This window comes from Rhipicephalus microplus, unplaced genomic scaffold (genome assembly GCF_043290135.1).
Source record: "Rhipicephalus microplus isolate Deutch F79 unplaced genomic scaffold, USDA_Rmic scaffold_15, whole genome shotgun sequence".
Taxonomy (NCBI): Eukaryota; Metazoa; Arthropoda; class Arachnida; order Ixodida; family Ixodidae; genus Rhipicephalus; species Rhipicephalus microplus.
In genome coordinates this window covers 3,052,087-3,174,963 of record NW_027464588.1, presented here as the reverse complement: position 1 = coordinate 3,174,963, position 122,877 = coordinate 3,052,087, and the positions used below count along the sequence as shown (strand labels likewise).

The 122,877-nt window shown below is 45.1% G+C and overlaps 3 protein-coding genes and 1 non-coding gene across 4 annotated transcripts; 1 reads left to right on the top strand and 3 right to left on the bottom strand.

Annotated features, from left to right (window-relative positions):
• The first annotated feature begins 12,111 nt into the window (after positions 1–12,111).
• On the top strand, positions 12,112–76,135 carry LOC119174276 (CCR4-NOT transcription complex subunit 11). The gene is made up of 13 exons (XM_037425119.2): positions 12,112–12,240; positions 12,505–12,556; positions 12,670–12,775; positions 16,507–16,641; positions 17,655–17,768; positions 25,259–25,312; positions 25,394–25,509; positions 28,198–28,330; positions 38,756–38,965; positions 39,555–39,634; positions 43,581–43,650; positions 70,462–70,617; positions 75,851–76,135. Exons 2-13 carry the CDS (start codon positions 12,519–12,521, stop codon positions 75,986–75,988), a joined length of 1,350 nt encoding a protein of 449 aa, XP_037281016.2. The 5' UTR covers positions 12,112–12,240; positions 12,505–12,518; the 3' UTR covers positions 75,989–76,135.
• A 9,333-nt stretch (positions 76,136–85,468) lies between these two features.
• On the bottom strand, positions 85,469–85,541 carry TRNAR-UCU (transfer RNA arginine (anticodon UCU)). Its single transcript has one exon. It is a non-coding gene; the product is annotated as a tRNA-Arg (tRNA).
• A 10,816-nt stretch (positions 85,542–96,357) lies between these two features.
• LOC142784586 (uncharacterized) lies at positions 96,358–103,224 on the bottom strand. Its single transcript, XM_075883006.1, has 2 exons — positions 102,831–103,224; positions 96,358–97,179 (listed from the first exon to the last, which is right to left on the bottom strand). The coding sequence occupies exon 2, from the start codon at positions 97,002–97,004 to the stop codon at positions 96,567–96,569; it is 438 nt and encodes a 145-aa protein (XP_075739121.1). The 5' UTR covers positions 97,005–97,179; positions 102,831–103,224; the 3' UTR covers positions 96,358–96,566.
• A 4,003-nt stretch (positions 103,225–107,227) lies between these two features.
• Positions 107,228–122,632, bottom strand: LOC119174275 (uncharacterized). Its single transcript, XM_037425117.2, has 2 exons — positions 121,649–122,632; positions 107,228–109,358 (listed from the first exon to the last, which is right to left on the bottom strand). Exons 1-2 carry the CDS (start codon positions 121,682–121,684, stop codon positions 108,789–108,791), a joined length of 606 nt encoding a protein of 201 aa, XP_037281014.2. The 5' UTR covers positions 121,685–122,632; the 3' UTR covers positions 107,228–108,788.
• Positions 122,633–122,877: the final 245 nt, after the last annotated feature.

The following is a 122,877-nucleotide window of genomic DNA, read 5'->3' as shown; positions in this document are numbered from 1 at the left end:
GAGCGGGCTGCGTCGTCGCCCAAGTGTTTACCGATAATGCCAGTATGTGCTGGTAGCCTCTGATATACGTATAATATTGTGAATTTTGCTATAGCCTTATCATCACAGTTTGTTGCTTTGTGCATCATTTATTCATGTGTTCTTTTACGCAGAACAAACAGCCAACTGCTGAGGGTTATGCTACGATTTAGTTCGCCAAGAATAATTCAGTCGCAGCGCACAGTATTGTTGATTGCGTCAGAGCACACATCTCACATGCGTCCCAAATCCCCGGCCACCATTTGACCCTGTTGCCTCCTAAAAGACTTATTGCTGCATTTTCGGACATCACAATGAAGTAGCTAAACAGCATTTGATCAGAATTTACGACCGAAACCAGACTTGCATCTCCAGTTACGTTTTATCTACCAGCCCCAGGTACAAAAAGAATACGAGCGACCACTCGAGAGCAGTTATACAGCAAGCGACGCTGTTATTATTACACGAGAAATGCTTGGACTGGAGTCAAGTTCATGCTGATGCATTGGTTTGGTGCAGCAGCTCTTCAGGTGCAGTTTTCGTTCGGGCAGTAACAATGAAAATGAAATTTAAACTGCCTCACATATTGACAACTACGACAGCATGGCTTGCTCCTGAGACAGCTGCCAGCTGCTCTAGAAAATAACATCCTCGTAAATGCGTCTTTACTTGGTGGCTCAAAGGGATTTAGTATGCTTGGTACGTGACAGTATGCTGAGTATGCAAAAACGGCCAGTCAGTTAAAGAGAACACACGAATTCATAAATTAGGTACCTAAGCGGCGAAAAAATAAAAAAGTAATGAAAACAACTGGGTGTGTAAACCTATTGAAAACTAACAGACGGTGACACTAAAGAAATCATAAAGGGTGTTATTAGTAGTAAGTCAAATGTATTTGCCATCAGGCGTCAGAACATGGTATTACCGTAATGCCTTCATAGTTTAAAGCCAACTACCCACTACAAAAGCACACACGTCACTGCACCCTTAGGCCGTGTAGTGGTTGCATAGCAAGTTCGAACAGTTTCATACCCCAAGTGTTTGAAGGAACAGAAGGCGTGCGCACGTGGGGAGGGTGCGGGAGGCACGCACTTTTCTTACCCATCTAAGGGAGGCCACCAAATGTATCCCATTCTATTCATTAGAAAATGTCCCATAATTCATTGAAATTCAAAGTTAAAACCATAAAGCAGCAGTTTTCAAATGGGGCTTTGTATACCCCAGAGGTTCCGTAAAACCATTGTAAGGGGTACACGAAATCCGTCCCTAAAACAACAACGATTGCGTTTTTGGAGGCACACTGTGACACATGGCAGCGGCTCCTGTCATTCTTGGTCTACTTCACCGCATACTATTCTAGCACTGCGGCGGATCTAACTTGTTTCCCCTTACTCATAAGATGGCTGGAAAGCCTTTGTTGTGCGTTTCTACAATATAGGCCAGGTCAGGGTGACTTTTTTCTAGGATTTCACACTTGACAAGCCATCATAGCTATAAAGAGGTTGAATGTGGCAGCACACCGCACAAGGCATTGGCAAGCTGCGAATGTTGCACTTGCTTGGCACTAAAGTTTGACCATTTTTTAGGAAGGAAAAATAGTAAAAGGCACCTGTGTGCTTCATTGCTGCCACCGGACACAAAGGGGGAACCGAAACGCCCATTGCTGAAAAGCACTGACATAGAGGTTTTCGACCATAGTTGCGGCTGAGAATCCCTCATGCTGCATTTCAAGAAATATCTGTTTATTCCCACATGTGCGCACATGGTGTGGAAATAGTTCCACTAGAACAAAAGCTTTGGGCGTATAAAAAATTCGTGCATTTGCACAGAGAGAATAAAATGAGGGAAAGGCAGGGACGTTAACCAGAAAATGGAGCATCCGGTTTGCTACCCTGCACTGTGGAAGGGGGAATGGAGAAGAAAGATGGGAAAGAAAGCGAAGAGGGAAATAGACGCACGCAAAAAAAGGGAGGGGGGGCTGAGGTGCTACAGTCTATACAATAGGCCACTGCCACGCAAAAAATTCAGTAGGGCCTTCACTGATTTTCTGCGAGCACACAAATCATGTCGCCTTTCCAGCACTGATTGTTAAGACAAAGGTCTGGCGTCAAGGCGAGCTAACGCAGCAGCTAGTTGCCGTCTTTGCACGTTGTAACGAGGGCAGTGACAAAGAACGGGCTCTATAGTTTCATCGCTACCGCAATGACCGCAAGTATTTGCATAACATCACCTCTGCCATATGGGATGCGCCAATCCACTGCCCGTCCTTCACAGATCACCTCTAGGTGGTCCACCAAGCCCGCGAGGGGGCTAAGGTGCTCAGCCTCTTGGTCCCCAGGTGGGAGCGTCCTGCGACACAGTTTGAGAGACATCTGCGTTTTGGAGGACCCAGTAAATGTTTATCCAATCCAATCATATTTTCCCCCACTCCCTATCTCCGAAAAGCCCGGCATGAAAGACGGAACATTGGGTGGAGCAAGCCGCTGATTAATTCTATTATTTGTAGCCCTTGTGAACTTCGGCGGGAACTGTCCATTCGTCCGTTCGCACCTGCTGAGTGAGTCATCGAACTAGGTGGTCACGTACCACGACGTGCTAGGAGAGACACACCCACGGCTTTAGGAGCTTCGCCCAAAAAAATGGCTCAATACAAAGCAAAAGTGCACGCACAGCAGTTACTCCTGGGTTTAGTTGCACCGAGCACTCACTCCTTTGCACATGTTGCAACCTGTTTTCTCCTCGGGCTAGCCACAGCAGCGCCACCCATGACCGTCAGCTCTTTTTATCACAGCTGCCCTTACGGGCACCCGCTTTGTTCTTGCCACTGCAAAACCTTCTGAAACATTGTAGTAAAACTCCAGAGTCTGACGTCTACAGGAAGCCAGCGCTGCCCAGGTGGCACGCCTACTCTTCCTCCATGCGTGCCTAAAATTTACACGATGCATCGCCCTGGCGAGCTGGCTGAGAATCAGCTAGTAGGACAGAGCCGCCGCGAGTTGTACTACGGCCACGTTTTAACGTGCCCTCGTAAACGTTGCGCGTGCTGAAACAATTTATGAACGGCCTTCGGCACTACCCCCGGTGGTCCCCGATGTGTGTTCTGTGTAGGTACTTTGCAGCGTGCAAGACCAGCGAAAAATTGGGCACTTTGTTGAAAACTGCGGAACGATGTGGTGTGCGTGGTCGGATACTTTCGCGAGACCATGTTGTCGAAAGGATGGACAGTGTCCGATGTGAAGTACGTCTATGAGGCGGAAGAAACAGTTTGACCTTTTGAAGTAGTGCCAAGCATTGGTGGTGGTAGTACTTAGAAGAGAAAAAAGGCACCTAATTTCTGCAGCACGGCCGGGAGCACGGCGCAGCGCCTATGTGCCGAGCATTGTACGGCCACGGCTGCTTCTGGTGCGGCCTGCCGAATGCTCCTCTTCGCCTGTGAGAGCGCTAGTTCCCCTTCCACCCACCGCGTCCGCTGTGGCGCTTGCTATTACCCATAGAGTTAATATACAGACTCTGTATACTAACTCTATGCTATCGGCGACACAGGTGTTTTTCCCAAAACACCCTTCAGCTACAGTGAGCTATCTGCGCCAGTAGTTTCAAGTGTTTCTGATCAGTGCTTTGTCATGCTCACGTAAACAGGTCACATTAATTTAGCTGGATTAGTGGCTGATGACAGAGTGACACATATTACCGCAAGCGATACGACGCGACGAACACAGAAAACAAGACTGTCCCGGCCACACAGATAAAGCCCGGGTACTATGCGATCTCACTGCACGTTAAATAACTTCAGGATGAAAATATTTTAGCTATGCATCCACTTCAGTGGGGCTCCTATAATCATGTCGAGGTTTTGGCGCTTGAAACCCTAGATATTATTTTTATTAAGAACGGTCCGCCTCGGTGCAACAGTGGCTAGGGCGCCGGTCTCAAAGCTTCTTTTAGGGGCGAAGCTCCTCTTAGTATAACCTTGTCATGCGTCACGCGAAACCGAAAGAAGAAAAGACCAGAAAGAAAAAAAGGCAGTATCTGCCGAACAGTATAATAGACGGCGCTGCCTCATAGAAGTACATACAAACTATAGTTGAGTGAGGGTATTCTAGATGGTGCTATACCACTACTCTCAGATTGGCTGTTGCACAGGCTGTGCCTGGGTACACGAAGAATGACTGGCTCTCTCAGTCTCCTGGATAGTTGTCGTACTTGGCGGATCATTGGTGGGGCACGTTGAAGACGTTTGCGCTGTTTCCCTGGCTCGCGTCTCGTCGGTGTTACCTGCGCGCCGTCTGCATTCTCGAACACCATCGGACGCGTGCACGGGCGGACGGATGGACGCTTCGCCCCGCTCATCATTCACTCCGTGGACATGCTGTGATTTTTTCCTAGTCCGATCACCGCGCACGGTGGCATGGCTCACGTTAGTATTTATTTGTACGCCCGAATGTTTCCGGCCACGCTCGACAGGGTGGCGCTCCATGTCCACGGAACCTAGAGATAGTGTATATGAGACTTGCGCATAGGTACGCAATCTTGCACGCTGAGACGTCCATGCAATGCAGAAAAGCCACCGCTTCAGAATGTAGGAGCCGCTGCTGCAGTGGCTCCGTGCGGTTTCTTACTCGTTCATAACGTGTCGCTGGTGCAATAACTTTCGCTTCGAAAAAGAAGGAAAACTCGAATTAACAGTTGTCTTAGATATTACTGATGCTATAGCTTGTTCGGTCGCAGTCACCATAGGAAGATATTTTTGCTGTAAATGGTAAGAAAAAAGCCTCGATTTAATTTGTGAAGAATTGTGTCACGACAACTTACGTTCCGCAAGTCGCCGCTCGTTTCCCGTGGTTTTTCACCACTTTAATCGATTAAGCAGATGGGTCGGTGAAACAATTGCTAGAACTATTCTTCCATGTTTTAAAAATAGCGCAACCAAAAGAGAATCTGTGGCATATGTATACGTTATCCTGTCATCGTGACCACTACGCAGTACAGAGTCACGGCGCTGCACAGACACCTCTAACTCTTACGTTCACTAAAAGCGGACAACACAAGACGCAATCACAACACCAACAAAGTAGCACTTGCGCACTCAGCGGCATCGCTTGGCCGGGCTGCTTGGACAGTGATGGTAGTAACGCCAGTGGAGCGGCGGCTGCCACAACCCACGCAGCCACTATAGCTGTAAAATTGGCTTTCTCTAAAACTGACGCTTTTTGCGCACGTGAATGCGCTTGGGGAATGGGGGTGAGTGAGCGGCGAGTTTTATCAGTGGCGCAACTCTGCTACCTAAAGGTAGCATATTTAGTAACTCCAGCAGAAACTAAAGTGTAGGTTCCCCATAGCCTAATAATATTCGTTCGAAAATTCCCACTGCCCATTGCCCAATCATTGAAAACCACTGCAACGAGACAGCAGCTTTGATAATATAGCTTTGGCAACCACAGAATACAGCGTCTCATTGCTTAGCTTGTCGCATTCCCCGTCACCAACGGCAAGGGCACACCGGCCGTGCGCCAGCGAAAGAAGTCAGAAGTCACCATCTACACATTCTGTGAGCAAATTCAGCTGTGAGGTATTACACAAGTAAACAACACGTAAGCAAATCAGTAAACCACGTAAGCAGGGGCGTATCCATGGGGGGCGGGGGGAATGGCACACCATGCATGTGCCCCCTCCCCCGAAATTTGTTTTCGTCATGTCATGTAGAGCGAACAATGGCCATTTTAAGGAGGTGCCCCTCCCAAAATCAAGGAGGTGCCCCCACCCCCTCCCTGAAAAAACATTTCTGGCTACGCGCATGTACGTAAAGTGCCAACCACTGGCACGCGTATGCACGCGCCTACGCGTCGAATGCGTCTAGTCGCGCCTGTGGAGGAAAAGGGCGCGCAACTACTGGCACGCGTTGACCACGTTGACGCCCACGCGTCCAAGGCCGATGCACAATGTTGCTCGATCTTTTGGCTTAGAACTGTCCAAATTCAGCACAGAACGGCACATTCTCAACTGGAGGGGGAATGTATGTTTTAGAGGATATGAGAACACGTTAACAACTTGATAGTGCTTCAACCACCACAGTTTAGACTATTGTAGAAGTAATTGCCATTTCAGTGCCCAAAGTAACTACAGCGGTATGCACCAGAAATCAACATCGGTGCGTGCGCCGCTCCCGCGAATGAACATTCGCGTCTAGCATACTGTACGTCTATCATAGGCGTGTGCAGGGTTCTCCTTAAGGAAGGGGGGGGGGCAAAAGTTTGTCCCAGTGCCCCTCCCCAGGGCTAACTTAGCACCCCCTCCCTATTATGTTAATATATGGAGTTGACATTGAGCTCTCCACCCCCTCCTCTCTGCGGTGAATGAGGCGTGGCTGCCCTCCTGATCACGTTTACAAACCACCTGGCTTGTAAACCTGCACTACCGAAATTACTAACAATATCTTGCATATGCTGGTACCTTCAGTGTAATTACACAACATATTTTATATCAGTCAACTTAATAATCACACCTGCAACTTCATGATCTGGCAGATTTAAGTCAGTCATAAGACTACAATCGAGGCCAGAGTAGCAGGCTTTCGGCTGATGTGTGTGTTCGAAATATCCTCTAAAGCGACAAAGCACACCTGGTTCTTATTGATACAACTGATATTGGCCATAAGATAGGAACCAAATACTGCGTAGAAAGCCTTCAAGCATTTTCCATAGTCAAAATGTGCTCTAATGCAACTAACTGTGCCTGACACTTCATGATGTGACAGATATCGGTCATAATATTGCAACTGACCCTGTATGGAAGACTTCTGGGCGTTGTCTTTAGTCAAAGTATTTTATAAAACGACAAATGACACCCAACTGTTCATGAAGTCACAGATATCGGTCATAATATTAGAACTGAAACCTTAATGCAAGACTTCTGGACATTGTCTTTAGTCAAAGTATTCTCTAAAACAACAGATGACACCCAACTGTTCATGAAGTCACAGAAAGCGGTCATAATATTGGAACTGAACCCTGTATGGAAGACTTCTGGACGTTGTCTTTAGTCAAAGTATTCTCTAAAACGACACCCAACTGTTCATGAAGTCACATATATCGGTCATAATATTAGAACTGAAACCTTAATGCAAGACTTCTGGACGTTGTCTTCAGTCAAAGTATTCTCTATAACGACAGACGACACCCAACTGTTCATGAAGTCACAGATATCGGTCATAATATTAGAACTGAAACCTTAATGCAAAACTTCTGGACGTTGTCTTTTGTCAAAGTGTTCGCTAACATGACAAACGACACCCAACTATTCATGAAGTCACAGATATCGTCATAATATTGGAACTGAACCCTGTACGGAAGACTGCTGGACCTTGTCTTTAGTCAAAGTATTTTCTAAAACAACAGACGACACCCAACTGTTCATGAAGTCACAGATAGCGGTCATAATATTGGAACTGAACCCTGTATGGAAGACTTCTGGACGTTGTGTTTAGTCAAAGTATTCTCTAAAACGACAGATGACACCCAATTGTTCATGAAGTCGCAGATATCGACCATAATATTAGTACTGAAACCTTAATGCAAGATTTCTGGACGTTGTCTTTAGTCAAAGTATTCTCTGAAACGACACACGACACCCAACCACCACGGAGAAATGACCGGCGTTGCATAGAACTGAATACCAGTTTCTTTCTTTTTTTTCGGCTGAGCACATTGGGGCAAGCAAAAATAAATAAGTCTGCCTTATGCAAAACATCACAATTATTCCCACTTTGTTTCACCATCACCTAGTTGGTCACTCGTACAAGCACACTAATTTGTGAACTTTGAAAAAGCGCGCCACTCTCATCAAAAGTTCACCAACGAGCACTTTCATCTGGTAAATTAATAATACAACAAAATATAAAGTTTTTACAATTTTAAATAATGACATGTTTTTTATTGCGAAAGACTACCAAAAATGTAAAAACTATTTAGGGCAACCCTATTGAGTGGCGCCACAGCTAAAGTTCTCCGCTGACGGCCGCTTCCCATGTATTCACCAATATTCCGGCTGACAAAGAAAATAGAAAAGGCTGTGACCATAAAACATCCTAAAATAGAAATATCTATGCATGGAGGCAGGATCGTTTCTTCCTCCGTTTATATATAGGTGTGACTTAACACAAGCTTTTATACACGGAGGAAGGAAAGGTGCTTTGATAGAAGATTGTCAGGGTACGCTTTCCTTCCGCCCCCGTTTGTGGCACTCGCTCGAAAATTGAGACTTTTAAACATTTGTTTAGGTATCAAACACACCATAAAGTAAGTTTATAGTTCACTTTGACCTATGTGTATTTACTACAATTTGAAAAAAAGTTATACTGGTTTTTTAGTTTTGGTTATTTGTCTCCTCCTCACCTAGTCGCGCTTCAAACGTCAATGGCAGCGTCTCGTGCGCCGCGCGGCGCAGCAGCCATCCCCACACAGAAATGGCTTCTGCGCCGCACGGAAGTGACGTCACTTAAAAAAATATTACCTAAAGCTAGTTAAACGTGTAAATTATTCGTGCGCAACGCGTTAAACCTTCAAAACTTTTACTAAACGTGTGTTTCACAAGTCAGTCAACCTAGGTTTGTTATTTAAATACATATTACAAGTATTTTGAATACAGGGGGCGCCATGGGCACTGCGGCTGCGAAAGGTAAACACAGCGAGATTGTAGCCGCCTGCGATATGTTGATGGTGAAAACTCCGATGAAATCGTGGCCATGGCCTAGGCTACTCCCAAGGAGGACTGGAGTGTCGTCGCTGCTTCATGTGATTGCTGGATGCTTAGTTGAGCTAGCGCGGCCATCCACCGCGCCGCAGCTTCATCTGAGTGTGTGCGCCATAGTATGATGTGCGGATTACAGTTGTTGGACGTACGGCAATTTCTAGATTGCAGTGCCAAGCGTGGTGTTTTCAAAGGTGAAAGTGTTCTTGCTGCCGAGTTTTGCTTGTCGCGAAGGACAAGGTCGACGATGAAATAAATGCTTTCGCAGGGTTCACGTGTGACTGACCGGACGCACATGCATGAAACCCCAGTGCGTCGGCGAAGTGTTCATGCGATGAATGGAAACAACTTTATTGTAATGTTCTTACGAATCCTGTGATCTCCGAAGGCCAGAGCTACTGCATTGCTGTCTGTTTTGTCAAGTGCGAACACGTACGGCCGTTCTCCTCCGTTGCTACGTGAATGCTCCCGTGCTGTCACAGGCCGCGCGTGTTATTGAGCAAGGCAGACAAGCTGTTTTGTAGTTAGATGGGCTAACGCCGTCGGCACTTGCCCTTGGGCATTGTTTATCAAGTGCTGATCGCCTAGAACATTGCGGTGACACATCAGTATTTTTAAAGAAAGCGGCCTGCCGGTGTACCTCGTTAGGTGATGGTACACTGAGCGACATAAAAAAAGTTGCCCGAGACTACGTTGCAGTGCACCTTTCTGTCATCAAAACTGATAAACCGTGGAAATCCACGTTCCTGTGCCCAAGAAACCAATGCAGCCAGCTGCATTCGATTTTTTTGTGTTTTTTGCATCTCGCCGATTAAGAGCACTAATTCGCAAAACAATTTATCATAATAAATATAGTCAATCCTGCAAAAGTCATCGAAGATCCAATATTAAAGGGCTTGTGGACAGGACCACCACCACCAGCAGCAAGTCAGGCTAATGAGGAGGCGCAAATGTTAAAACAATACATGCATGAACAAAAAAAGAGAAAGTATCGATAACTGCAATGGGACTTGAACCACCGACCTCTCCAGTTCATGTGTTGCTTTAACCAACTACGCCACAGCTGCCGCCTGGTCTTGAGAAGACAAACAAGCCGATTTTGCATTGTTGTCACGGTAAACCTAAATAACATTTTTGTCCACTTTTTTGTATGGACGTAATTTTAACGGCTTTTATCGTTATGTCTACATGTACCGCTAGACACTTCTGACTATTCAAACAAAGCGTCTAACCAAAAATTCCACACGTCACTTCCGTGCGGCGCAGCAGCCGTTTCTGTGTGGGAATGGCTTGTGCGCCGCGCGGTGCAGCAGTCTTTGCCAACGTCAATAGGCGTTGATGTCTGTGACAATAGATTTTTTATACTCTTCCTTTCAAATTTTGCGACTCGCGACCCATGTAAAATTAGATCATGGCTTGTGTTGAGGCACGGAGGAAGGAAAAAAGTAAGGAGAGGGCATGCCCAGCCGGCGCAGGGCGTAAAAAATGTGGCGGAAATGACATCATGGCGGCCATATTCAGTAGGCACAATGGCGGCGTTGTTATGGTTACGTGTTGCGCAGTGAAGCTGGTCTAGCAGTGAGCGGCCGCGGCTGGCGGCGGAATGTGTGCCTCCCCAGGTCTCGTGCTGAGCCGTGGCGGACAATATCTGTGCTCTGCGCCGCGTTATTGGTTACGCAGTGTTAGTCTGGCTGTTACATTACTCTTAGCAACGTTTACAAATCTCTTTGTCCATCACGGGGTTTCAACAGTGCCTAGAACAAGTGCATATCCATGTGTCGTGCGGCGGATGACGCGGATGAAGCAGTTATTAGTGTTCAGCGAAATGGCGTTGGGCACCATGCCGAAGCTGAATGACGACGAACGCCTTGCAGGTCAGTGACGGTTGAGCAGTGCTCCTGCTTGTGACAATGGACGACGCTGTTGAGCCCAGCAAGACGCCGTGAGGACCATGTGCACATACGTAGTTTCGTGTTGTGTGTGTACAGTAACAACTTGCATGTGCGTATTAAAACACCTTTTCTGTTCCGCTTGGTACACTCTCCACCAGCATTGCATGTAATCTCAACGTAACAGCAACCACGTTCAACTGTCACTAGCACCGTGCTCAAAGTCACCACGGTCGCAGAATGCTGACGCAGGTGAGTTTCACGCGGAACACGGACACAGTGGCAGGACGCTGCGTCAGTCGCGTGGCGGAATGCAACCGTAGAAAGTGCACGACCCATCGTGTTGTCGGTACAGTTGCTGAATTAATGACGTGAAAGCACTCGCCGTTGTCAGTGCATCTAGCGCGCGTTTTTTCGTAGTTACTTCGTTGTCAGTGAGCTGTTACTCTTTGTTATTACTCGGACGAAGCGATTTCGCTGAAGGTGTCCCGCTGGCTCTGAGTGATGAGCCCAGTTCCATTAGTTTCGGATCGTCACGACACACGCGCTGCGCAGCCCACGTGCTTTCCGAGCTGGAGAGGGAGTCGCGCCTTCTGCTTCGCATTCATATGTAAACAAGAGAGGAGAATTTGCCTACTCAATATGGCGGACTTCCGGCTTCATCGCGGCTTCACAACGAGTGACATCAGGGCCTCTCCTTACCTTTTCCTTCCTCCGTGTGTTGAGGCATCGCTCTCTTTTGCGAGTAGTTTCATGCGTACCTTCCGCAGTTTTTTTTTTTTTAATTTGCTGTTGTGCTGTTCACTGGCGTGAGATTTCAGCGCTGCACAGAAGGTGCAGATAGCCGTTCTTGTAACTGCACGGAGGAAGGAAAACCTTTTTCCTTCCTCCGTGTTGTAACTGCCACCTTCACTGGTTCACGGCCGGCCTCCGTGATGGCCGGCGCGCCCTCGCCTTTGTGACGGTGAATGCGACACGCTTTACTCTACGGCTGCCACTCTCCAGGCTGCTGTCTCGTGGCAGTGGTTTTCCGCGATTGGGTAACGTCAGTTTCCGAACTAATAATATACTATTGTGCTCGTGAAGAGGTGTGTGACAATTTCATCTGCAATTTGGCTAATAAAACAACCTCGCTTCTTCAATCTTTCTTGTTTGTTTTCCAATTCTCTCGCGCACGGAATTTGCGAGCCACAAGGCTCAATAAAATCGCATATTTATAACGGCACATAGAAAATCATCAATAAAAAAAAATCAATTTCGAGCTATGTAAGCCAAATGTACGACGTCGCTGGGGTGAACGTCACTAGTACTCGCTACCACTTTCGGTTGTGCTTTTTTTTATTATTATAATTGTTTGTTGTCCCCATGGAGAAAGTAGAGGAAGAAATGGTTGTTTCCTTGGGAAAAACTGTCTGGTTGTCCCCTCCATACATAGATGGCGACACTGCCAACGAGCAGCCGTAGAGTAACATTGGAGCAGCTGCTTCTATGGAACTTGCGCTACCGCTTTACTTATACCTTATTATATTCGTCTGATGTTCAAATGTATGAATTTTGAAGGCGATATTACATAATTACCGCCGGCTCGGTAAGAACTCTTGTTTACTGTACAATCGCTTTTTATTCTCGTCGTGTGTTAGAACACCCGTGCTTTGTTGACGATCCTCTGTTTAGCCTCTCTTTGCGATCACGAAATTCATGATCGGGATCTCCCCATGCGGGGTTGATGTGACGTTTTTCTGCGACCAAGTTGTGCATTGCTAGATGATTCCTTGTTGCATGTCGCTAAATCTCATTCGACAAGCGATGACTTTAAAGAAAGCTACAGCTTGTGTATTTTGTGTGTTTCCAGGTTTGCTTTAACTAATGGCTCTATCGGAAAAAGAACTCGCTGTTCTATTGAGGTAAAGCCTTCCTTCATACACGTTCTCTTCGTTCTTTTCTAACTTGGAGAAAGAAAAATGATCGCCGCAGTCCCACCTGTACCTTATTCACGCATACTTTTGGTTTATTTCAGCTTGTTGCAGGATGAGCAACTAGAAAAGCAAACTTTCGAATCCCTAGGCCAGACACTCCAGCACAATTTCGCCAAGCAGGACCACTTCCGTGTCAGCTGCGCCTTGGTTCGTTCAACACACAGTTTATGTTTTACTTCACTGACGTGCGTCAAATTTCATAAAGCCCCAGTCGAACAACTGCCTTTTCAATGTATAATGTAGTGTTTTCTCCTGGGGAAGCTAAATTCTTTCAATGAAGCATGTTGCCAGAAATCTACATTTTGAGCAACACAGAGCCCACTACATGACATCTTTTGCTTGACCAATACTGCACCATTTGGATGTCATGCACTACGGCTGGTGGGGTCATTACATCCGATTTTTATGTTACCCTGTGTGTGGCGCCCTATTAGATATTTCTTACATGTATACACTTCTTTCAGTGAAAGAGCTGTTCAATTTCTCACAGTTTTGTTTTTTAGTTAGCACGTAATAGATTGATCCAAGTCAACAAGCTAGTGATTTGGGTGAGATGGAGCAGTTCACTTATGATAGTAATCGACGTACTAGAAAAATGCGAGACAGAGAGGCGAAGTGAGGACATCTTGAACTGTTTAATCAGTGCTGGTTTCCCTCTTGTAGTACATTTGGCTGGGCACCACTGTGCGTTGACTCAGATTGCAACAATGCGGAACTGGCTCTAGATTTGAGCCAGAGGACACGTTTGGGCGACATGCATGGCCGCTCACCAAAGCACTTGGAGGACAGAAGTGGGTGCATGTCACTGCATATTGTTGTGTGGGCCATAGCGAACTTCGGACGTTATTTATATGGCCAATCGTTTAAAGTAGTCACCAACCACAATTCTTTGTGCTGGCTTGCAGGCCTCAAAGACCCCTCAGGCCACCTCGCCTGATGGAGCGTTCTCCTCCAAGAATTTGAGATTACGGCGGTTTATAAGTGGGACGCAAGCACTCCGATGCATACTGCCTATCATGTTCCCCAGTCGAGTCGACTTCTCCAGACCAAACTGACGACGAGTTTCCTCATGGCCGTCACAGCGTCCGACTTGGCCCAGAAATGACATGTGATGATCTAGAGAACTTTGCACACTCATCAACTATTTCAAGGACCAGCTTGAACTGCCACCACGAACATTCAGGCTCATATTTTCATCATTTTTCCTTCACGACAACATCCTGTACAAGCAGAGCTTTGATCCCAGCACTTGAACCACCCTATGGTTGTACCATCTGCGATGTGAGAAGAGATCCTCGATGCATGTCATGACGAACTGTTTCTGGGCTTAACGCGTACTCTAGCTCGCATTTGCCACAAGTACTACGGGCCTAAACTGTTCCATACCGTCAAGCCCTACGTCAAAATCGGCCGTGACTGCCAGCGTTGCTAGACTCTACGCAAGAAATCTGCAGGTTTTAACACTGTGTGGAGTGGAGCTACCCCCACCACTGTTTTAACAAGTTCGCATGAACCTGCTAGGTCCATTCCCAAAATCTTCAGCGGGTAACTGCTGAATTATTGCAACAGATTATGTAACCCGTTGCCCTAGAGTTTCCTAATATACACTAGAGGGAACTCTTGCACTAGTGTCCATGGGAGCAGTAACGCACGGTGCTTCAGCGAGCATGGGAATGTTGGGTAGTACACAGATTTGTCTAATCTTCATACTTCTAGCCTGCTTCTGGCTCCATGTGTGTTCGTGTGGGTTGGAGCTGTTTTTTCATAGAACGAAAATCAACAAATGTTCAGCGGCTGCGCTTCACCACTTTATTCTTTCAGGCTTACCATTTCAAATCGGGCCACCGAATTCAAAAGGGTTCATTCTTTCCTTAAAAACAAAACCGAAATCAGCAATAAACAATGCCGTAAGTACGATTCGTCGCCCGCAAGTGCGAAGACTAGGCAAATCTGTGTATTATCCATCATTCCCATGGTCGCTGAACGATTGCAGCGCCAGAGTCCCCTCTAGTTAATTTTAGGAAACTCTATGGCCGTTGCTACGAAACACGAGCACTTCAACATGGCATTTCACGTGGTGTTGCCGACTTCTTCAATCTATCGTACTCCACTATGGTGCACTGGCCATGGTTCTTCCAGACAGAGGCATGGCCTTCACTGCCCAACTGCTGGAAGAAGTGATAACACTTAGTCGCATCATACATTACTAGACAACAGCCAATCATACACAAGCAAACAGTTTAAAAGAATGACTCAATAAGACCATCACAGACGTGTTTTCTATGTATGGGGACGTGGACCATAGGAACTGGGACAGTGTCCTTCCTTTCTTAACTTTCGCATATAACACCACCGGGCAGGAAACTACAGGATTTATGCCTTTCCACCTGCCTCACGGCCATGAGGTTACTACGATGTTAGAAGGGGTGCTTTTACCTAACTAGCGCCTTTGCAGCCAGCACCGAAAATGCTGACCAGCATGCACAGTGCGCCAAAGAAGCTCTTCAACTAGCTCGCCTGTGCATTTGCTTTCAGCAACATTACGATGCTGACAGGTACAACCTTCGTCACGGAGAGGTTGCCTATCGTCCCAGAGAAACAATATGGATCTGGAGTCCTGTCCGCCAATGCGGCCGGTTGGAGAAACTCCTGCGCCATTGTTTCAGTTATTATCGGGTTCTTTAATGCCTCAATGATGTCACCTACCAAGTTGTCGCAGAGCTCGGCGCGCGATCCTGCCCCCGTGTAGCACAGGCATTGTCCACGTGGCGAGGATGAAGCTGTATTACTCACGTTGAAGACTTGCTTTTGCCTTCACACATTCGAAAGCATCGAGTCTTTGCTTTCGGAGAGGTGGAGTAATGACACGGGCATTTAGTGGGCATCTGGCTGTTGTGCGACCTATTTGTTTCGCCCCTACTTGTGCGTGGCAAAGCAATCGCTGGTGGTTGAGAAAAAAGACGACTTACTGTCTGCTGTTTGCCGTACCGCTACTTGTTCTCCATTTAGTACCATCACAATGTTTTATTGCAAACACGTGATGCATGGGAGATATGTAATCAGATCTCGGTTATGCTCTGAGGTCAAAGTGAGAGCGCAGAGTAATCCGAGTTAAAGTGTGGTGCTGTGAGAGAGCCAGCTGAATGTACTCAGAGTGCTTGATTTCGACCCGTTTAACGGGATGCGCTTTGCCTGAGCACTCTGAAGTGCTCCAACACAACCAGTCGAATGTACCGTTAGTCTTTGTCATTCACATATTGTGGGTACCACCATCCTGACTGTATCTTAAAGCTTTGTTTACAGTATGGAAAGGCCATTACTTACACTCCTTGAGTGTATAAGCACATAAAAATAGCCTTTTTTTCATGCTATTTTTCGTCCTACTAAAATTAGCCAAGAGCTTTCTGCGCGAATATCAAAGCACAGTACAGGGACATGATCAGAACATTTATTTAGTCAGGGACGTAGAAGCAACCAAACTTGTGACATTCATCCAATAAGTTGAAGTGACGTGATTGGGGTTGCCTGACTACAAGACATATTGTTGCTGCTACCAAGCTCGGAAAACACTTTGCAGTCACTTCTAGTGTATGCATGATGCCATGTCATGGCGGTGCTAACACAAACATCAGGATTATGTAACCATATAGAGATGCTTAGCTCTTACTAAAATAATAAATAAATCTGTGCATGGAGGCATAGTTGTCATTCAGCTTTTTAGTCTGCTACTAAAAAGTTGATGGTACAGTGTAGTATAGTAACATTATATTATGTAGCCTTAGCCTACATCGTGTTGCTAGGGCCGGACCGATTTCATAAATGGAAATTGTATTCTCATTTGTTTGAAGAGGAGTTTAATGTATCTCAATTTATTTCAGGCCCTGCTCATCCAACAATCCGATCTCATTAGTGGGCCATGCCAACGAATGGTTGCCCTCTACTTCCTGTACGAAATGTATCGAACGGAGTCAATTCACATGAATCCTTTCATTTCAATTTTCGTTCACCTACTTGTGAGTATAAACTATTCATACTTCTGGGGCTGTATGTGCTAACAATACTTTAATATTTAATAATTCTTTGTCATTGGTGGAAATGCTGGGCTTTTGATGCAATTACAATAACAAAAGAATGAAAAATTCAATGATGCAAGCAATGTTTAATTATTAGGGGTGCTGCTCATGAGTTCTACGGAAACCCGCAAAGTGGCGGGAGGGTTAAGAAAGGAAAAATTGACAACCACCTGTTTGTAGCATGAAGCCACAAGAAAATCCATATGAATTTTTCTCAAAGAAAAGCTTCTTAGTTGTCAAAAAATTCGTCCTGGTCTGGGGCTTGATCTTGGGATCAACGCCTATCCGGGGCAGTCGGCTCTACCGATTGAGCTAACCAGGAAGCCAGCAGTTGGCAGCACGAGGGTGAATTCAACAACTTGCAGGTTTCTGCAGAATTGGTCTTGTGCTTCGAGTTCTCAATAAGTTCGCCCTATCTCGCGCTGCCAATGTGTTACAAAGGACAATGTGCCACAATTTTCTGGCCTTGTTCTATCGCACAAGAAGTCACTTTTGCCACAGTGCATTTTGGGGGGAAAGTGTACCGAGATTGCGAAAGCACTTTGAGCTGCCGCAAAGCAGCATATTTTGTCCCTTAATACACATGCTGTGCAATTACGAATACCAGTATGATTGCTGATGTGAGAAAAAACTTTATTAGCAATGATTCTGAGTAGTGTGGGATGCTGCTGCGGTCTTGATGAATGTTTTTAAAACGTACGTCAGTTTTATTTTGTCGTGCCCCTCCTGCCCCCCCCCCCCCAAATGATCAAGCACAATCATAGGGGTAGGCATAAGTGGGGCAGAAAAATCGCCTCCCCCCAATTGCCAAAGAAGGCAGAGGTCAACATCTGCCCAATACATTGTCTTAGTTGGGAGGGGGGCGGCTATGAACCTTCACCCTGAAGATTCTACTACATGTGGTAGCACAGTATGCATTACTTACAAAAGTAACAGCATCTGGTTGTTTTCAGAATCCTCCTGAAGAAACTGGTGGAAAGAAGCCAGAGTTTGCCCATGTCATTCCCAAGCTGACATTACAAGAAAAATACTTCGTCACGCAGTTGTTGACTATTCCTGCAAAAGATGTAAGTCATCGAATTCCTGGCTTAGCTCGTACCTATTCAGTCTCAAGCTTCCAGCTCGTTCATTTTCTCCTTTTAACGTGATAGCGTGGAACGGCTGATTTCGTGGAAATTCTGACGCCGGTGTCGGCATGGGCATTATTGGTTGTGAGTGAAAAATCTTCACCTTGTGTGTTTTGTGTTCGAATCGCCCCGAAGGGCTTAGCGGGGTTAGCGAGGCATCCCCCAAGCGCAACACCCTGAAAAAGCCGGGCACCAGGTCGGGGTACGCTTGTGCCCAATTTCACCGGTGGGTATCCGGCCGTGGGTTTCGAACATGCCACCTCCTGCAGCCAAGTCGGACGTCCTCTTCGTTAGACCACGGCTGCAATATCCTGTGTGTGACAGAAAAATTGAGAAAGGTGCAAATAAAATAAATGATAAAAATTTCTGGGCCCAAGTGAAGATCGAACCGAGATCGATTGCATGGCAAGCAGGAGTTCTACGATACAGCCACGCCTCTGCTTGGAATTGGTATATATAATACTCCTGTGACAGGGCAAATCTAACCTCGTGTACAGTGAATGTAATTCGTTTGTGATGTCATTTGTTTGCTGTCGCATGAAAAAAGTGATGCCATTAGATGAAAATGACATTTTCGTTCGAATGAGTTCTCGAAACACATTCGCATTCCATTTCGGACTGAATGCGTAATCTCAATGCCAGGGACTTTTAGGGAGATGGCTGTTAACTTATGTACACATTAATGGGTAAATATCTTATTATTTACTAGATTACCCTATCACGAGCTTGATGACGTAACAGCACATGCGAAAGAGCCAAAATTTCTATAAGAAAGCTACCTTCAACTATAGTGGATGGACGCCAGCCGCGTTTCATTCGAGCTCTATTGTCGTTGTTTCTTGCATCACGGGTGTTGATCGTCCGCTTGCACATGTTGTGGTGATCAAGGTGCTAACTGAAATTGCTGCTGCTGTCTCACTTCTGCGTATGGGAAGTCAGTCATGCGCCCATGCTTCTGTTCGCTATATACTCACGCTGCAGTGTCATATCTTCTGCCATGTTTGTTTTTGAGCCGCTCTTGGCATGACATCGTTCATGTTGTGAAGCTGTGGCAAGTTGCGTAATACGGCTGCGTTTACATTTTAAGAGCACCTTTTTAGTGATAAAAATTTATTTTTGAGGATGCACGCATGTTACATGAAAGTTCTAATATATTCTTCTTTCTCTAAAAGCCACGGCTCAGGAGGGATAAGGTCATAGTCATTATTTTAAAGTGACAATTGTTGCCTTCAAGTGACAGCACACATGTGAAATGACATTAGGTATACTTAATGTAATTCATTGCAAATGACATTCGATTTGCCGTGCAACAGGGGTATAACTTCCTCTGCTGGAAATGCAGTGAAAATATTCGTCATTTGCAAATGCGCACCCTAAATACAGGCTTCACAATACTACATGTAATATTGTGGGTACAAGCGTACATTGCCATTGGGCCTGAGAAAATGAGATTATCATAACGACTTCATGGTTTAATGCCGGCCACCCATTACGAAAGGCGCACACATTGTTGTATATACAGGATTTCCCACAGGTGGTGGTTTGCTCATTCAAATCTACGTGGCGCCTCAACACCGGGGACGTCTCCTTACCACGCCCATCCTTCTGCCCTGGCCTCCTGCAGCCTTGCTCAACAACCGCTTTGCGTCGTCTGCTCGACGTCTCCGTAGCGTCTGTGCGCATGCGAGTAAAAGCGAAACAAACGGTATGGGGACGCGACGACGAGCAGACAAAGTAATGCCGGTGCTCAGCAGTGCTGTAGAAGGCTGCAGCAAAAAAAATGGTCACAATGGGGAAAGTCCTGCGTGGCGGCACCAATGAGTGCAGTTTACTTCTGCCTCAATCATATCATGTCGTCGTCCTACGCTGTTGGCCCATAAGTTCGCAGGGCATGTGTTTCTTTGCTTTATATTTACGTCCTCAAGCTTAGAGGGCAAATTATTTGTCGGTATTTTGCAGTGTTTTCTAGATTCATTGTCAAATTCTCGAAGACAAGGCTTAGCAGGCATGGCTAAATAAACACAGCTAATGTCTTTACTAAGAACATTGCATACCTGATGTCAGGTCTTGTCCCCAGCATGAGATGACACGAAGCGGTAGCTGATTTCACCATTTATTTATTGCTGTGACAACAGTGGGCGAGTAGCAAAGTGTGAGTTTGGACCGAAGTGGGCGGTCGCGCCTGGAGGGGTGCTGCCATGTTGGCTTCTAAACCCAGCTACCGGCACTTATGGCCACGGCTGCTTCGCTGGCCCGATGCGTCATGCAATGTGTTCGCTTGGGCAACTGGCTGGGAGAAGGCTAGTTGATGCCCGAAATTCCGGACATGCCTGATTTCTTGGACTGATCTGTGGCACCCTCAGGTTCCCCATAGAGTCAATGTATTAAAAAATCCGAAATTCTGAGCGTTTATAGCACTCGCCATCTGATTTTTTAGACTTTTTACCGCTAGCTGCAGACTCAAAGTCACTATCGATGACACCATTTTTGTTTTTTTCGGACCCTCGAACCCACCGCACCACAGATGCTGCACCCTCGAAACCTAAAATGTTGCAATCTAGCACACGCCAATATGTTTCCAGCCGTAGCTTAGGCCGCATGGTGCTGTGCAGCCTGGGCTCCCACAGTGGGAAAAACTACTCTGTTGACCTATGATCTGCCGTTGGGATGCCTGCTGACTTGGGGAAGGCAGTACGTAACAGACTTTCCGGAACTGTTTTTGTCGCGGGAGCCTCATACTGGATGCTGAGACTGCCGTCTCGTGCAGAAAGGACAGAGTGTCCGACGAACTTCCACGAGATCGAAGAGGCAGCGCCTACACAGTCAACGAGCTCGGAGTTGGCGCGCATACCTGCCTACTCTCCCGAATTTTCCGGGAGACTCCCGAATTCGGACCTAATCTCCCGATTGTACGAATGTCATCTCGAATCTCCCGAAAAGTGGCCACCACAGCAGAGGCTGTTTTTTTTTTTTTTTGCTCTCTTTTTTAAGATCATGCGCGTACGTCAGCCGTTTCTGCTGCGGAAGAGCACTCGCCACCACACTTCTATTTCATTGTAACCATATTGTATAGTACCGCTGAGTACATTCTCGGCTCTGCGCATCTTGACGAAGGCTGGCCGCGAGAAGCGCTCGCCGCCATACCGAAAGTAGGCGAGGGAAAAGGTAGTCTGAAAGGAAAAAGATTGCGGCGCTGTATGTTCACGAGTGCTCCGATAACGAGACGGCGAGACTGTCGAGCACATTCCATTTTCCAAAGGAGGGGTGGCTGGTAGACCGGCGGTAGGCGGACCCCAATGTGCTTTGCACTCTCCGTATCGGCGTGCTTCGGAGAAACAGCGCCGACAGCGCCGCGTGTCGAATTCTTGTCGCTCCGGCCACCGTTCAGTTCACTTGCTTCCGTTGTGCCTAGCCAGAACTTCTCCGTCTTGGCCCCCGCATTTTGTACGCTACGTTTACGCTGTCTGCCGTGGTTGGGGGGGTTGCGTGTTTCCAGAGTTCAGTTAGAACGTCGATGGTGGCGTCAAAATCAAAGAAGTACTTGCAAGTGTTTCTAGACTCATACACAGCTGAGTTTCCGTGCTTTGTGACTTCGCGGAAAGGTGACAAGTACGGATTCTGTACCACGTGCGCCTGTGATGTTAGCGTGTCGCGCGGCGGGAAGGCCGATATAAAGGTGCATATCGCTTCACAGAAGCATTAGAACTACGTTCGTGCTACGAAAGGGCAAGGCAACATCGGTAGCTTTTTCCAAAAGAGCTGCGAAGACAGTGCGATCCGCGCAGAATGCCTATTCACGAGATTCCTTGTGGAACACAACTTGCCGCTAAGCGTTAGCGATCACGCAGGGCCGTTATTTCGGAAAATGTTCCCGAAGTGCGAGGACGCGAAGCGGTACGGGTGCGGACGTACGAAAACCACTGCCATCGTTGGAGAAATGGTTGCACATACCGGAAACACAATGGCGGAGGCTCTGAATTTGTGCTTTTGCAATCGCAGTGGACGGAAGCAACGACAGCGGGTCGCAAATGTACCCAATCGTGGCAACGTACTACGTCAAGGAATCGCGAAACGTGGAAAGCCGACTGCTTTGTTTGCAAGAACTCCATGGAGAGGCCGCCGGACGAAAGATTGAAAACCTCGTTCTGGGCGCGCTCAAATCGCGTGGTATACCGATTGAGAACTGCATCGCATTTTTTGCCGACAATGCGAATGTGATGATCGGCAAAAAAACGGCGTGGCAGCTGTACTAAAAGAAGCCCAAGATAATTTGATAGTCGTTGGCTGCCCATGCCACCTTATAAATCTTGCGGCCGAGAAAGGAGCTGCATGTTTACCTGCAAAATTCGACGAGGTGCTCGAGGACATCCTCTACTACCTTGAGAAGAACGCCAAGCGGAAAGACAGGCTTGTTGAATTTCAAGGTATGCGCAACACGGAGGTGCGGAAGATTTTGAAACACGTGCCAACGCGGTGGCTATCGCTTGGAAGGTGTCTCACCAGATTGCTGAAGCAGTGGCAGCCCTTGGTCAGCTTCTTTTTGAATGAGACAAAGCCGAAAAGCCAGCAGCGCCCAAGCTTTCTGGGGTCGTACCAGATCCCCAAGACAGCTGCAGCTTCGGCAAATGTGCGCGACGAAGTCCAGCGAGATCACCAAAAACGGAAGGAGCCAAGGGGCAAGATTGATGCAACCACGACAAAGAAAGTGAGGCTTTCATCTGAAAGTACTGGACGTGCCAGTTTGACCCGTGAGGAATGGCTTTTGTACTTCCTGACCTCTGATGTAAACTTCGCTTATAGAGTTTTCTTGAAGAGTGTCATCCCTGTGTTTGACAAAGTCAACGCCCAACTTCAGTCACAGGCACCTCAAATTCATCTGCTCCAGTCTCTCTTGATGCAGTTCCTAAGGGACCTTTTGGCTAGGTTTGTCAATCCCTCTGCCATTAAGGCCTGCTCTTCGCCGCTGGAGGTTCCCTATCAAGATCTAAAGAACCAAAAAGCCAACGAAGATCTTGTCCTCGGGAGCTGCACATTGTCTGTTGTGGAAGGACTGCGTGCCAGTGAAAAGCGGGAGTTGTTTTCTACTGTTTGGAAGTACTTTACTGTCATATGTGACTATATACGGCACAAATTTCCACTGAAGAATGAAACTTTGAATAAAGCGGAAGTCGCTAATTTGAAGTTTTTGAACGACGCATCTTTCACAAGCCTTCGCTTCTTCGTTTAGTCGTTCCCGCAAATTCTGTCCCAGGGGAAGAATGACTCAAGAGTAGAAGCCTTCGATGCTCTTGAAGTGGAATTTTCAGAACTGCAGGCACACCGTATTTTTTCTGAGGACATTCTAAGTAAAGAGAGGATTGATGTTCAGTGGTCAGAAGTGGGAAGAATCACTAGCGTTGATGGAGAAGAGAAATTTGGTAGAGTGTCAAAGGTGATGCTGCAGCTGCTTGCCATTCCACACAGCAATGCGGAAAGTGAGAGGATATTTAGCATTGTTAAGAAGACGAGAACTGAATTTCGGTCTTCGCTTTCAAACAAGACTCTAGGTGACCTCCTCATGGTGAAGAGTCACCAAACTGGACGTTGTTTTGAGCAGGTGTATTCCGACAACTTTTTGAGGCTTGCGAAGTCCGCAACTGCCAGGTGCCTTCACAAGTAAAGAAGTTTGGTTCTAGCAGCAGCCCAAAATAAACATCCCTACCCCTCCCTGATGTCAGTCTCCAGTCTCAGTAACTTCCGCTATGCATCCCCCCCCCCCCCCGCTGCGGTCTCCCGAATTTTGATGCTGCGAGGTTGGCAGGTATGGGCACGAGTACTGACACTGTCATCAATGTACAGCGACAGCGTGGCGTTAACTGAAATCGAGGCAGACATAATCGGGGGCAAGTAAAACGCACTGCAAGCGAAAATATAGAAATAGCCACTTTTTTTTTTTTTTGCGCCTAAGCCACAGAAACGATGCATTTGCTCAATTGCAATGAGAACCCTGTACTTCTGCTGCAACCCTCTCCATCAGTGAATAATACCTATTAAAAAGTATGTTTTAACTTGCATTCGTTTTTCTGAACTACCAAATTTTCAGGACGTTTTCGCAGTCTCTTGAGGGTCTGGGAAATCGGACGTCGAATGTACCCCCTTCAGACCACATAGTGTGTGCATAGCAGGTTCGAAAAGATTTCATAAGCATAATTGTTCATCTTATGAAGCGTGCTACCCTTTATGAAGAATGCACCCATATACAAAAGCTTCACTGACACAAGCCACTTATACTGGTACCGCTTACATTGTAGTAATTCGAAATTTATAGTACGGCAAAAATGAACAGACAAAGAGAAGGGTTGATGCATGTTCGATCAGCTTTATTGGCTTGAAAACTTCTCGAGTAACATCATACCATAAGAAGTATGCACTAAGTGGTTGAAGTACACGCTGAGGACAGGATACCGCTATTTGCATTGAACTCGCTATTTGCGTTTCACGCTGAGGCTTAAGGGTCCTCCAATTGTTGCGTTAGTCTCTTATTTTTACAGTGTAATTAGTTGCCATGTGTAATAACAGAATGAAACCTTAAACTGTGTGGGTAGGCACTGAAATGTCACGCTCTGACTGTTCGCATTTGATGTTTTTACTATAGCACTACCGTCAAAAAAATCGCTAGAGCAAATTTTAAACTACCAAATCTGCTTAGTGCCCATTTAACGGAATATTCGTGGCGAAGGTGAGTGGTAGACAGAATGTATACTTATAAGGCATTTATATGTTAAATGTGAGATTATAGAAAGGCCATACACATGAGAATTTCACATGCAACTATCATCTTCGTTGCCTTGTAGAACATTTAATTTATCCCTGTCCATATTGTGACACTTCAAGCAATCTTTTAGTGTGTATTTGTGTCTTTTATAAAGGTTCTAAGCTAGAGCTCTAAACGCTACGAAACAGCACTGGCAATCATCAAGGCACCTTAAATTGTGATGTAATCACAAAACACTATAATATAAAATAAATGCCTTAACAAGCATTGTCCAAGTTTTGCCTCCGTTGAATGTGATCCTTTTACGTGAGAAAAATGTGTGATAGAGTTCATACAGTTTTGAAAATGTGTTAGTACTGCTTTGAGATTAATACTTAATTGCACAGTGTGTTTTTATTAAATAGAATTTGTTGGTTGTCTGACAGAATCTAATCTAATCCTACTAAGTGGCACGAAGTGTAATACCCTTATTTGTTATAATTAAAGTGATAACGCATATGAAAGATCCTTGGGTTACCATTTGGGTGTGTGTTCAACAGATGTTTCATGTTAAAGTAAAATTGTTGGAAAATAACTAACAAATTCTTTGTATACATGCATATCACGCAGATTTGACCATATGAAGATGTGTTAATATTGGTGTTTATAACTAATGAAAAAATTTTTTCAATTCTAGCTTTTCAAAAAAACACCTTGGCAGATCTTGAACTTGGATGAAAGCAGCCTTCAGGTTTGGTTCACATTTATTTTTTATTGGTTAAATAATGTAGGCACTGCCTCTCTTTAGAACTCATTGTATTATCTTTGACAGATGGGGGATTCTGGGGGCATCCAACTGTCATTTGCTGAGCGTCAGTCTGAAATGCCACAGTCCAGCCGGTCTGGAATACCACTGATAATTCATGACCCTGACCTCAGGAGGCCAATGTAAGCCATGAATATTTTTTATTTGGCATATATTAAAGTGCAATATGAAACATTTGTCTTCAAATGGCCCTGTTATTTGAATGTTTTTATGGCCTGTATGCTGCTGTTTTAAATTCAGGCATTTTTTTTTTTTTTGCTGTGAATGAATTTGAGTGAAAGATTTTTCTGTCTCCTAAAACATAGATGTCAGTTGTTTGGATTATGCCAGTCTATTCCTAAAGGTATTAAAGGGACACTAAAGACAAATGGCAATTTATGTCAGAGTGAAAACTCAATGTATGACAACATCTAAAACGGCAAGATTAACAGTAGTGCCTTAATTACCAAGAAATCAAGCTGAATGTATCACACGACGTGCGCCACGAGTGGGACATTTGCAAAATCTTCCTGATGACTTGAGAGTGTCTGACTACAATTCTGCAATTAATCACTAGTAATCAAACTAGTTGCAATTAAAAAAACTTTCTGTCCATCAAGAGGCATAATGAAATTCTTGTCCATTTCTGTTTGATTTATAGAAAAAAGAATCGCCTGGCATTACTATGGGGAAAGGCACAAGTGGCTCTAAAGATTTCGTTTTCGCCTCGTCATGCAGGATAGGTGGTGCCATCTAGCAGGGCCCAAATGAACGAAGCAAACAGAATCATGGGATCGGAGGTCGCAGAAATTCAGTCGTCATTGTTGCTACTGGGGTGCCCGCTAGTTTTTCTCTGCCACTACTGGTGTCGGCTGCCATGTAGTAAAGGCGGGCAATGTTGGCACGGAAACAGTGACGTTTAAAAGAGAACGTTCATGGGGAAGACTTTAAGTGCGCTAATGCAGTGCGGATCAATAAGATGTGATTTTATTTCAAAATAAACACTTTCTTGGCACAAAAGTACCATTACGAGGTTTCTGGACGGCTATTTCAACAATCGACGTGGACCTAATATTTGCCTTTTGTATCTCTTTAATCATGAGAGATGCATAATTTCTCTCACAGAGTCATATCAACATCACCCACCATGGCGGCTTAGTGTTCTGCTACTAAGCGAGGAGGTTGTGTGTCTCGATCATTGCTTCAGCAGCTGTATTTTGACATGAGTGAAATTCAAAATTGTTCATGTACTTAGTATGTTCACTGGGATGTAGACGTTCAGTAATTATTGAAGTGCAAATTATGTGGTCAAAGTTAAACTGGAGCCATCTACTTTGGCATAAATTAGCGTGCACTTGTGTGTTTCTTAATGTGCACATTTTGTTTTTCTTTATTATTGTACTCTGTCTTGTGGTTTTATAAAATATTTGGAAGCTTGTGCTTAGGAAGGAAATTAAAAATACAAAAGAATAAGGGCTGATTCCTCTTAAATAGGAGTCATTCATAGTACAAAAGTGGAACATGTAAGACCTTACCTAAGAAGCCTAATGCATTCACAGAAGTAGTTGCAGCTTTGTTGCCTAATTCAAAGTTTTTCTTTCATTTCGACTACAGTGAAACATTGATTATACGTCCCTCGGTTTCGTGACGACCTGCATATTATGACGAATCGGTTTGGTCCCGGCGAAATCCTCATAGAAATATTGTATTAAAAACATTACTTATACGACGCAGTTTTATGCCTACCCCGCATCTTACAACGACTTTCATATTCTGGCCAAAATATAAAACGACCTTTACTCAAATAAAATGTCGACCAAATATTCACAAGTGCGAAATATAAACTTGCGTTCTCCTAGCTTGACGATTGAAAAGTAGAAAGGGAGACGGGATGACCTTTTACAATAGTATATTTATTCTGGAAGTTCATGCAATTCTACATATGCCTTGATCGCATGCGTATAGTATCTCGGGCGTTACCTAGTGAAGCTCTATCCACACAAGATAGCTTCAGCTGGCCGAAAAGCTGATATCTTCATGTTTTCAGTCCATGGAAACATTGGTCAACATACAGCTGATCTCCTGCCATTGTCGCACTCGCAGTCACAGGCTTGAGCACGTATAAGGGCGCTACGCAGCTGTTTACATTGTGCAAAATTACTTTCACTTGACCTAAATGTTCGTATTAAAAGCGGGACACTACTAGTTGCAGTTCACAAGGCAACAAATGACAATGCGCACAGTTCAGTTGTGCACAAAGGCATTGAAAACTCGTGGTCAATCACCATTAAGCGATAGTGATGACACTGTGTCTGACTCTTTTGAGGGGAAGTTGTTGGCAATGCTGTTTTGGTTTCGTTATCACGCGCGGGCAATTTCTTTTTTATATTGGTAGAAAGATGCGCGTTGGATTCAATTTTTTTAAGGTTGCGAATAAAGATTTGCCCACACCTCCGTCAGCTAAGTAATGCTGCCATTAGCTGCCACTGGCTATAACAAATCAATCTACCTTCTTTGCAGAGGCACAAGGTCGTGCTGTGGACTTATTCAGGCAGTCCCTGCCCGTTTTTTAAGCAAGGCTACGTGCCCGTTTTTAAGCACAACACTCGGGTTATATGACAGTTTTGCGTGGCCCCCGAAAATCTTATAATCGGGGTTCCGCTGTATTCTTTGAAATACCTGCATGCCCTTTCAACTGAGGTTATTTTCATGAGAGAAGTGGCACAAGTTAGTACTTCCTGGATTATAAAGCATAAAGCACTTGTTAAAAAGTTAAACCAAGTAGTGCATTGAACCATGCTTTTATATTTTTTTTTCTTTTCTCTTTTCAGAATCGGAAGTGATGCACCAAGTCCTGCAAAAGCAATGCAACAGCTTTTGACTACTGAAAAGCCCCCTGTAGAAGGAGTGTTCCAGCCTGAGTTTCTTAGGCTTGTTCCCCCACTGCACGATTGCGATGGTGAGGTAAGTCACTAGTTTCTGTTATTTGAATTCCTATTGGGGAGTGGTATTCGTGCCGGTACCCACAGGATTCTGCTATCAAAATAGGTCTATCTTGTGAACCTGGAACCTTTTCTGAAAGTTTACTGTGTGTAATTCCAGCTTGCATTTTCCGTCTAATGATATGTGTTCGATAATGGTGTATAATTTAATGTACTGGCTATATATTTAGTATTGTAATGATACTGGACTTCACTGCCTTCGCTGCAGAAGTATAGTAAGCTATGCTAGCCAGAAAAATTTTGTGGATGCGGTTCTTGGGATAAAAATTAATGCTTACAAAAGCAAAATTTCATACAGAAAAGAGGCGCAGCCACCAAGGTCAACCTGATGTGACCCTGTGTAAGTTTGATCTCTCTCCTATATGTTGTTGTCAGCTATTAATTTGATAGCATTAGGCTTGGGCAAATAGGGAAGTTTAGGTTTGAAGCAAATTTGAGAGAATAGTGATTTAGGTCAAATAATTTAGAACGGAATTTTGACTCGAAAAACGGCATATTTATCATTACCTAACCTGCACAACCCTTTTTTTAATTGCAATAGAGTCTATAGGCAAACGCATTTTTTTCTTCATCCAAATGAAGTCGAAACAGCTTTCAATAGTAGCGAGACTTGACTTTAAGTAGTGTGCAAGTAATGACCTGTAAAATACATAACATTTTAAAATTCATTATACTTAATTCATTATACTTAATGCATTATACTGTAATGACAGCATACAAGCTGTCATTACAAGCTTTTAAGCTTAATAAGCTAATGAATTGTTGTGAAGGTAATATGTTCATTCAAAGGGGCCCTGCAACACTTCTTCAAGTAGCCAATTAATGAATTCACTGGAGAAGCTTATTGCCTCATGAATTCACCACCGTGAAAATTTTTAAAATCGGTCCAATATGAACGGAGTTGCAAAGATTTGTTGCGCGCTGAAGTTGTATTCTCTCTTCTCATCCCGACCAAAGTGCTGGAGGCTAAGCGGGGAGTAATGGCACAGGGAAAAAAGTACGTCATGCGCGCACCATGATCTTGAGCACTTTTTCTCTCTTCTTTTTTTCTTCGAATACGTGGCTTTTCAGTGTGACTTCGCAGGTACGTATAGACAACATGTGGCGGCCTCTCGTGGTGGCCCCAGTAACGACAGCGTGCCATACTGAAATTACGACATGGTTGATGCAACGGCTGTGACTAGTAAAGTTTGAGCTAGTGGCGTCATTTGCCGGTAAAAGAGAGCAATTTTTAGCTGACTTTGATGATTTGTTGTGAATTGCAGGGCACTGCTGCGCTAATATTTGGCTCGCGTGTTCTCGGTAGCCTGGACGACCGATTGGACGCGTTTTCTGACCATGCGCAAAGAGTACTGCGCTAATATTTGGCTCGTGGGTTTTCGGTAGACTCGACAACCGATTGGCAGCGTTTTCTCACAGTGCTCAAAGAGTGTTGCAGGGCCCCTTTAATTTCAAAGAGGAGCTTTGCGGTAGACTGGATTCCCCCTGGGTGGATGCTTTTACGGCTTAGTACTACTACCGCATGTAACCACCTTACATGTGGACTAATACAAAGCTATTCGTTCATTGTGAACACTTCAAAATTATCATATAAATAAATTCGTATCGAAGCGTTTGAATATTCATACAAGCCTAAATAGCATCAAATTGCTCGTTTGAAATGTGTGGTTGTGAACTGAAAAATTACATTGTTCATCATTGGAAATTCGAGCTGGCTGTAATTGAGGTAATACTAAAAAAAAGTATGCAGTTTGAGGAGGACAGTGGATTGAACTTGCAATCGCTCGCTTTTAAGTGGGATGTGTTCAGCCGCCCGGCCACCTCACATACGTCCTCCGGCATACTAAAGGCAAGCTAAATATATATGCCACTTAGCATTGGTAATGCTTACAAATCGGAGGTTGTTTCTCAGTAGCTTGGCACAACACCTGGAGGATTCGTCCTACCGTTAGGCCGTGCTTAGTCGCACTGCAGGGCGTAAACACTTTGGCTTTCCCTGCGACTCAATTTAGGTCTCCGAGAAGAAAGGCTGGTCTGGCGATTGGGAAGGCGATAAAAAAACGCCAGGCCTGCGTGGAAGGCGCAGCACAGTCACAGCGAAAGCTAGAAGAGGGGTTTTTCAGAACCTTTACGAAACACTCATTGGGTAACTACTGCAAGCACACTTTCTTGACACCGACTATGTCATTATAATAAATTTGTTTGGGTAGTAAACCAACCTTCTCTATGCTATTTTTCGTCATTCTTGTGAGAAGCGTGGTATCCGCTAAACACTTGCAAGGAATTGTGTGCCAATTGTTAATGCAGTGGCTGGCGACGATGAAGAATTAAGGGCTGAAGTGGGTATGCGCCACAGTTAATAGAGGAACAAGAACAAGCTTTTGTGATGGGTTGGAGCATCGGATGGCCCACTCGTTATGCTAATCGCATTGTGCGACAACTGGTTGTTCTTTTCCTGTTTTAAAACACTTTATAAGTCGTACTAACGGGATTACTTTCCCGACATCAAGCGTGCCTAAGGCAAGTTCGACAACAAGTCACAAGCACCAGTGTAGCTCTGTGGTATAAAACTGGTCTGGCATCCAGCGGATTCGGGTTCGAGCCTCACTGTGTCATTGGTGCTAGGTCAAGCCTGCCTGAGGCAAGCCTGACCACAAGTTACAAGCACCGGCGTAACTCAGTGGTAGAATACTGGGCTGGTGCCGAGCGCATCCGGGTTCAAGCGACACTGTGTCATTGGTGCAAGGTTTTTTTTTTTTTCTAATTTCGTGCGATGTGGTTATGGACACTCGTGGCGGCGGCGGACAGCTGCGCTTGACCCGAGTTGTGATATCATAGCAGCTTTCGCTGTAAAACATGGTCCAATAAGGCTATTCTGTAGTACTCTTGGAAGTGAAGCTTAAGGATCCTTGATGTTTTTATTAAATTTTAATTATTTATGCCTGTGTTTAACGCAATGTGAATGATTTTATAATATTTAGATTTCAGTGTCTCATGACTTTATGACTTTGCTGGAAGCACCCGTTTCGAGCATAGGTTCCTTCAGTGATGAAAATGCAGCTCCAATCGCTCCAAACTGTGATTTTTGCTGGTAGTTGCTCCAAACCCCTTTTGAAATGGCACTGAAAGATTGATAATGACGAACTTTTGCTGTTTGACCAGCTCATTATAGCCCTGATGAAACTGAAAATAATTTCTATACTATCATTCCACTATGCTACTAGTGTGCAGCGTTATTGGCTCTGATCTCGTTTGTGTGACAAGAACTGCGACGTTAAGCATATAGCTCATTTGGCAGCTTCCCCCCCCCCTTTTCCCCCCAGGTAGACATGCAGGCTAGTGTAGTCAAAATGTGAAAGTGAGCAGGATTGTTTCTAGTTCATACAGATTATGTACTGCCTATTTGGCAACAGTTATGTGAGACTTCGGTTAGTTCTAAAATGTGGTGCTCATTTTTACCGCTTTCTCTGGTTTCTGCGACAAATACCAGTATTTTAAATATTTAGATCATCTTGCAGCACATTATTGACAATAAGCCATCGTTTTAATTGTTTGCTTGTTGAAATTAATGTTGATTATTATTTCTGAATTATATTTCATAATAAATACATACTAACATTTACGAGATGCTTTGACAGTACTTTGAACTTCAATGAGTGTATGGCAAGTTTTGTGTCTGTTCTTAAAAAACTTGTGGCTGTTTCAAAACAGTACTTTTGCTGCTCTGAAGTATGCTCTAAAGTTTTTATATTCCAGGAAATGAGGAACAGGAGACAAGCGAGGGAAATAGCCCGAGTGCTCACGTTGTAACCTTTTCATCTCTTGTTCCTCGTTTAGTGCTTTATTTCATAATGCCTGTTTTATTTTCATATTTCACACTTCACACAGCTACAACATCCGCCTCGTAGGTCAGTGGCTAAGGAAATCGGCTGCTCACCCGAATTTCGCGGGTTTCGATATCGACCACAGCGGTCATGCTTCAATGGAGGCAAAATGGTACATGCCCATGCAGTGTGCGATGTCAGTGTGTGTTAAAAAACACCAGATGGTCAAAACTTGTGCAGCCCTCCACTACGGGGTCTCATAATCGTATCGGTGGTTTTGGGATGTAGTATAACCCCACTTATATTATTATTAATGCAGCCATGAAGCAACACATGGAGTATTTGGTCCAACACTCATGGCTAAGAGATTTCTTTGAGATTACCATACTGCTGCAGGCAGAAATAAGCTTGCAGTAAGTCAGCAGTGAATAAAAAAATATGTGATGAAGCATAATACTTAGTAATGGTAGTACCATGGCCGGTGGATGAAAAAGCGCACAGTACAGCCTAGCATGTCGGGCGGTTTTTCTGTGGGAAAATTCATGTCGGCCGTAACTATTTGCTTTTACGGCCGCTGCGGCACTGTGGGGCAGGGACGGGAAAATGGGTGCCGGCGGCTTCATTAGGGCAACAGCTGCAGCCAATTAGTTGGTGGTTATCACAACATTGATTCCACTTGACTATTTTAGCATTTTTTTCATCTCATCTGTTGCAGTTCATTCAGCTGAGTCCGACCATGGATATGGTTAATTTAGTCGTTTAAATGCCCACGTACGTGCCGAGAATATTTTGCAAAATGTGTAAGAAAGTGGTTGTTACATTTACGAGCATGAAAGAATGCACCGTTTGTTATTTAAACATATTTAGATTTCTGTAAAATTTCTTCAGCACCTTTCACTTTTTTCGGTTCACAATGCTTGACAAGTATTTATTTAAAACTTTGGAAAATGCCCATTTATATTTCTTATACCCAATAACGTGTGCATTGAAAAACATAGTTTGAATCATTTTCTTAATATTTGATACAAGATACTGTGCCGAAAAATGACTCGGGTGCAGATGTTTTATACAAGGAGATTCTACGGAGTGACGCCCTCTTTATATCGTAACTTTGTACGTGCATGTGCCACAATCGTTTACCCTTTAACGTGATAGCGTTAGAGGGCTTGTGTTGCAGAAAGAAATTCTGCCGACGACGTCGGCATTGTTGGTTGTGAGCGAAAAATCATCCGTGAGTGAAAAATCGAGAAAGAAGCAACTAAATAAAGAATAAAATTGCAGGTCCCATTGAGAATCGAGCCCGGGCCGTTCGTGTGTCAAGCACGTATGCTACCACAAAGCTATGACGTTACTTGCAGCTGCTTTGGGGAAAAAACACTACATGAATGCCATGTAGTGGAAGAAGTCTCCTTAATACATTTTGTTTGACAGGTGTCATGACGAAAACGAGCCCATTCGAGGATTTGTAGGCGCATTTGGAAGGCCATCAAACTATGTCATATCTAAAATAGACAATTATGTCCATCTAGTGGAAAACATGTCATGCCTTTCCAGAGGTGTTGATCAAGCCAACACCAAACACTAGATAATGTGCTACCATCTGCGAGGCATTGTGAGACTCTTTATGGCCATCCGAGATGGTGAGCACGCGGCGTGTATCTTAGAGGCCATGCGACTCTTGCTTTAGATCAAAACCTGTATGTACCATACATGCGTGTGTGTCTCTGTGCCATCTGCGAGACATTGTGAAAAACGTGTCTCGACTACAGCAGAGTGCTGCTCTAGCAGAGGGAAGTGGCCACACTGCACAGTCACTGCATTACTACTATAGATATGTCACGCTTGCGCATGTGTGCATTTGTGTGCCCATGTGTGTGTGTAACAAAACATATTAATAAATGTGCACTTAGCGGTTGAAGGGCGCACTAGGGGCGAGATTTTGCTATCGTGTTCAACTCTTAAAGATGAAGCTTAGGGGTGTGCCCCCCCTTTCTTTTTGTGGTTGTTTTTCCAATTGGTGGCATTAGATGACCACCGCATTTTCGTATTTATACACGTAGGAGCACTAAAAACCATGTCTGCTGTAGGTGATTTTGTCAACAATACATGATAGAAAAAGACACTGTAACAGATGACAGAACATGACTGAAACAGCCAGAGGGCAAGGGCGTTGTTGTGCAACAAAGATTCGCCAGTGCCAAGAGGTGTAAGGAGAAAGGGGCACCTCCTTGATTTGAAACTTGGGATCGGCAGGAAGACGTGGTTTTGTACTCTGTATGTTATGGCAGAAAAAAAGTTGCAGGAGGAGGGGGGGTGAGGGTGGTGTGCCACGCCCGGGCTTTGTTCCTTCCAGTGCCCATACAACAGCTAACATGAAATGACCAAGCTGGATGGATTGGTGGTCGGTATAGACTGGAAGTAAACAGGGAAGCAAAAGCTGGAGAAGACTTACCGAACAATATAAAAACATAGCTTTAAAAAAACCTTTTTAATGTTTGTTTCAGTTATTATCACTATTGTTTCAAAAGTGACCTGCTTTACTTTGTAACTGTCAGGGGCTGTCAATGTGTGGGTTGGCTGCCATATATATCTGTTTAAAAGAAATCCTTATCTTCTGCCGCCAGCTGCTTTTCTTCACTTCTTTGCCTGGCAGTTTGTGATGAGGTTAGTTGAGTGTGTGTGCCATTTTGAAAGTGACCGCAAGACAGTTCAACTTTCTCAATGAAAGGGATGCGCGTGTTTTTCACGGCAACCGACATCAGTGCCACATAGCATCATTACAGGGCAACAACACTGCAACAGGACAGCAATCGGAAACAATTGGAACCAATCACAATGGTTCCACGTGTTTGAAAAAAATGGCAGAAAAGAGAAAACAGGAAGGTGGCTTCACGGCGGCTGGATGCAAGAAAGTTTGCTGCCAGCATCTGTGTGGGTGCAAACGTTAAAACACGCTTGGCAAGCACAGAATATAGCTTTTTTTTTTTCGGTGTTCTATTTTTTGGCGTGCATTTGGATCTGTCCAGCAGAGAGGGAACCTGACGAAAGACACGGATGACAGAGATTGAGGATCGGCAGTGGCTATAGAATCACGTTCCGATGAAAATGGCTTGATGGAAACAGACGAAACACTGAAGAGCGCAATGACGCAAGCAGTTGCCTTCATGTGTTTTCAGCCTTTTCATCACTCTTGCCTTTTACCACTTCCACAATACCAAATCCGTAATAGCGTGTGCCCAGTTTCTCGGTACGGAAGTAGTCAGTCAATAAAATATCAGAGTGGCTAGAATTTCCTTCCACGAAATAGTTATACACATGCTAAGCATTATTACATGTTTGGATAAAGAAAAAGGTTTGTCTCATTTTGTTATATCAAACAGTTGCAACTTTTTAGATCACTTTTTTTTTTCTAAACAAAATGATTAAATCTTCAAAGGCATACTCAGAGCCACAACAAATAATTTCAATGCTTTAAGAAAGGTGTAGCGCCGCCAGGTTGGTTAGTTGTGGTCTTTTGGAATAAGTAAAACTCCGTTGATTCGGACTTCACGAGACCGGAGAGAATGTCTGAATTAACCAAGGGTACAAATTATTGCAAGTCTGAACCGAGCACTTGAAAAATGTCTCCTACACCATCAGGCTCTTATTTCTTAAAAAGTGTGATTGCGGTTTGCTTCGCAATGTGCGACTAAGTCACAATTTTGCGAAGTTCCTGCGGGTGGCTTAGTTCGCACACACTGTCTGAGGAAACCATGCATATGTTCTTCACAACGACCAACGCATACACAGCTTCCGTCATTGTGTGCCATGGAAGCTCGTCTCCATCTCTTAGGTCCTCGTCAGCCGATTCTCATTTGCCATGCAAGACTTCAGTGACAATATCGCTGTCGGTCACTGTGCGGCCCACGGCAACATTGCTGTCAATTGTGAAGTAATCGCCTAGGGGCACATTAGCTGGCATGATGCCGTCTTGCTCTTCGCCGGTTTCTTCATAGGTCACCACACCCGGATCAGCAGCATCGTGCACGAAGCCGCTATGCTTAAAGCAGTTGGGGACTACTGCAGGCGGTGTGTTGTTCCTCACGTAGGTGAGCATGTGGATTGCGCTCAGTAGGCTTACTTTGTACTGCTTGCCTGACTCCATGTAGAGCAACATCCACTCGAGTACCTGCCATTGATAGCGGCTTTTCACGAACTGTATGAGTCCCTGGTCCATCGGCTGCACGGAAGCCATTGTGTTCAGAGGCAGGAGTAGCAGTTCTATGTTCTCGAGCCCGAACACCTTCGCGTGCGCACTACAGCTGTCTAGCACGAACAACGCCTTCCGAGCCTTCGTCCCAAAGTGGTGATCGAGCCTACGTAGCCAAGCTTGAAAGAGTTCAATAGTCATCCAAGCCTTTCTGTTGAACTGGTAGTCGACAGGCAGCTGCTTAATATCCTTAAAACATCTTGGCTTCGCAGCCTTCTCGATCGCCAGCAGCGGCAGCCGCTCTGTGCCCGTCATGTTAGCAGCCAGGAGAGCTGTCACGAGCTCTTTACTTCGTTTTCCACCGATGCACGGGTCCACCTTAAAGGCCGTTGTCTTGACAGACGAAGCGTTAAAGAACAGCGCTGTCTCATCAGCGTTGAAAATGTTGCACGGCTTGACATAGAAAACCGCACGGATAGTCGAGACCGCCAGTCCCGCACAACACTTTCGTCAACAGCTTCTCTTTCACTACACACGTTGTAAAACACCAGCCTGTTTCGCTTCTTGAAGCGGTCGAACCAGCCTTCCAACACATTGAAGGAGTCAATGTTCCTAATCACCTTGAACTACTCTGCTTGTGCGAAGATAAGGGGGTCGTTCAAAGGCAAACGTGCAACGTGCGAACTGGCAATTCAGCGCCACAGAGCTTCTTCTAGCTTGGGATGCGCTGCCGTTCGAAGTCTCTTCCTTTTGTCGCCAAACATGTCCCCGTCATACGCTTGCATAATTGGCTCTTCATTCTTCACGTAACTGCTCAGTGTGCTTTTCTTTACATTGAACTTTTCCATGACTTCTTTCCGAGATGCTCCCGCTTGCGACACCTTCAATATTTTCACTTTCGCAGCTAAATCCTTTGCTTCATACTTCGCCCTCTTCGCTGCGAAAGTTGGGGCTGTTGGGGCCGCAGGGGAAGCCATCCCAGCATCACTGGCGCGGTGGTCACGCCTGCACGCATTAAGTATACAACACTCATACACAAAAAAAAAAACGCATGGTAAAAAAACAAAGGCAAATCCGTAAGTTGCCCGTTGCTGATGACAGTAGCTATGCACTGCCTTTCATTTTGGTTGTAAACCACCATGTAGTTTTTTTTAGGGGGGGGGGGTGCTCTTGAAATGTACTACTAATTTCTACCCATGGACGAAATTTTGAATCCCAGAGGTCACAATCTGATCCCAAAATTGTTTAGGTGCGCCGTCGATTTTGCCGGCAGAATCCACTGCCCCTTCCACATTATGACTCGACCACAGTCGGGCGTTCGAATGAACTGAAGCACGGCCGAATTTGTCCAAAATAGTGAGAGTTTTCAGTCATAGAACAATGCACATTTTAAATGGGCAGATGCCGTGGCTGAATTATCTGATATAATGGGGGTCAAATTAACAAGATTTTAGAGTACCAGCAGAGTATGCACATGGTTATACTTCTTCCGCGAAATGCAAGTGGTCTGTGAAGTTGGATCTTGGGCTAGGCAAGACCGAATATTCCCAAAAGCTGCACATCTGTACAAGAAAGGTCAGTAATTAAATTACATGTAGGCTTTAGATGGATTTTAAAATATGATTTCATGCGCTCAAACATAGCTGTCGCAAGCGCGCTGTGCCTGTGATCCTGCGGGCGCTCGCGAAACCTGTCTCCCCCCCCCCCCCCCCCGCTTCCTGATGGCGCCGCAGCGGTGGTATGGGAAACTAGCCCCAACATGCCGGTTTCAGAGCACGCGGCAGACTGTGCCCGTGCACTTTTTCATGCAGTGGCTGTGTTCTGTGGTACTAGTAGGCACAACACTATACCTTTTGTCTGTGATGCACTCTTGTTTTTTGGTGAATGCTTCCTGCAAATGCTTTCTGAATAAAATTTGTAGCAATGGTGACCATAATAAATTCTGTAGTACAATGGATAACAATTCCCTTCATTAGTATATGATACTAACTTTCTAATTTTTTAAAATTGTGTTAAATTTATAAATTTAGACTGTGAGCACTTAACAAACAAATGTGGTGCGTGCAGCAGGTATTTTAAAACAAACGCCACTTTTGTGGTACTATTCAGCATTAAACTTATGCCAAAAGCAGTTACGTTTCATGTATATTCCTTCACGAAGGCCCTTTTAAGCAGTGTTGGACAAAACTGTCCGAAACCACTATATAGGTGGCATATATTTCGAGATTGGTGGAATTGTAATCAAAGTTGAGTGACCAGTTCATAACCTCCTTCCCCCTGTAGCTCCTCTGTCAGTTTCTCACTCATCGTGATCGCACTGCACTTTTGCCGTTCACCCGTTACGCCACCATTCTCACACTGCTGAACATTTCAGCTGGCATGGCTGATTCCAGTTGAGCAGGAAGAACACTTGCCGTTGTGGGATCCTACACTCTGCCAGAGTGACACCACAGGCCCTGAAGCTAAGCGCCTCATGGCACGTGCCTTGAAGAGCACCCTCACACAGCAGCAGCAGCAACAGCTCCTGGACGAACTGACTGCGGACCCAAAGCTGGTGTACCATGTTGGCCTTTCACCTGCAAAAGTACACAATTTCTTCTGATCTAGGATTTGCTTCTCTGAGTATTGATGTATATTCACAATACTTTCAAAAGTGTAAGGCTATTAAGGTCTTGTAACCTATGCAATATGCAAACCTGTGCTTGTAATTCAGACTCTCTATAATGTTTACCACATTGAACTGGTTTTATTACATATTGCAACCTACTAACTTCCTAACACTGTATTGTAGTCGTATCTTGAATTTGTACTGTAACTTCATTGTTTTTATTTTTGCTAAAACCCTGGCAAGGACACTTTCGTGATTAGGTACACATTTTTCCCTCGTTGCTTTCTTGTTTGCAACACTGACCATTGTAGGTGCTCTTCTCTCCTACTATATGTATAAGCAACTAAGCTTATATGAGCACACTTGGAAAATACATGTAGGGGCATTAACTATATATTATTTGAGGACATAGGATTGCACTTTTTGTGTGTATATTTGCATGCACAAAACAATAAAAAAAAAGCGGTGCAAAGTGAAGACGAGCATTGCTGTACATGCGAGGAACGTTTCATGGTTGCAGTTCTCACTAAATAAAAACTGACGAGTGGTGTAACATTTTCTTCAGCTACCAGAACTGGTGGAGAACAACCCACTCGTTGCAATAGAGGTCCTGCTGAAATTGATGCAGTCAAGCCAAATCACAGAGTAAGCGTCTTGCTTTCAAGTGTGCTTGGTTCAAACTTTGTGTTCTTCCCTGGTCTTTATGTATGTCATTACTCCTACGTATTGCTAAGTGATTCCACTCCTGCACCAAAGTGCGCCAAATCAGATTTACTGCATCATCTTGATAATGTCAACAGAAATTGTGCATAAATGTGCCAAAGTCTCGGGTTTGGGGGGCGTCTATCACTGGCAATAGCCACACCAGCACGTCAAAACATTTGCAGCTTGTGGTAGGGGCCGCCAAAGTTGCCATCAAATACCTAAAATCATTCCCCTGAATGATCAGCGGTCGCGCGTGCAGCATGCTTGGTACCGACACACCTTCTATTGTGCAAGCTGGCACAAAAAACGAACTCTCCACTGCGGCTCATGACATCTAGAGCAATTGGTAGCATGTAAGTGTGGCGGTAATTCATCAGGAGACGTCGTACATTCGAGAAACGCTGTTTATAGCTTGTTTTAAAAGTCACACTGAATATAATTTAAGCAATTGGGGCCAATAACTGTGCATGGGCTGTTAGAATGTCTGTCGCGTCTGTATCTGGAGATCACGAATGGAGCGAAGCACTTTTCACACAGTATTTTGCGCTGAAAGCACGACACACGTTGCAGAGTATATGAGCTGTCTCTGATGCCTCCGAAATAGCGCCCGTGCCAGCGATCGCGAGTCAAAGATCAAAGTTCACAATTGCTGCTATAACGACTCCCCCCCCCCCCCCCCTTGCGTTTCTTCATGCTTATTGAAGACGCGTGAGGTGTTCCTTTCTGCTAGAGTAGCAATCAATAGCAGGCCTATCATGAGGGGTGATGTTATCGCAAGTGCCTTCCATGCAAGGTTGATAGGTCAGCTCTGTTGATCTTGGCTTCAGCCACGTTCGTCACACCGGCACGTGTGCCGTTTGTCACCCACATGTGAAACATATGATGCAGGATGTTATCAATTCGTACATTACACATAACGTTAAGGTGACCGCAAGAACCAGTCAAGAATGTCTATTTAAGGGGGGACACGGGTCTTAAAAGGCCGAAAATCGCGAAGAAAAACTACTTTTCGAAGTTGGCATTTTCTGAATCTGCAACTATTTTTGCACTTATCTGAGAAATTTTAAGCTTCTCGCATCATTATTTCTAGCACAAAATAAATTTATAACACCCCTGTGAGATGAGTATAAGCACGAATAGACGCTAAAGTCGCGTTTTTTCCACGCCGTACCGTTGCCGTTACACATGAGCTGTCATGGCCATCTTGGTCTCGTTTGGAAGGGTCGTTCTTCATCTTCAATTTCCCGCCACCAGTGGTTCGCCTTGCTAATTGGTTTTTCAGCAAAAACGCATTATCGAGAAGCACCACCGCACGATTCTATTGGCTGCTTGGGGCACGTGACAAAACCTAGGCACCCGATTGGCCAAGTGGCGTTTCCAGCGTCTGCTTTTTCATCATGACGCACACACACATGTGCCATTTTGTCATGGTGCTGTCGACTGCCTGCCGCAGTAAAGACGTTCCTCGCCGCACTAATTTGTGAAGCGGGTGTGGCGATTGTTCGTCACACCCGCCATCCTCTCTGCCCTGCTATCACTCGGGACAGAGAGGATGGCAAACTCGCAGCGTTCAACGGCGGTCGCCGAGTCACCGGTGTAGGCCTAACTCACGTACGAGCCCGTCGGTTGTCGACAACGTCGCTGAAAGCGGCAGTGTTATGGAGCTTTAACAGTTACAGGACGGCAAGTTAAAAAGGAGAAGTGAAGCTACAAGAAATATCAATCTTTGCAACGATAGAACGGAAGCGCAGTTTTATCGCTGAACGTGCCGATGCTGCGGGTTCCCCCCATCTGACCTGAACTGCGTGACGGGTCGCCAGAATGGAGTTCGCCGTGCGTCGGCAAACAGCAGAAAATCAATCCGTTTATGGTGAACGTGCTCGCCGCTTGCGTAATGAAGGCTACTGGCAACAGGTAGAGTGCTCGTAACGACGCGTCCGGAAAGATGAACATATTGCGCCGCGGCAATCTTACGTGAAAAGGAAACTAACACCTCGCTGCTCTTAAAGCCTTGAAATTGATGAGCGAGTGCACGAGTTCGGTTTGCGACATCAACAACTCAACCTGGACAAGCCGGAAAACCGCTTTATTATAGGATGGATCGCCGATTACGCGCGCACATTCGTCGCACATAGGCGTCACCAAACTGCTTAGCGGCCTAGTCGGCAGACGAGCCCAATGCGACCGCATCAGCTCGCAAGTGTGCCTCTGCGGAAAACATGCAGCGGGTATTGAAAAAACGTCATTTAGGTGACGCAAAACAGAAGGGGCTACATGTCTGGTGCTTACTGAGAAAGCTGAATTTGCAAATCATTGTAAATAAACAGCTTTTCCATGCTACTGTCTGCCCAAAATTGGCTTGTTGTGTTTTTGCATTTCTCAGGATTCAAATTTTGCTGCAGTTGCAAACTTGTCTAAAAGATATCTCTGCCTCCAAAGCAGCTAGGACTGTCATTTTTCTTGTAGCATGTAGCTGTATCTTTAGTTTACTGAATGTTAGGTGTGAATTTTTGATTAACATATTCAAAAAATTTTTTTCCCAGAAATTGGAGCATAAAGTGGGCGTGTGTGCAACACTGAAGTGCAAGGTGCGACAAACCTTGCTAAAATTGTCAAATAAACTACCGTTGTGTAGCTTATGTTCGTTAGTATACAGACATGTGCCAATAGTAGCTCTGCAATACAAATTTCCTGTCTCATGATACCGGCAAACAATAGGTAACTAATTTTAGGATATCTCGAAAGCTAATTGGTTTAAAGGAACAGTAATTCCATTTTTGAAATCAGCATCAAAAACTCAATCACACTGTGAATTTTCTTTATAAACCCATAAAAATATCTGACATTTCGTTTCAAGTACAGTGTCCCCCCTTAATTGCTATCACAATAAATCAAAAGAGCTTTCGCCTTCGAGTCGTCTTGCAGTCGTTACCCTGTGAGGTTTTTTTTTGTACTGCTTAGGCACTAGGGAGGTTTTGGTGTACAGGTGTACACCAAAATGTCTCAGTCATATGCAGCTTCACTGCAAAAGGAAAAGGAAGCTTGTTAAACCATGTACTTCATTTCTGCACTCACTTTCCAACACTTTCGCAGAAGCTCGGTTGAAGCGTATCTCCCCATATGGGCAACACGGTGCATGCGCAAACTATAGTCTGAAAACACTGCGAGAATGCTTTTGCTCCAGCACAGAGGGGCCGAAAGAGAGGGAAGGGAGTGTCGGAGAAGGTTGTCTTTATGGGGCCAGTTAAGTGAAATCATGTTACGCCCATCGATAAAATCAATACTGACGACCCTCTCTTTCTCGCTGGAGTCGTCTTCTGGAATACATTTGGGACAGTACGAGTCTTTAGTATTGAGGCATTGTTGTACGTCGTAGCATTTGTCTACCGTGGTTTCTGATAACCACATAGGTATATTTAGAATGTTATTTTATAAAGCACAATTTTAGTGAAACACTGTGCTTTTTATTTTCTTTGAAAATAATCGCTGATCGAGTTGTTCCAAAATGCTGAACTGCATGACGCCATTGTTGTCGCATCATCGAGTAGATTAAGGAGTGCTCCCAAGATGGTTGGCTAGATGAGATTTACAATGAATCGAAATACTTCTAGCTTTTCACAAGAACCCCGAAATAATTATTCATGTCACTGAGTGTAAATGCAACTTGCTCCTCCAGTGTACTCCAAAATGTGAAGTTAGCTGCTCCAGAGTGCTCCCAGATGCAAAATTACCTCCTACATACAAGGTACTCAAAAATTGAAGTTGTTGCTCAGAAAATCGTTCCTCATCACAAGGCCTCAGTAGCAACAATGACATATTGGTGGATGTGTTCTTGATGTGCTTTTTGTACGCTATATATAATTGCTGTGTAATTGTTGCATTTCAGGTATTTTTCAGTTTTGGTTAATATGGAAATGTCGTTGCACTCCATGGAAGTTGTAAACAGGCTAACAACCGTGAGTATGGAGTTAATAGTCTTTTTTTCCAAGTACAGTCTTCTTGCACACATTTAAGTAAGCATCGTCTGTGCAATAGTCCTGTCTGCTTGAGACAGATTTAGTGGCACGTCCGCAGCAGCCGTACAGACGCAGCCTCCCATTGTAAATGGCTGGCAGGCTGTCTCCGTACGACTGCTGCAGAGGCGCAACAAAATCTAGATTATTGCACCACTCTGTATTGTTACTACAAGTCAGCATGGAACTTGCCTTAGTGTATCTGCAGTGTGTGATGGCATTATTGATAGACAGTGGTTGCAATGCGATATTGCTTTGCTATAATAAGAGAAATACAGTACTGTCATATGCTAAGCTGTTCAGCGGGCATTTAGTTGAAGCAAGTTGTGTCAAAAGACCTTGACACCGAAATTGCAACCTAGAAAACAATTGGGCTGTTTGATTGCTGTGCATACTTGGGCACATCTGATTGATCGTTAGTGGTGAACATTGCCTTAAACGTGTGTACAGTTGAATACGGTCATATTGAACCCAGATATTTTGAATTTTCGAGTATATTCAACTCCTCACAAGTTATCCCCTTGAAATCCCTTTGTAAAAGTATAGAAATTCGCAGGTTATATCGAACAGTATTTTTACCCGCCTTCGGGTATATCGAACACCGCGCAAGCTGGAAGGTGCGCTTTGGCACTCCCCTTCCATGCGATCACTCTGGCAGTTCAGCTCCGCGCGCGAGTTGGAAGGTGCAGTTTTGCACTCGCAGCGCCCAGCGACCTCCGCACGGTACCACGCCTCCGCCAAAGCCTAAAACGTTCAAAAAAAAGGGGGAAGGTGAGAGGGCTCGGGTACACAATCTCTCACTTGCGGAACGGCTTTTTTTTTTTAAGACCATAGTCTTTCTTGGGCACCTTCGACACAAAAATTTTGGTCTATCTGTCTGTCTGTTCGTTTGTCTGTTTGTCCATCCTTAACGGTATCGTGCTCTTTAAACAACACCAGGAGATACCCCAAATGGCGGACCTCATCCGCAGCACCCACCAATGTTGCTCGAGACTCAGCGTTCATACTTGTGCGATTGTTTAAAAAGCAATAATCGCGCATATCGGAGGCACCGTAACACGTATATATGTAGCACTTATCATTTGCAGATTAACATTTGCAGATTAACATCTGCACGTTAATCTCCAAATGTAGCACTTATCACGCTGCACTGACCATGCCACGCTTGCGCGAAAAGGAGAGTGTTTCCAGCGCTTTGCTAAAATGAGACGGTAGTGGCACCTACCCGTCGCCTTGCGTTCTACACCTTGTCACCTTTGAGACGGCTCAGAGCCAGGCATTTCGTTTTTCAAGATAACTGCCAGATAGCGGTGGCCTGACTTGATGCGCTTGTTCGCCTCCGCTGCACGCTCGAGGCACTCTAATGCAGCGGCTCCAGAATACTATTCACCAATTTGTTGCGCAGAACATCAAATAACTGTTTTGTTCAATCTCTCCAGGCGCAAGGCTCTCGTCTTTCGACGACATTTGCAGATTAACGTGCAGATACGAGGCTATTTTTTTTTTTCGTTTCTCTTTCTCTCTTTCATGCTTTCTCAGCACACCCATCGGCTCGGAGAGCAGGAACAAAGGAGCAGACGTTCTCCTCCTTTCGTCTTTTATTTTTTGTTGCTGTTTTGAGACTTTTGATCAGCCAACCACAGCGTGTGCCTTTTACTGTTGCCCTCGCATGTGGCCATCACTTTGCGAGCGCTTTCTTGCTTTCGCATCGCCTATGTACCACCACATGGGCAGCATTTTTATTTTTGTGTGCGTGGTGTGCTAAGCCACTGTGGACTCCTTGAATTGTCGACTTGTCGTGCAGCTATGGTCAGCGTCAATAAGCGCTAGCCCCTTGACTTTGCGACGAAGTTGAAGGCTAATCAGCATGTTGAGGCGGGCAACAAATATTCGACCGTCGCGGACATCTTCAGGATACCACGGAGTGAGTACTTCGTTGAAAAACAAAGCAGATATCAAAACAAAAGGAGCGGAGCAGCGAACGTCGGGAGCATGTCATGTGCGCACTCTATGCCTGGTTTCTAGAAGTGCGCATGAAGAATATTCTGATGGATGGCCCGATGCTGATCCCCAAGGCCAAATGATATGCCGCTGCAGTTGGTGAAACAACTTCGTCGCCAACAGCGGGTGGCTTCACCGATTTAAGCTGCGCTACAACATCATTGGCAAAACCAATTCTGGCGAAAGCAAAGCTATCAGCAGCCGGGACATCCAGCAGTGGATGTTGAAGGAGTGGCCGGAAATCTCCGCGGAGCTTTCTCCCGCTGAGATCTTCAAGGCCTGGTGAGACATGAAGACGGACACAGAGGTCAACTGCTTTCGCAAGGCAGGCTTCAAGCAAGGCAGGCTGCGAGAAAACGGTGAGGACGAGAACGAGCGCATAGAAGATGCGTTTTGCAATTTGTTGTCCCACTTCCCGGCAGCAGTTCCACACGAAGTGTCTGCGGACGACTTCGTGGAAGCGGACTGCAGTGTCCAGGCCGACAGCTCATGTGACGAGGAGGATCATCTGAGCCAGGCACTGGCTACACGGGCGGAGTGCGTACTCCACCACTGAAGTGGCGGCAGCGTGTGGCATCATTATGGAGGGAACCAGGCTGTTGCACCTTGACAGCCTTGATAAGATCGGAACTAGCATCTTCAACATTTCAAAAACAAAGAAGCAGGCCAAGGTTAGCTATCTTTTTTACACTAATAAATCATTCTAGTGTGGCGTGTGTGCCGAAATAGCTGTCATTCTTGAATGCGCCTATTTTAAGTGATGATCCCCTACAGGAAAGCTCTCGAAGCGGCTATTTTTTTACATCAAATTTTTCATATATCGAACTAATGCGCGATCCCTTTCGAGTTCGATATATCCGTGTTTGAGTGTGCTTGAATTTGAGATATATTAATTTGGCTTAAAAATAAGTGTGGGTGGCTCATAGGAGGTCGTAACACTTCTTGGCACCGCCACCGGTATGATGCAGAGAGGCCTCTCTGTGACACTAAGGGAGTAAAGTAAGTGTTGAAGATGTCACGGACAAGATTGCGGGGTGCACACAATTGACTGGCTCCCAACAGGGGCTACTGGTCTTTGCCCCTATGGCTCATTTGTTGGCTGCTTTCGATGAATTCTTTAATTTTCCTCCCTTGGGTGTGGGGGGGAGGGGGCACATTGTTGACAGTCTAGTGGGTTTTCACGTTTTTCACACTTCTCACATTTTAAAAAAATGTGCATAGCTTTCACCCGATATTTCGAGGTTATCCGTAGCACGACCTCTGTACCGTGGTCGTCGCAGGTGACTACATCTTTATCATGGTTTTATTATCATGACATTTTGCTATCCGCTATCACTACGCATATCTCACGCCACTGTCATGATTTTATTACTTCCATGTTTTAACCTGCGTTAGCGCGAGGAATTTTAAGGCCCCTTCACAGCCACGCATCATATCATTGTTCATATCTGTAGTCAATTGAAGTGGCGCTCTTTGGCCATCAATTGGCCCTTGTGCCATTAAAGCTACTCATCATCATAGTGAGTTCTTAGCAGGTGAGTGCGCTGTGTGTCATTTCATCATTGACAGAAAGCTTGGCAGGAGAACGTACATGGTCTTTCACACATTAACTGATACCACAGTACCTACGGAATTTCATTCTTTCTGGTCCAAAAAGTTCTTTCTTAACGTCACTTAAGCTTGAACGCACGTTGTCCAATGGCACTCCTCTGTAGTGAGTTGTTATTTTTTTATAAGTTTAGTGAAGTGTTGCTGAAATTGGGGTTGATTAATGATGCTAGCATTAATTACACGGTAGGTTAGAATAGTTATGGTTCACTTTCTGAATTATTGTACAGAAAGGTGCTAAGTAAACATCAAAGTGACAGGCAGATTTTGGCTGTCAGGGTTCCACTGAAACAGTGTGGAGGACAGGTTAAGATAGTGAGAACACAAGAGCACTCTCTGTTTTTGTAGATTAACTAAAGATTCATGTTGCAATGCAAAATATCATATTTACTCGCATAATTAACCCACCTTTTTTTAGAAATGTTGATGCCCCTTAGGGGTGAGGGCTCATTACATGGGAGAAAAAAAGTTGAGGGAGTTGTCAAAGCGAAAATTTTGTATGAGGGTTCTTAAACACGCACTGTTAAACCGCTGCTGGCTTTCGATTCGGTGCAAACTATGGAGTCTCTGTTCGAGAAATTCGCTCTTCACAAAGTAAACCTGTCCTTATTTTTTTCTTTTTGGCCCGCAAAATGTGCAATGCATTTTTTGTAAGTGGAGTGTGATTTTGTCCCCCGCTTTTGATTTTGTCCCCCGGCAGGTGCCCGGCACGTACGGCGCGACTTCATGCACGTTGCAGGTGCAACTTAGGCCGTCGGTGTGGTGGGAGCGGTTGAGCTTTGTATTTCCCTTTGTTTTCGTGCCGCTGTGTTTGCGTGGCACTATAAGCTGAAGGTTTGTTCTGCGTTCGACAGATGGCACTATGCCGTAAATTGTGCAACTTTTAAAATCCGGTCAATGCCGTCCATGCTCGCTCTGCTCACAACTGTTTAGTATGGTTGTTAAACTATGTTTTGACATTTATGGTGTCACTATTATATGATATAATGGTGTGATATAATGTTGTTTCAATAGTCAATGGCCCTAGCTATCACATTGAAATAAAATGCACAAATACATTAAAAAACACATCTTTTTTTTTCTCAAGGACCAAAGTGGGTGTGGATTCATTATGCGAGTAAGTACGGTAACTAGGGAAAACAAAAGAACGAGCCCCTTATTCTACTTTTTGCCACAAATTTTTGCTTAAGCTATGCACTGACTTGCCCAAGCGAATATTCCGCTATTTGAGACTTTTAAGGTGAAATACCATCGAGACAGAGCAGTGCCCTGGTTCACGTGAGCAAGTTTGTCAGTATTATCTTACCAATTTGTGCAAGCCTACCATGACAAAAAAAGTGTTAATCTCAACGATAAGCTTAATTTGAGGTGATTGATGCACATCATCAATGCCGAAACAAAACATGAATGGCCACACTGCCAACTATAACTGATTTTGTATGTATCAATGAAGGCAAAATTTTAGTTCAATGCAAACCATGGTGCTTTGAATAGCATGATACAGGAATGCTGAACATGGAGTCTAGCCCCTTTATAAGAGACACTGTGATATAGAGACAAATCGGTATAAGAGACACCAGTATGCCTACAGTAAAATAGGGGGATATGAAAATGCATGCAAGCTTTCCTGCTTATAAGAGACACCTCGTATAAAAGACTAGAATTGCTGGCCAGAGCTTGCCTTTTGTAAGGGGGTTTAACTGTAGTATTTTTTAGGGGTGTACGAATATTTGAACTTTCGAATGTTTTTTTAATAGTGTTTGCTGTTGGATTCGATTTGGATTGGAATTTCGACTATTTGAACTTCCCGAAGACAAATACAGTGGACGCTCAGTAAACGGAACCTGAAGGGACCGAAAAATTATGTTCCATTTGACAGGAGTTTTGTTTACTGAGAAGTGAACGTTGGTGCAGAATGCAAGCCCGAAACCAAGCATTACAGAAGCAATAGTTCCTTTTAAGCAGTAGTTCCGTTTAACACATTTCCGTTTACTGAGATTCTACGGTAAAGTTAACGTCTGATGGACCTCTCCCTGTTTGCGAAAATTGTGACGTCACCGCCCTCAGTGAAGGTGCTGGTTGCAAAAAAAGTTCCGCCGGCGGGATCTTTCTGCATAGCATTGCTGCATGGATCCACTCTGCTTTGATCGAAGTTTATGCGAATCGCGATTTTCTAAAGTCACAGCTTTTAAAGAAAATGGTCACTGCCTATGTGGTGTTTTGCTCATTATAGATGGCAGCCATAAAAAAAAATCGTGTCTTTTTTTTAAAACAAGCCAGTCACCATGAACATGTTCAAGGTGACTGGCTCGTTGAGAAATATTTGCATGGATGTGCGCTGAAGTTTCAAACGAGGTACAGCATTGGCGGCAGCAGGGTTTCAAACTTCGAGTTGCTGTGCGCAAGCTCACTGGTAAGATTCTCACTCACTACATGAAATTCTGATTGGAGATGAGAAGAAAAAAAAAGAAGGATGTGGGAGCGCTTTTTTAATGTGCGTCTGGCCGATGTTAACAGATCTTTGGGGAAATTAAAGCAACGTTCTCCCATACGGCGTTCCTCGTATCCCTCTGAAAATTGATGCAATTTTAACCCGTTAACTTAATTACATACATAAACTTCCACAGTTACCTCACTCTATCAGATGCTTACAATGTGTGTGCGCCCACTTCCTTAACTCCTTTACCCCTGATACAAAAAATTGGAACACGCATTGTCAGTTCATCAAGACCGAGACTCTCCAGTGCTTCCATTAACTCTTTTGTTATCATGCCTGTTCAAATCGATCACCGGTGATCGACACTTTTGGATCATTGATTTTGTTATGATAAATTTGCTTATCGTGCACTTAGCACTTTCTAGTAGTTAGTCCAGTCACTCAACTTTTAAGATCAATTTGAATTGATTAGCAGTTATCCACAAGACTGGAAAATTGGCAAGGTTATCCCAGTGCATAAATCAGGAAATGCAGATCATTTCGCCATTTTTCGTCCCATATCTTTAACATGTACTGTATGCAAAATACTAGAACATGTCATCATCAAACACATTAAGTCATTTCTTCAGAGCGAAAACATTTTATCGCGATACCAGCACGGCTTTATGCGAGGTTTATCTACTGTAACACAGCTAGTAGAACTAACACTTGATATATCGAACTGTCTTGATAATGAGAAACAAATTGACCTAATCTTCCTAGACGTTTCGAAGGCCTTCGATAAAGTATCTCATGTAAAACTACTCCGAAAGCTGGAATGTGTGCTTGGGGCACAGTCATTGTTACTTGGGTTAAAGATTACCTAACTAATCGCCTGCAGTACATAGAATTCAACAATAAGACATCCCCAATCACACCGGTATCATCAGGAGTTCCTCAGGGTTTTGGCTCCTATTCTCTTCCTTATTTTTATTAATGATTTACCATCACAAGTACCAGTTAACATAAAACTATTTGCAGATGATTGTGTGATTTACAGCGAAATTAGCACAATTCAAAATAGCGTAGCTCTACAAAACGCCCTGTCGAAGGTATCCGATCCGGTGCAAAGAGAATCAAATGCTGTTGAACTCCAAAAAGTGTTCGCTCCTGACTGTAAGCAGAAAAAGAAATATTTCTGAAATTCTTTATAATATCAACAATAACCCCCTTGCGCGGGTAACGGAGCATAAATACCTAGGAGTTACATTAACCACCGATTACAGATGGGAATTGCATATCGACATCACTTCTTCAGCATTGAAACGACTGTTTATGCTTTGACCACAGCTGCGACAGGCCCCACCTCACGTAAAGCTGTTGGCCTACACGACATATGTTCGGTCCGTGCTTGAATACGCCAATATAGTCTGGGCCCCTTTTAATAAAGAATTAATCAAAAAGTTGGAAGGTGTCCAAAGAAAAGCGGTAAGGTTTATCTTTAGCCGATATAAAATGAGCGACTCTCTGACAGAGCTACTAAAACAAGCTGGCCTGTTCACCCTCGATAATAGAATCAAAATAGCCAGATTAAAATTTTTGTATGAACTAATTCACGGTCACCTAAAATTAGAGGTCTCAGACTATATATCCGTAGATCGATCAAGGCTAACCAGGCTAAAACATCCCCAAAGGCTAACAGAATACTGGTTCAACGTTGACTGTTTCAAGTACGCTTTCTTTCCATTAGCAATAAGGGAATAGAATTCTCTTGGCAACTCAATAACTGGTACCACGAGTTTAACAGAGTTCTTAAGGATGGTAGAAAACCAAATTGACATGATGTGACCATAAGTTGTTATCACCGAGTGAATGTGTGTATCAACTCATTTGTGTTTCATCTTATCACTAAATCATGAATTTTTGTAAAGATTTGTAATGAAAAGGTTTTCTTTTTTTGTAATCCCTTATGCAGAGGAATGTTGTAACCTGTAATATCAAAAACTGTACGGTATGTTACTTTTATAAAATGTATGCGTTCCTTGTCGATACTTATTCAATGAAGAATGTATAATGTGTACTACACTCCACCGACCGTGTAACCCCACATTTCTTGAAAATATCTGACATGTACTGTACGTATGCCCTTCCTGCGAGAATCCCATGAGGGATTGGCAGTATGTTTAAATAAATAAATAACTTTGCCCGTTTTGGCAACGTAGTAATTTTTGACAGACCTATGCGCAAACCAATGTGCGTGTATTGTTGAAAAAGTGCACTAGGCTGGCGAACTTGACAGAAGTGCTTGCCCCTCATGATAATGCTACAGTAACATCGAAGTTCTGCAATGGAAAAAACCTTTGCAAGCCTATTATCGAATTGAAGTATCAGCTTCGCAATTTGACATTGTTGAGCAGGAATAATTGCCAGAAATTTATGCCAGATAATAAATATAGGGCTGTTCTTAAGAGTTGGGGAAATTTGTTCCACGAAAAATATTTACGAAGGTCCACCGCGCATTTAAAGTGACGAGGTCACCTTCTCTGACAGTTTCCAGCTGCTTTGGTTTTGCTTGCATTGTTATATCAGACACAGGATCGCATCTAGTGTCACTAGTCGCTCCTATGATGTCATCGTCACGCACACATGGGTGCGCACCTGCGTTGCAAAAAACATGCGTCGCTCAAAACTGTGTTGCGACCACGCCTGAATTGAGTGAGGACGAGGTTAGAGTCAGAGAACGACAGCACCTCAGCTTTATGGTGATGGATGTTTTGCGTCAGCCTGAGACATCTGCAGCCATTCATGGATTCGTTTTGATTACAACCTCAAGTTGTCATCTCTGCCGCAAGTGTGTAGTTGATGACCTTTGTGCACAATCCTATAGCCCCTATAGTTATGTGTGAGGTCCACACGTGCTGGCGGTGTGCTGGCGCCGGCTGCAGAGACAAGAAGGCCACTGGAGCACATCATGGCTCTTACCAAGGAGCAGCACGAAACCTTTTAGAACTGTGTGCAATATTGTTTTTTTAATATGATGTGCAAAATATGCAAAGAAATATGCGTAGATGTTTATATCGGAAAGCCAATCTATGCGGAGTGAGGTGACGCGAGACGAAATAGCAAAGTTCATTAGACATCTGATTTATATAGGGATTATTCACATCACGGGCATAAATCCTATATTGAAACATCTGCAGGCACTTATCACAAGACAACAAGAATTCACTGAGAAAAGTGTATGAGTACATTTGCATCTCACGAAAATCCATGCAATGCTTCATCGCGTGGCACGAGCAACGAAGCAGCACCATGATTCTGATTTTGTGAGTCTATGTGAGGAGAAACATTTTGTACAACATTATTTTTTGTACTGTTCCTGGGTCATTTATCCACAAAATGTATATTCCGAATTATCTTCGTTTTCAGTATTTTTGCATATACACTCAAACCTCGTTATAACGAAGTTGAAGGGGAGCCGCAATGATTTCATGATATTCATTATTTTCTTATATTGATTATAGCAGTCATGCTAAGATGGGTGCACATCAATAAGCATGCAAAGAAGGAAACCGCCTCGCCCCCCCGATGTACTGCTACGCGACCACGCGTGTGACAAAAAATAAATACAGTCGAATCTGAATAATTCGAAGGTTAATTCGAACTCACCCTGAGGCCCCGTAAAAGCTATGCGTATTCCAATGGGCGAAAATGCCCTGTAATTTCAACGCGCAAGCTCTTACGACGATAAATTCGAACATATCGCGCCCCAAATGCTCTAGGCACCATGCCCGATCCCGCGACGGCACTTCTCAACGCTGCTTGCGAAGAAGGAAAAGAAGAAAATGAAAGAAAAGACTGTGGCAGATCGTTTGCTCTCTTTCAAATGCTGATCTGCGACGCGCCTGTGTCACGCCTTAACTCTTTTCCCTTTTCCGTCTCTGCACGTAGAGAACCTTCTCCTTTCAAGGCCGCGTGCGGAGAGAGAGAGAGAGAAAAAATTGGCTCCGTATTTGCATGTTACACTGCAAATGTCGTCTATTAAATAAGAAAATTGGTGAGTGGTTTTCTAAAGGCGCTGCGTTAGAGTGCCTTGACGGTGCAGCGGAGACGAACGAGCGCATCAGGTCACGTCACACGTGAGACATGAGCGCTATATGGCTGTTATCTTGGAAAATGAAGCGCACGCGCCCTGAGCGCCCGTCTCGGAGGTGATAAAGTGTAGAACGCAAGGCGATCGATAGGTGCCACCACCGTTCGTTTTAGCGAAGCGCTGGAAACACTCTCGTTTTTGCGCAAGCGTTGCATGGTCAGTGCAGCGTGATAAGTGCTACGGTCCTTAAAATTACTTTTGTATGCCTTTTCTAGTAAAAGGCGCACATTCAGAATATCAACGTGTTGTTATGGTGTCTCAGATATGCCCAATAATTGCTTTTAATTGACAATCACACAAGTGTGAACGCTGAATCTTGAGCAATATTGGTGAGCGCTGCGGATGGGGTCGGCCATTTGGAGTATCATTTCGTCACTTTGGTGCCGTTTAGGGTACCGTTAAGGGCAGACAAACAGACAAATTTACAGACTGACCAAACTTTTTGCGTCGAAGGTCCCCAAGAAAGACTATCGTTTTTAAAAGGAGAAAGCTGTGACGGAGAGTCCTCCTTTCTCGGTGCAGAGGGTAGCAGCCAAGATGCAGTGGTTGCCAAGTGAGGAGAAAATCGCTTTGCACTGCGGTGGCGCTTCTCGGTCATGTGACCCGCTGAGCGCTTCTTTAATCCTCTTGCTGGCTGTTTGAGTAGGACGGCTCTCACGGCCATGAGGGGCGTGGCTGTAAGTTTGGCGCGTGAGTTTTGAAAGAGCCACACCGAACAAGCATCAAACTCCGCAGGAAACGATATACTTAACACACTACGGTAGTTTTTGTTAAAGACTATTTGATAGACTAATTATAATTTGTTATATCTATTTACCAGTTATTTTACTTCGTCACAACGAGGTTTAAAATGCTTGGTTCTCAATGGAGCTTTCTAGGGGAATTTAATTTAATTCGTTATATCTATTATTTCATTATATTTCATTGCATAACTATGAGATTTGAGTGTATATTGTTTTTTATTCCACTGTTTACTAGTTGGCGACCGAAATATCTACACTTTGCACATTTTTCTTCTATATAAAATATTTTTTGTTGGTCTACAACATATATTTTTTGCAAAGAACATTTTATTGTGCAAAGTTTGGTATGCTGCAATGCGTGCTTGAGTACTTTTTGAACTGGCAAAAACGATCTTCCAGAGACATATGAAAAACAACCATTTTCGCATGGTAACAAAAGAGTTGAGACGTATGGAGTCTCTGATAATGCAAGTTACACTTTTATTACGTTTGTGTTCACCCCGCCGTAGCGTATACGCAACGTCGGCAATGCTAAAGAACGCTAAACGTCGGCAATGCTAAAGAACGCTAATAGTTATGTGCAGCTGTATGTCAGCCCTGAGATTGTTTTTTTCCAGCGCGCAGTGCAAACGCTGACGTGTACGCACTCATAGATGATCATGTCAAATGCATATTTACTGTGACTAAAATGTCGAATGGTGATTTTTCGTTGACTATCGGTCACTGCCACAAGCCCACCACGAGTGTCAATGTTTTTGCAAACAAGATGCATCATGTTTCACACAGCACAAACTACACAATATTCTCAGTTTCATCATCCGCAAAGGTTAACCAATAACGTTGATGCCTTTCAACGCGCACTAGACGCTACAAATAACACTGCACATTTTTAAAGACGTTGCCGCTTTTTCTCGCACAGGCTGCCTCATGTGTTCGCTTCTGTATGTCAGCCAGTGTGGCAAGTTTTTTGTCATGCAGTTTACCTCAAACCCACATGTTCTATGACTCATACCACAGCTAATCTTGTAAGATTAAGATGAAGTTTATTTAAGCTTTAAAGAAAGAAAGATCTTGCTCCAAGCACCGTGTTACTATACCATGCTGAGACACCAGCAGGCGGGTTTTTCTAGCCGCCACCTTGCACATGTGCCACTGACATTGTGCTGTGACGTACCGTATATACTCGTGTAAGGGCCGCACTTTTTTTTCGAAAATTTTGCTAGGTGCGGCCCTTACACGAATCAGGCCGATTTAGTACAGGCAGTACAGGCCAAAGGTCTGTACTGTTTATGCAACAGTAGCAGAGTGCAAGAGTCACAAATGACATGCCAGAAATGTTTTTATTCGGATTCCATTTCGCTGTCCTCGTTCTCGGAGGAGCTCGCCTCGGCGTCCGCGTCTTCCCAGAGACGGTCATCTTCGGTGCCGTTCATGGAGTTCGAAATTCCCGTTACCTTGAAGCTTTTAGCAACTACTTCTACTGACATGGCACGCCACGCATTCAAAATCCATTCACACACCTGTTGGAGCGACGCCCGCTTCAGCCGTCCTGTAGGGGTCTTCTCGTGGACGCCTCCAGCCATCCATTCAGAGTAACATCGGCGAAATTCCACTTTGAATGGTCTGTTGACGCATACGTCGAGCGGCTGCAGCACACTCGTCAGGCCACCGGGAATGACGGCCAAGTCCGTACGAGTTGCGGCAACTCGGTTCTTGACGCGGTCGGTCAAGTGGCCCCTAAAGCTGTCCAAAACAAGGAGGGCTTTCCGTTGTAACAGCCCTCCAGGTCTGTTTGCCCAGACGGTCTTAATCCAGTCAACGACCAGTTCCTCGGACATCCAGCCCTTCTCTTGCGCACGTACGACGATTCCCTGAGGGAACTTCTCTTTTGGGAGAGTCTTCCTTTTAAATACGACGTACGGCGGAAGCCTCCTGCCGTCTGCCGTGATGCACAACATCACAGTGCACCTTTGGCGTTCTGCACCAGTCGTGCGCACAGACACACTTTTCGCACCTTTTAAATCCACTGTGGTGCTTTCCGGTGCATCGAACCACACAGGTGTCTGGTCCGCATTCCCAATTTGGGACAGGTCGTATTCATGCTCCCTCCTGAGAGCATTCACGAAGCGATGAAACTTAATGACGTGGTCTTCGTACTCGCGCGGCAGTTTTTGGCAAATCGTCGTTCGGCGCCGAATAGAAAGCTGGTTACGGTTCATAAACCGCGTAGCCCAGCCCCGACTTGCCTTGAATTGTGCCGGGGGTATTTCCATGTGGCGAGCGATGCTGAGGGCTTTGACGCGTATCATGTCAGTCGATACGGCGTAGCCGTCCCTTCGTGTGTCGACGACGTAGTTGACGAGCTCGCTTTCGAGTTGCGGGTACTTGCACTTTTTCCCGCGAAACGCCTTTCGGCTCCTGTTAGTAGCGGCGAGGGCATCTTTCTGATTCATCCAGTAACGCACGCGCTTCTCATCGACGTCGTACTTTCGTCCAGCTTCCCGCTTCCCGTGCTCCTCGGCATAGTCAATCACTTGCAGCTTAAATGCTGCAGTGAATGATCTCAGATGCCGGCCCATCGTCCGTCACGTGCGCTGGCTTCTGCAGGGTTCACTACAACCAACAAAGTGACACCGACGACACCGATCTGAAGTCGCGCTGCCAACGTATCGACACGATGCTAGGAACGATGCCAACAAAGAGGCCGCACAAGGCAAATATGGCGGCGCGCTGTCAACAGCGTGGTCGGCCATGACCTACTACACTCCTGACCTGTTCAGATAGCGGGGTTCCTATGGGAGCGCGTGTCCCCGCTCTCGTTCAACCGCTCACCATTGGTGGCGCTACCTATAACCTGTTCGTCTGTTTCTTTACGGTTGTTTTGTAGGCGCTGGTATAAGAATGCCTGCATTCTGTAGTGAACTGGCGGCATATATGTGACTATTTCTTCCCATACATTGCTGGTTAAGCAAGGTGTTCAGAGCGCTTGAGTATTTATAGCACACTGGTTGACAAACGTGGGAACCCGTAGATTTACACGATGTAGGGCAGCCTATGCGTGGTAGCGTGCATTTTATTGCAAAAAAATTCTGAATGTCTTTTAGTATTATTATTTCTGAATAATTCTAAATTTTGGATCATAAATACGCACTACGAGTGCTTTGTTGGTCAAAATTTGACCACAAAGAGTGAAGATGACGTCAGCGAGCAGGTGCTGACTAGCGCCACGCCGCTCGTAGGTGACGGCCCTAGCGGCAGAAGGTATGAACTAGAACGTGGGCGCTGGAAGAGGTGCTCTCTGGGCAGGTCAGGAGTGTAGTAGGTCATGGTGGTCGGCGCGTCGGCGGAAGTAGAATAAAAGCGGAAAAGCGTGCAGCGCCATCTGGCTGTAAATGAACTAACTACACTTTTCTGGCGGGACATTTTGAACTTTTGTTTTTTTTTTTCGAAATATCCGCTTTCAAAGTTGGGGTGCGGCCCTTACACGAGGGCGGCCCTTACACGAGTATATACGGTACCTCTGGAGAGATCTATTGGCAGTGGCCCCTTCAGATTTTTTTTTTTTTTCATGCTTTACCACATTACATTGTCACATTGCAGTGAAGTTGCCTCTCAGACTTTGGTACGGTAGCAAATGTATTAACTCGTGAAACCGCCGCTTTTACAGTATCCCCTTCATATTTTTAGTATGCTTGATTAGATTACATTATGGTATTGCGGTAAAGCTGCCTATAAGATCTTGCTACAACTGTAAATGGAAGGATTTTTGAAAGTGCTGGTTAGAAACTACGCGGCATAGTTGGGGGCTTTGATTAATTCTGTTTCAGCACAAGTCAGAAAAAAAAAAATGGAAGATTTGCAGCATTCAAAATATCAGATGTTTTGATACAAGGCATCTTAGCAACTCTGAATTCAAATGTAACACGTTTTGTCCACCAAATCTATGGGGCTTTCACAAAAGTTGAAGAGGGAAAAGGTGGAGGAAACAGTCTTTTCCTTTCACGTGTAGCGTGTTGTTGACACCACAGCGGTAGCTCCAAATATTGTAAATAAATATAATCTGGCTTCTGCATTGATGAAAACTTAAGTGGACGATGCAGCGCAGGGTAGCAGGGCCGCTAGAAGAGAGGAAAAAAAAAAGCTGTGTTCGATGAGTAAACCGTTATTGAAGGCACGTTGGTCTCTGTCTTCTACATAGTTAGGTGCCGAAACACAGGATCGAACCAGTGACCTTTAGATGCTTTAGAGGCTTTTGGGAACGTGTCATCCTCACCGTCACTCAAGCGATGCCTCGGTCGGAGAAGCTTGCGTTTCAACGCTCACCATGCTAGCAGAATTGAAGCGTCAGTTCAGTATCATCCGCTTACATACTTAGAGGATGACATCGCGTCAATGGGCACTCTTACATCACCCCACTTCTCAGTCGGCAAGCGTACCGTCACTCTGCCCAAAGTACGAAAAAATCTTGCCCTTAGCGCCACTCAATTCCACCTTCGAAGAAGTGCGCAGCATCAGGAACATCTACTTCGGTACCTGTGTAAGTGGCAGAAGGAGGAATGTTTTGCCTCCGCATGCCGACTCCCATAACAAGTGTACGCTGTCATCTACTGTGACACCCGACAACCATGTTCTAGTATATCTAAATACGCCGTCTCTCACGTGGAAAGTGGGTCGTGTCATTAGGGCGTTTGTGAGAAAAGATGTACGGTACTGTGCACACCTTCCTGAAAAAACTCTCAGATGGCTAGTAATTCCAACGTCCCGCGCGTGCAATGACTCTACCCCCTGAATGCACACTCTTGGAACGCGGTTGCGGAAAGATGATGAAAATTAAAGAGGATGATGCGGCGCTAGGTAGCAGGGCCGCTAGAAAAGAGGAAGAAGTAGTTGTGCACGATGAATAAACCGTTACTGAGAGCACATCAGTCTTTCTGTCTCCTACATGCATTGCCTCATCTTTGCTAACATAACTACGGAACACCGTCCCTACAACACTTCACCAACCTAGCCAAAAGGAACACTTCCTCGTGTTCCTGTCTTGTAAGAGTGGGCGGAAAAATCCTCCACAAGCTTTCTTATGTAGTTGTCATTCGAAGTATTTGAAAAGGAGTAAAGAAAATATTAAACAACTATATGAAAAATATTTGAATTCATTCTTACTCAGACCTTCATATTTGAATTTGCTTTTCACCTAAAATTTTGTGATTCACGCAGCTCTAGTATTTTTAAAGTGTATCAAATAACCTGGCAGTGGAGCCTGCGTCGAATTTAAGTCAACTCACAATTTCATATAGCTTATTTTGAAAAAGTATCAACTTGGGGGGAGGGACTGCTGGGCTAGTTAGTTTTTATATTGTAGTTAAATTATGGTAGCATAGGATAAAGACTGTGTGAACAGGCACAAAAGATGTGAAGGTGAGATGAGACTTTGAAAGTGAATTACAACCATTTGCTGTACAGCAATGATAATAAAAGCTATGGCTGTGAAATCTGCTTGGTATTTTGAAGGTAGATGTAGGTCACACAAGAGCTCAACTGTAGTTGCAGAAGGAGTGTTTAGATTTTTTTAGGAGCGAAGCTCCTTATAGCGGCACCCATTCGTCTCTCGTAGCCATTGTAGTGTGTAACAAGTTTAACATTTTGACCACCAAGGTGGTGCCGGTGAGAGATTTCTTCTTTACAATAAGAGCACTGTCTTTACAATAAAAGATAGTGCTCATTGTATATGCCATTGGCTGCTAAGGGGGACTGAAAGACAGGAGCATTCGGCTTTTAGTTAACGCGCACGCTGCGATCCCCATTAGCAGCCATTGGCATGTACATTGAGCACTATCTGACAAGAAAGGGTTGCTATGTTATACTTGCTGGGTGTAGCATCCTTAGTTTTAGAAAGGTTTAGCGAGCGTTGAGCCGCAGGGCCATGAATGCAATGAACTAGTATATGCCATGAACTCGAGGTGGTTAAAGGTGGGTGGTAGACCCGAAGGGCAGGCCGCAAGAAAGTGTGCGTGTGCCACCTCTCGTTTAGTTCTTGGAATGTCCGCTGCTTCTATATGGGGAATTTATGATAAAAAGATGCGAGATGGTGGTACTTGGAGTGTTGAATAGATGGACGAACGGACACACAGGCAGATGAATGGATGGACGCATGAACGGACGCAGGGGTGGATGCATGGACGAACGCAGGGACGGGCGCACGCACGGACGAGCGGTAGGACGCATGGACGGTCACACAGACGGATGCATCGACGGACGGAAGCAAGAACGAATGGACGGACGAATGCTTCGCCCCACTCTCCATCATTCACTCCGTGGATATGCTGCCATTTTTTTTCTACATATGTATTTTGTAATATCTACGATCTGCAGAGCATTGCAATTTTGTAAAAAGGTAGCCTGTGCTTTACAAAAGAGGAACTAAAATTGTGAGCTCATCACAAAAAGATTTTTGTTGTTTTTATGTTTGTCTTGTGAAAATTTACTCATATACCGTATTTACTCGATTCTACCGCGCCCTCGATTGTAACGCGCACCCAATTTCCACCGCGAAAAAAAAAAAAAAACGTAAGACATCGATTGCAACGCGCACCCATTTTTCTCGCTGGCCCGCACGATCACACCACTCGAAAAAACAACTCCTTTCGGGAGCGTCTTCCATTTAAATATCAGGTACGGGCGAAGCTTGTGCCCATCTGACGTTGTAGCGATCGGGCTATGCCTTGACCCAGCGAGTCATTTGCCACGCCGGATTAGTGCAAAAAGGACAGTCTCGCCATGTCTGGACGGAGGAAGCAACAGAGGCCGGCCCCACGAGACGTCGCCTGCTGATTGACAGCGGCGCCAACGGGATGGAATGTCGCCAAAGAGGGTTTTGGAGCCGCCACTCTATCTCCCGCCTGGGCCAGTCACGCATCGTTGGCGCGTTAACCGGCAGACGACGACGGCGCTGGCCAAAGGGCTCTCCCCAGAGGAATCCACGAACCGGGCACCCCTCGAAAGAGCGGCGCTTCTTTAATCCATTGTCAAGTAGCCGATCGGCTGACTGCCTAAGCCCGCCAGGCATTGTCCCGGAGTACGAGACGTAGTGTCGCCAAGACGCCACCAAGAGGACAACAGGGACGGCGTCTTCCTGGGGGAGACCGTGGCGGCTGCCGCGGATCGCCCCGCTAATTGAGCGAACATAATCGGCGGACCCTCTGAAGTATGCGGCCAGGATCGTGGGCACTCTCGACTAAAGACTCACACACGACGAGGGAGAGCCTTGCTGGCGCCACCAAAGTGCAGTGTTCACGTGGACCTTGCATGCTCGCCCCCCCTCACCTGTGTGTGCGTGATTGGTGGTCGACTCGTAGAGGAGGAGCCCGACAGGGCATAAAACGACGCGGCAGAGTGCTGGACGTCGCTCTGAACGATGTAAAGTTCAACCACCACGCTCGTGGTTTGTGAAACCACTAGTTCTTCTCTTCTCTTCTGTCATCTCGACAACTCCCTGTAATGATGTAAATAAATCCGTTAAGTTTGCTCAAAGCTCTCCCCTGGTCCTTGGCTCGACGGAGCGACGGCGATCGGCCCCGCTACCCGCAGACTGCGGTCGCCGCGAAGCGCTACAACTGGTGGCAGCGGTGGGATGCCATCATCAGCGACCTTCCTTCCCATCCCTAACAACTGGATGGCAAGCGGTTGGATGTGAGCCTGGAGGACGGAGAATGAACAACACGCCGAGATCATGGAGACTGGCAGCTGTGGACTGGTGAGTGCTGGCTTTGGTTTTTTGGTTGCCAGGCTGATAAGATAGAAGTGAAATCTTTTCGCTGGTAGAGGCTACCACAGAAGCAGTTGTTTACGGAACTTCTGGGTAGAGAGTGAGCTGCACCACACTAGTTCTCTGTCATGGATTGGAAGCGTTTGTTGAAGAGTCAGCTCCTGATTCTTGGGGAGGAGCTGGGAGCAGAAGTAAATGCGGGGATGAAGAAAGACGCAATTGTTAGCGCTATCGATAGCTTGAATCTGAGCAGTGAAGAGATTAAAGAAACATGGAGCGAGATTCAAAAGCGCGAGAAAAAGCGTCAAGAAAGGCGAGAGCAAGAGAGAGAACAGTGGAAGGAAACCCTAAAGGTAAAGCTGGAAGAGACAAGAAGATCAATACAGTGCCTTAGATGGTCTCAAGTAAATTCGAGGATCCATCCATTCGAAGAGGGCGAGGATATAGAGAGTTACCTAACCTCTTACGAGAATGTTTGCACAGACCTAGGGCTCGACGAAGACTATTGGTCTATCGCCTTATTGAGTGTCTTTCCATGCGACTTAATTGGTAGAATAGGGTACCTTTCCGAGGACGAGTTCAACAGTTACAATGTAGCTAAGGCAGCCTTACTGCGGTGCTTCGGCATTAGAGCTGACAGAAAGCAAATGGAGTACAAGCTCCCGAACGCTCCGTTGAAGAACGCGCGACGGTGTGCTGGTATTAAAACCAAGCCTGAGAGAGGTCCGCGTGTCTCTCATAGCACCAAGGTGAATAGTGAGAGCAAATGGGAGATAGAAAAACGGGAGCGAGGTGAAGAGTTCGAGCGAGCACTCAGCCTAGAGATTGAACTGTCAGAACAAAAAGTCGAGGCAACGCAGTGGAAGATTCAGCCATCCGCAAGTGTAGCGCACGAGAAGTGCGAGGTGCAGCCCAGAGCTTTAGAGAAGGCTAGCACGTGTGAACATAGCGGCGGATTCGAAGGCAAATCGAGTTTGAGTGCTGCGAATGAGGCTGCGCTGAGTAGAGAGGCCGACGAAGGCCAGAGCGAGTGCGACGAGGTGCTTTGCCAGTTAACTGTTAGCGAAACAGCTAGAATAGCTGTAGACAATCTGGCACAGACCTCAACTGTGTTTGTCGCGACGGTGGATCTTGCAAATGAGGTCGAAGTAGGCAAGAACACCGGAGAAAGCTCAGAAGCAGCGAGCGTAGAGAAGGGTATCAGTGCAGTTGCAGACAGCTCTCAGGAATGCGAGCAAGATTTTTCGAAGGGAAACAGCTGCATTGTTCGTAAGTGTGTTAACAAGTCCGCCGGTCTAGAGGGTGAGAATAAAGATGACCAGGTCAAAAATCATTTAGACCGCGCGACTGAGACAGCTGACGAAAGCTGTGAGAGGGTTCACGAGTGTGAGATGCGATCGGGAGGCTCGGAAGTGACACGCAAAAAGCAGCGCAGACGAAAGAGACGTCGCAAATCCGCGAGAAAGACGAACAGTACTACGCGTGTAAAAGAAGGCGCAAAACCTGTCAGCGTAGCAAATAAGAGCTTGGCAGCAGCGTCAAAATTACATTGCATGCGTCCGAGCGACCGGACGAAAAGCAAGAGGAAAGCGGGTTCGCGAATGGAATTGCGTGGAGAGCGCCGTTCTTTCCGTTCTATCCACAGAACGTTTCAGGGCGCACCTGAGTACAGCGTTAGCACAGGTGAATCGGCCAGACAGGGCGACAGAGCCAAGAAATCAAAGTGCCGAAACACTGTGGCAGGTGGTGCAGAGGCACCCTTGAGCGGTAAAACCATTGATAACTCAACCGGCAACGAATTCACCAGCGGTGCAGGACAGGTCGGTCGCAGACGTCGCCGGAAACGAGAGAGGCGTACGCGAGCGACAAAGCGAAGCGGTGAAAGAGGGGGCAATCAGCCGGGCGAGCGGCCCAAGAGTAGGTTACCAGCCAGTTCAAAGAAAGGTCCTTTGTGGCGTAAAGTAAGGTTCCAACGGCGGAAGGGTAGGCCCCAGCGCGCATCCCCGCGACGGAATGTACGCAGGAGATTTAAAGCTTTGCGGGAACGGGATTGTAGAAGGGGTCCTAGAGGAAAAGGAAAAGCCACAATAGCTAAGCACCACACGCGAGCTAGCCCAAAGAAAGCATGGCCACTCTGTCCCACGCATCGCTCCGGTCTCCTACGCCGAACTGATAGAAGACCGCCAAAATCGCAAATGAGGCGGAACGCTGCAGTTAAGCTTGTTGCTCGTGCACGTTGTCGTCTCGCGCGTTTTCAGAGTCGAAGACTACGACCGCCGCGTGTACGGCTGAAGGGGAAGCGACAGCTGTAGGAGGGAGAGTCGGACACAGGAGTTTATTTTGAAACATACTTGTTTGGTTATATTTGGTTTTAAAGTGGTGTTCCTGTGTCATCTCCACAGCTAGTTTGCTTGGACACTTTTTTCTTCCCTCTAGATTTTGTTTGCGTGTAACTTTGTCAAAATTTCGAGTTGAATTGTTCAGCGTTATGAGAAAGCAGTGGCCCGCATCAGTCAACTGACTGCGTGAAAGGAGTTTTCTTTAAGATACGAGCACGCAAGTCGCAAATGAAGATTTGGTACGCCCACTAGTTTTGAAAGCGCGGTAGCGTAGTCGAGCGGCGCCGGAGTTTCTATGCTTCGTGCCCTTTAGTTAAGCGCGGCATCGCATGCCGTCTTCAATAGAGTAAATGAGCAATGTTTGGGAAGGTTTTAGAATAAAACCAAACAAAGCAATTTTCGAAATGCTCATGGGGAGAAACATTCGGTACAGGGGTTTTGGCGCAAAATTAACGCCTGTTTTGTTACGCACTCCTGACGTGTACCTCAAGTGTGATTGTTCCTTGCGTTTGTTTCTCGAGAAAATTCACGTTCAGAGGAGGGTTTAAGGACACCTAGGTGAGAGAGATATCGCCTATGTTAGGTGCGTGTAGGTATGCTAGCGCTCTTTGGATGAGAGTAAGATGTCATGCTAGAGCGCACAGCAAAGTCTTGTGCGTTCTTTAAAACCATGGGCTGACATGAAACTACATTCAGCAAATAAGCGTGTTAGTATACGAAATTGCATTACCCTTTGTATTTTAGTATGTGCTGAGGGATCAGTTGAATTCTTTAGCTGAGCGTCGTGTTATACGGAACGTTGAGGGACGTTTTCCGTAATGATTTTAAGGGGTATTTGGAGTAATCGAAATTTTTAGCTATGGGCAAGCGTATTAGTGTGGTTGCCATTTAAAAGAGCAAAAAAAGCGTAGGTGCATTGTGGCACATTTGAAAGACCAGCCTGGTTGCCGAAAACTCATTGCCGGCGCTTGCTGGTTCTAGCGGTGGGTCTTTGTGGTTTAAATGGTGTTGGGAGACTGCGGTTACTGTGATCTCTCCCGTCGAGCAGCTGGTGCTACCCGACGTCCGAGATCTTCCCGTCGGCGGAGGAGCTGTAGCGATCGGGCTATGCCTTGACCCAGCGAGTCATTTGCCACGCCGGATTAGTGCAAAAAGGACAGTCTCGCCATGTCTGGACGGAGGAAGCAACAGAGGCCGGCCCCACGAGACGTCGCCTGCTGATTGACAGCGGCGCCAACGGGATGGAATGTCGCCAAAGAGGGTTTTGGAGCCGCCACTCTATCTCCCGCCTGGGCCAGTCACGCATCGTTGGCGCGTTAACCGGCAGACGACGACGGCGCTGGCCAAAGGGCTCTCCCCAGAGGAATCCACGAACCGGGCACCCCTCGAAAGAGCGGCGCTTCTTTAATCCATTGTCAAGTAGCCGATCGGCTGACTGCCTAAGCCCGCCAGGCATTGTCCCGGAGTACGAGACGTAGTGTCGCCAAGACGCCACCAAGAGGACAACAGGGACGGCGTCTTCCTGGGGGAGACCGTGGCGGCTGCCGCGGATCGCCCCGCTAATTGAGCGAACATAATCGGCGGACCCTCTGAAGTATGCGGCCAGGATCGTGGGCACTCTCGACTAAAGACTCACACACGACGAGGGAGAGCCTTGCTGGCGCCACCAAAGTGCAGTGTTCACGTGGACCTTGCATGCTCGCCCCCCCTCACCTGTGTGTGCGTGATTGGTGGTCGACTCGTAGAGGAGGAGCCCGACAGGGCATAAAACGACGCGGCAGAGTGCTGGACGTCGCTCTGAACGATGTAAAGTTCAACCACCACGCTCGTGGTTTGTGAAACCACTAGTTCTTCTCTTCTCTTCTGTCATCTCGACAACTCCCTGTAATGATGTAAATAAATCCGTTAAGTTTGCTCAAAGCTCTCCCCTGGTCCTTGGCTCGACGGAGCGACGGCGATCGGCCCCGCTACCCGCAGACTGCGGTCGCCGCGAAGCGCTACAACGTGTAACAGAGCATTACCGTCACTGTAGTTTCACCGTGGACCGATGTCAGCACGCGAACTTGCTTCGCCCACTTCTTCTCGACGGTTGTGGTGCCAGGCATGTCGAAGTAAAGAGGCGTCTGATCGCAATTCCGATTTGCGCAAGCAGGTAGCCGTTGTTGCGGCGCAAGTTTAGGACGAACCTCTGAAAACTGTGAAGCTTTTCATCGTACTCCTCCGCAAAACTTTTCGCATATGCATGTTCCCCTTCGGAGGGAAAAGCCTTTCCTCTTCATAAAGTTGGTTAGCCAGCACCTTCTCGCTTTAAACTGGCTGCGCATTAGACCTTTTTCTAAGACTAATTGCATAGCCAGCACTTGGAGCAGTTCTGTCGTCACGGGCCGCTCGCTGCTCAAGCACATACTCGCTGAGCAGCCTTTTAATTTGCGGAAACCGACCCTGCTGTGGTCCACTGAAGCCTTTGCGTGAAGCTTTGCTGTCGACAATCTTCTGCTTTTGTTTCCGCCGGTCCCGCACGCATGTTTCGGGAACTCCGAACGACCGCGATGCGGCCCGATTTCCGTCCGTTTCTGCACACGCGATGACTTTTCTTTTAAAAGCGGCATCGTGGTGCATTCGAGTTTTTGGAGTCGGCCCTTCCACGCCGTCGATGCTAATGCACTACTAGATGACGAACTCCTCAGCACACGTACGAAGTGCCGCACACGGGAAACACATAGGCAGAAATGGCCAACGCGCCATGCCGATGCACGTAGGGGGCGGCCATTTTGGATTTGCCGATGGCAATAGATTGACCGTAATTTTTTGTTCGTACTCGATTCTAACGCGCATGTGATTTATGAACTCGCTTAACCGGAAAAAAGGTGCGCGTTAGATTCGAGTAATTACGTTATATATATATATATATATATATATATATATACATACATACATACATACATACATGTAAAAAATTTGTTGGCTTATGCCAGCTAGTTCCTGAGAAAGGGATACAGAAATTTCAAGAATGGTTGTTTTGAGACAAATGCAGAAATAATGTAGGTGTTTGCGTGTATTTCTTCTCAATGTGTAAAATAAAATGACCAAGTGACCAAACATTCATTTTGAAACTGCGAGTTCCCAAGTCTGATGTATTTTTAAAAAAATAAAGAAATGCGCTGTCAAGTGTTTGTAAAATTCCAAAGTTGTATTTTTCAACCAAAAGAGGTCTCTCACCCCCTTAACTGACAAGGATGGGTGCTTCTAACATGTTTATTCATGGGCCACCCACTGATCCATTTTACCTAGTGTGCACGCGCACCATCGCATCATGACAGGACGGGGGAGAAGACGTAGCTTGAAAATTCCTACATGTCAAACTGCATTTTGCAAGAAATTACTATATACAAATACTCTGTGGCGATGCTAACACCCCCTGTAAAGTTGTTTGTGCCTCATGGCGCACACGTGTTTCACGCATAGGCAACAGTTAGGGTTCACAACTGTTAAGCGGTAAGTGGCGTTGAGCTCGAGAGCACTTACCATCATTATCATCATCACGGTTGGTGCAGTAGCACCAGCAGCGACGCCTGTCGGCGACGCTGGCTGGTGGAATACGAGACATTAGCGGCAGGGTTACCAGATTTGGCTGTTAATAGCCAAATTGGGCTACTTTGTGTTCGAGTTTGCATTGATTTTTCCTCTTTGGCTATGTGGTTATTTTTGGGCTGCATTGCCGTCGACTCGACAAGAAACTTCACGCGATTATATGAAGGCCACAGAAAGACTCAAACAACCGCTTGCCTTTAGGTGCGGTATTTCCTAAATTTTTAGGGACTACATCGGCACATCAAAGCACCTCCTTAACAGCAGCAGATTTGAAAACTGTGCGAGTGCAAGGAGCAATTATCTTCACCTTGTGTGGAGAGGGGGGGGGTTGCTGTTTTGCTTATCTGCGCTTGATTCTCCTTTGAAAGATGCTCCTGCCATTGCATGTTTTGCACTGTTTCACCATTAGATTTGGGTTTACTGTTTCGTGCTTAGCAAGAAGTAGAGCAGTCTCGGTTGGCCATGAAATAAACTGTTCAGGCTTGGTGCTTGGCTTTTCGTCGCCGTGACAGGGCAAGCTGCTCTCTAGTCACGCTACCAGACAGCACGCGCACTCGTGGGCCAGGGTTCGCAACACCTTATAGACAACCGTGCTCGTCCGCGGCCTCCTTAATAATGGCACACCTTACTTCTGTGCCAAGCATGATGAGAGGACCCCCCGAATGGGCAGAGGGCGGAGAGCACTCGGAACTACAAGAAGGAATGGGAAAAGAAGCCAAATTTGAAAGATATGTTTCCTATCTCCGGAATCGATTATTTTACTATTCTGAACTTTATATAGTTTGCTCTTTCACTATAGTTGCCTCACACTGGATGTTTCTTTAGAAAAAGTTCCATTCATGCGCAAAATTGTAATGTAAGGTTCCATAAGTGCTCAGTAATTCTGTGTACCAGATGAACAGCTCCTTCATTATTTTTTTACACATAAACTGCCTCTCTCCGTCCCCATTCGGACGGTGTGATGTGATGCCTATCTTGCAAAGTAAAATTGCCACCGCACGTTCAGGGCCTGAAACTTCACTCAACAAGAGACGCATCCAAACAACATGAAGTGTTCTGCAAGTCCCAAAGCATTCATCTTTTCTGTGCTTTTCATGGAAGTTTTTGTGTTTGTCAGGTGACAAACATTTTATGTGTCTTACAGTAACTACATCGTCATTTCAAATGGCAAAAACAAAATATATTGTGCAATAGAACTGATATGCATAAGGCAGCAAAAGAACACACACACTCAAAGGAATAGAAAAGGTTCCATTTGGGTGGTCAGTGCCCTTCTTTGCTCACCAAAAAAAAAAACCGGCAGAAATTTCCGTGAGAACCTCATTGCATGAGTGCGAAAAAAATCCCAAAGAAAGAAACGAATTGGGCTATTTTTGGCCTACTTCAAATTTACACATTTGGCTACGTTTTGGCTACTATGCATTCCAATTTGGCCATTTGAGGTTTGTGCCATCTGGTAACCCTGAATTGAGCGGTTCTCCATGGCGGGTGGCGGTTCGCGCGAATGGTCGTTTTTTGCGGTGATTCTGCTGCGGTCGGCACCGCGGGTCGTCTTCAATGGGCTCTGTGGGTCGAGCATTGGCGACGCTGCCTTCGCGCTACCTTGCTTCTGTTTGTTATGTTGTTGAGAGTCGTGGAATATTGAGTAAGTTTGTTTTAGTGTGTTGATCATAACTGGTGTATTGATTCGGCTGACGATGTATCGCTCTTAAAAGTAATTGAAAAAATTTGTAGTTGTTTGGTTGGGTCCGACCGCATCTGCTGTGTCCATTTGTTCCGAGAGCATGGTGCTTCATGTTTACACCCCACAACTCGGAAGAGTGACTGTATAAGTGAAGCATTGATATAGCTTCCATCTTCCGTGCTAGATTTCTCGCAATGTGCTTTACGACACGTGGAATCCTTTTGTCGCCCCCTCTCTCCGAGCTGGAATGATGTGTCAATGCACATTTACAGTTAATTATGCACATACCATTCGGTGGTTCATCAATAAACATCTTAGCTTCATTCATATTTATAGCTCCATTTTTGTTTTTTTATAGTCTATTATTATTTCGCACTGACTTGGCTTAGGTGTTTGTACTTCAACTTGGGCCAATGCAATGTATGAAAGTGATAAGGCATCTCTGTTGTTTGTGCAGGCTGTGGAGCTCCCTACAGAGTTTGTACACCTGTATATCTCAAACTGCATATCGACTTGTGAGACCATCAAGGATCGCTACATGCAAAATAGGCTGGTGCGATTGGTTTGTGTGTTCCTTCAGTCCCTCATTAGAAACAAGATTATCAATGTCCAGGTAAGTGGCTCTGTTTCCAAAGGTGGTATTTATGGATGGCTACTCTGGAAAATTTATCTTGAGAATAATTGAAGTGTTATATTCTGCTGTATACATCTTTCACTCAATGGTTTTTTCCCGACCTTTTTTTTTTATAAATGTGTTTGTAAGAAACGTTCTTCCAAGGGCTGACATGTTCATTCTGCTTCATAAATTTCCATTCACTGACCTTGTGCCAGATATATTATCATGAATTTGCCTGTTTCTTGTGTGTACTTTTTCTCCATGGCACAGTAGACTAATTGGGATAAAAATGAAAGGAAACTTGGACGTGTGGGCCCATATTTTCGCCAACTCTTTTACTTAAGTGCAGTCCCTGACTGTCCATTGCTTAGATGATCACTTTGCAGCAAGCAATATCAAGATTCAGGGAGAGTACTGTATTTACCTTATTATATAGTAATATATTTTTATATATATATTATATATATATATATAAAAAATAGACCTTCATATTACATGTGCATTAGATTTTGGTATACGCGTTTAAACTGCCCCATTTCTGTGTTTTTGTTTTTGGGTTATTTAAGTGAGGTGTGTGTTGGAATTGGGTGAATACTCTACTCAACAAAAGGCTTAATAAATTTTTATGAACTTATTGAAATCACTCCAGTAATCTATTGCTTGTTGCAGACTTTAACGTTTTCCTTGTTGCCTGGGACAATGACTTTCCCTATGTGCTTTCAAATGAGGCTGAACATATTCTTGATATTGTGTTGTTTCATGATTTAACCCAACTTGTTCATGCACCAACTCGAGTCCAAGGTACCACACAATCAGTCTTCAATCTATTCTTCGTGAACCACAGGGTATTACAGCAAAATCCTACTATCCGAATCTTAGAGGGTATATCGGACCACAAAATTGTATGCCTGGATATGCAATTAAGCTGCATCCACAAGGTCATAAAGCCAGAAACTTTTGTTCCTGTGTTTGCACACGCAAGCGATGTTGATGTACTTGACGTACTATACAGCTCATTCACACATTTTGTATCCCTCTACGAGTCAGATAAGCACTCAGTTAATCATTTATAGGCTGTGGAACTTTTTCAGAAACCTTGTAACAAAATGCATTGATGACTTTTTACCACGTAAGCGTAAAATATTACATAAGACTAACCCCTGGATAACCAAAGAGTTAGTATGCTTGGGACGAAGACTTAAAAAAAATAAAAAACAGAAACGGCGCAATGAAGCATCCACAAGCAACTAGATTTGCGCACTGAGATTGCAGCTTAAAAACTGTAATGCTGTCGCTAAAGCTCATTATCAAAATGTTCAACTAAAAAAATTTATTTCTTCATCCCCGGCGAAATTTTGGAAGTATCGGTCGCCAAATAAAAAGTCAACACCTATTTTTGTCATAGACAGGAATGCTGTCACTACCAGCTCAAAAACAGTGCGCATACTCAATGAATACTTCTGTTCAGTTTTCACTAATAATAATGGCTTGAAACCTGAATTTCCTTTGTTTGGTGATTTGCCACCGATTGGAAATATAGAATAGAGGAAGAGTATGTATTTTTCCTGAGGCTCAAGTTAGACGATAAGAAATTCAGTAGGATTGACAACATATTCAACGCCTTTCTGGTGTGCTACGCAGAATAGTGTTCTATGTACCTAAGCCTAATATTTCGGAAATCACTTTCTCGAGCAGAACTTCCTCATGACTGCCGTTATGCAAAAAGAACTCCCATACCAAAAAAAGGCAAATTAGTATATACCTTCCGCATACAGATTAATATTACTGTTATGCGGTTGCGGTAAAGTTCTTGAACATATATAATATTTAAGCACCTTTTTCTGTTCATCGAAAAAAGCAACATCGTAATAAACAGTCATCAGCATGACTTCCGAAGCGGCTTATCGACGCTTACCCAACTGCTTGAAATGGTACATGACCTTGCCTTTGGTCTAGACAAACAAAGCCAAATAGATATATTATTTCTAGATTTTGAAATTGTGTTTGACCGCATCTCACACCGTAAGCTACTAATCGAATTCAAGCAGATTCTGAAAAATGACTCTTTATTGACCTGGATCGAAGCATACTTGAGCTGCAGGTACCAATGCGTCGCGGTCAATGAAACCACAGTCGGTGGAATCACAGTCCGTGGAACCACAGTCGGTGGAACCAACTCGCCGTCCACACAAGTTCAATCTGGCATATCTCAGGAATCCGTCCTGGGACCTCTTTTCTTCTTGGTTTTTATAAATGATATTGTCCACAATATATTAGTTAAGATAAGGCTTTTCGCAGATGACTGCGTGCTTTATTAAGAATTGAGCGATTCTATCAACCAGCTTCTTTTAAACAATTCTTTATCTAAAATTAAGGACTGGTGTACGAAATGGCAAGGGAACATAAATCCGAAAAAAAACTGTTGTGATGACCATAAACTGAAAAAAATATGCTTTAAAATTTCAATACAATCTAGACAATCACTCCTTGTCTATTGTTTTGCAATATATGAACCTTGGCCTTGTAATCACATCTGATTTAAAATGGAATGATCATATAGCTTATATTAAAAAAAAAAAGGGCTCTGGGAAAACTAGGTTACTTAAGACGGACTCTAGCTAAAGCAACCCGAGAGACTATGCTTCTTGCATAAAAACATACGTAATGCCGTTACTAGAATATGTGTTGTCTGTATGGGATACCCACACACAAGTTAACATAGATAAACTTGAATCAATACAGCGAAAGGCTGTACGGTTCGTTTTTAATGCTTACCGACATGACGCATCTCCATCAGCTCTTTTAGAGAGTGCTAAGCTCAAAACTTTGCAACGGAGACGTTACCATGAAAGATTGGAGTTTTTCTACTTCATATATAATGATAAGCTAGCAATTTAGAAAACCAATTACGTTGAACCAATTTCGTGCCACGAAACATGCTCCTTTCACCCTACAACATTTGGTCAGCTCCTTCGTCACACTAACATATACAGGTACTCTTTTTTTCTCCCGCTCAATCAACGACTGGAAGAAATTGTCACTAGAGGCTCTGGAAAGTAACGACCTGAAATCATTTTTCTATGCATTACCTGCTCCATCTTTCCGATAGCTACACTCCCATTTCCTTTACAGTGCCATTCTTCTTGTGCCCATCTTACTCTTAGTCAAAATGTTTGTCTCACCAATTTGCCATGCTTGCAACTAACATGCCCGGATGTACTTTGTGCATTGTTACCGACTATACTTGTACACTTGATTTATTTTTATTTTTTTATGCACAGCAAGATCTGCCGCGCACTACTTTCGCTCAGTTTTTGGTATTGCTCTGTATCGCACAACAATTGTGGACTGCATTTTCTGTTTTCTTTTTCTGTGAATCAACGCATTTCTTTTTTTTTTTCTACACATTTTTTGTAATGTGTTCATTGTACTGCCTACCGCTGCCCAAAGTCTGGCATTCAGACTGGCAGTATTCTCCTAAACAAATGAATAAATGATACGGCAGTAAGCTGGATGAGCATATGAGGGGGGAAAAAGAAAGCTCAGATGAAGGAAAGGAGGTGAAGCTTTAAAGCTGTCGGAAATAGCATCTCTGCCTTTCATGTGTTAAGTGTTGTCGGCAACACTTATGTTGCACCAAATCATGTACATAAATATATTTAGGCCTCCGCATTGCCCCAGTCTTGATAAGACAACTGTGAAACACCACCCCACCAGCACTTCATCAGCTTGACAAAAGAAGCACTTTCTTAGTGCTTTCTTATTAGAATATGCTTAAGAATGCTCTCCAACTTTTTTTTCTCTGATTTCTCTTCGAAGTACTTGAAAAGTATTTCAGAAATATTCAGAAATATTTTGTTCGATTCACAATCTTTAATATTCCAGTTCACTTCACACCCAAAATATTGCTACTTGCACAGCTGTAGTTTTCTTTAAATATGCAGCTGAACCAGGAAACATGAGCACTCTCTAGTGCCACCACGTTAAATTTGTATTAAGGGGATGACCAAGACAGATGTTGAACCCGTTTAGATCTGGAATTGTCCTTTCAGAATTAGACTAATATCTATTTCGCACAAAACATACTGGTTACTAGACCTGAAAGCAAATGCTTAAATTTAAGTTTTCTTTTTTGAATTTTGCACCGAACTAAATGTTACAGTATTGCACTTTAGGGCTCCTTAAACTTGGACATTATGAGGCCTTGTACAGAACATTATTTGCTTGCATGTTGCACTCATGGACTTTTGAATAAGTTTTGCCAATTTTCATTGTCTGATGCGTATGTGAATCAATGTGAAGCTGAGTGATTGAATTTCATGCTAAGAAAAAAAAAAACAGTACCTTTAAAGAATCGCTGTGAATGTCATCATCAATGATGATCATGAACTGAAAAACGTTATGTTGAGCATTTCTCTTCTCCAGTGATGCGGCCATGTAAACTGTGCTTGATATGTCAAACGTTCTGTTATGTAGCAAAATATCATTGAACCACTACACTTGTAGTTCACTTGGTCTCCTTGGTAGAATTTCTAGCTCGAAGTGTTAGGCTTCCAACAATGCAGTACTGGTATTCCATTTTACATGGTAGAAGGAAAGAGGTGTAAATTTAGAGGTCATTTCTTTTGTTAGACGCAATATGAATGCAAGTCATAGACAATGATACCAAGGAAAGTTAGGGGATTGTATTAAAAGTAAATGTAATGATAATGTGAAGAAAGAGCTTCGCCACGGTGGTGTTAGTGGCTAAGGTACTCGGCTGCTAACCTGCAGGTTGCGGGATCGAATCCTGGCTATAGCTGCTGCATTTTCGATAGAGGCGAAAATGCTCTGGGCCTATGTACTCAAATTTTGGTGCCCGGCAAAGAACTTTAGGTGGTCGAAATTTACGGAGCCCTCCACTACGGCGTCGCTCATAATCATATGGTGGTTTTAGGACATTAAACCGCACATATGCGAAGAAAAAAAAATGGACGAAAAGATTATCATTGTCTGTCAAATCTCATTAATTTACATGGCAGCTAATTTCAATTAGATATTTTTGGTTCCTTTTTTTTTTGTTTATGGAGACTGGCTTTTTCACCGTGTGCATGAACAGTGAAATAGTGCTCTATTGTGGGCATTTTAATATGCGCTAGTGATTTTGACGAGCATGCTGTCATCATTTCAGGCACGCCGCCTACTCCTGAAATATGATGGATGTTTGAAACCCGCTTTTTCTTTCCTGTAGGATCTCTTCATTGAAGTCCAAGCATTTTGCATCGAGTTCAGCCGAATCAGAGAAGCAGCTGCTCTATTTCGTCTTCTCAAGCAGCTCGATACAGCGGAACAAGGACCGTCATCACCATCTCAAACAAGTACGAAATAGCTCTGTGGATAACCATGGCGAGCGGAGCAGTTCTGTGAAATACGGCATCGTTCAGAAGTTGTAACTGAAGAGAGTTGTGATTTTTATGCTGCGAAGAATTCTCTTTTATGGTTTTTTCTCGAAAATAAACTTTTTCATGTTTGTGCATCAGCGTCGTCAATTTCATTTGGCAAGTGCCTCAGTGTAGCTTTTGCTGGTAGTTGTGCGAGTAAATCTTATGGGACGCACAAGTTTGTAGGCTAAAGCTAGGTATAGGTGTGTGTGCAACATGCTGCAAGCTTTTGCAAATGGTGCTTTTTGGAGCAGGTAGTATCGATAACAGGTATTGTAAATGAAAAAAACTATGCAGGGTGATTTGTGGGGTGCCAAATTCGTGTTTGTATGAAGTACCACTTTCTTTAGGCTTCGTGTGGACCAAGTAAAAGACTTTAATGGCAAGCTTTACTAGCTTGTCAACCATCTTCAAAATAACGATCATCAACCCCTTGTCAGCAGCATTGTGGTGTGTGTAGTCGAGATCATGACATGCAAGAAGTACTGTTTGCTTTTAGCACGTGGGTTTTGCTAGTGTGGAACTCAAGCATTTCACGCAACAGAGTTTATGTATTGGTCATCTTAGTAAGCGAGCTCTAGCTTCTGCTTAGCCTTATTCTGTTTTTGCTTCTCTTAAGTATTATACTAGGTGACATCTTTTCTCGACAGCACTGTGAAAGCTATAGCACTGAAGCGCATGTCTGCTGCCGCACCAAAAGAATACGTAGTACTTACATTTTCTGGTAATTTTTTTATTTGACTTGCTTACATAAATTTTGCTTTATTTATTATAAAACTCAACCAGTTGTAGGACTTGATAGATAAAAAACGTTTATTGTTTATTTTGCAAATATGCCTTTGTTTCCTTTCCATTTCTTAGACACCACCACCTTCTCAACACACCGGTTTCTCAAAAACAAACATGGTGTCAATCACGTAGTGGGTCAATGTGCGGCTGCAGATGCTCTGTTTAGCTCTCCAAGAAAAGTATACTAGTAATGTGACGCTGAAATATACACTGAACCGTCGATATGTTTCTTCCATTCTCATTTCTACTAGATATAATTTCCTAAATGCCTTAACGATGCAAGCAAGCAATACCAAAATCGGCCCACAAGCGATACTACTTACGGAGCAACACAAATGTGCAAAAGTTTGCCTTTTGTAGCCTTCGCCCTATTAGTGTCAAGATAGGTTGACGCCAAGTACAGTCCCTCATTTTCAGAATCAAAACAGTCGGCACTGTGGGTTGTCTCCTTTTACATATCTCCAGAGCAGCCCTCCAACAACTGGTGGGATTCTGCGATGAAAGAATTTTGTGTTGCGCTTTCAAGAAAATTGGCTCCTTTGTTACCACTTCTTGTGCATAGCATTTAGACAAGAGGATTCCCTTAGAGATATGCATTCACTGATAATACAGTAGCTTTAACAGAATAAGTTTATGTATGTTATGGAGTAGTTTTCTACATTTTGCTATCTTTTACTAAGAAACTGAAATCACTCAAAAGTTTTATGATGAATTCGCTAATATTCTCTTCTAAATACTATCCAAAGTTGGCAAATATATGTGCATTTTTTATTGTGAGCAATTACAGCCTTTATATATGTGTCTTAGAGAATAAATGCTGTTATGCGACTGTGGACTCTTGCAAATGATGCTGAAAGCTGCAGTTGTCACACAAGGGCACCAGGCTTCCGAGTGAACGCAAGCTTGAAATGACTGCTCAAAAACACCTCGTTTTTAAGTTGCATTCTAGAACATAATATTGTCAACCTAGCAGCCTTTTAAACAAGACATTTCTTGGGAAGGTGCAGGCTTGAAACAATGCAAAATGGGTGAAAAGGGAGTTTCACCGAAGCCAACATTTCAACAAAAGGACCTGTCTTTGTCAGGGCACCAACTACCTTTTTTAACAACATGCCAATGTATGCCCGGCTCGCTCTCCCCAGCCTAAAAAATGGAGGAGAATGAGAACAAGTCTGTGTGTAAGAAGAGCAAAGAAAGAAGAAGAGGAGGCTATTGAAAATTGAGAGATTTGGATTACAAATGGTTTGTCAGTTTTGTACAGCAAGGAAGTAAAATAGGGAGTAAAATACCACCCCACAAAGACTGAATACTAGTTTTGGTCTCTGTTGGGAGTAGTAAGGGGTCATTTTGCATGGCCACAATCCCAGTAAGGTTGCAGAAAATGGTGCTATTACATCCCACACCAAAGTGGTTACACCGGTGGCAAGATCCAGCTGAGAGCGTTCATATAATTGCTATTGCAATAAAATAAGTTACTTAACTGATCAGCCACACCTGACAAAAAACTCTGTTGCATGAAAAAGGTTATGAATATGTGTTGGATAAAAATTTAAATAAAATAAAGCCTCTTAGATAATCTCAACAAGATAAGGAAATGGATAGCATACTCATGCATTTGTCAACTGCTTCATGAATGCGAAAGGCCTCAACGATTTCATGCTCTATCTCTTCCTTTTTTTAAAAACTGTGTACCAAAAAGATCAGAAGAGCACCTTGAACACCTGGCATGGTTGACCAAAAAACCACCAATCATGATATGCACCTTGTATGTTCCTTAGCCCTTTCATTGAAGCATCTTTTAAGATATTTCAGATTCTTTTTCACCCTTTGTTCCAGTGGTTGATAGGCTTGCCACCTGTCCAGCTTTAGACCAGCTCGATTAGTTTTTTTAGACAGCGGCCCAGTTGCCAGTCCATACCGGCAGTCATGGCCTGTTTATTTTCACAGCAGTGAACGAAGCGTCATTCTAATTATTGGTGATCATCGGTAATCATTGGTTATCATTAGTAGCTATAGTATTAGATAGGTCAGCTTAATGTGCCATTTTCGTTTGTACGTCAGGCTTAGTTGGCTCAAGGAAAGCAATGTTACATTAAAAAGCACTGCATGCCAAGGACATGACATGGCATCTATTGTTAAACACTAATTTAATCTCCTGGTAGCTCATTCTCCCACCTTCCCCTATTGAAGGAATGATTTTTTTTTTGAGAAAAGGTGGCAACCCTACTGGTTGACCAGCCATGCTGGCATGTCGTTTTGTTTTTCATAACTGCGTGATTGTGGCACATATATATCCATAGGTGACGGCAATAAAGAGCAGTTGTTGGCTTGCACTCATGGCATTTACTGTGTTTGTTTGTCCTTGTTTTGTCACGCTGAACTTTCCTAAAACGTCCGATATGTACGTTTGAAGTCCCATGTAAATCTCAATACCATTTCTATGTTATGCTGAATACACTTAGCATCGAACACACCAGTGCAGAGAGGATGCTGCTTGTGTTCTTGAACACATAAATTTCATAGTCTATCGTTGTGGTCAGTTCGTATGGTCAGTATCGTTGTGGGAGAATGAGACATTTTGGCCATTTTGTGAAGAATGCTGTATTCTTTATCATGAAACCAGCATACAATTAAGCCAAGGAAAGCATAGGGAACATGATTTGTTGTTTTTAATTTGTGTAATAATTATAAAGGAATTAATGTAAATGAAATAGCACCCTTTCCATTCATGGGATAGCAACTGACAACTGCGCTTCGGTTGCTTGATCAATTGAGCTACAATAGAGGGCACATACTCATCCATATTTTGTTGGGCATTTATGGTCCCTATATGCCCGGAACTGCTACCTTGTGTCATTTGCAGTCAAGGCAGTCAGTATGGAACACCCTTCACGGGTGCTTACCTGTCAAGTGGGAGGGGGTAAGGCGAGCGGGGACACTGCGGGAGCGCACCGCACATGGGTTGGGAGCCAAGAAATATTTTTCGGACAATCAGAAACAGTTATCTGAGTAGAAGGTCACGTTCATACATAGTAGAGGGCTGAGTTCGTGTAGCGAGTAGGTCGTGTTAACTTTTAAATTACGAGCAGACTCTGTATGCAATAGTAGAACACTTATGGTGCGGCAATATTTCCATACTGAGAACACCTAAAAGTACAGGTGCTTGTTCTATCGGGCCTTGGTCTAATATATACTTTTGTAGACTACTGAGACACGTAATGACGCTTTAATCACGCAACAGATATGCGAAGCACAAGGTAAATATGAAATGTGTCCATGCGATAAAGGTGGAAACAAGCCAAATCTGTCTGCTGTGCCTGAACCAGGCGTCGGCGAGGTGCCCCTCATGTCATGTGAAATATTGCTGCATGCTTGATGTGTGCTTTGTCCGGAATGCACATGTGGCATCCGCCTCGACAAAGCGGTGGATCCTGGACACAGCTCCGTGTAGCCACGCTAATGTATGAATAAATGCGTAAGAGCTGATTTTGTCTCGCTTGTGCAATCCTGTTACACGAACACACCGTGCGCTGGTCCTTCTGTCACAATCGAGTGCTCAACAAAAAGCGTGCGCCTCCAAATTCTAACCACTTTGTGAAATCGAGGCGCCGCTCAAGATGCGACAAAAGCTGGTGCAAAGAAGAAATAAGCATCAAAGTATGCCGTGCGCACGCCTCTTCTCTCCCTCGAAGACGCCGCCGCCACCCCAATTAAACTCTTCACATGTATTGCCGAGCGAACTCTAGGAACATCTCAAAGAAAAGCGGCGTGGTGATGCAGAGTTGCATCTCGTTACGTGAGAGGCCTCGCTCTTTCCACAGCCTTGACTGTGCGGTGCACCCACGAAACGCCTAGAAATTTCGGGAACGCAGCGGCTAGTTCATATAAGCAAGCAGCGGAGGGAGTCGCATCAGCAGATCGAAGTGAAGTGTGTTTTCCACCTGCAGGTTAAAGCAATTCTCTTTCAAACAGGAGAAGAGTGTGTGTCTACTGCCTGCGGGCGAAGACGTATTCTGCAGTCGCAGCACGTGAGTGGCCGATGTGTTACTGGTGAAGAAGTTTTGTTATTGAAGTGCAGACATTTGACGACGCGAGAGTTTCCTGGAAGAGAAACTTCGGACGCAACGAGATGACAATTCGCGCTGTACTTTAGATGAGTGTTTCCTTGAAGAGAAGCATTAATTAAAGCTTTGTTTCAAGAACTTTGGACTGAATACGTTTGACAAATATTCCAATTTACATAGGTGTCGCACTCAGCCAATGCATCAGATTGTATTGTAGCGCCTGTTGTTTGTGCCCATTGTTTTGAGTGTATCTTGTTGTATTGTGTAGCCCGTCCTTTCAGTAATTTCTGATTTGTGACATATTGTATTGGATTATTGCCGAGATTGCATGTTTGTGTGTGTTTTTCTGCCATATTTGTGAATACATTTTTGTTTTCCTATCAACTTTTTGCTCTGCCTCGTTGTTTGCGCCACAGCCGGTGTTTGCTGGCGCACCAAAGGGACTATTATTATTAATCAGGTCCGTGCAACACAGGAAGACGATATGTCAGCCCTTCGAATTAGACCTGTGATTGCCTCCCTAATTAACGAGACCAGTGACACCTTCCTATGCTCTTGCTTTAGAGTAGCATATATTCCCCTTCCTCCCATGAAAAGTCGTATATTTTTTACTTATAAATACTGTGAACCAGTAGCTCCCTTACATTAAGGTTCCTCAGGATCTCGTTGATAGTGAAGACTTATTTTTTGCAGGCACAATAACGAAAAGACACCAAATACATGTTCATTTTTTTTTGTTAGCCACTGGCACTAATACTACCTAATAATAATTATTACATTTAACATTGCATTTTTTGCAATGTTAAAGGTTATCTTACTACTCGTGCAATGTAAATTCGTGTGCACTGCCTTGTGTACTACTTGTTTGACCTTAGCCCAACTCTCTGTATAGCCTTCTCTTGTAATGTTGAGTCTTCTGATATTTAGATGTGTAATATATACCAATTTTTCATATCTTCATTCTCATCTTCTCAGCATGTTGCTGGTCTGCTGCTGAGCGTAGCCGACAAGACTGCCAATGAACAGGAGTCCTGTATTGATGTGCCATGCAAGTGTATTGTTCCAGCAAAAATGATTGCAGCCTATAGCTCCTTTATCAATATTTTGTAGAAATGGTTTGGAGCCTGGTTGAGCTGTGCTAGTCAGGTATACGGTAGAAAACAGCGCAATGGCAGGAAGAAAAAAGGGCGTTAATCTGGACGCTTCTTTCAATTTTCCCGGTGTTTTTTTTTCTTTAGCGCTGTTTTCTCTTTGTGGTGGGTATCGCTTTTTGGACAGAAAACGAAAAAGTCTGACGTTGCCCTTGCCTTGATAGTTTGTGCATCCGTATGCGACGAAGTGTGCAGGCGTGGTGTCCGCGCAAGACTGCAAGAGCAACGACCTCATGGTATGCCTCAGGGTACTGAAATGCCAAAGCCGGGGTAGAGCCATGTGCTACTTTTTCAACCGCTTAGGGGGCGCTTGCGAGAGGCATGCTTGAAAAACAAGGAAAACTGATTGAACAGGCACTACCATCATTGATGTATGCAGATGATATAGTGCTAATGGCTGACAACAAGGAAGATTTGCAAAGATTGATGGACATCTGTGGTAATGAGGGAGATAGATTAGATTTCAGATTCACTAAGGAAAAATCAGCTGTCATGGTTTTCAATGATAATGAAGGTAGTGAGCTTAGGATACAGGAGGTCACGCTAGAGATAACAGATAAGTACAAATATCTGGGTGTATGGATGAGCAAAGGGACTGAGTACCTAAGGGAACACGAAATATACGTAACCACTAAAGGTAACAGGAATGCAGCAGTGATGAAAAATAGGGCACTGTGGAATTACTATAGGTACGATGTGAGAGGAATATAGAAAGGGGTCATGGTCCCGTGTCTGACGTTTGGCAATGCGGTCTTGTGCATGAGATCAGAAGTTCAAGCAAGATTAGAAATTAAGCAACGTGGAATAGGTAGGCTTGCTTTAGGAGCTCATGGGAATATACCAAATCAGGGAGTACAAGGTGATATGGGATGGACGTCATTTGAGGGCAGGGAAGCTAGCAGCAAGATAAAATTTGAGGTGCGATTGAGAGAAATGGGGGAGGAGCGCTCAGCTAGGAAGGTTTTCATCTACTTGCAAATGAAGAATGTCGATACAAAATGGAGGAAGCGAACCAGAAAATTGACTGGTAAATACTTGAAAAACAGCAGGTGGCCAAACCAAAAAGAACTATCGGTTAAGAAGAAAGTGAAGGAAACGGAGACTGACATGTGGAGAATTGGCGTGATTAAGAAGTTCGCACTAGAGATCTATCGAACTTCTAAGCAGGAAATCGCCAAGGAAAGGATCTATGATAACACTCGGGGTAGTTCTCTACTGCTTGAGGCCTGGACAGGAGTATTGCGAACCAAGACATATCGGGCCAAATACGAAGGGGCAGACGCGGTATGCAGTGCATGCGGAGGGGAGGAGGAAACTGCCGAACACTTGATAATGTTCTGTAAAGGGCTTCACTCTTTAGTTCTGGATGATGGCGCAGAGTTTTTCAAAGAACTGGGGTTTATAGACAGGGAGGGCAAAATAGACCTTAAGTGGGTAGAATTAACTAGAAGGAGGTTATCTGATTGGTGGATAAAGTCAAGGCACGAGTGAGAATTTAACTATTCACTGCAATGTACCAGTACTATACTGCATTATTTAAAGGAAAAAAAATATAAATCTAGTTGGTGGTTCACTAAGTGTTAAGGGCTGGGTGTCGTTAGCCGCCGCCCGATCTAAAGGGTACAGCCACATCAATCAATCCATCCATCCATCCATCCTTGAACATGCGCAGTAGCTCTTAATTTGCAAACTGTCCATTCCTGGTTGTTGCAGTCGCAGTAATAGTAAAAGTAATCACTATAAATTCACAAAACCCGATTATAAGAATTAAATGCAGCCGTGTTTTCTATTTATTTATTTTTTGTGAGGAAGGAGCACGTTAAAAAAAATTGCCCGCAGCTTCCCTCGGGGGAACACTGTGGAGGATGCGGAAGCGGTTCCGCCAACAGTTTGGCCGGCGCTGGTCGAAGGGACGTCGATCATTCTGTTTGTGGATTCGTTGGCATTCATTTCACGGCGACTTCGGACGTCGACGCGCCGTACAAACCAACCGACGAGCGGCAACTGAGCGAGCGAGCGCCGACCTTAAGTATATATACAGCGCGACGGCGCATGCACTGTCAGCTGTTGAATGTTCTCGAATGAGAAGCGCGCGCGCGGCACAGATGGCGACAGCGCGACGGCGCATGCGCTGTCAGCTGTCGAATGTTCTCGAAGGAGAAGCGCGCGCGGCACAGATGGTGGGCGACGGCGCGACGGCGCATGCGCGCGCGTCAGCTGTCGAATGTTCGAGAAGCGGTGCGGACGGCGCGGACGGCGCACTACAAGGCGCGAGTATAAGATGCTTCCGCATCTAAAAGGGGCGGAGGGGGGTAGTAGAAAGTGATAGAGGCGTTTTTACTGCTGATCTTCCAAAACATATATCAACCAGCTTCTAAATATATTTGTCAGATGCTGCTAGAGGGTGGACTCGAGCACAAAAAATCACAGCATATCCACCGACTCTCGTATGCGACTCTCGCTCAGCCGTCACTAAATACAGCAAAAGCTGCATTTCTTCTCAAGCGCTTCGCATCCTCTGCCAGTCACCACACCCAAAAAAAACAAAAAAAAACATGATCACCCTGACAAGGATCCCCGCTCACGCGGCCCCTGGGCACCCACGCCTCCCCAACCTCACCGAGGTCACCCACTCCCTCTCGCGAAGCCTTGACAGCCACGCCGGCGCTGCTGAAGACGAGGTGTACACCAGGGACAACCTGACTACCTACAATGACCTGGTTAAGAACCTTTACCTAAGACGCCGAGTTTTTCCCCCACCTCACCCTAAGCTCAACCGGGCACATGCCACCACTTTGCGTCTACTTCAAACAAACACGTATACCTCACCTGCCCGTTTCACCTCATATTGCCGGACGTGTACACAGCCTCCCACTGCCGGTGCTGCGGCACTCACCCGGCTACGCTTAAGCACAGGCTGTGGCAAAGCCCGGCACAGTACAGGCACACTAACGCTACGACCCTTTCGTCGAAGCTCCATGAGGCTCTGCGGAGTCCCGCTCTTGACGACCAAACCTGGGCGACCCAGCACGCCTGTGAGGGGGCGTCGAGGCAAGTCCTGGACGTCCCCTCATGGGAGGCCTAGGCCCGGCCGCCTAAACCTGCTGGTTTCTTATAATAAAGTTTATTCCTTCTCCTCCATGGAGTGAATGATGATGAGTGGGTCGAATCGTCCGTCCATCTAGTTAACACTCCAAGTACCACCATGTCGCATGATTTCATCATGTACAAGTACCCCGTCCGACAGACATTTCAAGGACTAAACGAGAGGTGGATACCTACTACTATACACACATCGGGGTTGCACGACCCACGGCTTCATGAGCTTCGCCCCTAAAGTAGACCGGAACAAACAAGGCAGAGAAAACGGGATCACCTTTACAGGGCCGAAAAAATATGAAGCCCTTCTTTGGGGGGCACGAAGCATCCCTGCCGGGATTCGAACCCGGGACCTTCGGATTAGAAGTCCAACGCGCTATCCACTGCGCTACAGGGATGAGGTCGGCCGTGATAAATGTCTAGTTAATGCGAATTTTGTTCAACAAACTTGTAATTTGCGACACTGCCTGCAGCGATCGAGCTGAAGCACTCTTTGCTGACTTAAGCACTGTCGGGTGTGGGAGACAGTCCCTGTATTTTGCTGCAGCGATCATGCTTACTTTATTCCACTCGCGTTTCATACACGGCTAACTGTAGGTTGACCGCGCTGTGACGTTTGTTACCACTGAGTTTAGCAAACACACCTTCGGCGCTAATCGGCGAGCGTTCGTGCTAAGCCAAAATAGCGCTGGAAGAGACCAAGAAAGTTTGGAACTATATACACCTTCTTACGTGGTGTTCTATATCGCAGCCAAGGTGACGGAGCTGCCACGATAAAGTATTAGTACATTTGTCTTCGTCATTTTTCTACGAATGAGCTATTATCACTCCTTTAAAGAGCGATTGAGAGCTGGTACATGTCTGTCAGATGTGAGCGCGATGTGTGCGCAATTCGACGATCACCTAAAACCCGACACGAACACTTCGGTCAATCGCGATATGGGCCGATTCGGATTAGGCTTGATCCGGATCAGGTCCTGCTATACTGCTGCTGCTACATGGTTACTACTTTTAATTGCAATCAGGCCTTATCGGCATCGAGACGACCAAGATCAGTGCATCGGGATCAAGCACCGGCGTAGCTCTGTAGCGAAGCTGACATGCCGCGGACCAGGGTTCGAACACCATTGTGTCCTTGGTGCTTCTGATATTCTTAGTTTATTATTATTTTTATTTCGAGCTATTGTGGTTACGGACAGTGCAGCGGCGGCGGACATCTATGGCGCACATGACCCAATTATGATCTCCTAACAGCTTTCGCTGTAAAACATGCCACGCAAGAACCTAATTTCATAACCCAACAAAGAAACTGACGTTTGGCTAACACACAAGTTCCTTCTTCTCAAGATATATAAAACGCTTCGAGTTCCCGGGACGCGTTTTCATGGCTTGTGCCCACTCTTATCCTTCTCTAATTAGGAGCATGCAGGCTGCTGCACATGCGCAGGCGAATGGGAATTCTCTTTATCAATTATCGATAATTCATGTTCCTTTTCACGAACACGCAAAGGAACATGAATTATCTCAATAGAACACGCAGTTCAGTGTGTGCAGCCATATTTAGGCAGCTTGTTGCCTCTTATCTATCGCAAACGTGGCGGCGCAACATCATGAACGCCTGAACTGCCAAAATCAAACGCTAAACTTTCTCTGAAACCGCTGCTTGGGTGAGCTGGCTCATGATTAAGATATATTTACCAACGCAAGAAAAAAATAAAAGGCAGAACGTTCTGGAAGGAAACACACATTGCGCTAAACTCACAACTGATTTATTGTTTCGAATGCAGATACTTTTTTGTAGGCACACGTCGGAACAACAGAAAGAAAGCACGACGAAAAAGAAGCGGTGAACATCACGTGTCAACTGCCTGCCGAAAGGACTAACAACCGAAGGTAACCGCGCCATCTAAAATTCTTACGCCACAGTGTACGGCCCTGATATGAAAGAAATGAAAAAAATATATATACTTGATCCTAAAACCAACCTGGGCAAACACGTTAAGCCAGAGGTCTATAAGCAGCCACACACGAAAGATAGAAAATATCTAAAACGTTAAACACTGAAACGAAATCTTAAAACTATTGAAAATGCATGCGCCGTAGGTAGCTTATTTCCTTACTTGAGAGGGATAATAGAGGGCCTGATTGATTGATATGTGCGGTTTAACGTCCCAAAACCACCATATGATTATGAGAGACGCCGTAGTGGAGGGCTGCGGAAATTTCGACCACCTGGGGTTCTTTAACGTGCACCTATATCTGAGCACACGGGCCTACAACATTTCCGCCTCCATCGGAAATGCAGCCGCTGCAGCCGGGATCTGAACCCGCAACCTGCGGGTCAGCAGCCGAGTACCTTAGCCACTAGACCAGCGCGGCGGGGCAAATAGAGGGCCTGCTTACACGCAATTGTCACGTGGTGTTCATCGCTTCGTTTTTCCTCCTGTTTTCTTCCTGTTCTTTCAACGTGTGCTTTCATAAAGGCTGACGTTTAAAATAATGAATGAGTTGCGAGTTCAGCGCTGTTTGTGTGTGTGTGTTTCCTTCCTGAATGTTCTGTATTTATTTGGCGTTGGTAAATCTATATTCATCGTGACACTTTCAACCCAGTACGGCGGCAAGCGTGCTTCATGATTTTGCTCTCCTTTAATTGTGCGCTTTTTTTCTTTTCTTGTGAAACGTCAAAAAGACCTTCCTCGACAGTCCGGAATGTCTTCAGCATGTGCATCGCAATCTGCGGAGGCACCTTCATGAGGTACGTACGTATACTATCGCGATGGGGAGAAACTAGAACAGCGTGACTTGCGACTCAGTTGAACTGTGACATGCCTTGAATGTCGCTATGGGGAACTTGTGCTTTTAGCCGTCGTCATAGTAGCGAATAAGGCTCCAGCTTGTGCTAATGCACCTAATGGGCTTATCATTTGCCAGTTATCGGAACACACACCCAATGCGAATATCTTAGCCAGAGCATGATCTTGGAGTGTTCGGTGACATAGGCTAAAAGCAAAGATTTGCTTTGCGACAGTCAAACCGTGTCGCTGTTTGACCGAATAGACAGCCACGCTTTCCGCACTTCACGCTTCCTTGTATCGCAATAGAATGCCGTCATATTTGTGCTAGACGGGCGCAATTTATTATGATGGGTTAGTCGTAATATCTCATTGTTAGCATGCGGCCTGCTGAAAAGCATGGAAGTGATTTGGTGCCGCATACCACAGGCAATGTAGAGGCAAATTGGGGCTGACCGTTGAAATATCTCGCGTGAAACTTGCATAGACGCTGTTGCATACTTCAAGTTAGTGAGTTTGTTATTTTTCCTATTCTTTTCAAATATCCACTGTTGGTAGAGCTCGACGTATTTCGTTGTAGATTGAGTTCTGCGCAATCATCAAAGACCGCACCGCTAAGACTGTGATATTCACAGACAGTGCTCAGAAATATTTTCCTCTGGCCCTGACTGTTGTCGTATCCAAATACGGCGCAGTGGTGCTCAGACGACTTCTTGAGAAAGGAGCAGCGTGAATGAGCGCTTTCTTAAATGTTGAAGCAGACGTTCCGCTTTTACGTTAACCTCGTGCGATAGACGCACACTTGGCAGTTCAGAATAAAATGGCGTCTGGGGTGCGAGAGTATGCCGCCAGAAGTCCAGCCGCCTGAATGCGAGATAGGCGTGCTCTGGCTTATACACGGGATGAACGGGAACCAATAACTGTAGCATTCGTAACTTACCATGTGGGTGGCACGCTCCTTTCGAAAGGCGGATGCTGCAGCGTCCGAAGCGATTTTCGGCCTCTATCTAACTTACGGTGAGAGCACAAGACGTACCAAGCCCTGCCATTACGACATAGGCGCGTGCGCATACGTCGCACGGGGCAACGAACTTTGAAGCGTGCTCTGCAAACCTTTCACGCCATCTCACTATTGATGACGAAAACATGCTGAAGCCTCTATCTAGGAGTATCGCCAACGGCAAATCGTGTTTGCGAAAAATTTGCAGATCCCACGTACAGTGAAAATCGATGATATGCGAAGTACGAAGGAGGAAGGTTGATATGTGACTTTAAAATCAGCACAACGTTATACGAAGCGGACGTAAATTATGCCGTACATGACTCCCATGTCATGATTGTCATGTTTGAGCTTGTCATTTACCATAGAGTTTCCTACAAACTTTGTGAGAAACTATTTTTGTGAGAAACGTTATGTAATGTACCTTTGTCGTCTATTCACATGACGTGATACTAAATTCTGCGAATGTGGAGCTATATAACGAAACGGCCGCCACCACGCTATGAGCTTAACTTGTAGTCATGCTTACATGACATGCATGTCATGATTTCCACGGTAGGGTGTATCACTTAGGCTCACCATGCAGTCATGTCATACCATACCAGTTTTGCAATATGCCATGTGAACGAAACCGCCGCAAGAGCAGCAAGACCACGACATGTAAATCATGACATTCATGACATACATGTCATGATTTTCATGTAATCGGTTACGCTTGCCATGCAATGATGTTATGCCACACCAATTTTGGTGTTGATACCATTATCGAAACGGTCAGGAGAGCTAAAAGACGTAGGTGGCTAGATTAGACAGACAGTTAGATAGATAGATAGATAGATAGATAGATAGATAGATAGATAGATAGATAGATAGATAGATAGATAGATAGATAGATAGATAGATAGATAGATAGATAGATAGATAGATAGATAGATAGATAGATAGATAGATAGATAGATAGATAGATAGATAGATAGATAGATAGATAGATAGATAGATAGATAGATACGCTCAAAGTCGCCGAAGTTTGCTAAGAAATGCTTCGCATTTAATAAATCGCCGGAAGTATGCCGGAGAATGTGTTTTATGTGGCTTAGTCATTTCGCGCAGCGCGTTGAGCGAGAGGTGATACAACTGACTCCCAGGGCTGCAATTTCTGCTAAGTTTTTTTTTTCGATCGTCTGTAAGTGTATACTTTAAAGCGACATATCCGCGATCATAATACGTCAGTGTAGCAGTGGCAGACTCCAGGATAAAACACGTTCGTGTTCAAAATACATCACTTTTCTATCCCCTGTCTAAACCTCAGTTATTTTACTTAGATTACCCTGCGACTTCTTGGTCGAACCCCCGTAGCGGGTTACAAAACAGAGGCACAAGCAAGCAAGAAACAATGGCTTTGAAAATGCCGGTGATCACACCAGGATGGAAATGTTCATGAAATGAATATATGTACACAATACAGATTTTTGTGGCAATATAACTGCACACGTAGATCTCTAAGCTGATAAATTCTGCCGACGCTGGCATTCTCCTACAAGGGCGCCTTTATCACGGCGCTGGGAACAGTGATGAACTATATTGGAGTAATATACGTCATTCAGCTCGAGAAAAAGAAAAATACATTTCTCGTCAGTAAGCTGCGCCTGGGTAGGGTGATGAAGAGCTAAAACATTGCACTTCCATGGTCTCACGGCCTCCATCACAGACTCCAACGCCCTTAATCAGTTTTGTGGAAGCCACGCACGTTGGTACTACATGTACCACCCATTTCTCGACAGTTCACGCACATGAAGTATCACTTTCGGAAATGTCGCTGTTAAATGCTCGAAAACTGCTGCTTTGTTTGCCTTACAGTGAGTTAGTCCATGATGGGCCCAAAAACATTGATTAAAAAGTGCACTGGTACTGTAAAACTGTTATGGAATGCTTGCGTGCCATCAAGTGGACCATAGCCATAATTTGTAGTCGGTGGAAAATCAGGAACCTATACTCCGAGCCTTTTGCAGGCTCTAAAGAAGGTCGTAAATAAATGCAAGTAACCTGTACATAATAGGTTGATATGTCGAAATACTGAAGCGTTGCACCAATACCACATAGCGCGCAGAAGACGAGAAGAAAGAAAATTGGTTTCGAAAGCACGAGGTAGTGCTGCTTCAACCTGTGTCTGCATGGCGCTGCCATGATCGGGCAGCGACGAGGGCGCTGCGACGTCGCTGCCACGGCGTCCGCGTCGTGACGTCGAGGCATTCTTGAAGACACGCAATTCTAGTACCTTGTGAGCAGCCGGTCCCCACGTCTCTGCATCCACGCTGCCACAGCCATGCTTGTTGCGCTGCGTTTGCTCCAGCTGCTTATGTGTGTCGCGACCGCGGCAAGCTCAGCTAGCGTCTACCCACGCAGCTTCCAAAGTGCCTGGGAAGAGGAGTACCGAAAGCGACAGCCGCCCCCTGCCTTCGAAGATCGCTTTAGGCACGACGAACAGCGATTGAACGAGAAAGAGAATGATTTAAAGAAACAATGGCCACGATTCTACGGTCTCGGTAGGCCGCAGGAGGTGGAAGCCGCGCTGCCACCGCCTCCGGAGCCTGCCGACTTGTTTCGCAGTATTCTACAGCGCGCGAACAGATTCCGAGATCTGCACGATGACAGCAGCAGTATGTTGGACAGTCACATTGCACTATCTGGTCAGGCTGTACGAGAGGTCTTCTCTAATGCCACGGGCAAGTCTAGGACGGCAGACATCAGTCGCATGCGAGTCCATCCGGGTAGCCTCGTGCCACGAAAGAGGCGCGTCGGGCTGCGCCGCTTCACGAGGAAGCTTTTCTACAAACTGCCGAGTGCAACCACAACCACGACTAGGACACGCAGGGCCACCACCCCTACAAGCTTCCCGATGACGAAAAGTACGACAGCCCATACGACAGCGTTCTCACTTGCCTTCTACCCAACCCGCCACCGGAAGCTATTCATTAGACTTCGCAAGGTAGATAAGAACCGACTGATCCAGAAGTTGGCAACCAAGGGCTTTGTATTCACTACCCCCAGAAAGCGCGCGCCGGCTCAAACGAAAAAGACCCGCCAGGACCGCATCAGGCACCAAGAACCTCGGCGGCGTCAGGAATCCCCACTGCACGCGGCCAGCCCACGAAGTGTGGTAGAACAAGCATACGCGTTTCCTGAACTTGCCAGGAGGTCCCGCAACTCTCACCTCAGCCTATCAGACGGCTTCCTCCGCAAGCGCTTCGGCACATTCAAGGACCTCGAAGTTCACCTTGTCAGCGGTGGTTCAACGACAAACTTCGAGGTACCAGACATAGAGGCTGTGTACAAGCGGGCAGCCGTCTACAAGACACCCATGGACAACAGCTCCGTGGAGTTGTACTGCTTGGCAGGATACAGAACCGCTGCAAGCGTCACGTGGCGCGTGAATGGCCGGACGCCTGAAGAGTTCGTCAGCACCGAGACGGCCTTCTCGAAACGCGACGGTGGTCTCAAGGTAATCATATCGCGGCTGAAGCTCCAGAAGCTCGAGGTTCTGCCCACGACTACCGGAAACTACAGCTTCGAGTGCGTCGCTAACATCGATGACTCAGACGCTCGCGCTTCCATAGAAGTGGCTGGCTCGTTCAACAACACCTGCATCGACAGCGGTGACTGCGAAGCGCGGAACGCGCTCTGCACATTCGGAAAGTGCGAGTGCAAGGACTTCCTCCCGGTGCCCTTGAACTCCCGGCACACGACGTGCCGCTCTTTCGGCTACATCGGCTGGCCCTGCCACTACGACGAGCAATGCTCCTACGCTGTGCAGAACAGCGTGTGCAGTGCCAAGGGCCGATGCGCATGCTTGGACAACTACAGGCGCAACCGGGACAACCAGTCATGCGTGCCTCACAGCGGCCTGGGCGCCGAGTGCTCAGACCAGAAGGAGTGCGAAGGTGTCCATGCAGTGTGTCGGGCAGGACACTGCCGCTGTCCAGAGGGAACCAGCCCCAGGGCGGGAAGCTGCTTTGATCTGCCGGCGTCGCCGCTCTTGGAGCGTATGAAAGACAAAATGTTTCTCCCCGCCAACATCACCATTGTACCATCGATAGAAGACTCGTCGATGGCAGCACCATCTCCCACTGTGCTGCCCGTGAGAAGGCCATCTGTTTCCTCGGCTAGTTGTCTGGGCTGGACTGCAGGAGTGGCTCAGGCACTCCTACCGCTGTTCGCCAGCCTCGTGTACATTGATATATTTCATCAGATAGCTTCATCGTTGTGGTGTCACTGACTCTCATACTGTGATAACGCCTTACATCAACCACAAAACGTTCTCGGCGGCCACCTGTTCGCAGAGCCTTTCGGCATTTTGCTTGAAGCTGTACTTTTCAACGAACATGAACAGCAGGCCTATCTGTGGTTATCGCGCTGATGAATGCAAAGCTGCAGCTGAAGTGTTAGCTTTTGCGTAGTATTAACCACACTGGCTGGCTCGAAGGACATGGGGGCTGTCTGTCGGGTTTCTCCGTCATTCCCTGTAAAGCGAAACAATGCGTGAACGTGTTAGAGCGAACACGTGTACATTATTATTATTTTATTGTTCATACTTATGATGAGAAACAAGCGTGGGGTCTAGATATGGCTTCTCGGAAGACCGACATAGATAAGTGGCACGCGTCCGTTAGCAGTTTAGGCCAACTCTTTCAATCAAGAGCGAATTCCATGCACGCAGTAAAGAGAAGAAAAAAAAAACGTGGGTAGCAAAGTGTGGGAACTGACATAGCGCAACACTGCTAAGAGGCATGCAACATGTTGTAGTGGCGTAAAAGTGGGCGCCAATAAATGGCTTGTGGTATTGTGACGTATTGGACTGTGTCCAGCTTATAGCTGCATTTACTACATAAGAGTCATGATGAATAGAGTTTTTTATTATTGCGGGCGGTGGTATGAAGGAACATTTATCAGGTATACTGTGCCTGCAGTATGAAATTCATTCACGCATTCGTAAAGCCTTCTTTTTAAAAATCACAGCATATTTACGGGGTGAATGACACGCAGACATCAAGCTATTGCTGAGGCGGAAGTTGGGGGAGCAGCGGTAAAATTGCAATGCCGACCACAAGCTGGTACGCCATGGAGTTGAGGGCGCTGCAAGCGGCGCCTCAACGGCAAAAGCGCATTGTGTATGTTGTACACACATGCGCGAGTGGGCAATGTCATGGGCCATTTACGATAAAAACAATCGACGGTGATTCGCCCACTTTTCATGATTCATTCTGTGGAGATGCGTGGATTTTTTGTTTTATTTTCTTCCCCCTCTCTCTCGATTTTTCGCTTCCTCTTTGTGACTCTCTTTGTCTCGATTATTTTCTCGTTCTATGAACTTTTTTTTATTTCTGACTTGCTCTCTTTCTATATCTTTTGATTGCCTGATTCCTTTCTCTCAATCTCTATTTTTCTTTTTATATGTATTTTCTTTTTCTTTGTGCCGTTTCTTTCGCTCTATCTCTTTCTCGCTCCCTTTCTCTATTTCTGTCTCTCTGTACTTGTTCTCTCGCCAATCGCAGTTATTCGGACGAATCAGTGCAGCGGGAGTGTGCGTGCAGGGCGTGCGTGTTCGGGCAGCAAAGCAGATGATGAATAGAACGAATTAAGCGCGCGACGCCGAGTTCCTGCTTTGAACGTGCTAGAAAAATAGAGGCCATTCATGATTATGGTAGTTGGTGACGTGTAATATGAGAGCAGTAAGCTTAAAAAAAAAGGTATGCTTTTTTTTTAAAACCAAGCGCGAATCAAACCAAGTACCACTTGCCCATGAGCATTAGGCTTTGAGGGGACATAACAAAACGTGGACGGTGCGAATGTTTATTAAAGTGAATATGTATGATTCCTACGGACTCCTCCTGCTCTGTAAGTATAGTGCTGTGATTAGTTACGGCCCCCTCACCATGTTCACCTCCTTACAATAGCACCTGTTCCTTAACGTAGCTTTGTATTGTCGAAAAAATATTATAATCTTCATCATAAACATCATCGTCGTTGCCATCGACAAAACAGCGCCAAATAAGCTAACTTAGTCGATCCCAGGCCACGTGGAACTATTTATCAGGAAATGCCTTGTAGACTTGCGCAAAACTATGTTCCTAATCACCGACCATTCTTTCAGTGATTATTCACCCGATCAGGCTGTGCACATTTTGACGAGAACTGTCTCGCTTGACATAGACTTGCCATGTTCGACCATGCCAGCCTTATGTGTAAAGAAGATGTAATCATAACGATCAAATTGCAATGAACAGATATATCTTTTGCATCGCCAATATGGCGCAAGTATGAAAGCACAATTTTCCGAGGATGACGACAGCATCCCGAGGCTGTTTAATGATGATGCGATGATGTGAGTTGAATGCCGATAAACGTAGTGTGGTTGAGGCAACGATGATTGATTGATTGATTTGTGTGGTTTAACGTCCCAAAACCACCATATGATTATGAGAGACGCCGTAGTGGAGGGCTCCGGAAATTTTGACCACCTGGGGTTCTTTAACGTGCACCCAAATCTGAGCACACGGGCCTCGACATTTCCGCCTCCATCGGAAATGCAGCCGCCGCAGCCGGGATTTGAACCCGCCACCTGCGGGTCAGCAGCCGAGTACCTTAGCCACTAGACCACCGCGGCGGGGCAAGGCAACGATGATCGATTAGTACAATAATGCAGCAACATGAGAGGTACGACGACTATGACGCCGTACTATTGCGACTAAGACATCGTAAGGTCGTTGTGCTTCCTGTGTTTGTAACTAAAACGACTGCATGACGAGGACAGCGTTTAGGGACGATGAGAAAAAAATATGAAGCGACGACAAGGAGGTCTGTTGCCGATAGAACGACCGTTAAGTCATCGTGACAGGGGGTAATGCATGGTCATTTTAGGATGACGAAGACAGCATGGTGACGGCATGTTGCTGTTTATGCGATCAGAAGCATGCTGTCACTACGATCTAAGGGTGTGGTCGTATCGAAAGCATTATGACATGCAGATAACGGTGAGACAAGAACTAACACAATGCGGGCCGCATAGCTACAATGGGTCACAGCAAAGGTCTGAGGAGAGCGGAACCAATCACAGTGACTGTATTGACTATGACGGCTTTACGTCGTATAAGTGTTATAGCATCTTGGCCAACGCGCACCTTTGGATATGACATTTACCTGCAGTCTGGGCCACCTGCTTCAAGCACTCAGCAGACAGTCATCAGAAGCTGCACAACAGATCGGGAAATATGACGTCCCTGACCCTAAATATGATGGCACAAGAACCTTGTCAAAACAGGCCAATGGGCTGCACTTTTTAACGCTACTAGCAGCGGGGATTTCAACCCAGCTCCCCGTATGCGACATCGACATAATAGCGATAAAGAAATCAGTCGGAAACCTTGATGGCGGGAACGACAGCACAATTTTTTTTATTCTCATCGACCGGTGCACTAGGCAATAGCTGTCAGTTCAGGAAGTGTCTGCGTCCCGCCAGGTGCAGAGCTAGGAGACGCGCCGAGTTCGGCAAGCGGCAGCCATCTTTTCTCAGTGAAGGGTGCTGGTGGTCAGCTGCTTCCGATGCCTTTCACGCGCAGCCGGCGGCCATCTTGACCCTAGGCGAGGCTTCCCACCTTGAAGGTGAAGGTGCGCGTCGGGGGAGGCACGTCCGGCTCGGCGTTGAACGCGACCTTGTCGCTCTTCACGTCCTTTGTCAGCTCGTCATCGGTCTGCGACGCGACCTCAGCGTCCGCGGGCGGCTGCTCAACCACCATGACGGTACCAGAATTCGCCGCCGTGTTGATGGGGGTAGCGCCCTCGCCCTCTGCACGGGGCAGCTCCACGACGACAAGCCTCGTCGCGGACAGCACCTCCTCACCCGCCAAGGTGCTGGTCGCCTCGCCGGAAGGCTTGGCTGCCTCCCGAGATGAGGGTCTCAGGATGCCCGTGACACCGCCCTCGTCTCCCAGCTCGGGCTGGCTGGCGGCCTTGTTGGCTTCCAGGACGGCATCGGCATTGGGGCCCAGGGTAGCGGTGTCCGTGGATACGTCCATCGTGTCTGCTGGATGCCGACCGTCTGAGCTGACCGATGACCAGTGCGCTGGCACGAGGATCGCGCCTCGAACGTCGCGTGCCCGCGCGGTCAGCGTGTCGGGTAGCTCATTGGCTGCCCAGCCTTGCGTGATGGACCTGAACTTTCTTTTCCTCTTCCGCGCTGGGATCTGGGCACTTGTCGTTTCGCGGACAAAAGAGAAGTGAAAGACGAGAATGAAGCGTTTACGAAAAGCCAGTGTTCAATCAGCGCCTTGGTCCACTTAGCGAAAAAAAACGAGAAAGAAGATATAGCATTATGAGATCAAAATCATATTACTTTTAGTCTTAATTCATTTTAGTACGTATCATTAGGGATTTATTTTTGTAAATGTTCGAACTTTTTCGAATGACCTTCCAAATTTTCAACTACTCATTCTTGGCCAGTCTCCCAGAGTGGGTAGGTGTCATTGTTTTTGAAGGAAAACAAACATTGCAAGAAACAGACATTCGTTCAACGCCATGCAATATATTCCGTCATTAGCATTGTGCTTTTCTCCACTCGTCACCGTCATTTGGTCCTTGTTTTGAAGCATCCGTCTTGCATACTTGATCTGACTGCCATTAGCGCTGCAGTGCAGCCATTCTGACGCGTTTGAAAAACGCGAAGACAAAGCCGTTGAGTTTACCGATGGGCAGAGCATGGGACAGCAGTGAAGTAAAACGAACAAAATGTACGATTGTTTCATTAAACTACATTTACGGCAATCAAGCAAAATCCGTAAAGCATTTCTTCGCAGAATTGACGTATACATAAAAATGAAAGGCGAAAATTTTTGAAAACTAGTTCTTGCAAAGTTGGGATCCGGCTTTCCATATCTTTGTTGCCGTTCTTCGTGGCGTGGGCACTGGGTCTTTGAACCAGTCGCGTATATTAGGTGCGAAGCATTTCTTAGCGAATTTCGGTGACTTTGAATCTATCTATCTATCTATCTATCTATCTATCTATCTATCTATCTATCTATCTATCTATCTATCTATCTATCTATCTATCTATCTATCTATCTATCTATCTATCTAGCTATCTATCTATCTATCTATCTATCTATCTATCTATCTATCTATCTATCTATCTATCTATCTATCTATCTATCTATCTATCTATCTATCTATCTATCTATCTATCTATCTATCTAGCCGCCTACGCCTTTTAGCTCTCCTGGCTGTTTCGATAATGGTATCGATACCAAACTTGGTATGGCATAACATGACTGTATGATGAACATATTTAACTAGTCATATTATGAAAATTATGATATATGTCATGAATGTATTGATTTACTTTCCATGATCCTGCAGCTCTTGCGGTGGTTTCGTTCGCATGGCATGTTGCAAAACTGGTATGGTATAGCATGATTGCATGGCGAACACAAGCGACAGACCCTCACATGAAAATTATGACATGCATGTCATGTAGCAACATCACTACATGTCACGCTCATGATGCGCTCGTGGCCCTTTCGCTAGCCTCACATATACCAAATTTGGTATTACGGTACGTGAATGGATGACGAAGGTATGTGACTGGTGCAAACAAGATAAACATGAGATGCGTGTCATGTAACAGCATCACTACATGCTACGCTCATGATGCGCTCGCGGGCGTTTGGTACCGTATATGTGGAGCTAGCAAAATGGTCGCGAGTGCACCATGAAGGGCCCAATATACTCCAATGTAGCGTTGACACGCCCGCACATTGGGCACAGTGACGCTACGTCAGCAAAACGTGAGCATTCTATTGACTGACGCAAGGCGCGACCAGCGTCCGTCGGTGCGGCCTGACGGCAACCGGCGCGAAATGCGACATGCTGCATTTCGTGCCGATGCGTTACCTAGGCAACACTGCGTCTCCCTCTTTTCGTGATGGAGGGACGCCGGACGCGTTGAAACGAGCATGCGTCAAAGCCAAGCAGCGTGGCGCGTGCCGGCGAATATATGGCAGGACCGGCGCCTGCGTGACAACGCCGGCGTGACGCGACGAAATGATTGCAAGTGACCATACGCATCGCGTCACGTCAAAATGTATTGGCACCTTGTCTGTGGCATGTAATCATGTTTTCACATGACGCGCATCTCGTGATTATCATGATTGCAGCAGTCACATACCTTCGTCATCCATTCACGTAGAGTAATACCAAATTTGGTATATGTGACGCGAGTGAAACGGCTGCCAGCGCATCATGAGCGTGGCATGCAGTCATGTTGTTAGGTGACGTGCATGTCATGAGTTTAATGTTAAGTTCTGTCGCTTGTGTTCGCCATGCAATCATGTGATACCATATACCAGCTTTGCAACATGCCATGCGAACTAAACCACCACAGGAGCTGCAGGACCATGAAATGTAAATCATGACATTCATAATATACATGTCATGGTTTTGATGTTATGACTAGTCAAATTTGTTCTTCCTACAGTCATGTTATGCCATATCAAGTTTGGTATCGATACCATCATCGAAATGGTGAGGAGAGCTTAAAGGCGTAGGCGGCTAGATAGATAGATAGATAGATAGATAGATAGATAGATAGATAGATAGATAGATAGATAGATAGATAGATAGATAGATAGATAGATAGATAGATAGATAGATAGATAGATAGATAGATAGATAGATAGATAGATCCACTGCCTGCAGTACGCATAAACATGCATCGCATATAAAAAAGAATACTCCCTTGTCTGCAAACCATTAGCTGATCGTATAACTTTAGTGTCCTGTAAACCGTAGCCAACATTTGCTATACATTAGCAAACCGTCAGTCAACACTATAGTTGTCATTAGGTAACTATCAGACGACGGTTGCCAACATGAGCAAGTCCCAGGGGAATGTTAACCAGGGATGGTATCGCACTTAGTGTCCATAACCATTTCTTTTGTGTGTGTGTGTGTGTGTGTGTGCGTGTGTGTGTGTGTGTGCGCGCGCGCGCGCGCGCGCGTGTGTGTGTGTGTGTGTGTGTGTGTGTGTGTGTGTGTGTGTGTAACTAAGCCTTCTGTTTAACTTAGGTTTCCAGATAAAGGAGCACAAACAACCGGGAAAATGCTGGAGCTCGGATCAAGTACGTGGGTGTTTGTTAATGTGCCTATTTTGGCGATTGTATAGTTTCGAGCATGTTCACTACTTCGCGACGGCAACTTGTATACAATAGGAGTAATGGGCGCTACAACTCGGTACTAAAGCTCCATGCGTTTATATTTTTTTATAAACGTAACACTAACATAAGAAGCGCTACCAGTTTGTTAAAGTTCTCTATGGCAAAGTTTTATTATGTCCTGCGTTACTTTAACTGTATGTTGTTTTGTACTTGTGTTACCCCCAGAATTGTTTCCTTGTTTTGTTTTCTCTTTATATGAATGTGCACACTGCTTGTGAAGCCACAGTTCGCATCACGTAAATGGTTCGCATCAGAAGGGCTAAGTTTTTCAGTGTAAACTGCAGATTGGTGCTTGATGAAGACGGGAATGAAGAATAACCGACAGGGCCTCAGGCGACCATGGCCTTGTCCACTGAGTATTTCTTAAGAGAGCGAATATGAGAAACTTACAAGGAAAGTTCGCAGACCTCACCTTATGGGAAATACTGCGAAAAACAAAAAACCTGTATGCCAAATAATGCGGCAATAATTCTCGATTAGGAGTTATTAATAGCGTTCCCTGCGGCGAAAAGCACAAAATAAACCGGAGACAGCTTCTGGCGCTGGGCGTGCAGGATTTACCTGTCGCAGATACGAAAGCGGGGCGAGAGTCAAAGCACGTCTCGCAGGTCACGCCGCGATATCAAAGAACAGCAACGTCCTTGAAGCAACCGAGACGTCACGCGATAGCATCTACGCGAGCGTACAAAGAAAAATAAACTCTCCGGAGGGTGTCTTCTCATATGGACGGTATACGCCGGCGTTCACCTATAAAAGCCATGTCGTCCGCATTCTTCGGCTGCTTCAGGATTTTCGACATGGCTAGCGATTAGCTTAAGCGACGCTTACCTTTATCTAACAGCCGTTTCGAACTCGCTCCTGTTTATTATAAAACATATCGTGAAAGAGGCAAACGCCTTTTCCGCCCCGCGAAGACCACCTATTGCGATCATCACTGCGATCAATCTTTTCACTGGTGGATTCAGTAGAAGCTAGGTTTGATTGAGTGATATGTAGGGTTTAACGTCCGAAAATCACCATATGATTATGAGAGACGCCATAGTGGAGGGCTCCGAAAATTTCGACCACCTGGGGTTCTTTAACGTGCACTAAAAGTGGACACAAGGTTGGAGTGTGTGTTTAGAAAAAAAATGTTTAACAATTTCGAGTACTTCGTACTCAACTATGGTAGAGCACCGAGCTGTCCCGCTAAAAATCATCTATTCTATGAGTGAGACACTCGTATTATCACTGGTACCGATGAAATGATACATCGGAAAACTTCTCGCGAAAGCACTAAGCATAGCGATCCTCGCGACTGGCTCAAGTGTATTTTGTATTTCATCTTAGCACGCATTCAGTATTCTCGTCAAGCGACTGGGCTCCCACGAAGAAAAAGAAATGATTACCCTTAAAGCTCATTTCTGTGTTTGCTTTTTTCTCCCTCCGACAAGTGGTATTTTATTGCCCGCAAAGCTTGTGGTTGTGTATACGTGCGTGTGATCACATTTATTTAGTATGCCGTAGCCTTGACATGCGTGTGTTTCGGGTACTTGGGAAAATAATTTCACACGTTTGAATCGCCATTTAAAAAGAAGCACCAGCCTGGCATGGTGAATTCTTATGATCGGTTTCTTGCACAACTTCTTTACTAAATTTGCACGTTGTATGAATGATTAAACTTTACTTATAGTACTTTACTTATAGTAGTTCATATTTGTTTTTTTTTTGTGTGTAGAGAAAAAAGCGTTGTGACATTGGTGTTTCTTTCAGTCAGGGTATGACCAACTGTGAATTCTATGTAGACAATCCATTCCTTGCTTGTCAATTTACGCCTTATATTCACCCTGCCATTCAAGGCAACAGTGAAGGAGCATTTTCACTTGATTGATATGTGGGGTTTAACGTCCCAAAACAACCATATGAATATGAGAGACGCCGTAGTGGAGGGCTCCGGAAATTTCGACCACTCAGGGTTCTTTAACATGCACCCAAATCTGAGCACACGGGCCTACATTTCCGCCTCCGTGGAGCGTTTTCACTTCCACAATCGACAATACCTCCACATTATCTATGCTTCCTTGCTGATACAATTCAGTTTTAATCTGTTGCAACGCAAGGCGTTCATAAGATATGTCAATTAGGCGGATCAACGTTAATTGGCTTCTTTCGCTATCGAACTCAATAGCTTTGATGCAGCTAAATGCAAAGTCTCTGATCAGGTATATAAAATCGAGTATTCTCACAGATGACCAGAAGCACCAAACATGTGGTATGTGCTAACGAGAATTAGTGAAGTACAGCGACTCGTGAAAAGCAAATGATAATTTTGTGAACGATTATTCAGGAAACTAAAAAAAATGCAACAATTCAACATTGTTTTATATCTATCAGTACACGATAAGCAGTACGTGGGGAACAATGCGCATACCATATAAAGCGAAATTTATTTTTTTAAATTCCGTTTATTCGATTCAAACCTCCTTATAAGGCTTAGAAAGAAGTAAAAAACGTGTTCGTTATTAACCATAGTGTGTATCTAAATAAGTTTTAATCCTATGTTACATGCAAAACGCACCAGCTTGTTTGACGGTTCCCATGGCGCTCTCAAAGCTACATCATATTAAGGTTCTCATTACACAGAAGATTACGTACCGTCAGCAGCAGATCGCAACACATCATTTGTTAAGTAAACGATGAAAAATCACAGCATATTCGTGGAGTGCATGATGATGAGTGGTGCGAAGCGTCCGCTCATTCGGGAATCTGTCCATGCGTCCGTCCGTCTGTGCGCCCATCCGTGCGTCAGTCCATGCAGCTTTTTGTCTGTCCGTCCATCCATTCATCTGTTCGTTCTTTAGTGAACACTCCAAGTACCGCCATCTCGCATCTTTTTATCATATATTCGGCATATAGAAGTAACGTCATCCAGCGGAGATTCCAAGGACTAATCAAGAGGTGGCACTCGCACACTTTCTTACGGCCTGCGCTTCGTGTCTACTTCCCACCTTTCACGGCCTCCAGTTCATGGCTATATAATAGTTCACTATCTTCATGGCACTGCGCCCAACCCTCGCTAAACCTTGCTAAAACCAAGGAGATTACACCCAGCGAGTTTAACGTGGCAACCTTTTCTGGTCAGATAGTGCTCAAAGTGCGTCTTTCTGATACTAGTTTTTTTTATTAAGCATCAAATTGAAGGCAAATTTTATTGGAGATTAAGTCACCAATCCTCGTCTCTGTCAGTCATTTCATAAAAAACAGCTATCTTTTTTTATGATCAACGTGCGTGGATTTCCTCCTCAATTCAAAAGGGTGCGTGCGTGCCGCTGCTCTATAGTCTGGCCGTGTAGGTGGCTTACTACTACGACTACTACTACTACTACTACTACTACTACTACTACTACTACTACTACTACATACATCGTGGACGCCCAACCAACGGCATAGAAAGCTTTGCCCCCAAAAAGTTACCTGGCGTAATGCTACACCCGTACACGCCGGCTATTTACGTCGAGAGGGCAAAGCCTCAATCAAAACGCCGGTAATGACTGCGTCTACACTGCCGCCCTTCAATCATGGGCGTGGGCAAAACCATGCGCTTTGCGACGTCGATGTGAGCATAGCCATACAGCTCGCAGAACCTGATGGAAAATCGAAAGCTCGGCACAGTCGACTGAGACGCAGAACAGGTCTTCTTGCATATCAAGTCGGAGATCTGCGCAGGAGTTCTATGCGAGCACTGCACAGAGCCAGCTATCGCGAAACGCTATCGCTGTCTTACGCACGCACTTACGCCTTGCCGGTGGGTTGCGGCGATGGGAATGTTTCGGTGCAAGACAGGCGGCGAACAAAGCACCGCGTCGAGGCGAGGCCGGCCTTCGGAGCGGTGCCGGCGCAGTTTCCGCGGCGCGCTCTCGTAGACACCGGATGGTCTCAGTGTTTCTTATCAGCGCCGGTGCATGGAGATACGCATATTTTTCCCAGAGCTCGTGCAGTAAAGGCAGCTATATGCAAACGAGCTTTGTTGCAGATCGACGATAGCACTGCCAGTGGTTCAACATTGCGCGGCTGTATTATTCGAAATTTACGGCGCGGATGGCTATGGCGGTATGGTTTGGTTGGGTGTAGGTATACCTGGGCTGCCTTATGGATTACAAAGCGAAAACGCATGACCTTTTACGCATGTTACTCTGGAAACAACAACGCCGAGAGATGAGAGAGTCAGGAATGTTGACCCCGTTAGTCGGCATTCCGATGGCTTTAGATGCGAAAAGCAATTTTTCATTCAACGGCCACCATTTCATTTCCACAGAGATGTGGGATGTCGTGCATGTAAAACTTGCCTTTGAGCGACGAAAAATTCGTTCAGTTGGAATATTGAAACAGCGATTCGTCGTTCACTGATGCGTTAATAAAAAAAAAACAGGAATGCTTTTAAGGCTTTGCTTGCTTTGTCGTAGATGTGTATGGTAAATAGCAGTACAAGGCTGAATTCACACTGAATGTCCGTGTATGTTGGCCAAGGCTCACGGCAACTCATGTTTGCACCAGCGACTGCGTCACATCTCCAGTCTTATCGAGTCTTCGTACATTCCTCAAAATGGTCGCTTTGCAAGCAAAGTAGGCAGTTGCGAGCAACTTCGTTACTCGACATGTGTTAGTGGCTGGTGCGAATGCGCTCCTATTATATGCTTTGGCACTGCTCTGCATCCTCAATACTCCCACGAGTATTTAGAATACAGCGAGGCTTTGATGTTAATGAGGTGTAGTCCTAACAGAGGGGATGCATGGTGTATGCTTACGTAGTCGTATCATGTGCGCTTTCGCAACCCAATAATACACATGCGTTCAATTGTGTTAAAGTGGAAACAACGTATATCTGCAGGTGACCTGCGAAGTTACGGTACTTTCACCGGTAGGTCATGGGAACGAATCTCGGTTGCGCTTGCTGCATTTTTGATGGTGGCGAAAATGCTGTAGGCCCGTGTGCTCAGATTTGAGTGCACGTTAAAGAACCCCGGGTGATCGAAATTTGCGGAGCCCTCCGCTACAGCGTCTCTCATAATCATATGGTGGTTTTGGGACGTTAAACCTCACATATCAATCAATCAATCAATCAATCAGTCAATCAGTCAGTCAATCAATCAATCACTCCAGTACTAGATGGGAGTGGGAACAACGTCATGAGTTAAAACTTGTTTTGTCAATGTTTACTTAAACTTGTTCCCAATTTGCATCTTAGAAGCTTAGGTGTACATTGATGATCAGTTATACACACTGAATGGGAGTGACCTTCAGCTTCATCTAAACCGAACTGCATGCTTAACATAACATTCTCAAAGACTATCGGAAAATGACAAAGAGATATTCATGAACAAGACGCGAGTTGCCGAAAGCGTTGGGGTCCGCTAGGCGCGTGCCGTTTCTGGAGACGAAATCGTCCTCCTGTTTGTCGTAAAGATTTTTCACAGTAAGAACTCTGGGGTGTGATGCCTCAATACAGAGATACGATTACGTGGCACATAGGTATGGGAGAATACGGGTTAATTTTGTCCACCAGGAGTTCTCTAAGCTGCGCTTCACTGAGAGTTGTAGAGTTGTTTCCTAAGTACGTTTCCGTCGAAACGTGCTCGCCGTGGGCAGGCATCCAACCAGCGTCCGCAAGCACAGCAGCCCTACAATTTAGCCGCTGAACTGCCACTGCAGTTTTTTTGGAGAATTGTCTTCCGAGAAATGCGGGATCTTCGTTCACTTCATTGTTGTTTATTTTGAAACATCGTGTTTTAAGTACAACAATCTAAACATTTTTTAATGGCACATAATTGTGTCATAAAGGACACTGTTGACAGTCCATTGTGCGTAGCTTGTGGCTCCTGGGAAGCGCTAGAACATCGTGAAATATACACAGCTCCGCATTCTCCTACAGCGGGCATTGTGTAATAAGATATACCAGTTCCAGGGATTTAAAAGTGGCCGACTATAGACGATTACCTCTTTCCGAGAGGTTGTGTTTCCCGACGCGACAAGAAACATCTAGCTCTACTGACTTTTAGGTACCAAAGGAGCCTGGCCACCCACTTATACACGTTCTTTAGTTGTTGTTTTTTTTTCGTATGAATTGGCACTCCAGTAATACTTCGTCATTATTTTTTTGCGATTTCTTTTTTCTTTTTCTCTCCTCTTAACTTCATTTCCTCTTCCCCCCTCCTCAAAAGAGTAAGTGGGCGTTGTGCCTCTCCAGGTGGCAGTTGCTCCTTGTTCTCTCCCTCTTTTATTATGTGTCCTTGCGTATATGTGTATGCAAATAAATAAATGAGCAGTTTTAGGAGAACATATCTGTGGTATGAATGGCGCAGCTGATTGCTGCAGCAAATATAATAAACTCTTTTACCGCTTACTGCAGCCAATTTTGTTCAAATCAATGGAGCCCTATCGCGAAAAATGACTGGTTTTGACGGGCATTTACTAGGTTACTGTTGTCTATGGCAAAATTAACTGTAAAGCTTGTGCGTATAAGTATTTGTTATCCTTCGAACGCAAAGTCTTGTAACCTATAGAAATTATACAAAGGTAAACAAAACATCGTAACGCAAAATGAAACAAACACAAACGCGTGGTTGCACTAAGTGTTAACCAGATTGCCCAGAAACACGTTACTTTAAACTAAATTTACCAGAAAACAGATAATTGAAGATAAAAGCTACCAAACATAAATGTCTACTTGCCAGGGGCACACCCAAAGATTAGGAGGAGGGGGTTACATGTGTGTTCTGCGTGAGGCGTTCGCGCACAAACACGCACACGAACGTACATAAAGTTTGGTTAACCCCCGTCCTCACCCTCAAAAAACTTCCGGCCGGACCCAAGAGCACCTTGGCTGACGCATATGGGGTCTTGGCTGAGCCAACGAACGTATCTAAATTTATATAAAATGGTTTCTCTCTCGCTCTACGTCCTTCGTACTTACCTTATACACATCCCATGAAGGCTGCGTAGTCGCTTCACCTTACGCGAGCAACAACTGCTCTGCTTGAAAGAAAACCGAGACATATGTATTATAACTTTTATTTCTTTCAGAAAATTGTAAAGGAAATATCTTTTTTAAGAATAAAAGTTCCCGTTACGTAAAGGTGAGCAACCGTTCCTCGGTACACTTCTGCATTTTTTTTTTGCGAATAAACAACGTTTTAACGAAAGACTATATCGAAGAATAAATATCTCACTAAAATGGGGACCTTATCACCTGCACTTCGACAAGTTTGACGAACACGCACGTGCATCGTCATTGCGCAGGGTAGCAAACCGGCTGCCTATAGGCTGGTTAAGCTCCCTGCCGTTCTTTTTCTCCTATTCTCCTCTACTCGAGTTTCCTAAAGTTAAACAGTCAAAACGCAAGTAGGGATGAAAGAATCGGTGAAGGTCAACCAACAAAGGCCTCTAATATAACTCCCAGTCTGCACAATTCCGTTCAGGAAATGCACAATGAACATACTGCTACCTGTACTACATTAAGGAGAGAAGGCCTTATGTATGGCGGCTCAGCAAATTGATGTACAATGTGTATCAATGCGAGGGAAGTATATTGTGTATTGAGTTTCTCGGCAGTAAAAAAAATGGGCATGGCAGCGCTTGGGTAATCATATTTTCTCGTAGAGTTCCGCAGATGCCGCATTGTAACCTCTCGCTAACTGAAATCCACTTATCTAGTTTTTTTTTACATTGTAAACTGTGAGGAGACGTTCTCACATCTTTTCGGCACACGCACAGCAGCGCTTCTCACTAAACACTGAATACTATTAAGTTGAACCAGGCTTCAGTAGCTTGGCCTAGTGGCTCAAGTATAGTGTACAACCACTGATACCAAAAATTATTATATGAGACCCTTGAAACATTCAAGGTAATCTATTCTAACCATTAATCCTCTGATGCAAGTTAACGCGGTTTTCATTCAGTCCTACAGCTTCGCTGCCCTTTACTTTCCAGTCTCGCTGGAGCCGAAAGAGAAGCCGTTGTTTATGACAGTTTTAGTCAAAACTGCATCCACTCCGCTTGCCGTCCGGCTTGTTTATTTAGCTGTCTAAAGCTTTTCAGCATATATAGCTCAGGATGTATACAAACAATCTATCCAGAATGAGCCTCGGGCAATTCCCCTGTAAGGTCATCGCGTGTATGTGATAACTCGCATAGCAAGAACGGCAACCACGGGAAAGAGACGCTAAGTCTTTTGCGATGGCCTTTTATCGTAAGTAATGGGCCTATTTTGCTGCATCACCGATACTTTGCTCCACAAGTTCACCGGTGTCCCAGAAAAAAGTGCACGTTCCATTCGACGATTGGCATTGCACAGCCCCTTCTATTTCTTGAGAAGCAGGCACCAAGAGATTTCATGCCATGATCACAGAGAACAGAAAACCATGAGAAACTGAACATGTCAAGAATTTGCGGACGAAAGCACTGAACACTGCGTCGAACACACGTGAATACACATTTCTCCGGCGGTATGGAAGTTGCGTTGGCAAGGTGGAACGAGCGGGTTTCTTTACACCAGCGTGGGCTTTAAACATTGGAAGCTAGCTCTCACTGGCTAAAATGGTCGTCCCGCGCCCTGGCTCACAATGAAAAGAACTTGACGAGTGCCTCATAGAGCACTTTCGGATGAACTCCCGGTTCGGCCGTGTAGCGGACGCCGCGAATGACGCCGTCGTTCTTATGGAAGCCAAACTCTCCTACGATGGCGCCCTCTGGCGTGCGTTCCTCATATCGGAACTTGCGAAGGCTTCCGCCTGTGTCGACGGTGTAGCCGAGGCGGTAGCTGCTGCTGATGACTCCAGGCTCAGTCAGGTTTTGGCCACTGCCAGCGTAGTCCAAGAACTCATCCAGCAAGTGGAAGGTGGACGAGGCCGAGCCTTCCAGGGCTCCAACGCCGTCAGGCTTAGAGGCGGAGGTGTTGGGCGAGCGCGTGGTGGCACCTGCACTGTTTGTGCTGGTGGTGGTGGTGATGGCGCTGACGCTGCTCACTGTGCTGACGACGGCTCGCGAGGCCACGGGCACAGGGAAATGCTGCTGCTGCAGCTGCTGCAGGTCCTGCGGTAGCTCCGAGAGTGGCGCCACTCCAACGGGGGCGCAGTTCAGGACTGAGGCGCTCAGCAGAAGCGCCGCCAGCAGCGCGACCCAGCTCACCTACGTCATAAGCAGGGATTCATCAGTGACAATTTTTTCTTACGACCAGTACCACGTATGCAAAAAGTGGCCCTCTGTGAGTATATCCCTTCAGTCGGTTTAATGAAACGCTGGTCAGCATGCCTGCTTTCTTATACTACTGATCTTCGTTTCTTTCACTCTGTTTGATTTCACCAACTTCTATTCAATTTGGCATAACTGTCGCCAGAACAACAGAGAGCTCCGTTGGTTGGTATTTATTCTAAAAGACAGGATGTGCAAACACGGACACAAGAGGAAGTCAGGGCACCACAAGGCGTGAAAATCTTGTGGTGTCCTTGCTTCTTTTAGTCTGCTTACCTACATTTCTTGTATTTTAAAATAAAATAGTATTAACTTTTCACCGTAGCAGTATGGGTAGGTTGGCTTACAGGTTATCTGCACAATGCCTATGATAAATTGTGTTGGTATGTGCTGTATGTATTGAATCATAATGAAATGCATGTGAAATACACATCGAATGAAGACAGTAGGGAGTCGAACAAATCACATCTGGATATCGCAAGAATGTTTACTTGCGCTATTGCCGAAGAAATGACGCAGAAATAATACGCAAAAGTTGCATCATGCATGTTTCACAGAGACCCATGTACTCAAATTCCGGTTCAGATGAACATGATGTGTTTAAAGTTAATCGTTTATTGCTATCCCCAGGAGCACATGGACAGTACCAAAGCTTATATACAAAAAGCACAAGTCATAGGTACAAAAGCACAAGTTTAAACACAAAAAAAGGATTGGCAGTTATTTATTTTTATTTACTTATGTTCGTGATGGCGCGCTTCACACTAGCTCTGATCACATGATGCAAGGTTCTGCCTTGCATTCAAGTACAGTTGCGTGTTCCTTGGATTTTTTTTATGTTATAAGCGCCATTCAGCAATCTAAACCCTGCGACTTCGTGCTGAGCTGCGCAAAGTAATAACAATTAGGTCAACGTGACAATTAAATAGCTGACTTCGTTGTGTACAGCATAAAATGAGGAAATTTTTGAATAAATCAATAACATAGCGGCCAACACAACCACAAGTCGTGTTCGTATGGCCAACTCTGCCTAACAAACGCCGCAGCGCGCTGAGAATTTCTTTCCCACTACCGCACCATGTGTTTTGCGTCACTTAGTGCTCGAGCAAGGTCGAGATCGCAGGTGGGGTGCGGCAAGGACAGACAGGCCACGCCTTTACTGAAACGTGCGTTAGCATCGCGTTGCAGAATTACTCCCGTGGCAGGGCTCGGTCATTGCATCTTTCCTTATTTTTTACAGCAATCTGCTACCTCTAAAGTCATCCAAAATAATGGGTTACATTCATGAAGCTTGTCATTTCGAAGCGTTTATTAATAATATTAATCTTACTACTGCCATTTCGTGATATGTCACTTGCTAATGATGGAATCATACTAATTATCTTCATTTATTATTTTTGATACCCCTACTGTACCAGTGAACCTCATTTTAAAGCACTCATTAACAAAAACTTATTTGAAATTTGGAACAAATAATATCTCTAAAATGAGGTACCATGCGTCTCATGGCCGATCTCCCGTGGTGGGTGGCTCCAGGTCACTAAGGAATAACCATACAACCGCTAACGATATGCCTATCGTCTGCACTCGTTGAAACTTCCTCTTAATATCAATGCAAGCGTGAGATATTCATCGTAATTCAATAAAGAATTTTTTTTAAATAGATGAAACAAATTTTCGTCATGACTATCTCTGCATGGATAAAGTGAAAAAGACGTTTTCGTCACTGCTGCTTGTGAGCCATTTGGCCTTTTCGAGTACTCGTCGATAACGCTGACGAAACGCGTAAATTATTTGTGATTTAGTCGTTCACTACTGTAGTTGTTTTCGTACTTGTAGGTATTGTTTTTGATAGTTTTGCCGCGGGACCAGCAATTTTGAGCAGACCACATTTCTATTAACTAACACGTAAATAAAATTCTAACAGTCTGCATATTACCATATTCTCAAAACATTTACACATCCTACATGTGTCCCATGAAATACAGTGTGTAATGAAATGCAATGAGATTTACTACCTACATTACCAATAAATAACAAGACAGACACGTCATACACATGATCACACATGCCGATAATGCGAGTGTAATAATAATACATTCTATTATTCCTGTTTGTTTTTTTCTAGATGCATTCCGAAATGTAATGTTATTGACCAACTTAAAGTCGAGCAGCGTATAACTGACCAATTTATAAAAAGGCTGTAAGGTAGACATGTTAAATAATCATCAGCTTGACTGCGTAGTATGTAATGTATCTTTCTCGTGATTTGCTCTTTGCATCGCCTTTTATGCTAGTACAATCACCGTTACAAGTGTGACTTATGCTGTCGTTTTGTCTGTTAAGTTCATATAACGTAAATTTACTATTCAATACCGCTTGACTTGTGCATGTAGTCTCCTGTTGCCTAATTTGTGTTGTTTAGCAAATCTGCTACAGCCAGCTTAACTGTTTTTGCTGATGTGAATGGTTTTCCTCTTTATTTTTTGTTTACTCTTATTCTTCTTGAAACCCTGTAAGGGGTTAACAGTATGTTGAAAATGAATAGAAATAAATAAAAAACAAATAAATAAAAAGATAGCTTTCAGACGCCAACCTAAGCGCACCACATTTGTAGCAACTTGCACAGGAGACGTACGGCTCTTCAAAATTTTTAAAGCAGACAGTCGAAATGAAAAAAATAACAATGAATCAATAATTACTTATAGTAAAATTCCCCTCCCCTCAACAACATGCTGGCAGGAAAGCTGGTATACATAACGCGGAAATAAAATGAATGAGCGAGTAAGAAATATTTCAAAACTATGAAAGTAAACAGGGTGGCTTCGTGATTGCAAAGCCACGAGTCCCTGAACGCGGTTGGCATCTTCCCTTCACAACTTCGATGCATGAACTAGCACTTTCAGGGTGATTTATTGAACACCATTTGGTGCAGTGGAACTTAAAACGAGAGACAAAGAGGAGACAAAGACGTCGCTGATTAGGCTACCACAAGGCCCTGAGAGTCAGTGAGACCAATTTTTTCCGAAGAATAATACACTATTGGGGATTCATTTCCTGATCCTTCAGGTTTTCCGCCTCGGATGACAAGCCAATTTGGAATAATTGCAATATTCTTAAGGATATCAGCTTTGCTTTTTCTTTCATGGCACACCAAAAAGTAAAAAAAAATGCTGATCTCTTTCTTAGTCTACACAAGTCTAGACTCCCATCGACCGTTATCTAGGTAACTGCAATGGCTGACATGTCGTGAATTCAGATATGTTTGCGCAGTGCGAGAATAAATTTTACGATGTAGCAATGTCGACTGTGTGAACGATCAAACGTTATCATGAGGGTATGCATGCGGACGGCCTTTCTTTACGCGTGCGAATGCTTTTCGCCTGGTTGTATTCACGTCTCAGCACGAACGTGCATCAGTATACGAAGGAGCTATGTAGGGCCCTTTCAAACGCAACGCGCATTCTAAGGCGCAGTCAACCTTGGACCAACAGAAAAGCGTTGCTGCCGCACCAGCTGTCGGTCGATGTCCATGTAAAATACCGAAGTGTTAAGGGGTAACATAAAGACACGTGCATGGCGTTTCTACCCGCGTAGATTTCCATTCCTAATGCTTCAATCACGCTGTCCGCGGTCACGCGCTCTAATAATGCGAGCACGCCGCGCATTCACTTGTGCCTCGCGCGAGTGACGGCCGACGTTACGAAATTCGTCCCTGTCGATAGACGCTCGGAATGCGTGCGCAGTCAGAAGCCATCACGCCCATCACGACCGACCGGAGGCGATGTTCTGCGCCCGCCGCAATCGATTTCACTCCTGGATTCGCTTGCACTTGCCAGCTTAGTCTCCACGATGACAATGCTTACGCCGTCCGAGAATTTCAGCTCCTTTAACTTCTTGTGTTTCATTCTGTTTTTTAATATCTATTTCTTAACTACCTTTCCCACCTGTTCGGTTTTTATAGAACGAAATGTGCCAGCGGTAGTGGTTTAACGGTTGTACAATAAGGATACTAAGCATGACAACGCAGTTTCGAGTTGCGGCAATGGAAACCAAAATTTTACAGGGGTGAAATGCAATAACCGCCTTAATTGTACTTATGTTTAGGTGCTACTAAGATAACCGAGCTGGTTAAAAGTAATCAAGTGCCGTCTACTACGGCGTGCTTCGTAATATGGAGGTCGTCATGTTAATAAAGAGGTTCTGTTTATATTTCCTATTTTCTTACTCTTTTTTCTTATTTATGTTAATTACTATTACCCCTTTTGTTTCCCTCAGGTGTAATGTAGACAACCGAGCCAAGCTCGGTTAACCTCGTTTCCTTTCTCCTTCATTTTTTCTTTCTCTCTCTCTTACAAAACTGATCAAATGGGTCGTAAGACAAAGCGAAGCGAACGCAAAGCACGGTTTATTGCTATTAGACGACAGCATATAGAAAGCAGAATCTGCGCAGACGACAGAACTATTAGCAAGCTCAACGGAAGTCACAGTGCCGAGTACCTTCTGAAGTTATTTCATCCTCCGCACGCCTTTCGCGCTGGTTTTAAACCACCTCAACATATCGTTAATTTCAGCATATCAGAGTGATAGTTATCGTTAGTCAGCGCATGTTCTGTCGTCTCCATACTTCTTCCTGTACTGGGTGCTGTTCGATTTCGTCGTAGTAATGTCTTATTGACAACCTTGCTCTGTGCTGCAGATTCGTTCATTTTAGGTCGCAGCGCTTCACTCTGAATTTTGCGAAAGTTGTTTCTCGCAAAACTTGTTGACATATAAAGTTATTTCCGTTCCCACAAACTAAAGCTACCACGTTACGACCATGTCATGTTAAACGTAGCAGAAGGAAGAGGAGGGAGAAGAGCGCTTTTGTTAGCAAAGAGTTATTTTTTAAAATTAACATTATTATTATGACTTTTTTATTTACGTTCATTTGTAGTCAAGCTAACGACTACACTGTCTGGTTGGAACGGGAGAAAAACAATTATAGCGCTCTTTTCGTTTACATACGTTAATTTTCTCATAAATATTCACTATTGAATATCCATTCTCAGTAATCAATTCTAGGCCGATTCCCCTCAGTGTTTATAAGCCATATTTAAGACACCACCACCACCAACATCATCATAAGCTGTTCATTCACCTCTAGACATTTCAAGGTAGCCGATTGTTGAATAATCGTCCTGTCAGCGTGCCACTTAACAAGAAGTGTAAGGTACCGAAACACATGCAGTCATGTTCCTTCTGTTAAACGTGACGGCGTCTGGTCAGACCTGGGCAACACCACAATGCCCCGTAATGCATAGATGAATCTTAACAAGGGCGCAGTAGACGCGCCAACTGTTTCACGTCGACACACCCTCAGTTGAACTGTAAACCACGAAGTGGTACCCTAAGAGGAGCAGAAACGCCGCTCTACCCTAAAATACGCCATTACTTACAGGCTGAATCGCTTCAGCTTGGCCTCCAATCAGAGACGGAGCACTGTGGGAAAAGAATAAAAAGAAAACGGAAAGAAAGTAAAGCAAAAAAAAGAACCGGCATTGGTATAATCGCTGTGCCTCAAAGCGCGCGGCCACCTCAAGGCCGCAAAATGCGGCATACATATTCGAATACAATTTTTTTCCTTGTTTTTTTTTTCTTTTTGCTTCCGCCGGTCAAACTGAGGCACGTTTCAATCCGACAACCACGAGCCAGACGGCACTTTGAGAGGCCGCACTGACGATAGGTTCGGCATGTCGCGCCATATGTTTTTTTGTTTATTTATTTTCATATTTTTTTCGTGGCTCCATTCCAACCGCTCTGGCACCCATGCAGCGGCCGGCGAGGCGTGCGAAAGCGGACCTTCCGCAGGGTTGGCGAAACGACATTCATTCTTACTTGAAAACCCCGAAGAACGTTATCGAATTCGCAACACATTGATTGACATGTGGTATTATATACCTCGTAAGGGCTACAAAAGGCGCCAAACTGCGCGCCTGAAGAGTGGTATTGCCCGTCTTTGGGCACTGGTCGTGAATTAAAATGTCGATGCCTGCGCACGCCCTTTTGAAATGAAACGTCTTTTGATCGAATAGAATGTTACATTGTTCATTGTTGTGTGCCGCAGTAATGATGCCATGCACCCTGCCCTTTCGACCTTGTCGCGTTCTTTCGCGCCTAATTTGATCGTCTCAATTTCTCGAACTTGTTTCATTCGTTAGTCTTGATGTGAGCTGTGCATTACAGCGCCTGCCATTCGGTTTTCCTGCCAAGGAATTGAACATCTTACGAAGCCTCCAAACGATCAACGCTATCAAGGCTGCGCAACCATCGAGACTGCGAGCTTGCGGCAGCTGATGCATGAACAGCTTTTCGACGGCGACGCCAACGGCACAAGTGTGCCTCGAATGTCTGCATTAGCAATAATTGATATAATTTTGAATAATTGTGTGCAATGGGAAAATGCAGAAATGTCGGTGCTACGATCGTTCTTGTACTCGTATAGGAGTTACTAAGTAAAGATAACAGTTCAAACTAGAACTGACATACTCAATTACACGTTTTTTTCCCGTAAGCAGTTGAACTGTGGAACCTTCAACCCGGATATATTTATGCATTGCCATTTTGCGAGTGTTTTCTGTGAAAGTGGTGTATAATATATGAGAAAGATAATATATACATCTTACCTCAACCCCAGTGAAGTTGCAGTTCATAAAAATAAATATATGAATAAATTTAGAGCGCTTCGTCCTTCTAATGTTCAGGGGAGAAAAAATAAATAGGTATGCATTATGACGAAGCGACGCGGGTGGCACGAAGAACTGACGTCTTTATGCAATCACCACGCAACTAAGGGGGTTCCTTAATGTCCTGGTATCCAGTCTATTGTATGCATTTTATATGCTCATTTTGCTGCAAATACCTGATCTAAAATTTTTAAAGGCTATAGCTTATACGAAAAAAAAAACACGGTGACAAGCGTAAGTCTAGAGGAAACAGGTGGACAACAATATACGCGAGACATTAAGCGGCGAACATCTCAAACAACGCAAGTGAGTTCAAGGAAAATAGATAAACAAGTAAAGGCGTTGTCTTACGACAACCTTGGTCCGCGGAAAAGAGCAATACAGAGTTCAACGCCCGTACGTGACACGCAGCTACAACAAGTCTTTTGAGACACCCATATTTCTTCACCATGTAGCCAGAGGTACTCATGTTACGCTCGTCCAGTCTAAAACGAGTTTTGAAACCTAGTCGCGCAATTGCTGAGGCCCATGTGATTTCGGTACTATGTTCAGATTGTAAGAGTATTTAGTTAGTTCTCCTGAGTGATGAATGGAGTGACCTTTCTTTTCTTAGAATTGTCATGCAATTCAGTACCATTTGCTGGCGTATAGCACTGCATTTGTCACTGCTACGCAAATGGCGTATGCTGGAAGTTAGTGTTATTACTCTTCTCTACTTTTTTCACTTACACTCGCTCCATTCAGTATCATAAACTATAATGGCACTCCTGTAAGATTAAGCTGCGATGATTGTGCTAACAGCATACATTTTGACATCTTATACGTATAATTAACAGTTGTTATTTTGTCATCTTTGTTTGAACTCTCAAATAAAATTATTGAAATGGCGCGTAGAATTAGTCCAGTAATGCAAAGCCGGTAAATTCTCCCATGTTGAATAGTTCTGGCTGTTGTACCGGCCGCCTGCACCGTGCGCAAGAACTGGTTGTGCCTGCAGCAAACCGGGTAGGCGGGAACTTTTAGGTTCTCCTCAAGGGACATCGTTATTATAGCATCCGGTGCCAACAGGCCCAACACTGTTACAAAGAAAACCTGCTCGTTGGCTTTATTATCCTTTCCCGCATATATATTTTTGACAACTGAAACTATATATGCTATGATGACCGAGTATTTCGACCAGCTGTTCGCTGCCAAAAATACCGCTGAGGTGTGCGAAGAAAATCAGCTCAAGGTTAGCAAATCTCTCGTTGATTGGATCTTCGGTGAGTGGCTATCGGAAAAACCCTTCAAAGGTGAAGGCTTGTTACAAGGAAATGTTTATTATGCACTACAGGGCTCACTAACGATAATCACTTTTTTCGCAGAAGCAGTGCTACGCCTCTGGACTTCCCCAGTACCCGACTGCAAAAATACTTTTTGATATGGCCTTCTTACTGCAGCTTCATGTTGCTCCGCTGACGCCCAAGCCCACTTCATCATTGAAAACTGTTCTTACGTTGCTATGTGCCGCTCCACTTTCAAGCTCTACAACATCAGAGGAGAAAGCATGTCCAAAATGGTAGTATAAATTGCTGAACAACATACGATGTCCGTCGATATCACCGTTAATGGCGACTGTATGTGTGCAGCTTTTTACTTAGTAGGTATTCGTTCACGGCACTTGTGAGTACCACAAACAGAGTCGACTAGTAGTGCAAATATTAAAAAAGGCAAAACAACGCAAGAAAAAAACGGTTGCGCTCAAAGACGATGTGCCATTATTCTATAGTGCATGGATCCTAGTATGAACTATTTGTAGCGGCTGATTACGAAGCAATTTCATGTAAGCATCGTAAGCTATATAGTTTTCTTCTCTTACAAGTTATACAACAGCAGCGTCAGTCGAGTATGTGATACCAAGTACAACGTGTGTGAAGCAGCAGCAAATAACTGTGCTAATAAGGCAGAGTTTTGTACGATATACGTCACGCGTTCGAAATTCATCCAATATGCCACTATGTGGCACTAACGCATGGTCCATTCGTAAAAACCGCCATTAACATTTACCGCAGCAGCTGATAGCTAATCACTTAATAATAATAATAGGTCTTTTATTTTTCATCAAGCGTAGGATGAAAGAGGCAGGGAGAAAAAGCTTATGAGCAGCTTGATTAGCTCCAACCCCATTTGCGGCGTATGTCTGCGGTTTACATTAAATAAATGAAGGCAGCCTCGACCACCCTGTTAATCGCGCACCGTACCACCGAGAGTTCTTCCTCTATCCCTCCCGTTGGGGCAACGCAGATTTGTTTTCCGTGCGCGGACGCGATTAACACGGCAAACGAGGTCCACTAGGCCGCGCGCGCAGCTGGAGTCGAACGCCAGAGCTTCCCACGCCAGTGCCCCACTGACCACATCCTCCGCCCTCCCGAGACCTACGTGATCCTCCGCGGTCCGGACCACTAAATCGCCGGAACAACCACAATGCCCGTGATGGCGGCGGCGATTCACGCACACTTGTCTGCGTTTGGTCGTGCGTGCACGAACGCGTATGACCATACGCGAGATTTGCGTGTGCACGTTTTTTTTTTCTTGTTCTTCTTGTTTCTCGCTTTCTTCCACCCACTCGATCACAGTGCCTTTCTCTCCATTATATCGCAAACTATCACGTAGGCGCATACATCTGCAACAGCGAATGTGTCCAGGTTAAAAAAAACAACAAAAACTGGTTACCGTCAACACGTGTGGAAGCAAAACCTCGTTGATACGTTCCCGTTTCGTTAGACAATTCGGCGCCAACGTTCTCGAAACTACGCGATGCTTTAGAAAATTCGGATTGTGCGTTTTCTCGGATTGTACGTTCCCGCGAAAAATATGCTTTTTACCCGCGCGTTCTTATTTACATAATCGTTCTATGAGGTTCTATTTACATGAGCGCTGAGACTGGTAGTAAACAACAGCATTTCGTGCTTCTCACTGGATAATGTTTCCCCTTTGTTCGTGTGTAATCGCGCGTTTTCAGCCTTTCCGATGTGGCAACAACAGCGCGAGCCATTTCTCTGGCCACCTATGTGAACAACTTGCTGTCCTAACGAAGACGAAGTCCCCGTGTCGAGACGATTGCTCCTGTGACGTTCCTCAATCCTTGGCTATTGATCCCTTCAATCAGAAATATCTTGAAGTAACATAGTTCATACCCAAATATTCAGCCTACAGTTAGTTCAAAATTTTCTAGTGTCAGTCTTAGAAAAAAATGCAAATCATGACACCTACTATGAACGCAGCTCGATGCCGAGAAAAATCTTCAGGGTGCGTGTTGCACGCTTTGCAGCAGTGTAGGTACGCTATACATACTACACCTACAACAGGCCGCTCTTCACCGAGATGACACACTTCACATAACGTACGCAGTCGTATCGTGTGTTTCATCAGAGAGGAACACTCGCCATTACGCCTTTCCATTGGCGGCCTCTTTACATCCGAACAGCACGACATCGGAGAAATGCAAATGCCGCTAATGCCACCTTAGCGCTTCTCAATATTAATTTCGCAATGCACCGTGACTCGAAGCTGGAGCTGTCTTCCTGAATAAACATTTATCTCTATACCAGTTTTTCAGAAGTGTTTCACTAACCGGAGCTTCCGACGATGCTTTTTCTTGCGTGTTGCAAACGATCATTTATTATGTCCTTCTTTAACTAGATCGTTTCTGCCCTGCCACGGTGGTCTAGTGGCTAAGGTACTCGGCTGCTGACCCGCAGGTCACGTGTTCGAATCCTGGCTGTGGCGGCTGCATTTCCGATGGAGGCGGAAATGTTGTAGGCCCATGTGCTCAGATTTGGGTGCACGTTGAAGAACCCCAGGTGGTCGAAATTTCCTGAGCCCTCCACTACAACGTCTCTCATAATCATATAGTGGTTTTAAGACGTTAAACACCACATATAAATCAAACTAGATCGCTTCTTTTCCTTCCTCTCTGTCTATTAAATCTTTTTATCTGAAACCTGTTTGCAGTAGGCCTCGATTTCAGCTGTGTTTTCACGCTTCAGTAATGTGTGGCATAGAGATAGATTTTAGTGCAGGCAACTTACATACATTCTGATGAAAGCAATTATGGTGCGTATTTAACCGCAAAAGACACAAGGGTGAAGTATTGAAGGACACCGTTAATATAAGCCAAAAAGATAGGATTGTGTCGCAGATGCGACCGGAGCCACCCTAGTATCATGCGAAGTCCCTAAATGAATACTTCAACTGGTCCACAATATCACTGGTAGTCGTGGGTGTCCGTATTTTGAATGATTTACTGTTATACAATACACTCTACCAACTAGTCAAGCTGTCTGCGTTATCTGAGGCAAACGAGCCCGATTTCACCGGTAATGCGCCGGCAAGCTGCGAAATTCCTACGTGCAATTGTAAGAAATTCGAGGTTAACGCTGTGCTTCTCTGGGTCAATCCAAATGACCTGCGCCCCTCAAGACAAAATCTTTTCTATCGCTCCTATTGGAAACGTTAGTTGAAGCACATCGGCAGAAGTGGCGTGGGGTTCGAGTATTCGCGTTGCTCTTGCAAATGAATAATATATATGGCACAAGTTTTTCTTTACATCTATATTGTTCCAACGCCGATAAAAGTAATCGCCATCTTACAATCATAGCCACGTTACATGGCCATCACCTGCTAGTGAATGCCTTTGAATCTGTTTTGTAGCAACTATTAACTGCAAAGCAATAATTTCATGCCTGCGTCTCTTCGGAAATTTTCATGAATGCTATAGAGTGGCTACATCTTAGATAGCGCGGCATTCTGAATACGTTGTCATTTTCTTGTTACTTAGTCAAACGAGCGATCTTCAAAGGGTTATGCAGCATTCGAAAACGCTGTAGCATACAGTTGCACTAGCATTTTATTTAGCTAAGCGAATACGAAAATCTCTTGTCCAAGATGCAAACAATGTTCCTAACGCAAACACACTTTTCATATCTGCACAACTGTTGCCACCTTGTTAACTATGTACCAGCATCAAATAATTGAGTCTTTTAAACAGCCGCGCCGCCGTGGTGGTCTAACGGTTAAGGTACTCGGCTGCTGACCCGCAGGTCACGGGATCAAATCCCGGTTGCAGCGGCTGCATTTTCCATGGAGGCTAAACTGCTGTAGCCCCGTGTTCTCAGATTTGGGTGCACGGTAAAGAACCCCAAGTGGTCGGCGTCTCTCATAATCATATGGTAATTTTGGGACGTTAAACCCCACGTATCAACCAACCAATTAATAAATTAGTCAATCTTCTAAACAGCCTGCCATCAATGTGCAATGACCGCATCAACATAGCTTCTTTAGACATGTACTTACAAGATGCGGTGAGCATGCTGGTCGCGATCGCTGAATGAATCTCAAGGGCCCAAGAATTTTTCGTTCCGCCCACGTGAATGTCTGATAGAAAAATTTTAGCCATTGCCTACGCCCTTCTTTGACACACTGCCAGCGACCCGGAGTCGCTAATATGTAAGACAAGGTCACCTGCGCAGTACGGAGCAGCATCCCGATGTCGGCCATGGAAGGACGGCAAGACGCGTGCGCCGCCGCAGTCACAGACCGAACAGCATAGCCGCGCGTTTGTGAAGGCCCGGCGCTGAGTGGCTTAGGAGATGTCGCAGTACAATGCAATCCTTTGTCCCGTTGCCCTTCTGTACAGGAGGTCCCACGTGCCGAATACTCCCGATTCTTGAATGCCTCAGCGTTCTTCCGATGTACAGCTCAAAATGGAACTCTAATAACTTGGTACGCAAAATGCCGCCGGTATCAACGTCGCCAGGATCCAAGGAAACAATAAACGTCTTCTATTCCTGAACGAGGCTTCTCTGATTGTCCGTCAAGAAGTTGTACAGTAGCCCAGCAGAACGGTAAAACACTTTTGTGATGTTGTTCACCTGGGTTCAAGTTGTCGAAGTTGAAGAGATGATGGCAACTGACGCGAGTCAGGCTCGGCGCGCTTGTCAAGGACAGCTGCTCCGATGGACTTGTATATACTTCCTCACCGTCGGAACGCGCACTCGAATGCGCACAGGGAACTACTCAACGGCCAACACTTCTTGAGTGAAGACTCTCAGCGCCCGAAAACCACACCCCAGTAGGTAAATGTGACTCTCCTGCGCTCCGGCGGCTGGGATATCCGGAATGTACTTGCGAGTGATCCTGGACCTCTCCTCTCTGGGAGCGCGAACAGAAAAGAGTTGTATCTTGACAGGTGAAAAGTCCTTGAATGTCGTTATTTTGAAAGAGTACAGCTGCAAGGGACCTGGAGGTTAACGGTAGTCCACAGTTGTCAGCGGAAGAAGCGTGAGCGGAAGGGCAGCTGCTCCAGAGGAGGCCTGGGGCTCCTGGAGGGGGAGGTGACCCGCGCGGCGCAAAGCGTCGCTGCTGCCAGTCGCTGCGGTAGCTGAAGAAAAAGGAGAGCGGCGGCCAGTGGCCGCGCTTTCAGCGACGCCAGCAGCAGGTGCGAGGGCGCATTCCAGTTTCGCTAGCGGCGAGGAAACCACGTGGTCGATGCACGACACCCCGCGCGTGTCGTCGAGCCTTTAGCTGAACGTGCGCTCTCAACAGCTGATCCGATCCGCCGCGTCGGTGGCTTGGGCAAGGTCGCCCAGTTCGCGCCCGTTGGCTTCGCCGCACTGCGCTACCCTCTCGGGCGAAGACGACAAAACAGGAACAAGAAACACCTCGACTTGTCTCGATTAAAAACGACCCGC

Excerpts from the sequence above, each read along its gene's own strand:
- LOC142784586 (XM_075883006.1), bottom strand. The coding sequence starts at position 97,004 with ATGGACGTATCCACGGACACCGCTACCCTGGGCCCCAATGCCGATGCC.
- LOC119174275 (XM_037425117.2), bottom strand. The coding sequence starts at position 121,684 with ATGGCCGACATCGGGATGCTGCTCCGTACTGCGCAG. Across the intron at positions 109,359-121,648 it reads TGCTGCTCCGTACTGCGCAG|GTGAGCTGGGTCGCGCTGCT; the intron begins GTGACCTTGTCT and ends CTTATGACGTAG.
- LOC119174276 (XM_037425119.2), top strand. The coding sequence starts at position 12,519 with ATGGCTCTATCGGAAAAAGAACTCGCTGTTCTATTGAG. Across the intron at positions 16,642-17,654 it reads CAATTTTCGTTCACCTACTT|AATCCTCCTGAAGAAACTGG; the intron begins GTGAGTATAAAC and ends GGTTGTTTTCAG. Across the intron at positions 28,331-38,755 it reads TGCACGATTGCGATGGTGAG|CTGGCATGGCTGATTCCAGT; the intron begins GTAAGTCACTAG and ends TGAACATTTCAG.